Source organism: Athene noctua, chromosome Z, assembly GCF_965140245.1.
Source record: "Athene noctua chromosome Z, bAthNoc1.hap1.1, whole genome shotgun sequence".
NCBI classification, from domain to species: Eukaryota; Metazoa; Chordata; class Aves; order Strigiformes; family Strigidae; genus Athene; species Athene noctua.
In genome coordinates this window covers 53,018,951-53,129,464 of record NC_134077.1, presented here as the reverse complement: position 1 = coordinate 53,129,464, position 110,514 = coordinate 53,018,951, and the positions used below count along the sequence as shown (strand labels likewise).

At 41.2% G+C, this 110,514-nt stretch overlaps 3 protein-coding genes across 5 annotated transcripts; all 3 read right to left on the bottom strand.

Moving 5' to 3' along the window:
* Positions 1-48,805: 48,805 nt before the first annotated feature.
* Positions 48,806-82,375, bottom strand: HSD17B3 (hydroxysteroid 17-beta dehydrogenase 3). 2 transcript variants are annotated; one of them, XM_074933232.1, is made up of 11 exons: positions 82,246-82,375; positions 75,224-75,270; positions 70,034-70,109; positions 63,340-63,447; positions 62,576-62,643; positions 61,398-61,433; positions 59,283-59,317; positions 58,171-58,252; positions 50,451-50,516; positions 49,994-50,143; positions 48,806-49,329 (listed from the first exon to the last, which is right to left on the bottom strand). In XM_074933232.1, coding segments are annotated over exons 1-11 (780 nt in total). In that variant the 5' UTR covers positions 82,247-82,375; the 3' UTR covers positions 48,806-49,218. The 2 variants fall into 2 exon arrangements, with proteins under 2 accessions (XP_074789333.1, XP_074789332.1); XM_074933231.1 differs by lacking the exon at positions 82,246-82,375 and adding an exon at positions 77,320-77,612.
* Positions 80,262-101,712, bottom strand: SLC35D2 (solute carrier family 35 member D2). 2 transcript variants are annotated; one of them, XM_074933229.1, is made up of 12 exons: positions 101,393-101,712; positions 99,120-99,153; positions 97,414-97,500; positions 94,662-94,729; positions 92,577-92,648; positions 90,623-90,691; positions 89,453-89,555; positions 87,925-88,017; positions 85,294-85,361; positions 84,473-84,551; positions 83,030-83,112; positions 80,262-82,415 (listed from the first exon to the last, which is right to left on the bottom strand). In XM_074933229.1, exons 1-12 carry the CDS (start codon positions 101,530-101,532, stop codon positions 82,313-82,315), a joined length of 999 nt encoding a protein of 332 aa, XP_074789330.1. In that variant the 5' UTR covers positions 101,533-101,712; the 3' UTR covers positions 80,262-82,312. The 2 variants fall into 2 exon arrangements, with proteins under 2 accessions (XP_074789330.1, XP_074789331.1); XM_074933230.1 differs by lacking the exons at positions 85,294-85,361; positions 87,925-88,017; positions 89,453-89,555.
* A 434-nt stretch (positions 101,713-102,146) lies between these two features.
* On the bottom strand, positions 102,147-109,211 carry ZNF367 (zinc finger protein 367). Its single transcript, XM_074931785.1, has 5 exons — positions 108,870-109,211; positions 108,080-108,230; positions 105,863-105,982; positions 105,308-105,446; positions 102,147-104,796 (listed from the first exon to the last, which is right to left on the bottom strand). The coding sequence occupies exons 1-5, from the start codon at positions 109,209-109,211 to the stop codon at positions 104,556-104,558; spliced, it is 993 nt and encodes a 330-aa protein (XP_074787886.1). The 3' UTR covers positions 102,147-104,555.
* Between the last annotated feature and the right edge of the window lie 1,303 nt (positions 109,212-110,514).

Sequence of the window (110,514 nt, the reverse complement as noted above, 5' to 3'; positions counted from 1 at the left end):
TTCTCATTATCCTCTTCTGCACTGGCACTGTTTAACACATTCCGCTTGGAGCACTGAATTGTCAATATGAAGCTGAATTGTCTGTAGGAAAAAGAAGTCTCCTCTGAAATAATAACACCTGGGCTTAGTTCCTGGCTAATCTGGTCCTGGTTAGCTTTGGCTCTTAGGGTCATGGTTTCTCATACCAAATCAGACCCAGTCTGTGTAGAGGACATGAGGAACGGCACTGTTACAATTATGACTTAATGTGAAAATAGTGAGCAAAGAATAAATTTTTCTCAAACTACCACTTGTCAGTTTTCCCTTTTATTTTTTTTTTTTCCCTAATTGTGTTTGCTTTGAAACAAATTCTTAGAGCATTCACCCAGCATGAGGTCAAGGTACTGCTGCTACTGCTCAGATAGTGGCATCCTTTTTCAAAACCTCTCCTGGGGACTTGGCTGGTGTGAAAATCCCCTGCAGACATGAAGGTTGCTTATTAAGTTTCACCTCCTTCTTTCCTGCATCCTCTGATGCAAAGGACGTTTTGGGGAAGGGGTCAATCTTGCATTAACACCAGGGCATACTACAGCTATACCTGGCTAGTGTAGGAACCTGAAGGCTACAGTGAGCTGTAAAAAACCAGAAAGTCTGCAGGCTGCTACAAGCTTTTGTAGGGCTAGGTCATAACATTCAGCCTGCTAGTTGGTTCTTTTTCTGTCCTTAACCTAGTCTTGTACATCTAATAAACACTGCTAAACATCATACATCCAGATGAACAGCATTTGTTCTTCTAACCATGCAATTGCACATCTCCTTGTAAACTCGCCAAATTTCTTGTTAGCTGCATTTGCCCTCTGAACTGCTACCAAATGATTGCTTTCAGGTTCTCTTACTCCCATATGGCATTGAGCCACCTAAATCTTGCCTCAAAGCCAGATTCAGTCACACATGTGAAAACTTGTCATTGGAATGGGATTGGTCTTCCTCGATTCTCTTTTCTGCATTTACAGCTCTGGTTTGTGTTGTTTAGGAGTGTTGTTGCACTGAGTGGCAACTGACATTAAGGCCAGGCTCTCCCAGTAGACCCCTGCTGCACCCCAACTCAGGCTCCCTTGCCTGATTTCGCAGTGGCAAGGTATGGCCCAGCTGACACCCCTGTGTCTCACCTGGCACTGCTAGCCCTGCTGTGCAGAAGCTGAGCGAGCTGTGTGAACCACCCTGGTTCACATCCCACCATGTCCCTGTGAACCCAATTAATGAGCTTAATCCTGTGAACACTAATTGCTGGACTGCAAACAACGGCAGCTGAGAAGCGGGTGAGATCATCCAGCCTGACCTCTGCTGCAGGGGTGGTAACCTGCAGTTTGGAGTTGTAACCAGAGCTAATTCCCACATAAACTTGAGTCAGATCACTTTAGGGAGCAGTGTACTAATATATTTCAAGCAGACTGAGTCAAGTATATCAGAAAAAATAATGTGTGTGCATTCAATCTTGAAAATGCCCTGGTAGCTGTACAACACTAATTTAAGTCCTTTTCAGACCCCACCAGTAAGCTTCCCTGTTAAACCCGGTTCACTCAATGTCTCTTCATTGTGAACCAGCCTGAAGACATTTGAAGTGTGAGCTACATCGTGGGCCTTAGGGCAACAGGGACAGGGCTTCACACAGCGCCGTTCCCACCCTGTGCCAGCACACATGGAGCGGGTGCTGCACATGAGTGGGCCTGTGCAGCTTCCCATGGTCCCCGTGGTCCCAGCAGGCTCCGGCCATGGCAGTGCCCACCCTGCTGGACATGGAGCAGCCCAGGGCAGGGGCACGTGGGAGGATTCTGGGCTATGTTGTCAATGTCAATATTTTCATGAGAAAATGGAACTTTTTTATTTAAATCGTGGAATCCATTTCTCTGAGGGGAAGCATGGAAAAAATTACATAAGCTTGCAGATCAAAATCTAACAAGCTTATTCAAATCCAAGATCTCTTTTTTTCTTTTTTTTCTTTTCTTTTTTTTTTTTTTTTTAATTGAAGAAAACATTCTGTACTGAAAGGAGAGTCTCGTTCCCGCTTGGTAATGTTCCCAGTGTGCTGCCTGCGTCTTGGCTGTGTCTCAGAGAGACTCTTCAGAGTGCTGCTGACAGGATTTAAAGCTCGCCAGTGGTGCTGGGCTGAGTTTAAAGCCCAAAGCCAGCAGCCATGGGGGCTGTCTGTGTTTGCATGCATAGTTAATCAGACATTGATTAACATCTTCAGCACAACAAATCCCTGTGGATCACAATTTAATGGATCCCTCCTTGGTCCTACGAAGAAAACATGGCATAGTGCAGCCCATGTGAGCTTGCAGAAAACCAGCCTCCGACTGCAAAGTGGGAATGTTTTTGGTCATGTCATCAGCACTTTAGACAAGTTTCTTGCTTTTGTATACACATCTGAGAGTGGGACCTTTTCTTTATCAACCAGCCCGCCCCCCCTCCCCCCCCCAAAAAAAAACCCCAAACCCGCACATTATTCACTGCCAACTTTTTTTTTTTTTTTTTTTTCTTTAAAGCTTTCAATTAAAACCACAACCAATCATTTTATTGGCCCAGTGTTTCTACTCAGAGATTGTACACCTGGAGGTTTTTACAGGAGTTTAGTTTTGGTTTAATTCCTATGGGGTTTTTGTCCCCCTCCCTTAACAAGAATCAGAATAGCTTACATTCCTGCACCATGCCTTTCCTCCCAAAGGACCCTAAAACCATTTACAAACTATAAAAGCTGCTTTTTTTGTAAACAGAAATCACTTTACCCATCAGCGAAGTGCAGCCACCTGGAGGGGAGGGAAAGTGGAGAGCAGCAGCTGCTTAAAAGCACCCTGCATTGTTACATTTTAAGCTGGAAAGTGATAAGTACTGTATACAGTTGAATGTATGGCTGGAATTTAAGAATGTAGGATGTAGTTTTTCAAGCTGTAATTTGACCAAGAGAACATCCCCAGCTCTTGCCCCAAGTGCAAAGAAGCATTTAATTTTAACATGCAGTCAGGCTAGCAGCTGATGACTTACCAGAAAGAAAACCAGGACTTCTGGCAGGAAATTATCCTAAAGGTATGTGGAAAGGAAGAAAAGAACCAAGTGGATAATCAGCTCTCAAGCACAACTGTGTAATATTACTTCGTAAAGGACTAAGTGCTGAGCAATTTCAGGCTGCTTTGCAAGTCTCAGAAAATTACAGCCATGGGGGATACTGAAACAATTCCCTTGATGGTGTTCACAAAAATTGTCTTTCTCATCATTGTCAGAATATAACAATAATAGTAATTGGAATAATAATAATACAACTAGTACTGATACAAGTAAAACCAAGTTCATGTGAACATACTTGAGGCTGGGGTTTTTTTGTTTTCAAGAGATTTCTTTTTGATAACTCAGAAGTACTAAGCTCTGTAATGATAACTTGTGTACTTGGCAATATGTCCATGAAAGGTACAGAAAAATCAACACAAAGTTGGAGTTATTATGTGCATCTTACACAATTAGAGATGATGTGCCAAGTGAGAAATCTATATGCATTTTAAAATACTGCAGCAAGAGCAAAGATTTTAAGTGAGCACCCTGCTGAAAAGGACTTTCACAGATGACATTAACAGCTACTGAGGCTGCAGTTGTATGATCATCATAGCAAGAATAATTACTGATTATTTAGCACTTCGATCCAGGGGTCTCCCAACGATCCCGAGGGGAGACAGAAAGGGCTGTAACTCTGACTGGAGTGATAAAAAGGCACCATTCCTCTTTTAATTAATAAATCCAGATTTTTTTAAAGTCAGAAGAGACTGTTAAATCACCTGTGCTGTCTCCAGGTTATCACAGACCAGGCAATTCCCAAGAGTCACTCCCTTTGCTAAGCCTGGTGGTTGGACGTGCTCTAGAAAGAGGCACTTCTGTTGACAACCAGAGGCAAAGGAATGTGCACCACTTTCCTTAGCAATATTTTTCCACATTTTCCTGAAGTAAAACTGTGTTAAGGCACTGCCATCCAGTGAACAACTAACAAACAGAGAGAAGAGCTGAAAAAGGACTGAGTATCCTGAGGCAGCATACAGGCATAAGGGAGTCACCTGAGCCCAAAATGGTAAAAATGAATTTGTGCTATTTCATTTGCATTTTTCCCAGAGGTATCTGGACTCCACATATAACTTCTGTGTCATGCCGCAAATCAAATCTGCATTCTCCCCTACACTATTCAGTACTATTCATATGAAATGCTGATGTTAATGCACTTTTACTAGGGTGTCCATTGCTGTTCTTAAGTGCTCTTGGCAGAGTATGAAGAAAATAAAGCATTTTAAAAAAAGACAAAAGAGGTTCATTGGCAAAATAGAAATAGGATAAATTCTCCCTGAATTTCTAAACATATTGTAAATTGCAGAAGTGAAAACAATTTTTAAAATAATAAGTTCTCTGTGTAGCTCATTTTTTTCCTTTCTTCCTATCTGGTCAATGAATAGAATCCAGTACCAACTCATGCTGGTGAAATCCATGCTGAGGTCAGAGCAGTACCGTCTCAACAGAACACCTATACCCAAACATCAAGTAAACAGGTCTTTTGTAGCTTGATTCTTATTCTTCTTGATCTGGATTTTGTGGCTTAGTTAACATCTTCTCTATAAATTTATACTTTTGTTCAAGGGGAAATTAGATTTTCTGACTACAATGGCTTCCTCAAAAAAAGGCCTGTTAGATGGTAAAGTTAGAGTTAAGGTGGGTTGACTGCAGCAGTTTGTGCATCTAATTTGTTTTATTTTATTAGCATTAATTGAAGATAGCTCTTCTAATTCCATTTGCTTCTCATATGCTGTTTCCATGTTAGAAGGTCATTCATAAGGTATAAGTCACAACCGGGTTCACTTTATGGAAAGACAGAGCATGTAATTCTTGCAAGGAGATCAACTGATATTTCATCCCTTAGCAATAAGAGTCCACAACAGGATGAAGATAACATCGGAGTCATTGAGGAAAAGAGTAACTGTACCTGAAAAATACATCATGATCAAACCTGTAAAATATGTCTGCAGGAAACCTTAGAAGGCCTCAATGTTTTTATCAACTCTATCTTTTTTACATACTGAAGTGATATAAAAGCAGGGGGAAATGATTATAGAATTTCAGTTCCTTCACAGTATTTCTTTCAAGGCCATGGGTCAAGTAGAAATACACCAGTAATAACCCTGGCCAAAGCCTTGGAGGCACATTATTTTAAGTCTGAAGTGTAAACTCCTTATCCATATTCACACAACAGTTGATTTTGAGAGTATCGCATCAAGTTCAACAAACCTAACAGGGTGCATAATTTTAAGTACAGTTGAGTATTTGAAGGAATCTTTTGTCTCTGCTTCAACTTTGTCCAGCAAAACATATTTTTAGTATATACACAGAAGCTTGTTATGCTTTGAGAAGCCTGCCTAAAAATTGTGATTTCTGTAATGGACAATAAAGAATCTGTACCTTGGACACATGAGTGAAATGTGTACATTAAGATGTCTTCTACTATGAGAATTGCATTCTTGTAATGGAGGAATAAAAGTCCCATAATGAATTCACATGTTAGCCTGAAATTTTTGTGAACTAGGTAGAAGAGATATTTGGGCAGTTAGTGTCCATATTATCAGAGCTGTGTTCTGAATATATTTGAAATATTACTTTTTGGCAACCATATAGCCCTGATTGAATTACAGTATTAGCATAGATAATTCTGGCATAGATAAAGTATGGCAATGGATAGAGTTTGTAAATGGGCATCTAAGTATTACAGCCCGAGGATGAAAATAAAGAAATAGAACTGCTTTCCTAGGAAGAGATCTCTGGCATCTGCCACTTATTCTTTTCTGCTGAATGTGAAAGGAGGTTTGTGAGTATAAGAACAGACTTTAACTTTGTTAGAAAGCTTACTCGAAGAGTAATAATAAAGAGGAGTATTTAACTTATACTTTGTGTAAGTAGTATTTATTTTGAAATATATATAATATCTTTTGTAATAAGTTTAGTATGTCCATGTGGTTGTTCAGTAGGATGTACCAAATGAAATGGATATTTAACAGGTCTATTTTTATCACCGCTTCTACCTAACAATCTACCACACATGCATACCATGTGGAAGACACAGGGCCCAAATAGGCAGACTTAGAGTAGGTTCAAGACAATATTTTAGGCAAAATTGGAGCTTGGATTCAGAGGTAGATTTAAGGTCAGCCTGAAATCACCTTTTCTGCTCTTGCAGGACTTCACATTTGGCATGGCAGGAAGAAGGCATGAGAGGACTGTTCCTGTAAGTTATTAATACTGGAAATCTCATTTGCTAACTGATGTCCTTGTGAGTGTCCACTGCTTGTCCCCAGAATTTCTGAAGTAAAGCTATTTTCAGCAAATTCTAAGTGCTTTTTTGCCCCACACAGAAGAAGCAGCCCTTTCAGACTTCAGATGTTATCCAAACCTGTGGAGGAGTTCCTAATCTGAGAAACCACCCAACTCTTCCACCCAATCCCCCATGATGAAAATGATCTGTTGTGTTGAGTACAACCTTGGTTCTGTAGAAATTCAGAAAGGCCTCTATTACATTTTATGGGAGCTTTCCATGAAGGTGTGTTCTCTTCCCTCCTTTCCCCTGCAGAAATGGAATGACTCCAAATTGAGTCCATCTCTCAAACTATTTCAAATGAACTGGATGGGTTGCACGACCTGCAGTGGTCTACAGTACCTTCATTTAAATCTGACCTGTGATGGTAAGAAGTAGCCAGCCATTTCCTAAAATATAAACTTTTCTCATAGCCATCACAGGGCTTTTAAATGGTTTAAATCCACATAAGAGATTAATGCCACTGATAGTACTAAGTGGCTCCCTTTCTCGTCCGGGTAGATGTCAGCTTTTAGGATTGTATAAGACGTGAACACTACTTCTAGAAGTAATTCTTCCATGTAAAGTTTCAGGCAGTCACACTAGTAAGGAAATGCCAATATTCATGCTGCATCCTATACAAAAGGTCAGTCCCTACAGCTATTTGTAAATTCTACCCATCAGTTGAACCATTTCCAGGCACGTGAACAACGAGAAGGGATTTTTTTTCTTTTTACTGATTTCTAACACGTGAAACGTCTGATTTAAATTTGATACTGTAGATGCAATATAGTTACTGCATTTTCCTATGTCTTTACATTAGGGAACTGATACAGAGAAATGATTACTTGGTTTGAGAGTTATTTACTTATAGCAAACTGCTTAGCAACTTATTTACTTACTTATAGCAAGTTATAGTATTATTACAGTATTTTTGAATATTGCTAAGAATAGTGCTTGCCCAGACTGTTCTGTGGATTTTTACCCAGGACTACTGTGTTCATCAAAACAAAGCAGTTCACTGTGAAAATCTATCAAGAACTGCAGTGTTCAACAAAATATCACGGTTTTGTCCTTGGGAAACAGCTGTGTTTCTAACTAGTTGGGTCTTGCTAATGAGTAAAGATAGCCATATATGTATGGTGGAAGTTCTATTGGTTCTCTTAGATAAGATAGAACGAATAAACCAACTGAAAAACACTCTTGTTATTAGATAAATTGGCCAAGAGGATCTGTGCATGCTCGGGGAAAGTACAAGGTGAGAAAGACTATGAGCCTTCCTCCCAAAGACCCCTGAGGCCGCCCCCCAGGGGGCAATGCGCAGGTGCAAAGAGAACACAAACTGCTGACATCAGCCTTTCGAACTAACCCAGCCTTACTCATGCATATGTATGTTTGTGTTAGGTAACCCAATGAATATGGATATCCGCACTGTAAGTTTTTGGTAAAATGTGCAGTGGGTGTGCAAGCTTTGTGGAGAAATCCCCTTGCACCAGCACCAGAGTAAACATACCTGTTGTATAACTCTATTCGAGTTGTAGAGTCTTTTTTCCATGAATCAGAACAAAGATGCTATTTTCCAGAGGAATTTCTTGTTGTTTCTTCTTCTAATAAGCCCAAGTATGTATTTACGTGAAGCTGTTTCATATTTCATGCTTTACTGGTGCTTTGCATCATTTTAAATAGATAGAGTTCACAGAAGTCTAAACTGGGTTTTCTAATGATTAGTGGAAAGGTATCAGGGAAGATTCTCCTATGGACTGTGGTCATCGTCGTCCAAACCCAGACCTCAGAATTGGATATGCAGACCCACAAAAATCACTTGAATACCAACAATGTTTCCAGGTGGTCTTGAGTTGGATTGGAGGCTCTTGTTGGATTCTACTCCTCTGCTGTCTGCAGCAGGAGAAAAAGGGCCAGGCTGAAACTGTTCTTACCAATTTGTGGGTATGTTTTTAATTCCTTAGGGTTGAGAACTGTAGTTGGCATTAGGTTGCTCTGACTGAATATAGGAAATCGGAATGTAAATGTAACAGGGAAGGGATTAGGAGGATGGGAAAAAAGGGAAGGAACACAACCACAATCCCAAAATTGTTCCTACTGCATGCAATCCAACCCATGCCTATTGTGCTTAGTTGCCTTTTCCCATGCACTTGTTTTTGATCTACAGCACACGCGACAGTGGTAACTACTAAAACAAAGGGAACATTTGCAAGCTATCAAAGGAGGTGGAGTCACTCAGGCAACTGGAAAGGGAAACTCTGCTGTTTCTCAGGATATTTATAGAAGGGTACCCCCACTGCCATTTGTGCTTCAGGGAGGTCCTTCCCTTGATTACTGATAGTGTGTACTTTAGCCATATGTGGTGCAGAGGCTTTGGGCTCAGCACTGTGAGCCACAGTTCCCCTTTCCCAGAGCTTCCTTTGAACTTTGCAGCCCTACACAATAAACTTATGTGTGGTACTTGGCTGGCCCACCCAGAGAGTGAGGTATTTCTTGGAAGCTGTCTTCCACTTCTCTATAGCAAGCTACTGTGAAAATAGTATGGTAGGATATCTGTGTCAACACTGCTTCTCCCTCCCCTCCTCCCTCTGGCCTGCCCACTGGAGGCAGAGTAGGACTATCCCAGCTGGAGCAGCACCCTTTGTTGCTCAGTGTTGTCTCTGATTTGGGATCTCTCGGTACCATCCCACTCTGTGTGGACTGCTTGCAAAGCAGGATGTTTGGTGACATCACATTTGCCCAAAGCTATTGTTTCAGCTTTTGTTTTTAATTGCAGCATTCTTAATATAATAGCTAGCCTTTTCCCTTTTTCTTTGATTACGAGAGAAACAGGGCTATGTTCCATGTGTTTCGTTAGTGATGGTACCTTTTAAATCTCTACCCCATTCTCAAAACAACAATTGGAAAATACTTTTCAGGTCTCTCTCCGCAACAAGAGCTGGTGCATTTTCAAAGACTTTAGTTTAAGATGAGAGAAGGGAAGGCTGAACAAGCCCGTCAGCTCTCTTATCCAAACACAGTGTCATTCCCATGATTGATGGGGTCCTTGGCCAAACTCTGGAAGGCTTTCAAACAAACTCTGTTCTGGGATGGTGTGAGTTTCAAAGGGTCATTCTGGCAGGTGTGACTATACACAAATTAAGTGTTAGCTCCTCAAATAAATACTAGCTCCACGAAGATAACAAGTACAACTTTCACAACTTGCTACCTTTGAGCAAAACCAATTGTCTCACAGCTTAGAGATATTCAGGAAAGCCTCTGAGAACTTTATAGTTCACTAAGCACTGAACATTAAGTTTAGTCATTTACTACTTCTGCCAACAAATATATGCTTCATGTCCAAAACTGTGGATGTATGTTTTTACTCTGTGGCTTTAAAAAATAAAAACCTCACCATATATTCAGGGTACAATTTCATTCTTGTATCCAGTAAAGTATTCTCTTTACTCAAAAACATCTTCAAGGACTAGTTTATCAGCAGAAAGAGGCTTATGATATAGCTATCTTTTCACTGAGAAGGAAAAGAACCCGAACTTCAACCGGCTTTAAAAGAGTCCCAAACTTGAAGAGAAGCAGCTTTATGTCCATTGTTGATACAAGACAAATATTTGATACAATGCAAAGCTAAATGCAAATGTGACTCAATTTGACAATGCCAAATACACTACCTAAATGGAAAGGTCAAATAACTATGCACACCTTTTAAAATGAACTCTCAGTTTTGATGTCAATATATTAGAAAGACATGTTTTTCTGGTGTTTTCTTCCACTGTGAACTATGACTAAAAGTATTAGCCTATCAATGCACTGCCCTGACACCCAATGTAAACCTAAAGCACTTTCTTCTGCTTCCAGAAAGTGAATCACCAACTTTTTTCTTTTGTAAGTAATACTTCGCACATACAACACCTTCTGCCTAAATTTTCAGAAGTGGGAAATGTCTCTCTATACCTTTGGGAGACCAGAAAATGTGAAATGAGAAAGAGAGAAATGTGTTAGGTTCCCAGCAACCTAGGGAAAGTCAGAGCAGATGTAAAGAATCAATTCCAGTTCATCCCTCTGCTAATGTGTTGCTGTAGCTATTAAACCTTACCCTCTTCATATTAATAACAGTAAGTCAGTGGAGAGTTACCCGCCCAACTCATGGATCTACTGCTTTTTTTATGTTTTCCCAGTGTTCTCCAGAGAACAATAGACTCATAGGTTTCCTTTGGAATAGTCGCAGGCGGGTTAAAAGAAGAAACCCCAAACACTGTGTGATATTCATGAGTCTATACATTTGGTGGAGCTCTTGGTTTTGCCAGCAGGCAGATGGGTAGAAATCAAAGACTCTGTTCGATCACTGTATAAGCTTTGCGGCTGCTTCCAGATTAAATACTCTGGGAATTTGCCTTTCTACTGGAAAATGCTGGAATTAATTTTGCTTTTACGATTGCATTAACCATGGTCAGTGCTTCATCCCCTGTCACCAAAGGACAAGAGAAATTTTCTGTCATGGATGAGTCAGAGTTGTCATGCGCAAAAATCTTGCTCTTGGCAGATCTTCATAATCAAGCCCATTTCTCATTATCATGGACGCTACAGCATTGTTTCCTCTGCTTCACCAGGTGTCTCAGATCCCTGCCTTTTTAAAAGTCCCAACTAACTTGTCGCAGGGGCCCAAACTGCTGCACGTGTCTAAGACTGGAACATTTTGTCACTTTACAGCCTACTCAAACTGGATCGTTGTGCCTGTATCTCTGGTCTGCCTGGGCACATGAATCACCCTTTAAATGAGAACTCTTATTCACCATTATACCACTTCAATGCTATAAAGGCAACTAGATGTTTCATTTACAATTGGGTTCTGAATCCTGTCCTTGAGGATCTCATTCTGGTTTTAATTTCTCGAATACTTTTGTTTTGAATATATTCTCAATGATTGAAAGCGTATACAGGGTGGGAAGGGAAAAGACAGCAGAAGAGTCACCACATTACATAGCTTGTGAAAGGCTGGAACAGGATGGCTGCTGTAGAACAATGCACATTTAGAAAGGCACGGAGCCTGTGCTGGCAACTTTAGGGAGCTTTAAAGTGATGTGGATATAATATGTCCCCAGCATGAGGCTGCATTACTCTGCCAGAGTACTGCAAGGGAGAAATACTGCCAAAGGGTAAATACAGAAAAGTTCTCAGTATGTCATTAAACATGGAAGCTATGAAAAAGTCATAGACAATGCTTTGTTGTTACAAATACAGGAGGGGTAGGGCTGGTAAAGGATGGGCATTACTCTCTTCTACTACCCCTGCCCTTATATATGTTGACAGTGCTGTCTCTATGGTCCTTTTATAGATAGCACTGCAAGAACATCTTCCAGAGTTACTTCGTACACCCCTTGACCTCCCTGAGTCTTTTCATAGGGAGAACTTTTGATGCCAGCATGGCAAATAGTATTTATATTGCTTGAGGTCTTTGAAATGGGCTCCATGGCCTTTGTGAACAGATACTCCAGTGGCAGAGGTTGAATGAGAAAAATATTTTACAAAATACATACACACACACAAACACATATATGTACAGATAGGTAGATGAAAAGCCAGACTTTTGTTCTGAGTTTGAAAAAGAGGTTGTAGGTACTTGATTAATAAGAGGTCATTTATCTCTAGTAGTTTTTACTGGTGTCATTACCTCGGGGAGGTGGCACAACTTTAGCACTGCATGATAACACATGGACCCAGCGTGAGTCAAGGATCACAAAAAGGAGGAAGAGCAGATTCACACTGACTGTCATGTATGTAAATTTAATAAAACTGAAGCACTGATTCTTCTCACTTTACATACATGACTACCAAATTTCTACTAAACTAGTTCCTTATGTGAGGCCTATTTCTTTCTGACACTGAATATGGTTTGGGCAGGAGTTACCATTTTAGAATTCATCGTGTTGTATTTTAGGCACTTGTTAATTTACTGTAAAGCTTTAATTATGTTATACTCCTAGTTTATTTGCAAAAAAAATAAACCACCCCAAAACACTCCCCCGGCCCCAACTCCAAAGCAAAACCCAAACCAAAAAACAAAAAACCCCCAAACAACACCAGGAATGTGCAAATTTAATTTATTAGATCTAAAAAATCAATTAAAGGGCAGAAGCACTATAGATGTTCTGTTCCTCCTTGCCGGGCAGTTGGCTAATAGGTTGAATTGCTCTGAAGGTTGTTCCCAAATATTGGTTTTGATCTGTGGCAGGAATCCAAACTAAACTTACATGTGTTTCTACTAATGTAGTAGTACAGCGATTACTTAAATCAGGGAAATAGGCTACCTAAACTTAGGTATTCCAAAGCTAAGCTGAAGCCTACAGAAGATGATGGGAGTCAAACCTCCGTTAGTTTCCTTTTGCACTGAATTTAATTTTCTTCATCAGGGTAGGCCTTCAGTATACTAGAAATAGGGTGGGATTTTTTACAAAAGTGTATGTTATATTAGGGGTTTGATTCACTGAAGTGCAGAAGAAAAGGGGGTAAGGCAAATAATTTCTGGAGGAAATCCTACAGAGAACCAACCTTAGAAATAATGAAGTTAGTTGGAGAAACATTTGCTAATGTTCCTATAGTAGACCAAAATATCTGAGCCTCAAGGAGAGGTGTGAGGAGCACAGGGGACGCAGAGGAAGGAAAACACACAAGCAGAGGAAACAGGCTGCTTGGAAGGTTGTTATTTTAAAATGGCCTCAGTACCGTGCTTCAAAGAACAATCCAGTGTTACTATTCAAAGAAAGCAATAAAAACTGGCAAAGAGTGAGAAATTAGGGGGAGAATAGTTTCTTTTTATTCATTTGTCATCTACTTCTGTGAAAATACCTACTTTCCGGTTTATTTAAATATGAATGTCTACCCAGAAAAGCATGTAACAATGACTTTGCTCATAAGCTTAGATAAAGACTTGAATAGATGTTAATAATGTATACGGCTTTAGTGAAAGCTGTTGTTGTTTAGATCCCATACAAATAAAAAGCATTGCTATCACCTGTCATAATACCCTGTATTGTTGTACAGTCCATTAGAGCGATTGGCCGACTCAGTGCAAGAATTCAAAGGCTGTTTATCTCGATTAGTTAAAGACCTGTAATTACAGCAGTTTGACCTCGAGGAAGGTAATTACTCCACAAAAGCTCTCTACAGGAAACCAGACATTAGCCTTGGCTAATTAGCTTGACATTCACAAGCTGCCTGTATCAGAATGCAGATGGTTTGGCAACACCAGCATGCAAACAGTATCTACAAATGCTTCATGAGCAGCCCCCAGAAAAGCAACTGCCTGTCAGTGATGCGTAAGAGAAAAATTATTTTATAACTTTATAACTTGCTTTAAGAAAGATCCTTTTTCCAGAGACAATTTCCCATGGAGGAAGATGGATGAAGTGGATGGCAGCCTGGGAGACTGACTCAATTTATTATGGAAAAAAGTAGATGAGGCTGGTCCTGTAAACTTTTCTGTTATACCTGGTACTTCTGACAGTGATTAGTCTTCTTGTGCCTATTGGCACATTCTTCAGTCCTTCCTCTTCTCAATGTCTATAGGGTTTATATTTAGGATGCAGTAGATTCCCTACAGATGGTCCAAATACATCTCAGCATCAGTTCAATTTATGCTAAAAGTTTCATCATTTGCACACAAAATAAAACTTGAGTTTTGGTTTGGATTTGCAGTTCCAACTTCCACAGATGTATAAATAATGATTCAATTAGCCCTTTAGAGACATTTTAACATACTAAGCATGCAGCTCAAATAAGCTCTGAGTTCACTTTTTTCTTTTTAAAAAAAGAAAATTTATAATTATTTATTTAGTATCCTTCCCAAGTGACAGCCACATTTTAACCTATATTTCAATTTCCTTTTTTCAACATAGTTTTATACTGCATGTCTTACCATGTTACAAATCTGATGTCGTTTACATAACAAAAGAAAAAATTCACCATTTGGCAGCGTGACAATCTGTGGTGGGCCTAGACACTGAAATGCCAAACTTCCTTCTATTTCTCTAGAAACTACAGAACAAGTGTTTCAGCAAATGATCAGCCTGCGAATCTGGGTGGTAGCCCAATAACCCACCTCAGTGCCTTGGCCCTGCTCTAGAAGCATGATCTTTTCTCCTAATGTCTTTGGGAAGCCTGACTTCATCTTTACACGTCTCTGCTCCAAACATTGCATACAACTGGTAAGTGGTCTGGTGGAAACAGAGACAGCGCGCAGTTTCCTGCTGCCGCCAGGTAAAATTACTCTCTGAACCTCAGGGAAAAAGTTTTTGAGAAGATCTAGACTTGAAATTGCCCTAAACCAGCCATTGTCCTTCACAGTTTTACTGGAAGATAACCATGTCACACATATAAGTGGTTCTAGGTTTAGATTCTACATTAAAATTGCCGTGTTACTAATGAAAGAATGGACCTTTGGAGAATTCATCCTCACAATTTTGGTTAATTATTTTTAAAACTATTTTAAAAATAATAAATATTTTAGAAATATTTTATATTAAAATAACATTTTATAATAGGTTACAATGTATATAAAGGTTTGAGGATCTTACTAGTAAAAATGTAGACACAGAAGTTCAAGTTATAAGATATATTTGTACAGCATGCCTAAAATTTATAATATGGTAGGTATCATGGTGAGAAGCAAGATAATAGCTATATGTAAATAATAGAAACATACCTGCTTTTCCTTTTTGTTTGTATTAAAAATGTTTTATTTAATGTCAGAATATTTTATTATCTCAAATGCAATTTTAAAAGCAAAATGTTACAATGTCATTTTGTGCTTCCTGCCACAGACATTTTTTTATGACGGAAGACATGCTTCACAAATAAAGAAAGGATCCAAAGGAGGATGAGTGAAAAAAATGGAGTGAGTTATTGAAGGGCTGGTAAATGAGTGTTCATGGGTCTTACTGGGGAACATTCCCTCCTGCTTGTTCTTTCTGTCTTTGAATGTCACAGTATTTAGCTTTCTATCAGCTAAACTACTTTTGCTATGCCTTCTGAGATTGTCCATAAACTTAATAGAGGAAAGGACTAGATTATCTTGCAATTTCTATGAGACGCAGATGAAATGGAGAACAGGGAAGAATAAATCCCCCCTGTGGAGTTAAGTATGTTTGTAGTCCTTTCTTTTAACTAATTCTTTTCGCCTCTGTAAGATGTGAGATGGATGACGAATGCTGGAATAAATAGTAACAAATGTACTTCTCTTGTGTTTATTTATCATTCACTTATTTTTCAGTCTCAGCACAAGCAGTCTTTTATTGCTCAACTGAGTGATACCTACATTTGTTAACTGTTGTTTGAATCTCTGTAAAAGTAAAAAACAAAACAAAATATGTGTACAAAGGAAGCTTTTGTTGCACTGAAAAATGTCAACTAGCCCTGAGGAAGAATGTGCTAACCAAAAAATATTTGCTGATATATAGGCAATCATTTGACAAACAAAATTAATGTTCTTACCCTCACCATTCCCAGCACCTATTTTTTCTCCAGATTTCCCTCTCTATTGCATTAAGGAATCTTTAGAAATGTCATTAGATTGTCCATTACTTTCACAGATATTCACAGCATATCTCAAATTTTATGCTTTTGCAGGCAGGTCCAGAATCTGCAGAGGCACATTTACATTGCTCCATGAAGACTATGGAAATGCAGACAAGGACCTGGTCTTTGTCTCAGGCAGCTGCAGTTTTCTGTGGAAACAATTCAGCATCACTGAGCATGGTACTGGTGGTGTTATGCTGCCAACACTATCAGAGCTGGCTGGTCTAATCCCGACTCACATGTGTCTCACGATGTTCAACTATTTTTCTGGTTATAGCACAGATCAATCTCAAAGAAAATGCAAGGATTGTAAAACAAATTTTGACAAAACACAGCCTGTCCACAATCCTTCTCAACCTCCCCTTCCAAGCATTTCTGGTCTGTTGGTCTGTCAGAAATACCCCTTCCAAGGCCATAAAAAGAGTGTCTCCGCTGTGGTACACACAGGTACAATAGTGCAGCTATAGGGCAGTTTCTTAGAGTAGAGAGAAAATGAAGACCTATACTACTCACAAAACCCCCCAGGAAGAACAGCAAAATACTTTCTCCTTGTCTGCCCTTAATTCGCTCTCTTGCCTTAATTATGACTCATGATTTATTCTTGATAAAGAATATTATGATTTATTCTTGCCTTAATTCTGACTCATGGCAACTCCCCTCAATGTAAGAACATCCTAAAAGTAAATAAATGCTCCGATGGCTGCTTGAGATTTTGGGGAGGGAGGGAGGGAGGGAGGAGCAAAAGATAAGGGTGGCTCTCAACCACCAAGTGGTGTATTCCTCCCAGCATGAAGCATTTCAGGAAAGCAAAGGGGTAACAGATACTGTAGAGGCTCAGGACTACAAAGTTGTGTGGATTCTTGATCTTCTAGGTAGCATTGCCACCTCTTACAGTTCTCTCACCTGGCCTCACCTGGCCTCCAAATCCTATGCTTCATGACATACCCAGAATCATGAATAACATCCTTGCAAACACATAGACATCAATACAGTCTTCCTGCATGGCACTGAAAGTCCACAAAGCAGGACTTAAAAATACAGTGTGTGCCAACACTGAAAATGAACATGCTGGTGAAGGTACATTTTTCAATTTCTCAGTTCCGTTCCATGCCATGAAGTTTCACAGGGCTGAGCTGCCTCCAAGGCCTAAGGGACAGTATTATAGTGAAATGGGAAAAGGACACATATCTACTTTCCCACTCCACACAGCCATGGAGTTTAAGTCTACATGCTTTCTAGATGTTTCAGCCCAGGCAAAAGAAGAGGAGCAAGCAGCTGCAGTCTTCCAAATTCAATCAGTCCTTATTCTTGACAGTCTTTGCCAAAAAGGCTACCAAATACAGTGGTGGGGCATGAGGAGCTTGGGGATGAGGGAGGAAAGTTGGATATGGTTATTTTTCCTTCAGGAAACAGGCTAAATCCCAACAAATAGCCACTGGAACCAAACTAGTGACACTGAGTGTAATGCCTCCCAAGTTTGATGTTGGAAAGGTAGCTTGTTATGCACATGGGATGAAAAACTGTATCCTGAAAAAACACAGAAAGTAAATATTTAAAGAAAAAGAAGCACAATGAAACAAATGCCTTGTGTTTATATTTTCATGGGCCAGTGCCAAGTATCTCTCAGCCTGTTACCCATCTAATGTTTAGTGTACCATATGGTTTTTAAACCAGTGGATTAAACTCCTTCATGGTTGTGAAAAACATCAGTGTGTTTGTTCTGGATTTCCTCTTCCTGCATTTGTTGTTAATTTTCAAGTTTCTCACATCCCTCTGTCAATTTCTGTCTGTTTACATGTTTTAGATTTCTGATGGAATGTATCTATTGCTCTTACCATCACTCAGGATCTGTTGCCCATTATCACCAGGAACATCAAATGTCACTCAGACATATTTTAGTGGACATTTGAAAACACAGGCCAAGAGTATCTGTGGTATCTTTTCAGTCACAAGTTCCTTGATATCTGCTTAGAGCACCATCTCCCTTCAAAGAGAGGAAGACTGTCAGGCCTCAGCCTTTGTTCAAAGCTCAGGAAAAGTCATAATCCAAATCTTTTTTGAATGAGGAAGCATAAGAAGCACAGACTCCTAATTCTAACTTAGTCTCACAGCTATTTTAGCTGCATACTTCACTTTGTGACATTCGATGGTCAAGCATCATGTCAGAAGCTAGCTAGGGAGCTGGTTTTTTGCACATCGTGCTTTTGCATATCTCTGCATAGCTGGAGATGCACACATCTCCCGAGTCTCAGAAGATCAGCCCTTGAAGACACAACCACCAGTGCCACCCATTTTACCTCCTCTGCTCTCATCTTCCAAATGGAAACAGGGGTTCTGTTAACTCCCATTCATATAGGCCTATGAATTAAACAAGCAACACTAATAGAAGGCACAGCTTTAAAATTCTTTAATATTACAGATATCTGTGCTGAGGCTTAGGGAACTTGGTTGAAGCATAAGCATCTTCTGTGTGGTTTCAAATTTCCCTGGAAGTAGAAAATATGAAGCACAAAAAGAAATAGGGTAAATACTAGCAGAACTGCTACCCTCCTTTTTGAATGTATAAACACTTGGTGGCACATTCGTAATGGCGTGCAGTAAATATTCTGGACACTGTGTTTGTTAGTGAAAACCTGGTTGGAGCAACAAGTGTAGGCACACTTTGATTTGTAAATGTGACTGTTCTCTGCAGGAATTCCTTTGTCAGAGGGTCACTCACCCTCACTTGAGATGTACAAGTATGCATCATGCAGCATGCATGTCAAACATCACAAAATATTAGGCACTGGGTACAGTCATTTCCAACTCTGAGCATCAGCCTTGCCCACACATTTCCTATTCCATTGCATGTACAGTGCTCAGATGGATGTTTGATTGCCTCCGCCCTCAGACATGGCTGGACACCTCATGTCAATATGAACCTGCACCCAGTCCATGGGATGCTGTCAACTTGCTCATTAATGGTGGGAAAAACAATGAGGCTGTCACTTTGAACTACAAGAGAAATCTTTTTCAGTGTTAGATGGTGGGTGAAAGCTCATTTTTGATGTGAGGGCAAGCAGTGAGCTGTGTCTAAATATTCTGAATATGCATTCACTTACTTGAAAAGCTCTGACTTGGCTTACACAATGTGATAAATGTTTGGTTGTCACACTACCAAACCTGGAAAAGTCTACATCTCTTGCTGGGAACCAAGGCAATCGGAAAAATGTAAAAAATTCATTGTTTCAAGCAGGAAAACAAAGTGAAAACCTTCTCACATATTGTGGCTTGAAAGAATATTAACTGGTGCTCCGTTATTCCTAAGTGCTTAGTACCAAACTCCCTATTGATTTCAATAACATGTCTGCTTCCTGTGGAAACCAGACTCTTGAATTTTTTTGAGGAGTTGGCCTATCTTTCTTGTAGTCTGAGCCTTCTACAGAATATAAGGCATCAAATGCTGTTTTGACATAATAACTTTGGTTTGGCATTTTTGCTGCTGCCCCCCAACAAGGACTGGGAGTGTTCCTATAACTGTCAGTCAAAATCTGGATCAAAGACCAACTGTCAAATCTCAATGATACATCAGTGCCTAGTTCCCATTGCTTTCCAGAGCAAACAGCAGCCCACATGTTCTTGTTGTCCTGCCCTGCTCAGCCTTCACCGTTGACGAGATAGATGAGAACTGTGGAGAAAACCTTCTTGTCCAAACCACATCAAGCTCAAAGCCCGCTACAGATTTAGGCTTTCCTTTCTTCCCTTTGACCCTGTTTTGCATGCTGTCAGTCAGTAAAAGATATAACAGCACAGATTATTTTTTGGAAGGAAGTCTGAGCATAAAACCTCTGAACTTCAGAGTGGTGAAAAAAAGATCTCGGTGATCACTGGATGCAACAGTTACAGAGTAGACACAGCGCCACAGCATTTAGCAGGGCAAGGCACTGTGACATCTTTCTTCTAAGTAATCTACTCCCAGTGTCCATGACTGATAGAACACAACTGGATACAAATCATAGCAAGAGAGATTTGTACCTGATTTTAAGAAAGCATTTCTAATGGCAGGGCTGGCAAAGCACCAGCATGAATCATCAGGGGAGGGTGAAAATTCCCAGCACTGAAGGGTTTTAGGAATGAACCCAGTCTAGCAAATGTCAGTCAGGAATAACAAAATTCTGTGAGATATTTGGGTCTTACCAAGCTTCTCTGCCTATGACTGAACTTTTCAGAAGTAAGCCAAGCCTTTACTCTGTACAGCTAGGCACTGAAAGACTAGGACTTTGGGGGAGGAAGAATATCCTTTAATCGCCAGACAACAAATCCCATCAGCCTCACACCAACTTTGAGCACCATCAGGGCCCAGCTCTCAATGCTGTTGGAGCAGACACAAGCCAGACTGCCACAGTTTGTGCAGAGGACACAGGGATCAGCCTCCGCACTGCTCACCTGTCTTCGGTGCCACCGCTGCAGCTCTTCCTGGGGTGAGCCCCAGTGATGTCCTCTGTGTTATCATTAATTGCACATACGTACATTTAAGGAACAAAAAGGCAGCTTAAGTCTAGACAGGCCCCACACCTTCCTAACACCGTCCTCCCTTGCTAGGTCTGGATTTAATCTGAAGAGGGAGAGATTTGTGGAGAGCCTGGGGTTCCCTATCTCAGTCCAAACGCATGTACATACACATGTTCAAAGAAAGTTTGTACCTGGGATATTAGGCTATCCCTGCCTACAAAGCTATCTCATTGGTCCTCTGGGCAAGAAAACTGCTGTGAGGTTGCAGGTGGAGTGTGTTTGTGTGCTAGAGTGGGAAGGGACTGTGCATTGTGCACTTCTGCATAGAAATACAGACTATGTTCTGAGAACTCAAGTGTTACCATCTTTTTTTACAAAACAGCCACAGGAGTGTAAAAGCTGTTCAAAAACTAGATAGGCAATGACTGGTCAAAGTGCTGTCCCGAGAAATGGCAGGTGTTTGTTCTCATGGGACCTCTTCATGTCACAGCTCGCCTGAATATTAAAAGAGATCATTTGTGTGTGAAGGGGTAAAAAAGGGTCAGGGTCATATTGTTCTTTGCTCTCTTTGTTCTGTTAGAACAAAGCAAGGAGTAAAATTTGAATCCACAGAGCCCAGGGGCAGCCAAACCGTGCCTGGGAACCTGTTAGCATTTGTAACTAGCATAGTGTTAATTAAATTGAAATGGATTCACAGCTATAGTTTCTGTGCTCGTTTGTTTTTCTACAAAACTCTGTTTCAGGTATAGGAGGAAAGAAGAGAGACATTCCTTTTGTGCATGCCTGTGACAATTTAAACACAGTTACTTAATATCCAGCCGTCTCTGCATGCATGGTACAAATCACAAAAAGAAAATTCACAGTTCAGAATATTATTATAGTCCTCATTTTGCCCATATTTTAGCTTTGCTTTCTCACCAGAAATTGTTCAAGGAGTAAAATTGGATAGTTACTTTCTCAGTAAAACTTTGATTTAGCTAAATTAAATATATTTTTATATATTCCCATAAATAACACCTCCAAATTTCAACTAGGATTAAATTACATGTTATCTCATTAGTATTCAACATCACCACCACAGCCTTCAGTTGCAGCTCTGCCCTATAAAGTGTCTGTGTGAACGCAGTATTGAACAGGCTCTGTGTTTCTGAATCAATTTATATCAAGTTAGTTCAGTGATACACACACAGAGAACAGACTTTCTGCCTTGTGCTCTGCTACCAGTCTGTGCTTGCAAGGCCAATCGAGACACACAACACATTTGACTTCGACCTGTGAGACACACAACAAGCACATTTCCATTTTAAAGTCATTCTCCAAAGCAGATAGAATCTGATAAAATGCTTACTGAAAAATAATAAAGAAAATTAAATATGTTGCTCAAATAGGGAGAAAGATGACATTTATTAGATAGGCTATGAGGTGTCTAGCACTGCTGTGTTTATAACACCATTCATGTCTGGCTTGGCTGTGAGGATTGCTGTACGGAGTTGTGTGACATACCGCTACGAAGTGTTTGTGGCAAAAACCATGGCTCACATAGCAGGCTAGAAAGGCTGGGTCCACAGTCACTGTCCTGCCTATCACTAAGGCTGTGGACACCAGCTAGGTGACTCTATAGCTTTGACTGCACCCTAAAGACAGAAGGAGCTGGAAGATGGTGCAGGATCTGGCCTCTGGGAAGGAACAAGGACTTCTGCCTCTTGCTGAGGCTTCCAATCAGAAAGAGAAGGGAAGAGATGTTTCCATGTTTCATCTGGAGAGGAAGCCCCCAGTGCCACCAAGACAGTAACTTGGCCAAGAACAGGGACCAGAAGCACTCGCCATTTCTGTAGTAAGGACCTGGCTGCTGGGAACAACGATGTCTCCCCACTCTGAAGGGGCTGAGGAATGGGAACCAGCTGTTCCCTGACATTCCCAGGCTGACTGTTAGCTGAAGCTTAGTACAAAATACAAAACAAAAACTGGCTGCAAAATGTGACATGCTTGATCTGAAATGACATTTTGCTCAACCTCTTACAGACACATCTATGTACATGTGGTCTCTGGCTAAAAACACTGAGCATTCAGAGACTTGTTCCTGACATATATGGATGATTTCTTAAAAGGAAGGATAGTGGCTGCCTTGAAACCAAACCAACTTGTTGCCTATTGCATTGGAAGGGATGTTGGCTCCAATTACTTGTAATCACAGCTGTGGAAGCCGGACTCCCATATCCAGTGTGATTCCAAAAGGCTTTAAAATGCTTTGGGCCGTATTATTTGGTATGCTTTCACTTGTTTACGCTCCTCTAATTATGCCAGTAGTGGATTAACCTGCCACCTGAGGATTTTTTTCTGCATGAAGGAAGCTAAGATTTTCTTTGTGCCTTTTATTAGAGTTTTGAAGTTCTGTATTAAATGAAAAACAATTATTTTTTTGTGGATCCCCTTTTTCTGTGATGTTTTATTTTAGTCAAAGTGAATGTAACTGAAATATTAAACTTTGCTTGTTTCGAAGGGAAGGAGAAAGGAGAAATGTGATCTCACAAAACCACTTTATTTGCTCCTGAGAGCAATAGACCTTTCCTTCCTGTGATTACAAGCTTGCCTAAAATTTGTTGAAATCTTTGGCAATGGAGGCTATGCTTGGGTTTCATAATGAAATATACAGCTAGGCTTTTCAAAATTGAAAGCAGACCCCCCAGAAACTGCTGAAGATGCTGTTATGAAGCGCTCCTGACTATTGTCACTTTCTGTGCTTATCCATGTTGTGCCTTAAATTCGGCATTAAATCAATTTTCTTTTATATTGCCTATTTGTAGAAGTGAAAAACACCTCCATGGTGACAAGGCCCCATGTTGTGGATTGTGGGAAGGTGAAGAAGTTGAATAGAAGGACAGAAATTAGTCTTACATCTAAGGTTTGGGGTTTCGGGGCTTGGGGTAGGTTTTTTGGATTTTGTATATTTTCAGATGCAAACTGGCGGAGTTCACATGGTGGCAAACACTGCTGGACTCTGGAGAAATTAATGTCTAAGAATCTGCCTCTAAGTCTTGAATCTTGGTCCTTTTGGGAACAGGAGATGCAAGTGGTATGATGAGCCACAGTGTGATTTGCTTGGACCAGGGATTCAGAGAGATTTCCAGTAACCTGTTAGTGCTCACTGCTGCCTCTCTTGACAAATTCCAGGGGCTAAGCCGTCCTAGCCTGTGGGCTTAGCTTTGTTGCCCTGCTTGTCTATTTGAGAGGTGCTGATAGCTGTGAGAAGTGTCTTTTTCAGATTATTTTTGAACGATTGTATTGAGAGACTAGGAAAATCAATGAACCATCACCATAGCTCACTGTGGCTAGCTCATGATTTATGACATCTTCACTGAATCAAGCACTCCTGGAAGCCAGTTTTGCTAGGCACCCTACAAAAACATTCAGTTTAGACATCCTGCATCTGCAGAATGCATCTAGTGACAGAGTTAATCTATGTCTTACCTCCTATTGTGGTTGACATTCATCAATCCACTCTCAAAACAGGTGAACATGTTTGGGGCAGAAAGCAGAACCAATAGAGCAAACCCTTGTGGTCTGTCACCTTTCGGTATTTTCCCCTTAATTAACTTTGCACAATGAATAGACAAGCGATTTCTCCAGAAGCAGTGTTTTGGTGAGAAACTCTGTTCCCAGGTAGCAAATAGGCACAAAGACTAATGTGCAAAGAAGTAATTCAATTTATTAAATCACTGGCACTTTATAGATGCAGCAGTGAAGAGGCAGTGGAGAGGGGGAAGGGAGGAGAGAGGGAGAAAACCATGCAGATGATAATTTCAAAGAGGAGTTACTGCAATTATTCTGATTTGTCCTGTTATTTTCTCACTGACTATATATGGAGTTAAGGGTGGATAGCCAGCTGATTCAATTAATGAGGTTTCTATATTTGGATGACGTGAATACCCATGGATTCACTATCATATGAAAAATTGTATGCTACACTAGCCAATAAAAAAATTTCCTATTAACTCTAGAGACAATCTGTATTGTAGTAGACATCTGTTTTCCCTGTTGTAGCTTAACATCAAAATAGAAAGAAAGAGGCAGTGGGAATGCAGTAAAAAACAAATTAAACTTGTTCTCAGTCTTGCTTGTGCACCCTTGACAAAACAGGTGCAGATTCATGATCTTGCATCTCCCTTCTATATCAAAGACATGCCCTAGACTAGAAAGGAGGCTAGCTGACAAAAGAGCTTCAAACAATATTCCTTCAGTTTTGCTGAAGCTGACCACTGACTTGGAATGTGAAAGGTTCATTTGGAAGAAATGAGGAAGATTGAAGTATCCTGTGATGGCCATTTCCCAGAATCTTCTTTTCAAAAGAGACAGGAAAGATGGTTTCAAAATCATCTCCACCACTGACTTCCCATCGGAAGGCCGAGTGCTGACAGGATGTTGGGGCCTCTAATGACACCATTTGGTCACTCATTATTCGTAGGTTGGGGCTTAGTGGGTGGCATCGAAGCTCTCTGTGAACTTTTACATCTTGTTGTTGCTTTTGGCTGTTTTCTTTTTTTTTTTTTTTTTTTTTTTCTCCTGTTCCCTGGAGTGGCCAGGAAAGGGTGGTAGTGGGAGGACACAGCATTTGCAGTTAGCCTGAGACACTGGACAGTTTATTTACTTAAACAGCAAACATCCAGCATGCCAGGAGAGCAGTGACAGAGGGCGGTTCCTGAATGTGATGAGACAGTATGTCTTCTAAAGTGCCCACCCACGTCGCCTGAAAGGGTCTAGTGGTGCTGACTCCTTGGTGAGTAAATGACAGCTTGTGTGTTCAGAAACGTCACAGGCAACACAGCAATGTGTGTGATGTGAGTATCTCACAAGATGTCTGCAAATGGCCAGAGGCAAAACTCTGCTTATTTTCCCTTTATTTCCTTCACCCCTCTGTGTCCCCCTCCCCTGGCCCCCTTTTGAGGGCTGTCATTCTTCTCACCATCCTGTGTGCAGCTGGCATTAAGCAGCAGAGCTCGTTCTCCATCAGAAGAAGGGGGTTATATAAACAAACAGAACAACAAGAACATTTCTAGGAGCAACATCAAACCTGACCTTTTGTTTTATGGCAAAAAGTAACAAAGATGTTCTTGGGAAAACAGCTTAGCTGAGAGGGGAATAAACACGAACCCTTGAACTGTTGTGCCTGTGTGGAGCTGACCAAGCAGTGCTTTGCTTTTTTACCAGGGCTCTGAACTCTGCTGGACTATAAAAACGTACATTGTCGTTGTCATTCAGTAAAGGCTGGTAACCTCAGAACTCAGCTGAAATGAAACAAAACAAACCTTTTGCTATCTGTTGTTTTTCTAGCAATCCTTGAATTGGATTTCTGCTGACAGCTCCTCAGCATGGCATTGTGTGACACCAGTGCTCTGTGATCTCTGCTGCTCGCCTGCTGCTTTTCCAGATTGAAGCGAAGGTGTTGTCTTTGACCTGCAAAGCCCTAAATGGCTTTGGACTTTCCTACTTGATTTTCTCCTTCTGCTAGCTGTGACCAACAGAAGTGTCCCAGATGCTATGTTTTAAAAGACAGTGGTGAGAGCAGTTTCTCATTAAGAATGCCTGACGGATGGCATAAACTCCTCCATACCAACTCCAAAATATTCTCATGAACCCTGGTCGTGGAAAAGCTTGCAAAAGAGCAAGCCATTTCCTCTGGGTCCTGTCATAAGCCTGATGCACTCTTGAAAGAGGATGAGGGAATATAGAAGTTTAGTCCTGAGTCTTCTAAACTCCAACTCAGCAGCTCTGTTAGAGGGGTTTTTAACTAGTTGGATACTGGTAATGAAGTACCAACTTCAATTCAGTTTCAGCAGTGTTCAGGAGACTCATTTTCTCTAATTAATTTAATCTAATTTCAGGTGCCTAAAATTAAGACATCAACATTCATTACCTAATTAACGAGTACTTATCACTTAATACTGCTGCATCTAGACATTAGTTGATATGAACTATTAGACTGAACTTCATCAGCAGTCAATGGGGAGGAATTTTTGTGATCTATGTAGACACATGCCAGTAGGATTAGAGGACCCATGTCTCAGAACTTCTATTTTCTCTTCACTGATTACAGAAAGGGTCAGCAAACATTCATATGCATCTGAAACTCAATTATCTAAATAAACAGATAAATCTCAGACAGTGGGTCACATCAAAATGTGGGTTTTTTTACAATTGCCTTTTAAATAAAATACCTTTCTGTGGTGCATATTCTTTTCCAGAAAGTTTATGACTGTTTGCTAACACTGTGTTCTTTTTATCCACAACTCTTAGATTGGGATCAGCAGCAGTGGTTAGCTGTCTTATGCCTATGTGGCACCTAGAAGGCTTTCTGGATCTGGACTTTACTACCATAAGTCACAGTCTATCTCATCCACTCTTGCCTGGTCAGCCTTGGCATTATACAAAGCCACACACAGACATCCCCTTCTGTTCCTTATTCTTGTGAGAGGAAGACAACCTAAAGCTCTTTCTCAAAATACACATTCTTGGGCAGTTTTCAAATCTATTAGAACAGAAGCAGTAGTCCCCACCTGCACCCTACGTTTTTAGGGGACCAGTGGAAGCAAGTTTTGAAGTAGCATCAGAGCACAGCCTACCAGCCTTCTCCGAGAAGAGCACTTCTCTCCCTGCTTTTCCTACAAAACACTGCATCAAGCTAGTAAACACTTGGTACATCTTCAGCAAGCTTCACAGATAATTCATGCAATACTCAACGGTTTAACAGGGATCCTAAACTACAGAGGATAATGTATTTGGAGCAAGGAAGGCCAGATTTCTGAGCACCTATGTAAACGTGCAGATGTGAACCTATTTCTTTACATGTGAGGACCACAACTCTAAATGACATAAACTGAACTATTTAAATAAATAGAAAAGCTAAGCCCCAGAACTGAGGACAGACAGAGCTGATACTCTGCATTCTGACCAGGCCATGAAATCACATAAGCATATGATTATTTGCAAAATATACCTACCTACTTCATTGCTGTACGTCTGACAGCTGTTCACTTCTACTGTTCCACTGTATCAAGCAGAAGGAGGTCAATCCATTTGGATCCTCTCCAGGTGCTGTGAGGACTCCCTCTCCATAGGGAACCATGGCATAAAGAAGATAGAGCTACTCTGACACCTCTGTGGACTAGTCCATTATAGATGTTAAAGGTGTAGAAATACCTACATACACAGCCAGATTAATCACACATTCACAGAATTCTATTGGCTGAATCAAACTGATCAAAAAGTACTCTACATCTTGCATCTAGCTCTTCCAGAAGAGATCTCAAAATAAAGAGCATCCTTCCATTCAATGTGGACCATAAAGATAGCTTTCCTCTTTTGTCAAAACTGAGATCTATCAGCAGGCATAATCTCTCTTGGCCATGTCACCAAACACCATTTCCTAGATTGTTATCTGTCCTAGAGTTGAAAATTGGTGCCTGGTTTTGCCGTCAATCAACTTTCCTGTTCTGTAGTCTCCATGTTGATCATACGCATAACTAAAGTGTCTGCCTGAGAGATATAACTCTGCACCCCTCCCTGCGCATATGGTATAGTCCTATGTACTGAGAGATAAAATCTCCACTAATAGAGCATTTTGAGTCATGTACTGCTACTCCAGTTTGTGTTTCTTCAGTTGCTATTTGCCGTGTATGTATACTGAGTCTCACACACCATCACTGAAGCACCAATCTGCTACTAAATGCTGTCATAAAAAAGGCAAAGGACATTTATAAACATTACTACCTTGCTTTGGGTCTCTGAAAATATTTGTCCTGAATATTATACCATGCAGACAGTCTTAATGGTCAGAGGCTTGAACTGCAGTAAATACATGCTTCTATGTTTCATTAATAAATCATAGCACAATCATTCCCTGGTATAATTTTAATCGGATCATCAGACTGTCACTGTGGAAGGGAGAAGGAGAGGCTAATCCAGATTTTTAAACAGGCATTTCTACTGCACTCTACCTAAGGGAGAAGACTCTTCCATCATCTGACAAGTAATGACTGAATCTGAACAATTGTCTTTAGGCATATGTTTTAACTGGCAAATTTTGGCCTATTTCAAAGAGATTGCATGAGAAGCAGTAGGAATCCTGTTTGTTCACAAGCCTCAAGTGAATAACAAACCTCTAAACCAGTACTGTCTGTGGCACATGTCAGTTGTGCCAAGAGTAAGAACCCTTTATCAGCACCTGTCACCAAGGAAGGAAGAGGTGGGCAACCGATACTTGAAATCTGTTTATGGAAATTATGTTTTAGGTACAAGCATTTGTCTCCAAAGTATCTCTCCATGCTTCCTGGTGCAACTCTGCCAGTGGACTTCTGTGGACAGTGTTTTCACTGCTGTGTTTCTTGAATTTGTGAGATAGCATGCAGCCCAAATTATCTAAACCACATGACTTGTTTTGGAGCTAGAGTGGAAAATCTGACTGCAGAACAGTAGAGTAGATACAGACATAGATGATGAACAGCTCTCCAATGTAATAAGAGTACCCTTAATACCTTAATCCCAAAATATTTAGAACAAAACGAAGCAACATCATATTAATACACAAACTGCCACTCAAGCATGGGAATATATGATTATAAAAATGACCTCTCAGCTCTCATTCTGGAGATTTTAATGTGGTGGAAAGTCTGCTGAAATCTATGTGGAATGCAGATAAATTGCATTCATCCAAGTAGCTCCAGGACAATCCAAGAGTCATGATTCTGATTAAATTCAAACACCCCATGAGTTTTAGAGCTGAAGGATATGTCTGACATCTGGATAATCTGAAATTTGGTTACATTAAATTTGAACCATCTGAGATTAACACAGTGCTTTATTACCAATATCTTTATAACGGATTTACAGTATTATCAAATTCAGACTCTTGCAATCAGAGATACAGTTCACCCACTACAGCTATCTGCCAGAAGAAAAAGCAGCTGGTTTATGCTAACAGACCTGACACACATATTGATTTTACCATTCTGGATTGCAAGTTTTTGACAAACACTGGGCATCATTAGCTTCACTACAACTCTCAGAGTAATTCGTAAACATATGCAAATTCTCCAAATTGGGGAACGGAGTATTATCAGAGATGCAGGAATTTTTCCAGGGAATTATGTTGCTCAGTTACATAGAAGGTCAAAATAAATTATAACATCAGTCTCCCATGGCCTTAAAATCCATTAAATCTAAATAAATCTAGAAATAATTGCAGTTAGAAAGAGACGAGCCATATTTTCAATGAAGTAAATTTTTGCTGATGTTTACTTTGTAACATCAGTAAGCTGGAATCCACATTGAACTCATCAAATTGCTTTAGCCACACTGAGAAAAGCAAAAGCTCTATTAGACATCCTAACAAAATTTTGAGAAGTTTGCTTTGGCATTTTGGAGCACCATTCTGTTTAGAAATTTACCCAGCTTTTTTTTACAAGAAAGAAAAATTTCCACATGAAACTCTGCATTTTGGGGTTTAAAAAAATGCCTTGTCCATTCCCTTCAACAATGCTTTTCCAACTTCCTGGTTTGCCTGTGACTGAAAACCCACCTGATCATACAGGTATAGGTATAGGAAGACACAGTTTTTTAATGAAATCTGAAATTTGTTCTCAGGAACACATCCTGCCAGAGCACAGCAGTAGAAACGCGTGCATTGCACAGCACCATGATGATGAACCTCTGATGGCACTCTCGGCAAGAGATGACAAGAAGATATTGCACCCAATCCACACTGCACATGCCCTTTCAATTGCAGAAAGCAAGGCAACTGATGAGCTTAAACTGTATGAAGTGGAAATACATTTCATCTCCACTGTCTTCCTGATTTACTGTCACTTAAGACAAAGGAGAATGGGATAGAGACTATAAGCATTTATATTCTTTTTCTTTAAGGTTGAAACAAACACAAGAGCTTCAACTTTTATAGAAAATCTTGGGCTGTATCTTTTAATTCATCATAGTGTTCATTAGAAAAATAAATAATACTGCCATTAAACATCATATGGGACTGCAAACCACTTATCTGCTTCAGGAAGCTCAGATAGTTCTTTTAAATTGCCACCCTACTGCAAAACCATTTATAGCCTTAGTAAGTAGGACTCCTGTCTACATCCCAATGAAGAAACAAAGACATAGGCAATGCATCTCCCCACAAGCTATTTTAAAAATTGACCTCTTCTGTGTCCTGTCTGATAGATACAATAATGGAAGTATGTGAAAAACATTACAAAAGTGCACACAGATAGACAGATCCACCACAGAGCACACCGAACAGCTGCTAAACCTATAGAAATCATACTGTTTCCTGCACTGATTCTTTAAGGATCCAAGCTTATGGAAGCAATGGTGGTTTGGAACAGCTTAGAGAGGAAATATTGATTGAAGAGCCCTTTTGTACGGAAAACCATTGTGTGGTAAAATTTTTTGACTTAGCAGCTTTTTAACAAGAGGAATTTTAACACTGGAATTTTCCTTCAAGGTTTCTTTATGAAGGATGAGCTGAGTTCCTTGCTTCTCCACAGATTAAGCTCTATTCCAAGCAGCTTTCTCATCTTTCACCTACTGGGCAAAACAAAAGGCATAACCTGGGTTTAACAGTGCAAGCCCCACATCATGAATTAACCCCATCCACCTAAAAAGAGGAAGAATTGTCAGTGTAATTACTATTAAAGTTGTGATGGTTTTTAGAGGAGCTGCTGGTGGTTACCAGGGTATCTTCTCTGGCTAATAGCTATATTACCAGGAATCCCTTCCCTGTTGGTCAGGACATCTCATAGCAAGAAAGGCCTCAAGTTTCTCTTCAGCACAGTGTCATTCCAACAGGGGGGCAGAAAGGGCCACTAATGATTACCATGTCACTTAGGATCTTGTCAGACATGGCATTCATTGTTCCAAAGGTAAACGATCTTTCATCAGATGCATAAAGGTGAGAAAACTTGGGCTACCAGAACACATTATGAAATACACTCTGAGTGCATGTGTGTTCTTTTGACTCATCCAGTTGCTGTGAAGAGGTTATGTGCTGTGGCAGGGCTTTCTTCAGAGCCTTGTCCCCAGGGGGCAATCCAGCAGTTAAAACAGTAGTGTGACGTGCACAGTAGCACTCATTCAGCATTTCTAATACTGCAGCATTAGCCCTGGAGCACATGGAAGGAGAAGCAGATACCAAAATAGGTAGATGTCAGAAGTACCCTCATTACATTCCAAAGTCTTATTAAAATTGATTGTGATACTCCTTGCCAGGACCCTTCCGCCAGACTATCACTTACGGTCTTTATAACCCATACTCATAAACCCAAAGACTCACATTTCATCTCACATTAGATTTTAAATGTCATTTCTAAAATGCTGTTCTGTGTCAGGACCCACCCAGGACACTATCTGATGAAAAACTAAAGTGTAACTCTTTATTATACTTTCAAAATATATCTAGATGGAGGCCAGAAGACTTTTATGTTTCTACAAGCATAAAAATATTCTGAACTACCACATTAGAATGGGGCATATTTTTTCTTAGTGCTGTCCTTCAACCCCAATACCAGAGACTTTTTCCTGATCATATCTCTTTTGTGTTTCATTCTGTTTTGGTTTTTTTTTTTTTTTCCCTGACTCAAGGAACTTCATGCTAATTAGAATAAGCCAAGGTCAATGCAGAGCACATGAGTGAGCCTAACAAAGTGAAGACTCTTTTCAATATATTTTAATATCCTGAAGCTTCACGCTTTGTAAATGGCATAATTATAGGATTTATTCTCCCCATTTTTTCCAGTGTTTGGACTTGATAGCAAAACCTAAAGGTCTCAAAAGAAAAAAGCTGCATCTTGAAAGGCAACAATTGCTCCCTATGTGGTAGTGAACTCCCACAACTACAAATTGATGTCAGCACACCACACAGCCAGCTGTGAGGGGGAGGGCAGCTAGAAACACACCTCAGGGACAAACGCCATTTATCTGTCATTTTGTTGGTGAAGCACCATGCAGAGTCTTGTCTCGACTGAGCAGTGAAATGGTATTCTGGGTTTTGTTTTTTTTTGTTTTTCACATATATTTAGAGTAACACTACAGAAAGTATTTGAAAAAGCCACAGACTTATTTCCTTTTCCTGGCATTTGAAGCTCTGTACTCTACTAGCAGAGTGTAAGCCTCAGAGAAACCCACCTCTAATTCCTTGGCACTGTGCTATGTGGGGAGGCTCCCTAACACCACTGTGTGGGGAGCAGTGGCAAATACCGACAGCAACTTCCCTGTACACTTTCACCAGACTGGCAGCTGTACCTCAAGTAATTTTGAATTCTGGATTTGATAAATACTGCTGTGGTTACTGTACTCAATGTGTGATCTGGAAGGAAAGAGGCTCTTCCTTGGGGGACAGCAGCATAAGTGCCACGTGCTTCAAGCAAGACAACTTGGTGCTGCCATAGTGTCATTTCACTTTTGTACATGGGGGAAGCTGCCTTATTTGAGTCACTTATGCCCTCACTCTTGTCAGAATTTTACTGTAATATACTTTCTCCCATTATACAGTCTGTGCTGTGCCAGCCTTTAAAAGTGGGTATGAGTTTTACGACTTATGGAGTGCCAGGAATGTGAATGGTGCCACAGATATGAGAGGTATATGGTCCCTGCAGCTTATTATCAAATCAGAGGTACGATTACAGCAGCAGCAGCAAAGAGCTGAATTCCAAAAATTAGCAGCCCAGCTATTTCCCTAATATTGTTATCTCTGATCTCAAGACATATTTGATGAGGAAGTATTTTACACAGGAACATCTCTTTATTTTCTTCTATCAGAGTAAAATAATTGTCACACTTCTGAAACCTTATGGATCAATATTACCCTTTTAAAGGAAGTGATGGGAGAAAGGCAAGTGGGATATATAAGAATTGCAGCACCATTACTGCCAGGTCCATGAGAATATTTATTACTTTATAACAGCTAAAAATAATCAGTGAATATGCAAAATGTGTACATGAATAATTTTGTGTCTGCTTGGTAATAAAAACCAAACAGCATTATAAGTGACCTGACAGAGCATTCACGACATGCATGTGGTGGGGTAAGGAGATATGACACAATTTTCACATGTACTTTATTCCTTTGATGGGTAAAATGTCTAGTCCCTCTGAAGTGGAGAAGGACTTACATGGCCCTGAGACTGCTTGGGCTCATCTGAGTGTTACACTGACCTCCAAGTTGAAGTGTAGCTTTCCTTACATCCTTACTACACGTGGTGCTGCTGGACCCATCAGGACAGTCACCCCAGCTGGGTGAAAGCAGCTTACCAGTGCCTAGAGGAACTCTGTCTTCCTCATTAATTGTATTTCCACATTCAACAGAGAAAGTAGTGTCTGGATTTGAAATAAGTTGAACTCTACCTTTGCGCACGCAGGCTATGTCCCTTTGTCTGGCCAGGCCCATCCACAATAGCTTGATCACTGCTGGAGCGAGGGGGAACACCTCATTCCCGGAGGGGCTGGTCTGTTGCCTTACATCAAATCACATGGCACTGTTTCTGATTACTCAGGGCCAGAGGCAGAAGCACAGTTTCTGAGCACCAGGGCCCAAGAGTAGTCTTGTGAGAAAGAGAAGGAGGGATGCCCTGTGCGGTTGCCAGCCCCGGGTACAAGCAGTGAGGCAGGCAACAGTGTCCAGACCAGGAAGGCAGCACTTCAAAACCTGTGAGAGGCTGTACCTGCTCTTTGCACTGCTTCCTTGAGGAGAGAAGAGACATCCCACAAGGGAAATGAAGGTTTCATAAGAAGATGGTTGATAAAGAAAAAGGAGAAGGCCAAATCCACGTGCAGGACCAGCTTTAAAGCAGGAGTCAGACACCTTCAGCATGGGCATGGATGCACCAGCTGGATGTCTACAGTTACTGAAGGGTGTGAAAATGCACTGAGTAAGTAGTTATCACCTTCTTGCTCTGTTTGTGAGCTCCCCCATCATATCAGGCAGTACTGGGTGGCCCTTCTTTTGGAGAAAAGGTAATAAATTACTTCACATTTAAATGGGATTACAAATATGCCCACTGCAAGAACTACACGGCACCTGGGAGAGCCAGAGGCTGTCTCTGTAGAGTCATTAAGAAGCCATTAAGAAAAGCAAATCTGTTTCTGACATTAAGCAGAGGTCTGCATTGACACTGGACAATATCCAAATGTCTAAAAATTTTTTTGAAAATTGAAAATACATTGATTTTCATTTTTACTGTGAAGCCTCTAACATTACAGGATGTTAAAAAAAAAAAAAAAAAAAAAAAAAGAGATGGCTGAGAGCGTATCCTCAGAAACACCAAAAGCAACACCTGAAATTTTCAACCAGCAAACAAGTATCTGTGACTGTTGTCCAACAAGCATATGTATTAATTATACTAATAGTTGTGTTGTCATAGCTGTGATGGTACAAGGATAAAAGCAGTCAAGATGTGTTGGGAGAGGTGGCACCTTTCATTATATTAGGACATGAAGAAGAGCCTATATTTTTTCCAACTATAACAGTCAATCTAATAAAGGACATTATCTCTCCTGGCAAACTTTGCCTCATTTGTATTAAACTATGCAGTTTTCTTTCTTTCTGGCAGACTTGCTTATACTTTAAAAAAAGTTGTTTGTGTACAACATTCATTTAACATTGTTTTAATACCATCCCAAAAGGCAGGCAGGGGGCATGGGGGAAGGGAAGAATGTTCCTCTGCTGTAAAGTCTTTCTCTCCCAACAAACCATCACAAGTCATTTATCAGCAATGGATTTGTCTGGACTGAAACTGCTGGAAACAAACTAAGACAATAGATTCAGAGTACAACATGTTGTTCATGTGCTTGCCATATGCCTATGTTGCAAACACTGCCAGGTCTACAAACAATTATTCAATATTGAAAGAATATTATTCAACTTTTACTGAAATCTGTGATTTCATCAGTAAAATGGGTTTCTGTAATCCATATGGGATCAGTGACAGGGCTTAATAACAGAGGCAGCTCTGGAAATCAAGGTGATTATCAACGTATGGGCCACCCACTTTGTACCATTCAAGGGGATCTGCCGAACAGAACAGGAAGAGAAACTGGCATCTACTGTGTATCAGCAGCGGAGATATTTTGTTACTTTATTTATTGATCTATTTATTGATTTATGATGTGGGTGGAGCTTTGGGGGGAAGAAAGCTGCCTTTTAAAGCCTGGATCTATAAAATCAGCATGTGAGGATAGTTAGACACTGTTCTGTGAACATTTGTGTCAGACACCAAGAGCTTCTGCTTTTTTTAAAATACAGAATACCTCATTAAACAGCCTCCTTTTCAAAACTGTTGCTGCTCTGGAAATAAAGCGGAATGTGCTTTGTTTACCCATTCCGAGCAACTCACTTTATTTGTGTGCAAATGCTTAAGTGTGATATACATAAAACATCTTCAGAAGCTTTTAGTCATTACAGTCTGGAGAACTTCCTTACCAAAAAATTTTAAGTTTTAATTAAAACTACTATATTATCTTGCAGGAAAACAGCCCCAGAAGAGTGACTGGAAGAAATACATTTAGGACTCAGCTGGTATTACTGTAAACTACCAAAATTAGGAGACACAGTTAAATATGAAATTGCCCTAATGCTATCACAACAGTACACCCAGACACTGCATTTCAGTGGCTCCCACCTCAAAGCAGTATATCTCAAAAAATTAAAAGGACAACAGTTGCCATGGCATGGGACAACCTGCTGAGAGGCAGTCCATACAGCTCACTGCATAAAGCAGCAAGGGCTACATAGCTTCTAACTCTTTCTCCTTGTGTGGCTGAAGTCAGGTTTGCAACATACACCACAAAATTGCAAAGAAGGAGAAAGAGAAATGGAACGGGCCTGTATTTGGTCACTGATGGGCACATACTTCAAGTCATGTGGCAGGGCAGAGTTTCAAGACCCTTAGGAATAAGGGAGGCCAGAAGTGAGCTGCTAGAGCAACTTCACAAGCCTACAGCCTTGTGGAGAAGCAATGGGACACATAGTAATAACTGAAATGTTTATAGATTTTGATTGCTCTTAAAGCACAGAAGCCAGAAAATTTATCTTGCCTGCTGTTATTTTTTCAGTTTCCCCTTTATATATACTCCATCCACTCGCCCTTAGGCGTTAGGCATTTACCTCACAAGCTGATTTCCATCTTCATACCTATTTATTTTGCTCCTCTAGGTCCTTGTTCTAGTCCCTCAACTGTGACACATTCCTCATCTTTCTGTCTGCAGCTCTCATCCTTAGGTTGTCCCACCAGAAGTTACGTCCAGAACTCACATCTTCCAGACATTTCTCCAAGCCTCTTCAGCAAACAGGTCCACTTCTTCTCCTGTAAGTCTCTCACCCCTTCCCCTAGGCAGTTCTTGTCTCCAGAGTCCTCCTTCACCACATGCCTTCCTATCATGCATACCTTTCTTCAGCAAAAGTCGCTCTTTTCACATGACCCAGACATTTTGCCACTGGAAAATACAGGAGAAAAGAGAGAAACTAGGTAAAGACAGGCCCTTGTTTGAAGATACAAAGTGTTAGACTCATTCTAGGAAAAAAGACTTAATCGACCTTCATCTTAAAGGGGATTTAATTTTCCCAGATATTGATCCCATCCAAGGACCAAAACAAATTAAGTCAAGAAGCCATTTCCCAGAATGATCTACCCATGTGCCTGAGATCAAGCAAACACAAGAAAAGAAGCAGACGTAGCCCGAGCTTCAGAAAACTCTGGAGGAGCTCACTGGGATGAGGTCCTTTTTAAACTGACTTGGATTCTTTATACTAAAATATTACGGAATCAGGACTTAAATGTTTGAAACAAGTATTGTGCCCTCGGATGACTTAAACTGGCTCAAATTACAAGCTTAGCTTTAAAGGACTCAGAACTCCATTTACATTTTTAGAAAGTCAGCCCTGGAGTCTTCAAGGTGATTTAGGTAGAAGCCTGCTTAAAAATGATGCTGAGAAGTCTGTGTGTGACTACTGGCTGTGTTGCTGAGGGCAACAAGAAGCCTTGCTCCATGGCCTTTGTGGCCCTTGACTGTGCCCAGAAAGCCTCCAGGCAACTTGCAGCTGCCAGTCTGCCCATGGAACTCCAGCCTCTCTCTGGCTGCTAATGCTGGAATTCAGTTCCTTTTTCAGCCCACTTTTTCTCCCTATTTTTCTTTGTCCTGCTCTCCCATGCATATTCATGTCCCTCTGCCACTGTCCCCCTGCATGTGAGGGATAACATCATTCTAGCCACATATGAAATATTTCAATTCTGTTTGGAGTTAAATGTTTACTATGATCTCAAATCACCAGTGCTGGAGAGTAGGAAGTGGAGTGGATATTAATGGAGATTCAGGTGAAAACCCAGGCTAGAATAAAAAGGGAGCATAACTACTCAGTTACACTTTCACACAAAACCTTACTGGGTCAAAGAAGAGATAAAAGCAAAGCCAGACAAACTAGGAAATTTGAGTGACAGATTAAAGTGGCCTTACATGCTGTAAATATTAGACGAATACAACAGTAAGCCAGTATCTGTAACAGAAAGGGCAATATAACCACCTTTGATCAGCGAGAAGGTACACAACATTCTTTCATGTTCTTCAAAGCAGAAAGATGTTTTATTTACCTAATGTCACTTATATAATTGTTTGCTCTACCAGAGCAAGATCTAGAAGTATTTCTGCTTGTGTGGAGCATAGTGAAAGATAAGAGCTCATAAAGCAGTCAGATGATCCGACTTCTAGCCATATGTTAGCCTGTGGGTAGGAACAGAACTACACAGGGGATTTAGGCCTAAGTCTGTACGGAGAGCAGACATAAACCAGGACCAGGTGTGCCCTTATGGGCTGATCTCCTGTAGTGTTGATCCTTCTTCAATATTGTGTTGACATCAGTGGGCTTTTGGTGTGAGCATGCCCAGTTGGCTCTTTCGGAAGTTATTAATGTGGACAGCACGTTGAGAGGTGTATGAAAGGCAGGACTTTCTGCTGGATTGTCAGACTCTCCAGCTCGGCATGGAGGTGAAACGTGCCGTGGTCTGTGTATGGCAGAGATCGGAACAAAGATCACAAGCTCTGATGTCTTTACCTGGGTTTCACAGAGTTCTGGCTCAAGAAATACACCATTGAAATCCGCGTTTGATTTGTTTTCCGATTTTTCCTTTTTTCAAAAATGTAAAAAATAATTGTATAGACTCTTGGGGAGAGAAGTTGAATGAATGTACAATGACACTAAATGAAACAAAACAGGGTCGTAAAATAACAGGAAAGTCCGGCGGGGTTTTATTTTGCGGTCATAGTGCCCCCGTGAGGTGCCTGTGTTCAGCCGGCCTTATGGCTCCCTGTAATGCTAAAGCTTATTTACTTAGAGAGCAGTGCACACAAGCCCTAACGATGCAGGGCGTTCTCCCCGCCCCGGCCCGTTCCGCTCTCCGCGCAGCTGGGCGGGCTCCCGACGTCCCCGCAGGTTGGGCCCCGCAGGTTCCCGCCGCCCTTACTCTCCCCGTGCGCGGCGCGGTGACGTCGCGGCGCGCTCCGCAGTTGCGCGCGCTCGCAGCGCCCCCTAGCGGCGAGGCCAGCCCCGCGGCGCGTGCCTGGCTCCGTGCCGGGCGCGCGGGTCTCGCGGAGGCGGCAGCGGGAGGGAGAGGGGGCGCCGCGGCCGCCGCGGCGCAGAGGCCTCCCGCACCACTCGCCCGCTTCCCTCTGCTCGGTGCGCCCCCTGTCCCGGGAGCGAGGCCCACCTACACCTCGCTGCCAGGGAGTCGGCCAGCGGTCCTGGCCTGCGTCAGCACTTAAGATCTGTTGTTTTGTTCCCTCCGTTTCAGTAATAGCAGTTCACTGTTCGGTGAGAGGTATCTATTGGGCTGATTAAGACTATCGCTCACTTCCCTGCAAGAAATTTGTGCTACCTCAAATACCTTATTAGGTCTGAGTATCGAAGTAAACTGGATTCACACACTATACTTTTGCTTGAAATACAATACCCGTTCTCAGCATAAGATGTCTGCTTTTATGCAGACTCATTCCGACTCACTAGGTCACTGGAAATCTTTCTCCTGCCTTGCTTTCCGTGATGATAGATCAGTACACTTGTAGATGTTGGTCTAGTCTGCTCGGGGGAATTCGAGAAACCATAATACTACACACCACATCTTTTTTCTTCAAGAGGTTGTTTTAAGCTGTACATTCTATAGAGCAAGATTAAATTTTCCAGTACTTGCAGTGCTAACATACTCTGTCATTAAACAGCAGTAATACTAACCAGCTGTCCCTACACTTGTCCATAAATCTTTAAAGAAAGTGGCTTCACATCTTAGTATCTCTGATGTGGGATAAGCACTCTTGTCTCCATGGAGGGACACTTTGCACTGGAGACCTTAATGATCACCTCTGACCACATGCTGAGTCTGTGCCAGCATCAGTCCTCAGCCTAGATCACTTCCCTTCTACTGCTTCAGCTCAAGCACCTGAGTCACACCTCTCTCTTTCTTCCCCCCCAGGCTACCGCCAAGTATGCTTTAGTCTGGTTCAAAGCAAAACTACCTTTGACTTCTTCTTTTCCTTTGCCAAGTATTTTTTCATGAATATGCTTTTACCATTATTTCTTTCCACTAGTTACTTATACTATAAATCCTAGGTTACCTGTCTGAAGACAGTGAGCAGAACTTTGATGTCCACTTACTTAATTTTCATGGAGCTATGTGCTGAAGAGATTTCCCCAGAACAGATTCGCACTGTGCTTACAATGTAGCATGGTCTTGCATCAGGAGGACATCTTCTGGGTCACAGCATTTCAGCAGTTTCACTACTGGAATAGCCCTTTATCAGCTCAAACAGTAGCATAATTATTTGGCCACACAGAATTTTGCCATCCTTGACATTTCCAGAAGGTTCCCTGGGAAAGCCCAACAGATTTTTAATCTGTTCACAGGAAGTAGCAATCCTAGTTGCCTCCATACTTCAGGGAGGTACAAACTGCAGTAGGTCTGTCTCCAGTAGATTTTACACTCTCCCCTTCTGCTAGCAAAGATGTTAAATTAGGACTTTGGCATGTAAAGTTGTGTTTGACCTTGCTCCCCACTCCTCTCTGTAGCATTCAGCTCTCAGGTTTGCAGAGTGGTGGAGCGAAAAGAAGGGGAGAGAGGAATGCAATAGCCCCCTTGGGCGAGCTGCCTTTCCTGTGTTTTTCTTTACTGAGCAAGTAGCCAGTAATGCTAGCCAGGCTTTTTTCATTCAACTAGCTTTCTTGGCAATTAAAAAAAAAAAATAAAAAAAAATGGAGAGGCAGAACTATTTACGGGATGTTTCTTTTTTTGGTCCATTTGCTACAGTGTTTCATGACAAATGCCCAGATTCACTGAGATTTGAAGTATCAGAGAAGTATAGATAGCTTTAGTTTGAAACATGCTATAGATAAACATTTCAGTTACTTTTGTTTTCAGTAATTTCTGGAAGGTTAAAATAGATGTAGGAGACTTTGGCCAGAAGTGTATTTTGCTATCAGTCTCTCAATTTGCTGAGTAAACTGACCAGAAATTCGAATGTAAGTCACACATAAAATTCTAAAAAGGGGACCTAAGTGTGTAAGTGTGGATGTAGGTACATAGCTTTAATAGTCAAGAATGAAAATGCAGTTTAGAAAGCTCTCATTGTCTTGTGGCCATCCCAGGCGATGCAGGGGGGATAATAAGAGGAAGTTTATACCAGATGTCTGCCATGCTTCTCCTGCAGCCACAGTGACTCATAGTCTGTCTGTCTTTGGTAAACTCTTAGTTGTAATGTTGAACTCTGCCTTCATCCTCAGAAACCCAAATGTGCCAAGATATATGCTACCATGGCTTAAAGAACATGCATATAGGCTCGGCAAGTATGCTCTTAACAAAGAAAAAAGGGGGGAAAAAAAAAGTTGGCCCTTTACATACAGGTTATGATTAATTTGTGATTCTTGAAATGCCGTTATGATGGGAAGATGAGAGAACATTGCAGAATAGCCAAGGACACCATTTGCAGCCTCTCTGTCTTTGTGCTGTGTTTTAGGAGGACTGACATTTTCTGAAGTACATGCTGCAGTCACTGTCAAGGCCAATCCCATCAGCTGCTCCCTCAGCAAAGCACTCCTACAGCTGCCATATCAAATTCTTTCTCTTGTGGGTGGTCCTTGAGAACAGTAGGGCCCTGTGTGTATTACCAGCCTTGATAACAGACTGTTTACAACAGTAGGACTCAGTGCGTTTGGTTTTTTTTCCCCCTGCTGTAAATTGCTTGTCTAGACAGATTTGGAGGTCCAATCTTTGTGAAAGTAAGGCTTTGGCTTAGTTACTGTAATCCACTGATTGAGTACATCGTATTGTTAAAAGCAATCTTGCACTGTATAGTTCCCATTTTCCTTAATCTAGTAGTCTTGCAGACTGACTACATTTTTATCTTGAGTGACTGTCTTCTTTGACTGAACATTAGACTCAATAACTGAGATGTGTGAGCCAAAGATTTGCTGTTTGCATCCCACAATGTAAATTGGTTTAGCTTGGGACATCTTTATTCAGCAAGCAGTGATTTTGGGGAAAAAAAAAGAAAATAAAGGGTCGAAATTTTAAAAAGACACTCACAACTCTATAGTGGCTTCCAAACCCTTAGTGAACACTTGCTCTGTGATACCTAAAAGGAACCTGAGGTTCAAATACCTGATTTTCTGAAAACTGGGGCCCTTATTGAACCCCAGCTTCAAGAGAACCCAAGCTGCTAACACTTCAGCATGGTGACCGGCATGCTAGCACTTCAACTAGCTGACCATGCACATGCATACACACAGGTGCAAAGCAGAGAAATGTAATCAACATGACCATATGAAAAAAAGAAAATGAGCTTCTTAAAATGTTTTGCTTTGTGTTCTACATTGTAATTTCAGATCCTATTTGCTTCTTTCAATAGGTCCAGTGCTTTTCTTTCTAGCTCATTTCTGCTTACCACTCACCAGAAAAACAGAAACATTTATTTCCCTGCAGTAAGAATCCCCAGATAAGCCCTTGTTGCAAACAGTTGTGGGTACAACACACTCTTGAAGGTGTTGGGTGCCATCCCATGTCCTTCATTTAGTGTTTTTGCACCACTGGGTGATTGCCTCAGGTCCCCAAACAAAGGGTGCCTCCTCAACTTCCCTGTCATCCAGCCCATGAGAAAGGGGGCCATGACCAAAGGTCTTGTGCCATGAAGGTGCTAGAGCTGAGGGCAACTGGAACCAATGGTGGCCTTCTCCAATGGCTGCCCCCATGGCAGTGGGATCTGCAGACAGGTTTTAGGGGTTTTTTCCACTGTGTGGCCCTGGTTAGGGCCAAAATTGGCATACAGATGTTTGCTGTAGCAGCCCCCAAGAAGCACATGCCTCACTAGATGGAGCTCTTCTTTCAACTGAAGGGACTGTGAAATGCTGAGATGTCCTGTCACTTGGGAACGATACTTTTCAATATCTTCATCCACAACGTAGGCAGTGGGGTTGAGTGCACCCTCAGCAAGTTTGTGGATGACATCAAGCTGACGGATGCAGTTGATACACTTGAGGGAAGGGATGCCATCCAGAAGGACCTTGACAGGCTTGAGGGGTGGGCCAGTGTGACCCTCATGAGGTTCAACAAGACCAAGTGCAAGGCCCTGCACCTGGGTTGGGGCAATATCCAGTATCAGTAGAGATGGGGGATGAATGGATTAAGGGCAGTCCTGCAGAGAAGGAAATGAGGACACTAGTAGATGAAAAAATTACATCTGAGCTGTCATCGTGCACTTGTAGCCCAGAAAGCCAACCATATCCTGAGCTGCAACAGAAGAAGCATGAACAGCATGTTGAGGGAGGTGATTGTCCCACTCTGTTGTGGTGAGACCCCACCTGGAGTACCATGTTCAGCTCTGGGGCCCCCAGCATAAGAAGGACATGGACCTGTTGGAGCGGGTCCAGAGGAGGGTCATGAAAATCATCAGAGGGCTGAAACACCTCTCCTGTGAAGAAAGGCTGAGAGAGTTGGGATTGATCAGCCTGGAGAAGAGAAGGCTGCAGGGAGACCTTATTGCAATATTGCAATATATAAAGGGGTCTTATAAGAAAGACAGAGAGACTTTTTACCAGGGCCTGTAGTGACAGGACAAGGGGCAATGGTTTTAAACAGAAAGAGGGTAGATTTAGATTGGACATAAGGAAGAAATTCTTTACTGTGAAGTTGGTGAGACACTGGCACGGGTTGCCCAGCAAAGTTGTGAACACCTCATCCTTGGAAGTGTTCAAGGTCAAGTTTGACAAACATGTCCCTGCCCATGGTGGAGGGGCTGAACTACATGATCTTTGAAGGCCTTTTCCAACTCAAACCATGCTGTGATTCTGTGACCCTGGGGAAAGGAGGCATAACCATCCATTTTAGGCCAGAGGGCAGATTTTCCTCAGGCTTCCAGCTGGAGTCAGGCTATAAGCACTCTTTGGCTCTAGCTGGTTAGCCATCATTTTGGTTAATTGATTTGATGATACTTGACTTTCCCAGCCCTGGAGCTCCCTGACTGGCCAGGCATGTGGCTGGGGCTGAGGAAACATGGATGGTGTTTGCCATGAGGTGATCCTCCTTCCCCTCAGTGGCTTGAGGCAGGCATTTTGCCTGACTGCACCTCTCCTTCTGGCTCCATAAAACCAGAGTAATGCTGAGTCCTTCCACAAAGTCCATACAGAGCCACCGCTCCAGTGTGCAGGTGGTTTTATTGTTATTAGCAATGTTTTGTCATTAAAGAGGAAATCCCATGCAATGGATGCTGGGGGGAAGCAGAAAACCTGACCTGCTGGTCTGCTTCTTCACATTTTCCCTGGGCAAGGACTGCCAGGGAAAACTGCCATTTTCTCCCCTCTGTTTCTGTTTCCTCGTCAACCAGGCCCAAGTTCAGCAACAAGAGCAGCTGATAACAGCTTTTGAGCTGTTTGTTCAGCACTCAGAAGAGACATGGTTTTCTACAAAATGAAGGGGAAGGCATAATCCCTTCTCCTCCAGGCTTGTGCACTGATGGCTGATCCACCCACCAACTTCTCCAAAGGGCCAAAGGAGAAGAAACCTCTCTCTGCAGCATCACATTAACACATCATCAGAGAGAGCACCCTGAAGATTGCAAGTCAACAAGATCCTTAATACTGTGCAAGTAATGAGTGAAAAGGTCAAAACATGTCTACTTTAACAGAGTGACCACACAAGAGCAGCAAGTTACAAGATCCTCCTGTTCCTCAAGAGAAACAAATATACGCTGACACAATTGCTCAGCTTCAGTAACAGCCTGCAAAACTTACACAGCATGCACAACCATAAACAAACGTAAGAGAAGAAATATGGAAATGTCAGTTGCCATAGATTACATGATTTGTAAACCTTGGAAATCAAGTCTCCATTGCTCACTAACCTCTGCCTGTGCCAATGCTCTTTCTGTGTTACCAGTGTCCCTGTATGTCAGACAAGCTGGTATTTGTCTCCAATGGCAAACATACAGACCTTTTGTCATTGTGGGGAGGGTGAAAGGGTGTTCTTTAACCTGAGTTAGGCAATTCACAAAAATCAGACAGAAAATGTGGGAATTTGTAGCTATATTATGTGGTATCATGACAATGCAGGCAAGGGAGTCCTCTGGTTTGCTGCCACTGCCACTGAATCTCCTAAGTGACCTCCACTGACTAGAGCAGAGCAGGAGCAGTCACTGTTCTGTAGGAACTGCTTCACCCTGCTGGGACTACTCACACATGTAAATCAAACATGCAAAGACCTGCTTGTGGGCAAGGCCTCGGTATGTGTTTGGAGTGGAGAAACAAGCGAAAGGGACTTGCGCTGTATTTCATGCTGATTCTGAGAATGTATTGCTTGAAAATATACATTCGTGGAGAACTGAGCACATAGACCAATGGCAAATACAAATTCTGTGCTCCACAGTCAGGCCTCCTATTGAGGGACTCAATATCAGGGACTCCAGATTTGGCCCACATGTAATATGTATCATATATTATATTCCATGCTTATTTGCTACACAGCTGCACAAATATGCCACTTAGAAGAATATAGTTTAATCACTTGTAAACATAGTCTTTATGGAGTGATGATGAACAAACCATTCCTATTCGTTGCTTTTCAAAACAGTATTGCTGAAGTGTCCAGCACAGATGTCTCATTTTCACTTCCAGATGTTTTCTACATTGGGTTGGTAATATTCGGAAGTTTTATTTGACAAATTATTTTATATTAAGGCATGAAATACAAGAGGCCACAGAGAAATATACAAGTCATTTCATTAAAAAGGTTTTAAGATGTGATGGGCATATAGTACAAGAGGAATTTTTTAAAAATTTCTAGTCATAGAAAGAAATGGTTTGCTATTCCAAAGAACAGAATGCCATCATCTGATGATGAGACACAATGTAAAAAATTATTTAGAAAACATTTTGAAGAGGCTGAACTGATTTCATACTCTAAGAAACAGGGACACCTCTGCTCCTGAACCACAGTATTGATTTAAAAAAAAACTTTATCCACTGCTTTTATTTCTAATTATGATTAAGAGCACCAAAAAGAAATGTCTCCCTCACTCCTCCCTTATAAAACAGCAAACCTAACTTGAAATATACACTTTCATGTGCACAAAGTGGAAGTTAGAACTTGGGCCTACAGACCATTAAAACTAGCAGACAAAATTTCTTCTCGAGGCCAGAGGTGATATTTTTTAATCTTTATCCCCCTGCAGAGGTAATTGCCGCTATTTTGCCTCAGGGAATTCTGGAGAAAGGTTCCACATGGGGACTATCCCCCAAGTGAACACTGCTGCTGTGACATTGCAATGCTTCCACATCTCAGCGATTTTTCTGCTGTCCTTCAGGAGTATGGCTCAGCTATTATTTTTATTCAAAGACAGGATTTCATTTTCAGCACAGTCAAAAGACTCATTTAAAATCCCATCTCAAGAGAGAAATTACGATGTTGACACTGACATAATTCTATCAAGATCCACGCTTGCTTGCGTTTTCCTTAAAGCACCGAATTCTAGAATCATGCCATTATGTATGAATTGGAGCTTATCCTCTTAAATATATATAAAATAAATGTGGGTTTGTTTGTTGGGGGTTTTTTTTGGGATGGGGGCACAGGAAAAACATCGAATGTGTGAATTTCAAAGGTTCAAACCAAATCCAAACCAGAAATATAGAATACTTACAGTATATTAAAATTTCACCATTTTAGGTGTGAGCCAAGCCTTTTAAATGCTGGGGTTAGGCAATACTGATCTCTAAGTGAACTAGTTCTCCATTTCCAATTCTGACATGAAAGAATGTAAGTGTATCAGCAGCTTAATTGAATTCAGTGGCAGGACCTGGGAACCCATGTGAATAAGGTGATTTTTTTAATGACTGTTTGCAGACCTGGATCAAATCTGATTTTACTGCAAAAAGACATATCATTTTATGTATTACAGTTTTTGTTATTTCAGTTCAGAGATCTCAGCATAATCCCGAGACATTCTTTTTGGGAATTACCGCAACAAATATAGAAGGCACATGCAGAAATTTGGGACCCTATCGTTCTGCTCTATAAGTCTATGTGGTGTTGCCTATATATGTCATTAGCTTGAATGCAGCAGACAGGGATTTCTGGACACAGTAGGATACATTCTGTGATTCCTCTCCATCATATGTGGCAAAGATTACAGAGACTGTTCCTCACATTTGGCCAAAAAACACAGACATGTATTTACTTTTATTAATGAGGTTTTTGCTCTCTCCATGCACCTTTTGAAATACAGAAGTAAAATAAACCTGCACTAAAATCCCTGATTTTAACAAACAGGACTAGACTAGACTAGACTAGACTAGTCTAGACTAGATGAATGGAATGGAATGGAATGGAATGGAATGGAATGGAATGGAATATTCAGTTGGAAGGGACCTACAACAATGATCTAGTCCAACTGCCTGGCCACATCAGGGCTGACCAAAATTTAAAGCATGTTATTAGGGCATTGTCCAAATGCCTGTTTTTGTGGGACATCAACCATGTCTAGGAAGCCTGTTCCAGTGTTTGACCACCTCTCAGTAAAAAAATGCTTCCTAATGTCCAGTCTAAACCTCCCCTGGTGCATCTTTGAACCACGCATCCTATCACCAGATCCCAGGGAGAAGAGATCAGCACCTCCCTCTCCACTTCCCCTCCTCTGGAAGCTGAAGAGAGCAATGAGGTCACCCCTCAGCCTCCTTCTCTCCAACCTAGACAAACCCTCAGCGGCTCCTCACAGGACATGCCTTCCAGCCCTTCCACCAGCTTTGTTGCCCTCTGGACGCATTCAAGGACCTTCTCAACCTGTAGGCCCCAGAACGGCACACAGCACTCAAGGTGAGGCTGCACCAACGCTGAGTACAGCGGGATAGTCGCCTCTTTTGCCCGGCTGGTTATGCTGTGTCTGAGGCACCCCAGGATGCGGTTTGCCCTCCTGGCTGCCAGGGCACACTGCTGGCTCACACTGAGCCTGCTGTCAACCAGCACCCCCAGATCCCTTTCTGCAGGCCGGCTCTCCAGCCACTCCTCTCCCAATTGTACTTAGGTTCAGCATTACTCCATCGCAGGTGCAGGATCTGGCATTTGTTCTTGTTAAATTTCATCCAGCTGATGATTGCCCAGTGCTCCAATCTATCTACATCCCGCTGCAAGGCTTCTTGTCCCTCAAGAGAGTCGACAGCACCTCCCAGTCAGGTACCATCAGCAAGCTTGCTAATGGTGCATTCATCCTGCATCCAGACTGTTGATAAACATGTTGAACGGAACTGGCCCGAGAACTGAGCCCCAAGGAACAACACTGGTGACCAGTCACAGCCAGATGTAGCCCCATTCACTACACCCCCTGGAGCCCTGCTGTTCAGCCAGTTCTTCACCCAGCACACTATGAACCCACTCATCCCACAGCTGGACAACTTGTCCAGAAAGATGCTGTGAGGGACAGAACCAAAAGCCTTACTAAACCCAAGAAAAACTGCATCCACTGCCTTCCCTTCATCCACCCAGTCAGTGACCTTATCATAGAAGGATGTTAAAGGCAGGACCTTCCCTTTGTGAACCCATGTTGACTGTGCCTGATGATTGCATTGTCCCTGACACGCTTTTTAATAGCACTCAGTATGATCTTTGTAAGTATCTACAATCAAAAGGTTTGCCTTCTGAATTCATCCAGGAACTTATCTTTTGCCTATGGTCCTACCTCCTCCAGCCCATATCAGATATTGCAAAGGATGAAGTCATTCACAGGCTCTGGACAGAAATACTTTTTTTATTGTTGCAGACTTCCAAAGGTCCAGTGTGTACTTTACACCCCGAGAGCATTCTTTTTTTCTTCTTGCAAATTTCCTTGAATTTTCAGAAGAAACCAAAGACACAAAACACTCACCAAAAGCATCAAAATACACAATGAACAAGTTTGGAAATAAAGCAAATCATTATTTTATTCAAGGACATCAAACAAGTTTAAACATTTGTGGCCTACAAGCTTATGTTAGTAACATAAATTTCTTAGAACCTATCTAACACCAACAGAAATCACTGGAGCAGCTCTAGCAAATTTTGACATCTCTGGAAAGGGATAGGAATTAATTTACTTAATAGATTCATTAGATGAAATCACTTATTACTTGATAGGTGATTTGGATGGAGCTATAGCTGAAACTAATTTGATTCTTTCTTCATTCACAAACACAGAGACACAGTAAAATGCATCCTGCTGGTGTTTCCCATTGCACATCTTCCGCAAAAATTACTCTGTTAGGGGTTTCTCCGCCTCTTCTTCAGATAATTGGTAAATGCATGCAGGACTGCTTCTTGAAGTCTGTTGCTGTGGAACACCCATAAAGGGACGAACTGCAGGACACATGCCTTCAGAATAATCAAGCAAAAACAATACAAAGGCAAAGGGTTATAGAAACCTCTTGAAATAAATTAACTGAGTGTTTAGAAAGGACATAGAAAACAGTAAATGCAAAATCTTACACTTTCAGTATGTGTGTTTCTCTTAAGATGTTAATTCCTCTCAGTTTTCAGCAAATCTGTTCCCTTCCATATACTTTCATTTAATGCTCATCATTAACAGCTGCCTTGTATAAATATTTATTCTATTGTGTTAGCTTGGTATCCTAAGGAAATTATGTTTATGTGATAGCACAGTCTGTTTTTATGTCATTCCCCTTCCCCACTAATAACTTTTGAATCTGCTGACCAATGTCTGTAAAGGAGTAGGGGTCCTAATCTGGTCATAAAAACAGGCAGCTAGAGAAAGGATAAAGACTAATCAGATATCAAAATGAGCTCAGCTCAAGACACAAAAGTGCAGAAAGCCAAACTGTGCTGATAACATTATGCTTTACTTGTATATTCCTCCCTTCATAGTTTACTGGTGCCGTATCAGCCTGAACAACCTATTCACTGTTTCTCTTTTCATATCCATACTTAAGGTCTCTGAAAACAGTCAAAAGAACCTGCTGAGTCCCGGCAGCCTTGTTCAGCCTTTGGGACCTATTTACACACCAACACATTCAATTACCAGCATTTCATGGGCTAAACATCCAAAAATCTCATCTCCAAAGGTGACATAATCCAGTGATTCACTAACAAACGCTTCTGCCGTCTTTGTAATAAGACCGGGTTTTTGGTACATTGTCATTGGAGTAGAAACACCATAAGGAGCCACTACCTAAAATAAGAAATCATACTAACAGTGTAATGTCATCTAACATTTACATAAGACCATTCACTCTGCAGAATCCCACAGCACCTGACAAATTATAACAGATACTTGCAATGGATTAAGGCACTATGTGGAGTAGGTAATGGTACTATGGTGGAATAAGGAAAAAAGATGCATACTGGGAGGAGAGAGAGCTTTGACAGGGCCACCCAGCATTTCACCAAGGACAGTTATACTATACAGATTTTGGCATCTCAGATATTTTTGAAGAATTTGTTAAAATGAAGGCAAATGTGGTGAGATATAGCATTACCTGTATGATAATTCCCTTTGCTTTATATTCTGCTTGTAGTGCTTTGGAGAAAGTGCTTATAAAAGCCTAGAATAATAAAACAAAATAACATTTGCAGAGGAAACTAAGAACTTTCACATATGCTCACAAATATGTTCAAACAGCTTCTTAACAAGGATGGCTGTGATGGTTTTAAGCCCTGCCGGGACCGGAGACCACATTGCCGTTGTCCCACTCCCACCCTCGGACACAAGTAGGGCACAAACCCCGGGTAAAAATAAGGAGAAATTTAATACCACAGTGTAATAAACAATCTGAACAATAACAATAGCAATAATAACAACAATAAACAGTAATAACAGTTAACAAGACAAAAGATATACAGAGAAATACCGCAATGGATACAGACAGCCCTGTGCTCCCCACAACCAAAGCCACAAAGGAAAAAGCTTCCTGTGCCGCTGCGCCCGGACCTGACGTCAGCATGGTATGAATAACCCGGCTGGAGATCCCTTCCCCCTCTCTGCTGGGGAAACTTAACCTTATCCTAGCTGAACCAGGACATAATCCATCCCTTTATTCTATACCATCTGCATCATGTCCAGCTGCCATTTAGCAGTTAGCAATAACAAAATAACAAATAACAAAGGCACAGCATAATTCACGGCATGTTCTCACCCAGAATCAAGTCCCCCTGTGGTACGCATCGACCTCTCCATTGTCCTGCATCACCCACCAGGTGCACCCAGGTCCTTGGGCAAAAGCAATCCCGTGGATGGGTTTGCCTTTACCTCTGCCTGGTGCAGGACTAAACCAGACCATTTTTCCCAATATATTCCTCATGTGCACCACAGGGACTTTATCCCCATCTACAGCACGTGGAGGTTTTGACTGAGCCGGGCCAGCTCGACTGGCAGACCCTCTTGTGTTGACTAGCCAGGTGGCCTTTGCTAGATGCATGTCCCAGTCTTTGAAGGTCCCACCTCCCAGTGCTTTCAATGTGGTTTTTAACAGTCCATTGGAGCGCTCGATCTTCCCAGAGGCTGGTGCGTGGTAGGGGATACGGTAGACCCACTCGATGCCGTGTTCTTCTGCCCAGGCATTTATGAGGTTGTTTCGGAAGTGGGTCCCGTTGTCTGACTCAATTCTCTCTGGCGTGCCGTGTCGCCACAGGACTTGGGTTTCAAGGCCCAGGATGGTGTTCCGGGTGGTGGTGTGGGGCGCTGGGTAAGTTTCCAGCCATCCAGTGGTTACTTCCACCATCGTGAGCACGTGGCGCTTCCTGTGGCGGGTCTGTGGCAGTGTGATGTAGTCGATCTGCCAGGCCTCTCCATATCTGTATTTCAGCCATCGCTCTCCATTTCGCTGGGGCTTCACCCGCTTGGCATGTTTGATTGCAGCACACGTCTCACATCCGTGGGTGATCTCTGCAATGGTGTCAATAGTGAGGTCCACCCCTCGATCTCGAGCCCACCTGTATGTTGCATCTCTACCTTGGTGGCCCGAGGTCTCATGGGCCCACCGGGCTATGAACAGTTCACCTTTGCGCTGCCAGTCCAAGTCCTCCTGAGCCACTCTGATCTTAGCAGCTTGGTCTGCCTGCTGGTTGTGTCGATGTTCATCAGTGGCCCGACTCTTGGGTACATGGGCATCCACATGGCACACCTTCACAATGAGGTTTTCCACACGGGCTGCAATGTCCTGCCATACTTCAGCAGCCCAGACGGTTTTACCCTTACGTTGCCAGTTGTTCTGCTTCCATTGCTGCAGCCATTTCCACAGGGTATTCGCCACTGCCCACGAGTCGGTGTAGAGGTAGAGCCTCGGCCACTTTTCCTGCTCAGCAATACCCAAAGCAAGCTGAACGGCTTTCACCTCTGCGAACTGGCTCGATTCACCCTGTCCCTCAGCAGCTTCAGTGACCCATCGTGTGGGACTCCACACAGCAGCCTTCCATCGTCGATGTTTTCCCATAATGCGACAAGACCCATCAGTGAACAGGGCATATCGCTTCTCCTCATCCGGCAGCTCGTTATATGGTGGGGCCTCCTTAGCACGTGTCACCTCCTGTTCAGGTGACATCCCGGAATCTTTGCTCTCTGGCCAGTTCGTGATCACCTCTAATATCCTGGGTGGCTGGGGTTCCCTATTCGAGCACGTTGTGTTATCAACGCAACCCATTTACTCCACGTGGCATCGGTTGCATGATGCGTGGAGGAGGCCTTTCCTTTGAACATCCACCCCAGCACCGGCAGTCGGGGTGCCAGGAGGAGCTGTGTTTCAGTGCCGACCACTTCTGAGGCAGCCTGAACTCCTTCGTACGCTGCCAGTATCTCCTTCTCAGTTGGTGTGTAATTAGCTTCAGAGCCTTTGTATCCCCGGCTCCAAAAGTCCAGAGGTCGGCCTCGGGTTTCCCCAGGTGCTCTCTGCCAGAGGCTCCAGGTAGGGCCATTCTCCCCGGCTGCGGTGTAGAGCATGTTCTTAACCTCCTGCCCTTCCCGGACTGGCCCGAGGGCTACTGCTTGGGCAATATCCCACTTAATTTGCTCAAAGGATTGTTGTTGCTCAGGGCCCCATTCAAAATCGTTCTTCTTACGGGTTACATGGTAAAGAGGGCTCACAATCAGGCTGTAGTTCGGGATGTGCATCCTCCAGAACCCCACAGCGCCCAGGAAAGACTGAGTCTCCTTTTCAGAGGTTGTTGGGGCCATGGCTGTTATATTGTTTATCACCTCCATTGGGATGTGGCGACGCCCATCTTGCCATTTTATTCCTAGGAATTGAATTTCCCTTGCAGGCCCCTTAACTTTCTTTTGCTTAATGGCAAAGCCGGCCTTCAGGAGGATTTCAATTATCTTGTTCCCTTTCTCAAAGACTTCCTCGGCTGTGTCCCCCCATACAATGATGTCATCAATGTACTGCAGGTGTTCTGGAGCCCCACCTTTCTCCAGTGCAGTATGGACCAGTCCATGGCAAATGGTGGAGCTGTGGTTCCACCCCTGGGGCAATCGATTCCAGGTGTACTGGATGCCTCTCCAAGTGAACGCAAACTGTGGCCTGCACTCTGGCGCTATCGGAATGGAGAAGAACGCGTTAGCAATGTCAGTTGTGGCGTACCACTTGGCTGCCTTCGACTCCAGTTCATACTGGAGCTCGAGCATGTCCGGCACTGCAGCACTCATTGCTGGCGTAACTTCATTCAGGCCACGGTAGTCCACAGTTAGCCTCCATTCGCCATTAGGCTTTCTCACTGGCCATACAGGGCTGTTGAAGGGTGAGTGAGTTTTGCTGATCACCGTCTGGCTTTCTAGTTGGCGGATCAGCTGATGGATGGGGACCAGGGAATCTCGGTTGGTGCGGTACTGCCGCCGGTGCACCGTCCCGGTAGCAATCGGCACTCGCTGCTCTTCAACCTTAAGCCGCCCCACCACTGAGGGATCCTCTGAGAGGCCGGGTAAGGTGGACAAGTGTTCAACCTCCTCCAGGGCAGCCACACCAAAAGCCCACCGGTACCCTTTTGGGTCTCTGAAGTACCCTCTCCTGAGGTAGTCTGTGCCCAGGATGCACGGGGCATCTGGGCCAGTCACAATGGGGTGCTTATGCCAGTCCCTCCCAGTCAGGCTCACTTCAGCTTCCAGTAGGGTCAGCTGTTGGGATCCCCCTGTCACTCCGGAGATGCAAATGGATTCAACCCCACTGTAGCTCGATGGCATCAGGGTGCACTGTGCACCAGTGTCCACCAAAGCCTTATACTCTTGTGGGTCTGACGTGCCAGGCCATCGGATCCACACTGTCCAGTGAATCCGATTATCCCTTTCCTCCACCTGGCTGGAGGCAGGGCCCCTCTAATCCTGCTCACCATCACTCACTTCTTGTAAGAGTGATTCACTGGTCCCCTCAAGAGGGTCAGACATAACGTTGGCCATTCTATTCTGTCTGGGGGATTTCTGACTGGACACTGGAGCTGCGCTTTTCTTGGAGGACTCCCCTTTCGTGATGGTCTTCCCTTTCAGCTGCTCTACTCGTGCAGCTAGGGCGGCAGTGGGCTGTCCATCCCACCTCCTCATGTTTTCTCCATGGTCATGGAGGAAAAACCACAGGGTGCCTCGTGGTGTGTGCCTTCTGCTGCCTTTCTCTTGGGTGGGGAAACGTTTACTTCTAATGGCTGAGACATCAGCCCGTGCAGGTGGAATGTAGGACATGTCCTCTTCCATTTTCTGGACCTTCTGAGACAGTTCCTCCACAGCTGAGACCCAGGAATGTCGGGATGAAGGGAGATTTCCCTCCTATTGCCGGAGCTTGCCAACCACTCCATCCACTGTCAGAGTGTGGGTGTCTGTCCACCAGGACACTATTGCCAATGCTTTCGAGTGTGCTTCTGGTGCACTCTTCAGGAACTTTTGCCACATCAGGTGTGTGCAAGGGGCCTGATCTGGGTCCAGGGGTGACTGTTCATTATTCAGATCACCATAGATCATCTCAAACACAGCCAGTTCCCTGAGGTTCTGGATGCCTTTCTCAATGCTGGTCCATTGGCTTAGCTGACATAGGATATATCATCCTTGTAGGGGTGCCTCTCCCTTACACTGAGCAGGAGTCGCCTCCAAAGGCTGAGGGTTTGAGTCTGTTTCCCTTTTGCCCTATCAGTGCCAGCCTCCTTGGCCAAAGATCCCAGCTGCTTGGCCTCTCTCCCCTCCATCTCAAAAGCACTGGCTCCATTGTCCCAGCATCGGAGCAGCCAGGTGCAAATCTGCTCGCCTCCCAGGCGGCTGAAATCTCTCCGCATATCTCGCAGCTCAGTCGGGGAAAGAGATCAGACGATCACCACTGGCCCTTCCTCCTGTTCCCATGATGGGCCTGGCTCATTCCCATCCCCCACTTTGAGAGCTGACTTTCTGGTATATTTTGTTTTCTGTATCGTGGCGACTGACACTGGCACTGGCTGTCTCTCTGGCTCAGCTGCTGTGCTGGTGGAGGCGACTGATACTGGCTCTGCCTGTTCCCCCGGCCCAGATACTGTACCAGTAAGATCACTCTCAGCTCCTGCAGCCCTTTCTCCCCCTTGAGGGCAGTGGGTGGTATTACAGAGGACACTGTACGCATGGGCAAGTCTCCAACACATCGCTGCGAGTTTTGTCTCTTGGGTTTTGCCAGCTTGGTAACACACCCTTCCTAAGCACTCCATCAGCTTCTCAGGGCTCTGCATTTGTTTGGGAGTGAAATTCCAAAGCATTGGAGGTGCCCACCGACTCAGGCCTTTGCCCGCCTTTTCCCACACCCCTTGCCACTCACTGTTATCTGACCTCGGGGCAGGTTTCCGGGCACTGCTATTGTTAGAGAAGTGCCGCAGGGCCAAAACCGAAATCAGGCAGGCATTCAGAAAGCACAGTGCCACAATCACACTGGCCTGCAGGCTCCAAGGATAATTGAAACTCTCAAAACCGAGAGGATCTCTTCCCCTGGCTCACCCATAGAGGGGGTGAGATCCCTAACAAAAGCCCAGGCAGCAAACAGGTACCAGCCCGCCCCCCCCCCCCCCCAGTGATACAAACACATTGTAAACAGTCAGGAGCCAGTACAGCGAAAAGAGACCCTTTACACATTTTCCACCGACAACAAACATCAGCACTGGGATCATACACTGGATATAAGGATTAATCCAGCCCCACCATGCAAGCAAGTGGGCCAGTATTGCAAACATTTTCTTATTAAACAGTACAAATACAAACAGAAAAAAAATTGCACCCAACAGATTGCTCCAACACACTCTGGTCAGGGTCTGTCCCTTTTTGATTCTTATTTCAACCCTCTTGTGCCCCACGTTGGTGTGCCAAAAAGGCTGTGTTGGTTTAAGTCCTGCCGGGACCAGAGACCACGTTGCCCTTGTCCCTCCCCCACCCTCGGACACAAGTAGGGCACAAACCCTGAGTTAAAATAAGAAGAAATTTAATACAACAGTGTAATAAACAATCTGAATAACAACAATAGCGATAATAACAACAACAAACAGTAATAACAGTAAACAAGACAAAGACATACAGAGAAATACCGCAATGGACACAGACAGCCCGGGACGCGTGCTTCCTGCGACCAAAGTCACAAAGGAAAAAGTGCTGTGCTGGACCTGATGTCAGCATGGTATGAATAGCCCAGCTGGAGATCCCTTCCCCCTGCTGGGGAAACTTAACCCTGCCTTAGCTGAACCAGGACAACGGCCAAGTATCACAGAAGTTAAGGCACAGTGCAGTGGTGAAAAACTTAAAACTGAACTTTTCAAGACAAAGTTTCTGCTGGTGCACATGAGTGATTGAAGACTGACTGTTTATCTGCACCAGAAAAGATGGAGCTTGGTGTTAGCCCAAGCCAGACATGAAACAAGTACTAGTGCAGACTGGACTGAAAGCTTTGTCACATTTATGAAAATGCAGAGATATAACTATCTTGAGTCCCATTTATTCTAGCTATTGTTTCACGTGGCTCTTATCTCTCACTGATACCTACCCTCCCAGTTCAACACTTACGCTGTTGTTTCTCTTTCAATAAAAAGGGGAGTGAAATACAACTCATGCGTTCAGTATATACCTATTAGCATAGTCTACAAATATGATTTTCAAGGTCAGGTATTCGGGAATCTGGGGAAGGTTGTAGCTTTAACGTTTATCTTTCTAAGTTTTTCTCCAAACCATGAAGTGTATGCATATACCAACTTCTTTTTGTAAAAGTTGAGTTTCTTTTAAGACTGATTTTAGGAGTTAGATCTTTGAGAAGAATTCAGAAACTTGACAGTGACTCCTCTCTAATTAGAAATATAAAAGTCCTACTAATGACAGGGTTTCAAAGCCACCATTTCACAGGTCTTACAACTTAAAAACCAGTAGTGTTGTGATATTGCATGAAACATCAGTAGGCTGACAAGTAAAAAAGTTTCCTTTCATGGCATTGAAAAAAGTAAATTTAAAATAAACAAAGGTAAAAGATACCCAAGAATGAAAAAAGTCAAAATAATATCAGTGTACCATATCACTTTGAAATAATGTTAACTAAAATTTTTTAAGGAACTAAAATTGTCTGGTTTGAATGTAGTTCAAACTTTGAGTAATGAGAAACTTACATTGAAAAGAGCAAAAGGAAATGAAAAACTAGACTTTCTTACCAAGAATAACTAGCTTTTTCTTACCAAGCTGAACTTTAGCTATGTTCAAACAAATACTGTTAGAATTTTTCAGTTGAAGCAAACCTGAGCTGAGGCAAGTTGCTTCTGGAATTTCAGTAAAAATAATTCACTCCTCATTTTTACAAGCTCTGGGGTTTTAATTCAGAGCAAAATTTCAAACTGAAATCTATGAAGTCAGGCAACTCAACACCCACCTACCAGGAGTTTTATTCTTGGTTTCATAAGCAAAATCTAGCACTGTTGTGCATATACAGTTTTGAGTAAACTAGTTAAGCCAGCCTGGTAAAAGTCATCACTTCCCAGCACAAGGACAGATTGGGAACAGTGGTATAATATTATTTAATCAAAGGCAAAAATGTGCCAATGATCAGCCATACCTTCAGTTGGATTTAATTTACATAGCTTCACTGATTCTTAGTTCTCAGATAGTGCTAATTTATATTAATTCATTGTTTAGGTGGAGCAACACTGATTTATGTCCTGGTAATCTGGCCCTGTATTGCTGATACAAACACATTGGTTAACACGTGATGGGGATTTCTTTATAAAGCAGTGTGAAAGACTTACCTTAGAAGCTGAGTACATTGTGTATAATGGACAAGGGAAAGTACCCAGACCAGAGGACAGATTCAGAATAAGACCTTTCTGTCTGAAATTTAATTTAAACAGTTACATTCAGTTTACTTTGACAGTATTATAGTAAAAGCCTGCACAAGTGGAAAACAACTTTTTTCCCCCAGAAGGCATAGCTCTCCTATTATACTGTAGACTACACTTTCAAAAGACCAATTTTTATGGTTTAGTTAGGTGCAATTAAGTCTAAAACAGCTAGGGATAATGTCATAAGTGAAATCTGAATGCTTAGTGGAATCAAAACCATGGGAACATTGTACCTGCTATTGTACATCTAACAGAGCAAAAATGCCATCAGAGGAAAGATTTTATCCTTCTCAGTAATTGGTAGGTCTCCTTTGCTCATTAGCCAGCACATTCTTTTTCCTCCTCCTTGCACCTCTTGTTTTAGCTTCCCTATTCACAACTCCATGTACAAATCACTAAAACCAATTCTTTCAGCAACAACCAGGAATAAACCAAACCGAAATAATTAAACAGTAAGAGCTTATTTTGTTGCCAAAACAAAAAGCATGCACTGGCCCCTAAAATGCAGTAGTTAACAATGTTTTCTAGAAACTACATCTGAAAACCTTAACTTCTGGTTTAAGGACCCTCATGTCTAAAATACACATTGTATTAAAAGGAGAAAAGGAATCCCTAATTGTATAGCTGAATTAATCTCTCTGATGTAGTACAGGTATTTCCAGAGCTTGAAAAGTATTATTCCAAGCATAGCTACCACTCTTAGAAGAATACAACAATATATTCAAATCCCGTTTCTTGCCTAATTAGTCCTGTCACATGTTATTTTTTTTCTGCAACACCTGCATGGTTTTACTGGAGACAGTCCTTTATTTCATATTTTCTGCCTTGTTCTACAGTTGACTTATAATTTGTGGCAGTTCCTGTCATTCATTCACATAGCACTAACAGCAAAAGAAGAAATCTTACTGATTGACATACTGTAAAGTGCAGAAATTAATCATGAAAAAGCATAGCTAGCACTGAATAAACTGGAGGTAACAGCTAAAAGCTACTGAAAATTCTAGAAAAAAAGATTTTACCTTGCCTCCATTTGTTTCAGAATTATTCTTGTCATCTGTAAGACAAGCATGTTAAGAATTATATCCATTCTCCCTCTTTCTGATCACATTTTTCAACTGATTTTGTTTTATTCACAAGATTTTCCACTTGCTGAAGCCCCACTCATATGTACACAGTTCAGATAGCTAAAATGTGGCACATTCAAAGTTTTGGAAAACATTTTAGAAATGCTAATGGCCTACAAATTATCTGAATTGCCAAAAAATTCCAAAGGTTAGTCTTCCAAGCAGTGAAAGTCTTATTCTTATCCAAAGCTTTTCAACAGTATCTGAATTTCATCATTCTTCAATAGTGAATCAATAGTAAGGAGAAAGTCAACTCTGTAGTGTTTTAACGTTTTTCCTTCTGCCTGTACCTGGGCCAGAAATAGCAGAAAATCATGAAAAGACAACTTTTTTCTGCTACCAAAAAAGAGCCTTAGGATCTTTTTTGATGCTTAGTATTTAATAATCCATTCTTACTTTAACAGGAGGCTTAATCACACTTACGATTTTTAAAGTGCAATTAAAGCCATTTTTAGGTAATAAATCTGCTTCTGTTTTATTGATAGCAAGCCTAAGTCCCTAGGGAATCCATACTCATACTAATGACTCTTTATAAAAACACATCTATGTATGAATCTTCTCAGGATAAGAGTGTGATCTTACTCGCAAAGGGTAGTAATGAAAAGTAGTAGAAATGAATGATGCAGCTTAATTTGATCCTTGTTAATTCCCTGTTGTTTCAGTACTGTCATTGTGCACAATAGGACAGTAGAAGCAGGGTGGGGTTCACAAGCTGGATTTTCAGAAAGGATGACAATGCAGGTGGGTCACATCAGCTTGGGTGAAGCATAATTTCCAAGTAAAGTGGAAAACACAGGGAAAAATCCTGCTTTTGCAGTGCTGAAAATCCCACTGACACCTGTGGGAGCCAGGAATATCTGGAGTTCAGGCATTCCACTGCAAGGAGGGGTGAGCAGGATCCTAGCAGGAATCAAGATGGGGTGGGGGGCACCCAAACAGATTTGTACCTAACCATGAGGAATGCTACTTAGGAGATTTCTTTACATTCTGAGGGAAAGAGAAAGCTTGTGAAAGACTGAAAAGGACACGGTTGCAGCACTAGGAGAAAGGAATCCCCAGGTCCTGGTGAAGCAGAAGTTGATTTTGAGGTATATTTGAGGTGGGAAATGATAAAGGGAGAAACCTTTTGTATCCAGACTGAGAGGGTACAAAATGTTTGCCTGGTTTGTGAGGCATATATATACCACTCAGATACTGCAGGTATTTCTGTTCTTTTGACATACAAATAGAATAAAACCTAGGAGCAGAAAGTTCACCAAACTTACTTTATGGAAGAATTTGTTTCAGTTGACTGATACTACATGATTTAGTTTCTGTCATTAAGCAGAGTACAAATTTAGGATGTAAAGTTTGCTAGCAAAAGAAAGAGGAACATCTGTTGATAATTTTCATGTCATGTTTAGAAAGATATTAGCCAAGGCTGAGATTTACTACAAAGCTCCTGTTCTGCTCTTGTTCATGTTAACATGCTGCTTGCAAACAGCAGAGTGATACAAATATTAATCAGAGGTGGAAAGCATGAAATACTAACTGTTCTTGTAAGGGAAGTGGCCAACTGAAATTAGCACCAAGAGGTTGATTCTTAAGTTTCTGTCCTGCACTAATATAAAAATATTTTTGCAGAACAGAATCGTGACAAAAAATGCAAGTACAGTGCAAAAATTTAGCCTGCAGATCTTCCTGTCTTGAAGATTTTGATTCTGAAACAAATATCCCTGTTTACCAAAACAAAGATATTTTTGAAAAGTGTTTCAGCTGCAGTGTAACGATGTGTCTCAACCGAGCAACTGTGTTAAAAGGCTTTCAGTCAGCTCTGATCAAAATATTTCATAGGCAGTAGAAACAGATGGGAGTCCTTAAAATAATACTGATGTTCCTGCTGAAAATTACTATCTGCTGATAAATTAAATGAAAATACACAGGGAAGCTAGTTGATCACTCTTGTGCAGGACTAATTTTTTCAAAAAAAATACATCATACATGTAACATAGATGCAAGTGTGTCACATACCTTTGTAACAGAAATAACGTTGCAGTTGACAAGGTTCTGCAGGAAGCAAGAAACCAGTAAGTTCACAGTTAACTTCAAAGAGTTTGTAGTTTATCTAGGTAACAAAGCTAGGAATTCCACCTGAAAAGCTTTCTAGCAAGGCAGTTGATTTTAGGGCTGCTTAGCTTGCCTTGAATTGTCACTGACTATGCCTATGAGATAGGGATACTCAAAGGCAGGTAAGTCTTGATTCACTTTATTTTAAACATGGAGCTCAAATCTCCTTTGCATCCCTTTGATTCCATGTCCTCCAGTTTGCCTAGTCACGCATTTTGCACATGGCAAAACCCAGAAACCTAGTGTCCAGGCAGACTGGCACCAGCAGATCGAGCTGGACACACACAAACAACAAATTACAGAGGGTCCGGGCAGAGTCAGCGTGGCTCTCAGTGACAGAGATAGACTGTGCAGCAAAAGCACTGCCACCTACAGATATATCCTCCCAAGACCAGCAAGCAAACAAGTCTAGTAGCAGCAGAGATGCCATCATACAGCTGCAGTGCTGAGAGAAGCAGCCTGCTTGGGGATCTCTGATTTGTAATAGGTGATGATATATAGACTGAAGGGATCCTGAGATAGGTGCTAGCAAGAAATACACTCAGAAATTCTGTTTTTTTCATGGATAATACTATAGAGGTAACTAACAACAAGGCAGTGAAAAACTTGATCACATCTTTAATTCTGTCAAACTCTTCTATGTGTGTAAGTGAATTCCCCCCCTCCCCCCAAGTAAACTGTGTTTAATTTTACATAGTTAAGCAATGATGTTCCAAATTAAGTATTGATACTACTAACAAGAACCCAACACTTCAGCTGTGGCTGTGACCAGGCTGGACTGCATTACATTACATACAGGTGAGGAGCAAGCCAGAAGGGTTGCTGATCCCTGCTATAACAAGACCAGCTCTCCCCGGTGCTTGCTGCAGTTTAGCTGAAATCTACTGTTCTTTTTCTCTTGCAAGCTCTTCTGAGTATTAAAAATATATCAAAATATGCTCCTTCAGGCCCAGTTCTTTTTCCACTCAACTGAACAGTTAAATACATGCTAATTGTAGAAGGGGCAGAATCTGTCCCTTGTCAAACGGAAATACAATTCTTTGTTGTTATATTTGAAGTAGAAACCCACAGAGTAATCCTACCTCATCTACATCTGGTCCATTAAGGAAACGGCATGGAAGAGGATTATGAAGCATTCCAACATTGTTAACTAATCAAAGAAGATACAATGATAAGAATTAAATCTAGGCAAAGTGCATAGTTTAGCTAGTTAAACAAATGGCTTCTCCTTGAGACCCGGAAGCTTTTGAGCTCTATGTGAAGAGAAATGCTGTTTAGCATTGGGTCTTGTTCTCACTGAAGTCATCAATACTGATCAGTGCTGACTTCAGGGAGCAGAAAAACAGCCTGTTGCTACAGTTTGTGGGTTGGTTTGTTTGTTTGTGTTTTCTTGTTGTTTCATTTGTTTCACTATTAGAAAGGATTATTTTCTTTTAAAAAAAGCCTGTATTTTCATTGTTGCTGTGTGGATTGCACTGATTAGTGTTAGCCACAGGCTCATTTCAGATTGAATATAAGAACTGCACACAGCTGTAAAACAACTGATACTGAAAATTAATTCCTTGAGGCCAAAGAGGGAGGAAGTCACCCCACATGCTGGATACTGCTTATAAAGCACCAGAAGAGGTTTCACAGTAAAGAAGCCACTGTACAGAAAAACAGGAAGTCTTTGGAGAATACTAATTCACTTTTAAAACTTGTTCATAAGTAGTGCTCATCTGCATTAGACAGCTGTATCCTTGGTTTTAAGTGTTGCTAAGAAGCTGTTGTGACATCATTTATGCACTTCTCTGTTTAATACACTGCAGCCATAAAATACTCTTTGATTAAGACCTTAATGACTCACCCAGGACACCAATATCCAAACCTTGCAGACTTTTTTCAATGTTCTCATATACTGTATTTTTAGTGAAATCAGCTTGTATAACCTTCACCTTTTGACCTGTGGTCTGCTCTGTAATTAAGAAAAAAAAAAAAAAGAAAACCCCTTCACATCTACCCAGAGAGAGGGAGAGCTGTAATTATGTAATGACAGAAACAATCAGATGTCTCATTTAGTAATGCCTGCTGTACAGTAAACAATTGTTTCAACTTTCTTAATTTAAGAAATATTACAACAAAAGCAAAACACTCTCACTGTATCCAGTTGTTTTTCAGGGAAATGGCCTGGCAAATATAAGATTAATTTATGCCCTGAAATCAGCAGAAGTTCCCTCACAAAATCTAAACATGATTTGGTCCTTCAGTAAGAAAAAAACCCCAAACTAAGACCAGGACTTCTTCCCCTGGTTATCATAATATTTACAAATGAACACTGTTAGCATATGTTAGAAAAGCGAATGTGGGTGCCAGATCTTCTACATAAGCACAATTTTGCAGAATGTTTTAAAAGTGTTTTCATATGTAAGATGAACATTTTAACAAGCAGAGCTTGTCTTTTTACATAGAAGGAGGGGAAAACAGTGCTAGATGTGATGCAGTATTTTCTGTCTTATTTTCAAACAATTCCTCTCCTGTTATGGCATTTGGATACCTGTAGACTGAACCTTCCTCAGGATTTTGCAGGACTAAAAGGCATTTTAAGGATATAGCTTAAATTAAACAACTCAGTTCAAGTTCATAATTTTCATAAATTAAATTATTTTACAAGGTCAATTTACACAGAAGGGAAAGTGAAAGGGAAATGTGTGTGATTTTTCCAGTGTCATTGCTATGCAGGAGTAGAGCCCAGCTGTATATTACCATTTTTCTCAGCAGCTGATTTATTGCTGTTCATATTTTCAGTGAAGTTTCATGAGGAAAAGAGGTAGAGGCTCTTATTTACTCATTTTTAAAGGCAAGGTTCTCCTTTAAAGGGGCCTAGTAAGGTCTCTTCTAACTAGATGATCATATGGTACATTCTTGCTACTAAACCTTTGGAGTATTATAGGCAACCTGAAATTCAGATGAAGTTTGCTGAAAAAGTGACAGGCAAAGCTTGGAAATGTCAATAGATGATTGGATTGCAGACTTGCTGCATGTGGCAGGAATTCAGGTGCATGTGGATGGCAGAAAGTCTGCTTTGGGTCCTGTTTGGAAAACTGTCTCTGCTTGTTTGGAGCCTGATTTTATCATACTGGCAACAGAGAGCATTGCCTTGAATAGGAATCAGACTTGCTGATTTCTACCCAGAAATCTTGCCTCATTCCTTGGTGTACATTCAGAACTTAGGAAGAGGTCTTGCACCAGCTCCTGCAGGAGAGCGAGGCTGGCAGAAAGCTGGCTTTAGGTCCCGCAGGCCAGTTCGCAACAAATAGAGCCTCTGTTGGAGGATGAGAAAAAGTTGTTCCCTCCTGGTTGTTCCTCCTTGCCCCTTGATATACTGCAAGTCTCAACCACCTTACACTACTCAAGTAATGACAGCAGTCCAAGGAAACAGCAGACACTGATTCCAGACCTGAAATGCAGGCTCTGTCTTGTGTGCAATTTTAGAGGACATCTGTTTCCATGACAGAAGAAAGGAGGAAGGAGTGCCCTTTTTCTTGCCCTCTTTCTTAGCTGCAGTTGTGTGTATGAAAGGGACAAAAACACCCTTTGAACCTTCAACCTATAAAAGCAACTCTAGTGGCAAATGACCCCCTCATGGGGGAATGGTAGAGCTATAAAGAAAAGGACATTGTGAATGTAAATGCAGCGACTGGGAGAGAACAGAGCAACATCTGGAGCAGACACCTACAGTGACCTTCTGACTGAAGAGTTCTATAAACAAAATTAGATGGTCTTAAAAAGTGTGGTGATACTGTGGCCATCTTTCTTGTGGGCAATCAGAAGGGCAGCCAAACTAGAGCAACATAAAAATGAGGATCAGACAAACCATTTGGACTTTCTCTGCATCCCCTTCTCTGTACTGCTGCAACCAGCACTGTCAGCCAGCAAACAGGTACTCCAGATGGCTTTCCTCTGTCTCATTTAAGAATAAAACAATACATTAAAACCCAATAAAACTATCATGCTGTGATAAATGAATTATCCAGGGATAGCTCTTCAGAAAACGATAAAAATTCTGCAAAGGAGAGAGCCAAAAACCAATTTCCAATGTTTCTTACGTGTCTCTCTGTGACAAAGATTTATGACAGCCTTTGAATACACAAGCCATTCCAACTCTTTTCAAAAGTCCTAAGCATGCGAGAAGCAAGCCTGGGTTTTCAAACATCAGGGCAGGTTATTGTCTTTTTTAAAAATGAAGAGAAAACTAATTTATGAAAATTAAAAACTTGAACTGAGTTGTTTAATCTGATGTGTTATAAAATGTATCATTAAGAAGGATATGTCTAACTCCTGACCTCAGACCACTTGGGAATCCCACTTGTCAGACAAGACAACATGTTACCTTTTGAAATTTACCAGGAAGAAAACAGGATGAAGTAAGAAGTTGGTTAGGACCTGCAGTCTGACAGAAACTTTCCATTTCTACTTACAGTTATGAAGATCTTCTGAAAACCTGAGGTAGTAAAATGAATGCCTAAGTGACACACAGAAAGAGGAGACCCTTTTGAAGTGCTACAGCAAAATTTGAATATGAAGAGAGAGAAGCACTCAGGCTAAGAAGGGGCATTCATATTCAGTTGAAATTTGCAGAGGAGTGCAAAATGAGAAGTTATTTTAACAACAGAAAGAGGTTAAAAAAAGATTTAAGACTGGGGAGAAATATAAAAAGTTGTGTTAGATTATAAAGCACAAGTTTTGGCTATGTTTCAAAAGCCTTTTGGAGAAATGCATCTCCTCAGAAATAAGATAACACAGGTTTAGAAATAACGGGAAAATAGAGACAAAAAAGATGAAGGTAAAAGCAAACCTTCAAAAGATGATCGAAGATACCAGAGAACACAAACTCATTGAAAAACAAACAAAACAAAACAAAACAAAACAAACTCTACAAAACAAAACTGAAAACAAACCACGGGAATTACTACTAGTTATCAGAGCACTCAGAAAATTGGTTCAAGGCCCTGAAGTGCTCTGTTATGTAATAGTACATATTGGGAAAACAGTCCTGAGCAATAACATTTACCTCAAGGGACCAGCAAGAGGCATTCTTAAGAGTCTTTGAGGACAAAGGAAGGATGTGTCAAGTGAGTTGTTTTATGCTAGTCAGTGATGTCAGCTTGTTACCTGCTTAGCTCTTGGAGCAGGAAGGACAAGAGGCAGAGGACATAGTACAGCAGATTGGAAACTCAACCTGTAGGAAGGGGGACAGCTAAATGAACTAGCACCTTCGCAGGTCTTCGTGGGAGCAAGGCACATTTGGTTCTCAATTATATGGGGTGATTTTTTTATTCACTGCTTTATTCTGTATTAACAAGCATAATTTCAGGAGCGAGAGGTGGATAGACTACTTCCTGCAACACCAAACCCAAATTCACTAACCGTATGCACAGCTATACTAAACAGGTACAGCTGTATTTTCTACTGCTTTCTGATGATCACACCCCTTATCTTTCCTTAAGTGCAGACTTAAGGAAAACAAAACAAATAAAAACAAAACCAACTTCCCCCAAACCCCAACAACCAAATCCCCAAAACACGAACCACCTTTGTTGTGAATAATTTTTATGTCTTACAAAAGCTGCTTTTGTTTGTTAGCTTGGCATTAACAGCCAAACATTACAGATCCTGGTCATATAAATAGATCCTAACATACAACTTTTCAATCAAGACCTAGCTCTGCCTGTACAGCTTGTTTAGGAAATGTAAGCAAAATAAATAAAAAATGAGTGCAATTAATAGCATTACATCATTTCTAATGCCCTGGTTTTATAGTCTGATCAATGTTTCACAACTACAGTACTAAATGTGTTAAATGAGCAGTGTACCTGGCATAATGGTCCTCTCCCATCTGACCTCCACAAGACTTATTTTGTTATCTTTTATCTCATTCTAAAAGAGCTTTCCAGTCTGAGTGGGTGGAAATCTGGTTTTCAATTGCAGTGCTTCTTTAGAGAAATGTTTTTCTTACTGCAGATTTCTGCCTGCTACAGCCCTGAGAGCTGTTCTCAGGCACACCAGTAGCCCCCAAGAGTTAGAAAGCCAAACACTGAGATCTCTGAAATTACCCTTATTTAGACTCTTTTAATTCACATTATTCAGTATCCAAACTGATTAGGCAAATAATATAATCAGTTTGAAAAGGGGGGCAAGTCTTTTAATTATGGTGTCCAACTGATTGCAAAAAGATACATGGTGTAGCTGTTAAGAAAAAGGAAACAAGTAATGTGTCCAGTCCTGCAACAAATTTACATAGCCTACATTTTTTTTTTGTCTATCTCTCTGTGCCTTAATCTCCTTTCATGTTAGTTCATGGTAATGATAGCCACTTCAAGTGAGATACTGCTTGTTTAAGCAGTTTATAAAGAAAAAGTCAGGAGAATCAGAAAATTTAGAAAACAGTACAATCATTCTGGTTAAGCTTCTGATTCATTTTTGGTTTCCGTTGTTTATTTACTCACACAACATCAGAGTAAGTTTAACTTTTCTTCCTTCCCAGTGACTGCTTAGCTTAATTACAGCAAAGCCTGAGTCTGAAAACTGGAATCAATGAAACATTTCCAAAGCTTTAACATAAACCCACATTCAGAGCTCCCTGCTGATTTTAGTGGCCTCCAGGTCAGAAACTCTACGCTTTTCATCACTGTATCTTCCTCTCTTTCCTTTTGTTTGTGCCATCTACTTGTTGCTATGTACTCATTTCCAACCTGACACAATAAATAACAGATAAGTCATTCTGGGCTTCAGTCAAAACCCACTGAAAACAATGGAAAGATCTCACTGGGGATTGCCACCAATTTCAGCAAGCTTTGCAGAGGACTCTTTATGTCCACAACCCAGCTGAACATAGTGTGGAAAACTGATCAGTGTAGCCTGAGCTCCTGGGGTCACACCATCCACGTCCCCACACCTTGGATTACATGGATAACACTGCTGCTGTCAATGAAGCTTCCACAGCGTGAAAAGTCACAGGTCACTTTTGCACAAGGCACAGGAATGTTTGCAGGGTAGGCTATCTCAGCTGTACCTTTCAGGACATGGCAAGTCCTACATTACCCACTGTTACACAATTCAGCACAGTATGGCCTCAAGTTAGGAAGGTGGCCAGTGGCTGGCCTTATAATAAATTATAGTGCAGAGGAATTTACACTGTATCATCTCTCCAGCCCTGCATCACTTTTTTTTCCTTTACTTAGCTATGTTAGTCTCAGGAATCTTATTGTTTTAATTCTTTGTTTATGATTATAATTTACAATGCAAAGAAACTATAAAAACTCTTTAGCCTTTTTTTCTTCAGGTTTCTATTATTGTAATTCTTTAACATTTAGCTGCAAAGAAATACAACAATGACACCAGAGCTGACCTAATTCCCATAGAAATTTTTTTTATGGTGTTTACTTAAGAGGGGCTAGTGTAGGCTGTAGTCATATTGGTCTCGCAGATACAACTGCTTATATTCAGGGAGTTGGTGATTTCCTCCTCTGATATCCCTTGCTTCCCAAAGGAAAACAAGTCTATATCTGGAAAAAAAAGGGAGGGAAATTGGGCAGAAAATTTTAGGGTCCAATCCTTGATTTTGGTAGGTGAAGGTTCAGAAATTACAGACTTTTTCACGCACTTCAAGTCTGCCATATCCCTGAGAGATGCACTGCTCTCTCTGCAGCTAAGTATCCTGGACCTGATACCCTGTTGGAGTCACCTGCTAAGCCTGCTTGAAGGCAAGTCTTTCTGACAGAGGTGTAGTCTTGGAGCAACATATGCTTAACACAAGAACCTGTGAATCCAGGAATCTGTTGAACAGAAACCATGTGTTGAAAAAATAGACAGTGGGAAGAATAACCTTGATTACAGCAATATTTGAAGTTAATGGAGGATATAAACTGATTTGACTCCTAAAGAAATCTTCAATCTATTTATCTTAATGTATTTAAACAATCCATTCCCCTCAGGGTAGATGGCTAATTTCCTTTGAAGAAAAGAAACAGAACATTAATTCTAAAGACAAGCTATTTAACTGCCTTATCAAAAGCCAAATGTAACTTGAAAACCTTAAAAAAACAACCAAACAACCAAACCAAATGAACCAGGTACCTTGACTTAATTTTTGCTCCTCCTTTGCTGTGTTCCAAGAACTGATTTAAAGGTAATCTTGCTTTCTTAAGCATAAACTGTTTCATAGATCCTTCTGACAACTCTAATAATTACATCTCCTTTGCCTGTATTTACAGATCATAAAGGCAGATGAAGCCCGTAAAGAATCCACATTCACTTTTTTTTATCAAACCCATTGCGCTGTTTGAATGGTAGCATGTATTTTTAAAGTGATCTATGACTAGAAGGGTTCAAGCAACACAGTAATGCCAAAATTTACTTGTAGTATTCGAGCAGTATCGGGCTTTATCTGTAGCAGTATCTGGGGCCCTATTGTATCAGATACTGTACCAAGGGAAGAGACCTCCAGATCGCTGTAAAGCCAGCCTGCTAAACAGGAAGGTAAGTTTGAGACAAACACTTACCAACTTCGGAGGCTACTCTCTGCAGTTTATCAAGAGTTCTGCTTATCATAACTATATTTAATCCACGTTTTGCCAGCTACAAGAGAGGAATATAAAAGTTGTTAGGAAACAGTAAGGTGACAAAAATCTTTCAATTTTTTCCTGTTTTGCGATAAAAGCAATCATGGATTTTTAAAATTGCTTTCATTTACCTGTCACCTGCCTAATGGGTAAACAACAGATATTAAAACCAGGCCAAACAAAAACCAGACTTCTAATAGTCTTCTAAAATGTGTCCTTTACTGTAGAATCTTGGACTCTTACAAGAAAAATATACTGGACAACAATCACACCTCAATAATATGAGCAAAAATAAATATCAGAGTCAAATTCAAATTAATGAAAGCCTGCAGGGAGTGGAAGCAACACGACAGTTCTCAGAAACATATTTTTGTTTCTACTTGGATTTGGGAGGCCAAATATGTTGATGACTTCCTAGTTATTTTACAACACCACTTTCCACTCTCACTTTTTTTTAATCCTGACATTATTCATATTTTTTTAATAGAAATAAAATCTGATACAGGTCGGTGGATAAATTGTAACTTTTTTTTAATTACATGAAACTAAAAAAAAAAAAAAAAAAGGAAAAAAGGTAAAGTCCACATGTAAACCCTCAAAATATAGCCACAAAAGATACATCTAGAAAGATGTTGGCAAAAGTTTATAGCTGTGAACACTACTTAACACAGCAGTTTATAGTCCATTTGGTGTTACCATATGCAGAACAAATGCAGAACAAATAGACAATGGTTTTCTCATGTCCTTCTGAGGCCTCCCAATCCCATCAGCTCATCAGCAAAGACTGAGAGAGAAATATGGCCCAAGCTTTTGAAACTAAGTTATTAACAGCTGGAAACTGAACTGAGTTGTGTGCATAGAGAACGGAAAGATAAAGTTGAAACTTGAAAAATGCCTGTCAGAGCAAGGAGAAAGAGAGCTAAATTAGTCAGCACAAAAGATAAAACCAATATCATCTGAAAGTACCAGCTTTGCTTAGAAGAAACTAACTGGCAAAGGCCACACACTGAAGACCCATTCATTCCCACAGTTGACTCCCTGCAACATTCGCTCCTTAAATCTATTTAAGGGAAACTGTTTGTCTTGTTGCGCTCTTCTGAAACAATGTGGAGAATGTTAAAGGACCTTCGTTGAAAATTCTGCTACATCAAGAGTACAAGGGACAGACTGTCTATTAAATGCACCAGCCACAACTATTTGCATTTTCAGCAAAAAAAACATGCTCACAATTCTGTGCTTTTGGAGACCCTCTAACACAATTGACTGGTGCTCCAAAGAGATCTGCAGAGACTTAGATGCTCAGGAGTTTTGAAAGCTTGTTTTAAGGGTTCCTTTTGAAGTTCTCAGGAAGAGAACTCTAATTGCCTACGTACTTTGTCCACAATGAGCTTGACTCAAGATGTTTCCAAGACATCGTCGACGTTTCCATGGCCACTTGCTTCCATCTGCCATTTGGGGGTGTTTCAGTGGAGATTATTTTAATTTTTGTGCCTTCAGACCCAAGACCAAATATCAGCCATGTCATATACAAAATAAAAACAAATTTCTGCTTCACTGAGCTTCTCAATATCATCTCAGCTTGTCTCTGTATTTTGTTTGTAGAAAAATCCCCCCTAAAACCTAAGTAAAAAATTATTCCTCTTGCTAAGATTACATTGTATTTCAGCTAAAAGAATGTTTGAGGCAATCTCATAAAATTGTTAACTGTCAGGTGAGAGGACACTCCCCTGCTGGGGTATACCAGACTAACCAGAAGCATAAGGCTGTAGCAGCCATAGCAGCCATTTCTCAAGGCAAAAGTGGCTACACACTTGACTACTCTTTTTTGTTTCCTCACCCACATAGAAAATGTGGGTCCTTTTCAGAAATAGGTTTCACAGGATACTGTAACTACCATGAGATTCAAACGCACCCTGAAGTAAACAAAAAGAACTGTGTTCAGAAAATAATTTCCTGGCCATCCACAGGAAAGGTTAAATCAGGTTTAACATTATCATATTTCAAATAAAGGTAACTTTTAGCATAGATGTTTACAGCACAAAGCATTTTCCGAACACAGCAAGGTTTTTACGTTAGAGGATGGCGTTTTCCCCCACAGTTTTAAGAATAAGCACTGGCTCCCTGCCCTGTGTAACGTTAACCTCCTTCGGTTAGGAAATCCTGCCTCCCAGCGGCAAAGAATTAAACTGCTCCTGAACCTCGGTCTGCCAAAATGCAAGATCATTATTACTGACTCCAGCCATAATGAATTATTACAAATTAGAAAAGGGCCTAATAATGAAGAAGGATCAAGCAGGATGTGCACTCTGGAATCTCACAAACTCATGGTTAAAAAGTTTAAATCTACATTAAATTAGTGTAAAGTCACTGCATTTCCTATCAGTTTTTGCAGTTCAGTCTAGGAACATAAAGCTTCATGAAAGGCAAGACACAGGTTTTAGATTGAAACCATGCATGTAACTACTATAGTTACCCTGAAAAACTGGTTATGCTCTACATGGATCAATAGATGTAATAATTTTAAAATCTCTAATAATACTTTATGGAATTTGTAGCTGCCTATCATAAATTTCTACCTATTACAAAAGAGATTCTTCTCTCTTCTCCAGGGTTGTGCTGATATGGTCTCAGTGCTTCACCCCTTTTCTTTCCTTGCCTAGGGTTCAGACCTGTATCATTCAAATCTTTGAACATTTTTGGTCCAGCAGACCAAGATTGAGATGACAGGGCAGAAGGATTCTGCAAACTTTCTGCTGGCTCTGCACCTGTGCAACACAAGTAGAACAGCAGTACTTCCAGGAATAAATCCAAGACCAAGCAGAGAAATTAGAATAAATTTGCAACTGGGGCAGGAAAATTGAAATTAAATTTAGCTTGTATTATACTGCTGGTAATACTATGCACAATTTCAGGAAATGAAACAAAGGTTTAAGATTCAAGAAGCTGCTGTACAAATGAATGTAGTGCCTGTCTCAAAACAGTCAGATAAAACATTGATTAAACACAAGCACTGGCCTGACTTATAAGAAAGTTATGAACTATTAACAATAACAAAAATGGTGACCGTGTGAGCCACCAACATCCCGCTTGTGCCCTGACATCAGATGAGAAGTGTGCAGAGGTTAAACCACCAATCTCAGAGTATGGCATGGCCTTATCCATAAACCCAGTATGTTTGAGGTGCTAAGTCAGTAATGGATGTTCATAACACCATAGGATCCTATGCCAGAAGAACATCAGAGAATTTTGTACCCTGACATCAGACCAGCAAGACAGCAGTGCCAAGCCAGAAACTCCAAAGGCACACAGATATTAAAACAGCACGGTCAGATTTATTTATCCACAAGCCACACACAAGTGTGTGCTTCAACCTCAGCCAGCAAGACGATATGCCAAGCTATGAGCTCATAGTGGTGTGGGCTCGGGATCTGCCCCAGCGGTAGCTGAGCACAGCTTCAATCAAAGGGACCACCTGGGGAGGAAGGTACATCTCAGCATGGATAAAGATGGCTCTCAGTCATCCCACAAAAGCCAAACATAATCAACAAATGTTCCTCAAAGTTTAGCCAGTTCCAGCCAAGTTTGTTGGGGGGTTTTTTTGGGTTTTTTTGGTGGTTTTTTTTTTTTTTGTTTTTTTTTTTTTTTTTTTTTTTAAAAAAAGCACAGTGGTTGTTGTTTTTTTTTTTGTTATGGTATAAAGCAGCCATTTGCATTCTATGGCTGACCTTTTAAATGGGATTTACTCTTGCATAACTCATATAGCACAAAGAAAGCAGAACAATGACAAAGGCTCTGATCTAGCATTTCACAGGTTCCTGAAGCCATTGCATAGATAAAATATCACCAGGTACTCATACACAAAGTTAGTTCAGCAAGCTGCATGTACAGGTGACTACACCCAGAGGCATGGTGTTAAGTAAATGTTTAAGTATTTTTGACAGTTCCTCTCCCTGTCTGGATTCCATCCCATTCCCCCCAACCTATTATTTCATCAGACCCTTTCCATTTGCACATCACTACAGCAATTCAGTGAGTGGACAGAAGGCAACATTTTTACCTTCTCTCCCACAGAAGAACTTGTGATCTTTATCACAACTATGCCAAATGTTAAACTGTGATACCTGGTATTTGTCTTTGTGCTTCCTACATTCAATGCACTTTCAAAAGTAGTTACTGTATTGCCATTCCAAGTAATGAAAATTATAAGGTAGGTGCTTAAACAATGCATTCACTTAAAAAGACCATCTTAAAAATCCCGTAAATTAATTCAAAAGACAATTAATTTTCCTTTCCTGTGAGATACATTTTATAATTTATGAGCAGAAGGCATCACATCTAAACTCTTGCATATTACGGACTGCTAATTTTCACCTCTGCTCTGAAGACAACTCATGTTTCATTGCTGTTAAACTTCTAGAAAAGGGGTGAGTTTTGAATGAAGACACCAAAGAAACAGTCTACCATTCAGTTACTATCACTAATAGCAAGGCTGGTACAAGGCCACCTTGCTTTCAGTGTTGATTAACATGGGTAAATAGAAAGGGACTGCTCTAACTACAGGGACAGCTCAGATCTCTTCTCTCTTTCTGCAGCCTCCTAGAGCTACTTATTCTTAATTAAACGATTAGGTTTCCTTATAATTTCCGTAACTTCTAGTTTATATTAATTTATACAGATTTTTCCTACAGATTTGTTGTTTCAGATATACCTTTCAAAATGCGTTTGCAAGCGTAAAGGCTAGAAAATTACATTTTGTATGTTAATGCTAGACCACCCCACTGACAGTTAAAAAGCAGATTAGCTTCAGAACTGGGAAAAAAAAGGACAATTCAGGAGACTTCCTACCCTGGACAGACAATGCGAAATCTCTTGGATTACTCATTTTATTTCCCTGGTTTGACAAGACCATTGAGGCATGAATGACGTTCCTCTGAAATGCAGCACCAGTTACCTTTCAGAACTCGATGCTATTAATTAATGCTATTCTGCACATACAGGGGAGAAGGATTAACACCATGTTTGTCACAGTGGCTTTGAATCCTAGAATAATTTTACTAACTTGCACAGACTAATGAAGGGGTAGCAATTGCTATTTTGTTAAAATAAACAAGGGTAAATAATCTATCTTACCTCAAAGGAATATGCTTTTCCAAGCCCATCTCCTGCTCCTGTGACCACTGGAGAAAGTAAAAAGAATAAAGATTACATTTGGAGCTCCGTTTTATTTTTTTCTTTCTTCAGTTCTTTGTGTTTGAACACTGCAACATAAATGCTTCTACTGAAGCACAGAATCAATCTTTTTAAAACTTTATTTCCTTGTGACCTTTTTATCTTTTTGTTACTTCATTCAGCACTTTTGTCTTCAAAGCAAATCCCCTGCCCCAGTAACCTATCTGATGCAATAGGTAGTTACTAGTCTCAATTTCATGCATTCAATAACAAGCAACAAGTCAATTGCCTAAGAGGTGATAGAATTTTCTTCCATATACATATTTTTGCAAGTTCTGCTTTGCAAATTTTACACTTATATGCTGGTGGCAGAATGGTAGCAGATAAGGACAACTGATAACTGAAGCTGATATAACACTTTCTCACACAAGACATCTGCCTGTAAACATCACAGCAAACTTACCACCATCTATAAAATGCTCTTCCTTCAGAGTTGTACTACTCAGTCTACCTTTGATTTAGTGTTACTGGGAAAGTAAACAAACTTTGGCATTTGTAAAGCACCTTGAACTTTAAATGTCACACAAACAAATATCACAGAGAAATCACTGAAAGAAAATCCTTATCACCTTAGACATAAAAAAGAAAGTAGGAAAGCACCAAAGCAATTCCAAGGTAAACCACATAAGTTTCAGAGGAAAATGGAAAATTAGTCAATATCAAAAACATTTGGATTAAGGACTTCTAAATTTCAAGAGACACTGGGGAAGCCAGATGATTTTGGATGATTAGGTTTGTTGCCAACAGAAGAGCAATTACTCTCTCATTTCACAGAGAAAGAGACCGCTCAATGAAGCATCAGTGGATCATTAGCTTCCTAGCAGATCTGCAGATGAAAAGCAAGAGTCTGCTGGGAAACAAGCTTCCACCTGCCGACTTTTAATTTCCATTATTCTCAAGATCTTATGTGCCACATGATACAACAAATCATACAAGCCTTACGAATTTTACCGGCCCCAGAAGACTTTATGTTTATAAAAAGGACAGAACATAAAGGGTCGACTAAAGGAAACAAGTCTCCCAACCTTCAATGGAAACAAGGATTTTACACAGGAAGTTACATATGCTGCTCCTCATCTCACACACAGAACAGGGGTATTTGCCTCACTTAAATCAAAACAAGACCTACATATTGCTTGAGAGGCAGCTGGTATTCAGGCACGTCTTCTGCACAGAGGTGGATTCATTTCTTATTAATCCACTGTAAGATGTGCTTATTAAACACGTATTCAACCCAGTTATATCAAGTCTCTAATGCAAGGGAAAGGAAAGAAGCACAGGCATACTGTTTGGGTCACTTCTTAACAAGATGCAACCATCAATCTGCAGCTCAGGAACTCAACAACTGTCGTATCTGTTCATTCTTGCCTCATACTGATAATTTAATAACCTTAAAAACATCAATGATCAGTAGAAAGAAGAAGGTCTTTATTAAACATTTCTGTTACTTTATGATAAAGTGTAGTATATTTTAAAAAGTACTGCCAAGTTGCAGCCTTTGAAGTTTTTAGGCTATAGTAGATTTGGCTTGTTAACGATACCAATAAGGATAGGTCACCAATGCGGAAAAAACACACTGAAGCAAAATCACTGGGAACAAAGAAAAGTTGCTTTGAAAAGTGAAGAACATATGCTAGACATAAACTATTTGCTTCACATATCAGGAAACAGGGCATAGGCAATGCTCTTAAAACTAAACTATTTGCAGTAGAGAAAAAAAATCCAACGTAGAAATTGTGAGAGAATTCACATCTACACACCAGGTGTGTGAGCTGTTACCAGTTTGAGTATTTTTCTGTTCTCCCCAAATACACAAAACCTTCAGGCTCATAAGCCCAAAGTTACTATAGAAAACAAAAATTAATTAAGCGAACCACACCTAGTGGAAACTGTGTTTTGTTCTGAAAGGACAGGGTAAGGAAATGCAAGGAAAAACCACTCCTGATCAGTAATGTAACAAGCCACCAGCTACAAGAAGGTGAAGAAGTTTCCTTTACCTGCCCATTCTCCCAGCGACCGAAAGAAAGTCTGAGGCAAAGTACTCCAGATACGTGGGAAAATATATTTCATAAATCTGATGCATTTTACCAGAATGCAGAAACAGATCAGACCCCCAAGAAGAGTGAGTAGCTGATGCTGGAACGCTTCCATGGTGAGCAAAGGCAGTGAGCTAGCATGAATTAGTTGCTCTCACCCTGTGAAATGCCTCTTTCTAGCATGCTGCTAGTCTCTGAGCACTGGCAGAGAAATGACTCTAACCAAATCACGTGATTTTCTTTCCCCATGGAATGTCCGGGGCTTAGATTAGAATAACTTCTCTACATTACACCCAGATTTGTAAACTATTGAAAAAATCCAAACTAAACTGATTTCTGATGCTTGCTTTAGAGGAAAGGTTTCACTCCTTTTTTGGAAACTACCCAAGAACAAAAAGAAGAAAAATAATTTTATTGTCATTGTTCAGGATTCACAGAGACTAAAGATGGGTCTAAACCAAAACACTGCGTAAGAATACTCCAAACCTTGGGGATAACACACATCAGTACTACTTCTTACAGCAAAGAGTTAAACTCTAGCCCACATATTTCCAGGGCAAGTTCACACTGAAAGCAGAAAAATAGATTTATCTACCAATTCAAAGACAAAATAATAAAAGATTGCTAAAGACAACCTAATTCTTTCTATACAGAGAAAGCAGTATTATATAACTTTTCACAGAGCTTTCCAGAAAGAGTTTAGTATCATTATGCCCGTTTTACAAATGGTGTAATTATGGCATGAACAAGTATAGTAATCTATCAACAAGGGAATAGGACTTTCAGCTTTTCTGAGCTAAGTATGTTTGAACTAGTATTAAAAATTGAGGACATGTATCAAAACCTTAAGTGGAAAAAATGCTTACAAGAACAGTATCTCACTGCAAGACAGAGATGAAACTGATGAAATTCAGACTTCCAGTGATTAAAAAAATTTTAAAAGTTACCATATGGAATTTCTTAGGGAAGACACAGAAGCAACCTTTACTCTTCTTTGTAGTGGTAACTTGAAATATTATCCATTTTTCAAAGATGAGTTTAAACTGGAGAAGAGAAACACTGATGCTTACACTCGCACTTAGGATAAGGTAAAATAAAATTTGTCTATTACTTTAATGATATTCTTCCACTTTTAACACGAGTCATCTCTAAGCCTCCGACACCCAGAAATCTCCAACTGAAGAGGAGCAATGTGTCAAGTCATTGACATATTGACATTAGACACCTTCAGCCAGAAAACCACAATATGTGGATGCATTACAGAATAAAGACGTCTGAATCACAAGAAATGTAACACTAACTTACCTGTAACAAGATATAAAAATCACCATCTTAGCTTAACCACCCAGCTTCCTCATACATAATCTCTCTTAAAATTTCACTTCTTTTATTTACCCTGTAAGGCCAGTCAAAAAAGGTCTGAATATGACATTTCCAAAAATGTTTGCAAGCACAAATTCCCCAAAGAATCACTCACTATTGAAGGAATACTTTTAAATTTGAACAAGTTGCACTGTGAATACCTCCTTTAAATGACAAAAAAAAAATTACTTCTGTTTGATGATGGAGTCAAAACACAAACTTCCATAGCTCTTTTGCACTTCCAGCTCTGCCCATGATCCTTTCAGATTTTCTTTTCCAGAGGCTGGAAACGAGTCTGAGATATGCCTGTAGTACGTCATGGGCCTAGTATCTGTAAATGAGGACGGGATACTGAGAGAAAAAATAATAAATTCTTATGAAAGTGAATTGTTCATCCTGCCCAGTCTATTTTTTTTTCCTGAGGTACTGCTTCTCTGACTTTCAAGGGAATCACTGCAAGAACGTGACACACTGCATGGGTAGAAAGCTTCTCTGGGTGACCACTGTACTTCTCATTAGCCCACTGCCAAGCAATCCCTATAAAATTAAGAGTATGAACAGATTAATGCACAGTACCATTCCTTTCCAGTCCAGTTACTGTTTTGAAGTTTATTTTATGCTCCCTTGTAAATACACCTTGCTACCTGTAGAACTTAAAAAGTTCTAGAAATACTGGACTTACTTCTGAAAATCATTCTGTAGTTAGCAGCATGTAACTGCAAGACAATTCTGTGAGGGAATGTGACTTCCAGAAGTCACTCCAGTATTTAAAACCAGCCCACTTACTAATTCTTTAAAATACGTATTCTGAAAACTAATGTTTTCTCTAACCAGTTTTATCATTTTCGCAAAAGAAAGAAAATTAAGCTTCACGCAGCAAGTTGTCTAGTTTTACTACTGTTTTAATATTTCATTAAGCTGATATGACAGCTGCAGAAAAGTAAGGTTAGGATGATTTACAGATGTATCCTAAGAGAAATCTGTTTTAAATTACTAATTTATTAATTGAAAGACACAATTACTGAGGTTCTGAACAAAATAGCCATTTCTGTAATTACCTAAATTCTAACATGATGGTTGTGCCTGGTTGAGCCCATATTCCCAGTTTCAACCAGCAAATTTATTGGAATCAATATTAACTTCACAGATACAGAGGAAAACAGTAACTGACTGAAGCAGAGTTGTTTTGTGAAATGATGCAAGCACTTGCGAGTTCATCCAGATAGTACCTACTTTTTGTTATTCCTAAATGTATTTTTTAAAGGATTGATTAATATTATCATAAAGACTCTGTATTTTAGGTAAAGGCTGTATTCATAAAGTCTCTATTTTATAAGAAGTCTAAGCCTAAAGCACTTCAAAAACATGACATGAACAATAAATAAATTTCACTTCAACTACAGTGAAGAATGAACTAATGAAACTATTTCAAGTACACTATATCAGTTGATTGTACAGAAAGCAAGTATTGGTGCTATCTATGTATGCTTGAAAGCATTTTATATGTCCATCCACACAAAACCAAAAAAATCTATTAAAACTGTAATCTGTCTCTCTTTATTTATAAAAGGTACAACAAAATATTAATGAATTAAAATCATACAGTAGCTGTTCCTCTGTGGGAACAACATCTTATTTAGCAGGTGCCATTGTGTGTCAACCAGTACCGCAATCAAACGGCTCTCATAATCTTTTCATAATTAATGAAAACCCTCCAATGTCTTGTCCCACTGCAGAAAGCTGAGGTTCAATAATAAGGATTCTGGAGGTAGAGATGATCTGGAGAAAAAGGAGTCCTATAAAAAAACACACTCAAAAATATTGAAGTCTTTTTAAGTATAATCTTTAAAAACTGAAGATCTCTCTAAAACATATGCAGCAACCACTTCCCTTCCCAGCTCTTCAATACAAATGGAAAATGAAAGTCACATCTCTTAGCCAGCTGTGAGAAACTGGACAACTCAAGACTTTTGTTTCCACTTTGACTGTGCCCTTAAATTCCACTTCTAATCTTTGCAGCCACTCCTCTTTCTGCCATTCAAATCCATGCAGGCAGTGGGCAGCCTAGTCATCCTCTGAAGCTTATGGTGTGAGTTACTCACATGCTGCTTAGATCTAATCCAGTCTGGTCATTCATGTGTTACACACAGAGTAATGCTTTTCAGATTTAGCTGTATTTTAATTCAAGCAAGAATCAAACAAGTCACTAGACTACCCTGGTTCCATGTCAAGGTCTTCCAAAGTCTTATTTTGATTTGATTATTTTAAAAAATCTTGGCTCCTGCTTGTGGGGAATTGAGAACTTCAACAAGATTCATTACTCTGCTGTCTTCCAGCACTGTGCAATGCTTCTACTGTGTTTTCAGAGATTAACGCTATATTCTGAAAGACACAGGTAAGCATTATCAACTGTATTTTCAGAGAAGGAAATAAAGATACAGAGTGGTGCCATTATAGTCTCATATGATAAATCAGACCACCATGTTCTGGACCTTTTTTTTTTAACCACTGGACAGGTCTTGCCCACTGTAGCAACCCCCTGGGCTTGTTATGATTCCTTGCTCTGCATTTTAAGCATGAACTAGTCCCAGATAAGCCTTCACTGCACATTTAAGACATAATAGGACACTGAACCTTTTTCTTAATTTAAAAACAAGTTAGTCTTCCATGTCATCAGTTTTCCCTCTTGCAGTTTGTACATAGTAGCATCACATCTCTGCAGCATTAAAAGGTAGTTATAGACAAAACATCAGAGGAAGGGACTGTGATATAAGAAGATGAATGCACCTCAACAAAAGTACATTTACCTTCGCTGTCTCTCCTAATCACCTGTTTGGTGCTGGCTCACATACACAAAAATCTTTTTAAAAAATCCTCTCTGAATTTCCTTCTCTCACTGACCCTGCAGCAAAGTTATCAGAGTTCACTTATAACAACAGTGATAATTGCAGCAGAACACCATGATGTTACTGAAGATGACAAAAAGCCTGAGAGAATGTCTACAATGTATACCAAACACACCAAGCCATATTCTGAATTCTTTAGTCAACACTTACACAAGAACAATCTGGGGCCACATCCCCTCTTTGCCCCATATGTTCTACATTACACAAGAGCAAATGCGTACACGAAATCATTCTGAATCTCTAGCATCTTTTATCTCCTCACTGATCTCAAAGATTGCATATGCCATAAGGCAATGGTGACTAAAGCCTCATAATCTTTACAGGGAGTTTTGCCTCAGAGACTACTGGTACACACTGAAACAGAACTCAAAGATCTTGTTGAGTACAAACAGCACCAAAGTACAGGTAAATGAAGAAATTTACCACTTGAGATTTGCTCATGGCATTCCTTCCTATAAATTAGCTCATGTTTAAAAAAAAAAAAAAAGCTAAAATTAAACTTGTCCATATCTGAAGAACATGGTGAGCTAGAATATTTATGAATCAATGAATTATGTGCACTTCTGTGGCAACTTGAGGTAGATTTTTCTTCTTGTTCCAAGTATGTTTCAACACATACTTATTTAAGTTCTCAGCAATGCTGAAAAAACTTGTATCTTCAGTCCCTTTCAAGGCAGGCATTTTTGCTAACTCTTTGACACAGGAAGTGCATTCTCTTCATCTCCAGGTTGCACAGGTTTGCTGCTTCCTCTTAACGTTAAAAACGAGTATCTCAGTCCTCCTACCATACTAAAAAAAAAGAGAATGAACAGAGGTGTCAGAGATAACTTATGTTGTACATATAATTTTACAGGTAATTACCCTTCCTTCCAAAGGGTTAAAGAATGCCAGCTACCATAAATTAGGAGTGCCTCAGAGCTATGTAAGCCATTTGAGAAACTAGCCCTGAGTAGACAAAGATGAATTAGCAGTTGCTCCAACAGATTCATACAAATTGACATAACAATTCAGCCAAGCACAAAAAGTAACAACTCACAAGTTATAACTCATATTCAATGGGCACAACTCAGTCAGTGTTCTCACTGTCCTCACCACTTGGCTTTTACTTTCAAGCCTCACAGCTCAGAACTGCTGCTCATAAAAAAAGAATGAACTCAATCCCACATAATAAAACTGCAGGCATGTTTCCATAGTTAAGAACCTACCACAGTAAGATTCAATATCTAAGACAGGAAAAGACATAACTAATTGTAATGAACTTTACATTCTGAGGCTGTGCTTCCTCAGGCCAGTAGTTTCAAAACTGCATCATCCAAATGGGAGAAATCAAACAAAACATAAAACTTTATCCCGCTGAAAAATTTTCAGCTTTAATAAATAAAGGTTATTCAAGTTCCACTCACCAAATATTTAGCCCTATGAAGTTTAACACAGAGAATATATAATCTCCACCAATCAACATTCCAACGTAAGCGATAGATATATTCTGAAAGGAAACAAAAGCCATGCATTTATTGAAGTCAGTTTTCATCTACAAGACTATAAACTACATCAATTAATTTACTTTTCAAAGGAAATAGCTATATTCTGTTGCTGGCCACTCTAAAATCAGTATTTGAACTAGTTTCAGAGGATGTCAGCCTTATGGGTAATGTAACAGCCAAATAAAATCTTAAAATAAGTATGTTTTCTAAATGCAATGCATGGAGAGTGACTTTCTGGGGAAAAAAAAAATATGAAAAAAAATCACCTATTTGATATTAGGCAAAACGAAGCTATGGCCACCTTCTGAAAATGTACTTCTTTTTAATCTTGGGAAGGCTCTTTTCAAATCCCATTTCTTAAAAGCAGGTTTTGGCTTCTCAAGCATAAAAAGTATGCTTTAAAGTTACAATAAAAGCTCTTTATTATTGCTTTAATAGGGTTACCTCCTTACTTTGCCAACTAAAAGTGCATTGAAAGCACTTGGCTCAAGTTCAAGGCAGCATAGTTTAATGAGAAAGATTCTACCTCTCACGCCGCCCCCATTAAGTTTTGGGAAGACTCTCCCCTATAGACAGAAAGAAAGCAATAGAACTGTGTAATCATTTTACCAACGCTATGTTGGTTTCAAATGTTTTAGCAGCTAACCTGGACAATAACATAATTTCTACCAGCTTCTACTGGGGACTACTGCATCATAAAGCACTTCTCAATTTTAAAGCTGTTCAAAGTGTCTCAAAGATGACTATTGCTCAGAAAATAGAAATAGTGTTGCTCTATCTCAGTGGTTCAATGAAAACATACAAAATTTAGAAGAACACTTTCAGGGCCACAGAATGAAAACTACTAGATTAATCTTGCCGGCTTTAAAAAAAAAACTCAAACAACTGCAGAAAGAGAATTACCATCTTCCTTCTGCATATTTTGCTATGCTGGAGCTACTGTTTTCTTTAGTCACCCATGCAAGGGAGCACCTTGAGGCCTGTTATTCCTAGTCTAAGCTAGTTTGGATTCTGATAGTTGTTTGGCCCACAACTGCACAGGTTTTATATTTTGCTAAAACTCTTCCAGGTGACAGTACCTAATGAAATGTGGTTAAATGTACATCTTTTAATTAAAGTAGTTCAAGTTTCTCTTGCAGAAAAATAAAACAGTACTCATGTTGCTTTCTAGAGTATACCTGAGCTTCAGTGGAAGAAAACTAGGTCACTGTGTGGTGTGACCTTGTTTCGCAAAAGCAGTGTCTCACTATTAGCCCTCATTTTGAGTGTCCAGCTCAAAACATAATCAGGATCACTGCTGAGTCAATGTTCTTCCCTGTCTATTTGAGCATTCTCATCTCCCTCTTCTGCTCCGTAACCCACCTTGATGGCACCAACTACTGTTGTTGTGAGCGCGGAATTGTAATGGCTGCATAGGACAGTAGAATACATCAAGAGAAACCTAAATAAAGGAGAAAATTTTATAAATTCCTCCCAGAGACCACAGAAGTTTAGCAACACTGAAACATTCAACATTTTCTGGATCACTATTTTGCTAGGATCTTCAATCTCACCTGTTCCACACCCTAAAAAAAAGATTCTGTGGATCTGTATTTTAAGTTAATGATGTGCATATACAGAGTACTCAAAGTACACATTAAAATGTGCTGCTTGAGCTCTAGCAGAGTCATCCCTGTTCTCTGTGCTTCTTAAATGTCAGTATTTTAAGTTACCCCTTGGTTGGAGACATGCGAAAGAGCAGAATCCGATCCAACTCATTTTTCTATTCTTCCTTTGACGCTGCAGGTCGAACAGGAACACAGCATTGTTTCATTACTTTTGAGTCTCCCACAATTTACAGGTACTTTAAAGAGCAAACATACTGAAACAATTCCTATTCTAAAGGGCTTACATTCTATTAACTGCAAATAAGAGTTAGATAATCAGAAGAGACATCCATCAGAGAAATACTGAGTACAGAAAGTAAAAAACTGAATCTCATGTTGTTGTCCACTGTGCTGCAAGGTCAACAACACAGACAGTACTAAAATGGCTGTTTACACTATTAGAAATAATTAAAAGACAAGACAGAAGCCTAGGGAAAAAATATATTTTCTTTTAACTTTAACATAACTTGCATCTCAGTTTTTGCAATATGAAACATTGCCATTAAAACTTCTTACTGGATTGCCCTGTGTCCTTACCCCAACAAGCAGGAAAGAATAAATTGAAAGACAAATAAAAAATTTGTCCAGTGCTGGAAATGTGTTGCCTATTAAAAAAAAAATAAGAGAGAGTGAGAATTATGTGCTATATAATCAACTGTAAACACATATAAAATGTAGCTAATATACAAATGTGCAAAATCGCAAAATACATTTGATTCATGTTATAATTACAAAACATTTGTATTAGTACTGGAAACAGTTGATGCATTTAACTTCAGAGACAACAGGATGACAGCACCCATGATATCTAGACACATTCTTATAACATGTATAGCAGTGTAGATATAAAACTGCACGCTGCAAGCAATGAATATAAATACAATACAGAGAATTTGTGTTTTTCTATTTTTTGATACAGATACCAACATTGTGATTAATATTATAAAAGTGTTGATATGAGACAGAGAGAATTAAAAAAAAAAAAAATTTTCTTGAAATCTCTTTCATACTATAGATTCATTTATGAACAGCTTTCAAGGTCCAAGTCTGCATTTTTGAGCTCAGAAATAGATTAAATAAGCATTACTGAGGTCTCTCATCAATGAAGGTCAATGAAAAGGCCAAATCATGACTTTGAAGTCTGATACTTAGTGATGTGCAGCAAACAGACACACAGTGACACACAACAGTCACTAAGAAAGATGTCACAGACTCTTTTCATCTCTGTAACTCCAGGATATGCCTCATTTTAATCTGGTTAGTTTAAAGCTACCTATATCAGTACAAAACTCAGGAAAGGCTGAACACATCCCTGAGGAGGAATAGGATAAAAGCTGTTAGTCCACGCTGAGCTGTGGCGAGCTGAGCCTCCACCACCTGGTGTAACAGATTAGAGGGATCTCAGGCAGCTCTGCCCTGCTAGAATTGCACTCGTGTGCTACAATAAATTGCAAAGTATTACAGAAAGACATTCTGGGGCTTCCTTTCTCTTCCACTGCATCATGTTTTCCTGTCTTTCTAGTCAGCCACCTGGTGAAGGAGAAGTGAATAACTGGGACACTCATAAACTGCAGTCTCTAGGAGATGTGGTAGCTACCATTCCAGAACTAGCTAGAGGAGAAGCAGCAATTTATCTGTCACATAGACACTGTACTGATATTTTGACTGGCAAAAGATAACATGCTGTGCATTGTCTGTAACGGATCAAGGCAAAAAGCTCTGCTAGGGTAAAAGCAAGCCAACCTCCATGACCCAAAAATCTGCTAAATACAGGTGTTATCTACAATGTTTTGTCGACTTTTCATCAATATTTTTCTATTTTCTCCCTCTTTTCTCTGATTTAATTTCTGCATCACACTGACACTAGTTATCCTAGTCACTTAATATTAAAAGTCCCATATCCTGGTCACTTAATATTAAAAGTCCCATTAAATTATAACTATAACTATAAATAACTATAATTTAATGGGACTTCTAATATTAAGTGACCAGGCCACTGTGCATGCACAATAGGCACTATGCATTTCTCTGATATTTATTTGTTCTTTTCAGTTAATTGGTCGTTAAATTGTTTATGCCAAATTAACGTGTGAGCACAACACACTCTTTACTTTTCTGATGGAATAAACCTAGAAGCAGAGGAAACTGGACAGGGAATTTTACCTAGCAAGAAGGTAAAATTCCCTGTCCAGTTCTCCCAAAATGCCTCCACCCTGTCTGCTGGGAAGTTGAAGCAGTTGAAACCTTACATACAAACTGCTCCCACTACATCTGACAAGATGGGCATCAACTGCATTCTCCTAAACTGGCACAAGGTCATGCTGGACTGACACCACAAGAAGAGATTTCGCACTCAGATCAGATCTAAATCGATCATTTTCAGGGAATGACAATTTTTCCACTTAAAGTAGACTTCTAAGAACACAATGAAAAAATCATGTGAGTTCACAGCACAACATACAACGAAGTACAATGGAATGATTTATGACACCCCCAAGCTCTGTAACAATTTTCAATGGCAAATCTAAAACATTTCCAGTAAGGAATATGAGTGTCTAGACTCATTTTACTAGTAAGAAAAAGGCAACTCGGGAAGTCTGTGAGGGAGCCAGAAAAACACAAACCTCCTGGTTTGATACTTTACATGCCAGGACATACTGACTATTATATTATACTGTACTATGATTACCTATGGAGAGTCATGCTGTTGTTCTATGAGAATGCAGAATGTAGGTCACTAAACTAGACTGAGACAGAACAGGAATCTGTTATGTGCATCAGAAGGAGAGAAGGACTAGAAATTGTCTGGTTTTGGTATTTGCAATTTCATTTTAGAACACACACTGCAGCTGGAGCCTCAACCAATTGCTCTACCCGAGAGTCTCCAGGCATACACTAGTTCTTAAGCAAAGATTCATATAAGGGGTATCATATCATATCATATCATATCATATCATATCATTCATATCATACCAGGGCTTCTCCTTAGAGTGAATAATTACAAGTGCTTACCTGTAAAAGGCAAGCCCAAGTCACATATTTCAAATACTAGTCACTAACTAGAGATTATCTCTTTAAAAACAAATATAAAAACCCACCCAACCCACAACTGAAAAAACTGAATGAAATATCGTTACCAAGTCTGAGATATGTAATATTGCTCCTTACCTGCTGAAAGTCTCCAGTAGAAAAACTAAGAATAACTGTTGGAACCACCATGAAACAAGCATTATAGAAAAGTACACCATATTTTCCCAACTCCTGTGAAAAATGAAATGGAATTACTAGCCATTTGGGCTAAAATTACTAAATACTACCCTGGCAATCCTTCTGACATTATTGTCAATGAGCAGACAAAATATAATATATTTCAATTTAAAATACAAACTTGAGACTGTTGGAATCAGTGTTTAGTACTGAGATGAGTTTCCACTTAAGTCACTTTGTCGGTATGCTCAGCAGAGTATTACTGCTCTACTATACCTTGAACAGTTTCTATACAACAGCAGCTAGTCAGAAACTTCCCAAGTCACCGTTCCAGAACTGCTTTGTGTTAAGACTCCACATAAGTCTCTGCCTGGCCAAGGGATTATCCATTCCATCTACAGTAAATCAAACCACAAAAGCATATAGCAGGATGGCTCCCTGGGGCCAGCATAACAGGAAAATTAATGAAGTCTGACTCCTAGATGGAGCATCTTTAATCACTGGTAACTGATGTAACTTCAAGGAACTTGAGGGATGCCATATATCCTGTTGGTTAACTTGCTTGATACAAAGGCAGAAGATTAGGGTAATGAAAAAGCAGCCTTCCCTTCCTCCAGATTCAGCCATGCTATTTAGCTCTCCATCTTATCTCTTGTTTTAAAATGAAACTGTTATTTTGCAGAAAACTGTGAGATTTTTAAGTGCTGCTTATAAAGAAAAATACAGAGTCTGGATTTTATGTGACTCTTTAAGATTATTAAAAGATATATATTACCACTGTACAGACTGAACCACAAAAGTCAGTGACAAAACCTCTATCTAGCATCTCCAAGACTGCTCTTTGCTATGGCTTGGTTATTATGTTTTCATGGCACTGTATTTGAAGAGCATCCTGCTCAATGTTTACAAAAAGTATAATGTATCAAGGTATCACCTAATTCTTTGGTGTACCTGGGTTTGTTGTAGACTTGCTTTTAGATATACAAAAAATATATCAGTTGTGATTATTAACTCAAACTGGACAGGTCTCTGTTCCTACCCACAAGTTTATTTTACAAAAACCTCAATTAAAATCACTTTCTAGTCAAAAAGTTATCTTTCTTATATCTATCTATCTATCTATCTATCTATCTATCTATCTATCTATCTATCTATCTATCTATCTCAAGTTTACAGGTAAACAATTTGCTTTTATTTTGGATTTATTTTATTTTTTTAGCCAATAGGAACATTTTTAAGCCACTACAAACTCAGCCTAAAAGACTTGGGAGAAAATAAAATATACTGTTTATCTAAACCAGCCTGAGATACTAATAACAAGTTTTTCCCAGGCTCTTCTGTATAAATGACGCATATATCAACTGAAATATGAAAGCAAATGAAACTATTGAATAGTTCATAACTGTATGTTCATAAAGTCATATAATAAGTAATAGACTGTGACCATACTGTCATAATGTTAAACTAAATGTAATCACCCCACAATTACCTTTGGATCGATTTTCTGCTTTGTGTAAACTCCATTTGCGGCTGTGAAGATATCATTGAGCAACACAAAGGTGTAGCCCTCCAGATTAAAAGACAGATCAGACCTGACAAAGAAATATAAATAAGTGTAAATAAGCTTGTAAATAAGCAAACAGTATACAATGTGATGCATTACCTTGTTTATCTAGAGAAATAACATAAACAAGGAAATGCAAATCCTGAAAATTCCAACAAGTCACAGATTTTGCTTTTTCTTTGCAAGTTGAATTACCTTACATTTCTCAAGTCACAAGACCATCACAAACAAGTCATCAGAGAGCTCCCAGTACTCAGTATGGAAGTGGCAAAACATTCAGTTTTCATTCTTTGAAAAATTCCATCTGTCTCAATCTTGACAACTTGTCCAATTATTACTGAGTATACTTATCTATTTCTTTTTACACAAAAAGTAGTGAGGGAATAGTCTGACTACTTGTTTTTTATAGTCAGACCAAACATACTGTCATCCTTTCTGTTTTGACTAGTTACCTTATGGATATGGCGTGATTAATTTAATAGGACATGACTCTATCTGAGTTACATCACATGGAAATTATTTACCTTCATGCATAGGAAATTATTTACCTTCATGCATAGCAAACTCAAGAAACAAAAAATAACATTACATTTCCAGTTAGGTAAAGGAATATTCAAACAGGAAGAAAACAGAGGAGACTAGCATACAAGAGCTTTGTGAACTTCATCTCACATTTGAACTTGTTCAAAGTGATTAAAGAAACAGACATCGCCTAACTCAAAACAATATTTGACAACCAAAAAGTTAGTCTTTCTGTCCAGAACAAGAATATATTTTTCTAAGATTAAAATACACCGATACTATGAAATAAAAGCAGCATTCCTCACACAGTTTTAACTTGCTTCACTTATGATCCTATAAACATGGAAAAACTAGGAGGGGGAAAAAGAACCACCCAAATACTTCCAGCCGGAGTTAAATCTTTCCCTTTGTATTTATGTAACTCCCAATGATGTCAGTAGAGAGATTTGCCAAATCAACTTAACTCAGAGTAACGCATCTCAACTTAGGTTTACTTGGCACTTAAAAAGGAAAAAAACTTCCTGTTGTCCCTCCTCTCACATCATGATTTCATATAACAAATGAAAACCTTACCCAGCTGCTATGAAAGCCCCAAGAATGATGGCAAATACGCTGACTATAATACTCAGTGGGTATCGCTTCCTGCAGACAAAAATTAAGACAGTTCACATTTTCATTATTTGTAGAGGAGATTAAATGGCTGTCTGCCTGAGAAGTTTCAAAGCAATTAGTAATCACAGAACATTTAACAGGAGGCCACTGTCTTGATAACCTTACAGAAGCCATGTCATTGACCGTGTGCCACGCTGTCAGACCTTGGCCCTGAGAACCGAGATTGAAAAAGCATTGTAAGCATTCTGCTACTAGATAATTTTTAAAGCAAAGATTAAAGGTTTAAGGTAACAGCTCTGAAACAAACTTTAATTTACTGTGTATTGGTATTCGTAATGGACACATTTCAGTGTAGTCCAGTAATCCAATGCATTTTTTCATCTCACCTTTCTTGGGGAAGATGCTGTACAGCACACCAGCTTTGTTATTTTTCAAATAGATACTTAGGCTGAAGTCAAATTCAAACGTTGTATGTGAGGGGGAAAGCATGGAAACTTACCATATTCTTCACTACATCTTCATCAGCACTCCACTGAGTAGAGAAAAGCATACCATAAAACTACTCTGCTTCTTATACCTGTACTGCTTTACTTAGAAATATCTTAAGTACTTATTTTTGCACCATACAGCAATGTGCCTTTCAAACATTCCCCTAGTCATCTCCCCACATCTGAGATGGCCTGTGAGAAATATACAATACTCTTGGAGGAATATTGTGTGTCAAAGGAGCACAGCTGTGGACCACTGTCCCAACAACAAAGCTGTATGTAGTCTCCAGATATGTTAGGCTTTGATTATGACTCTCAACAGTAACAAACCAGACCTCGACTGCTTTTCAAATCCTGAGGTAAGCCAGCATAAATTCTCTAGAGTCCTTTCATTTTCAGTCCTGAGGAAATACACTGCAGCAGTCTGTACAAATACAGTGTTTTGCTCTTAATCTTCCCTTAGGTTAGGATGTTGCTAGCACTCATACACCATATTGCTGTAGTCTAGCTGAGAACTGATGACAACCTGACTAACTCACAATTTCCTCACTTGCTTGTGGGAGTCCTCAGGCCAACAAAAGACAGTAAGTTCTGCTTTCCCTGTGAGAACTTACAACTAGAAAACAATCCTGGAGCAACCCCAAATATGAATCACGTTGATCCACTGCTGCTTCATCTGAAAAGAGATGTCAGTCTACTTGGGCCTTTTCTGAAAAGCTCTTCCCCTGATCATCACTCAGATGTTGCCTAGGTTCAGCTTTTCCCCTTATGAACTCACCTTAAGCAAGCACAAGCCATCTGGATGGAACTATGACAGTGATAAAGTATGATGTATTTATATTCCCATTCTTCCAAGTTAGTACAACTGAAACTGGTGATCCCAAGCTGCAATAGCATACATTTCTTAATTTCTCATTAAAAATAGCAGAGGTATCTGTAATTACGGAGTTTTCTGATCTGATAGCACACTGGTAGATACCATTTTGCTTCATTAAACTGGTATGTTTTCAGACTTGACCCAGAAAACTACTCTACGCAAGCAGACTGACATAGTATCATCACTGTTTTGAGACATAAGGATCTGCCTGTTTGAAGCAGTTTGCAGTTTAGGGGCATCCGAGAAGAGACACAAACCATAACTGCTAGAAGTGTCTGAGTTGTGTGCTGCTTACCTTATCCCTGTGCAACAGGTAAGACAATGAGCTGTATAAATGAAAGCAAGCTGATTTTTTTTCCTTTATTCACTAAAATGCAGGTATCTATCTATGTCTTAAAAAAAAAGCTACATAAACCCACTTTCTTTGCTTTTCTCTATTTGTCAGTAAAAAGCACTCATTCAATATTCTGATGAGATGTCACAAGTAATCCATTTGATATGATCTAAAACAAAGGTATTTAAAAAAAAAAAAAAAAAAAAAAAGGATCACCCAAGTATGATGATTTCCAGCAGTAAAGTAAGTGGAATGGTAAACTTCCTGAGCACTGTAAACATCGGCAAACTGTCAAAAAAAAAAAATAAAATCCAAGCATAGTGTCAGATTAACAGCATTTTTATGTCCTAATTCTTATCTAATTTTAGTAACCAGAAGATGAAACCATTGGTCCAGCAATAAGCAACCAAAACAAATTCCCAACTATCTGGCATATTTAAAAAAAAAGTCAGTCTGACACTACAGGCAGATTAGATATCCAAATCATTGAAAAATAATGAGATATGCAACTGGCTACCTTCTAAAATGTTCGTCTGCATCAGTGAAACGGAATATAAAAGCTATTTTCCCTATGGAAGAACTCTTTCTGCAGAATTCACTGGTAGGTAAAAATTATTTCTGTTTTAAACTAGGAGAACACACATCTCCAAAAACATGTAACAGAAATAAAATACAAAGCAAACATACTTAGTAAACACGTTGTACTTTAAAAAAAGTAAGATAAATCTACAAGAAAAAATCACAGAAAGTACAAGAAACATGAAAGGTGGGACCAGCTGCAACTACCAAACAGTTAATTTGAACAACATATTGTTGGTCTACATTAAGTAATGTAGTTGGAAACCTTTTTTTTTGATTAATTTGAGAATACACTTGTGTCTGACAGCATGGCTGTATCGACCAATTAATCCTCTGTTTAAAATAACTATTAGCAACCGTATTAATGAATTATACAAATCTTAACACACAGTTTAATCAGTTTACAATAGACGTTTTGAAGTTATGCGTAGGATCATCTATACCTTACTGACAACCCAAACAAGGTGGAAAATTCCATAATATAAACAAATGTCACATAATGTAACAAAACACAACACAGCAAAATGTTAATGTTAGAAACACTGCAGCCATTCTCACTTTTCTGTTATCAAAATTATTTATTAACAGTAAATCTAAAAGAGGTATGTCAGACACAGGAGGAGGAGCCCGTGCACTGATGTTTAAAATAACCTACTGAACTTTTTATTTTAAAATTACACTTAAGGATATGAAAAAGAAGAACCCATAAATCAGACTTTTATAGACTGAAACTACTTCCATATTCACAACGGCTCAAGTGCTACTAGGGACAGTACTGCCAAAGTCCTGATGTCAGCCTGAATAGTCACTTCAGTGAGACAACTTCTGAATGCATACAACAAAGAGTTGCAGAATCAGGCATCTAATGCTGCTAGTCAGAAAAAAATAATTCTATAAATAAAAACAAATGTAACCAGATTAAAGGAAATATATTTTCTCTCCCAGCATCTGTCTCAAAGTTATGAAATGCTGAAAACCTGCAAAATTCTCCATTTTGGTTTAGCTTACTGTCAAATCCCCAGGAACCTGTAATAACATACAAGAAACCATTGCAACGGTAGTGCTGTATCCTCCAATCCTGGTGCAGTCATCATGCTTCTGCACTCCTCTTCCACAGAAAATTTGGCCATCCAATCTACTGCAGCAGGTCCTCTATGTAACTTACACCTCTTTAACACTAGCATGGAAGAAATTCTCATGGATCTACGCTTACAGGCACAGAGGAGCCAGCAAGCCCTTCAGCAACCTCCCCACAACCTGCTTTTGGCACTCAGCAGGGCTAAGACACAGCCACTATCCCACTACATAGGAGCTTCTCTATCTCTTGGCAATAACCTGCACTGATATCACGAATCTTTCCTTTATTCTTCTTCCTTCAAAACCATCATTCTTTCAGCTTTCAAGCTCTCTGGTTAGGACACCCAGGAAAAGCTGGACACTTGGGTGTGAGGGGAAAGTGAAAGCACTTTCATTGTCACAGCAGAGTATTGTGACAGTACAGGCCTGGCTAAGCCCCCCTTACATAAGGAAGCATAGAACTTGTAAACAGATCAAATGTTTGGCTAAGAACTTCATAACAGTATCAGGGGTTTAGACAGACAGACAGACATCATATGCATTTAAGGCCCTAAGCAATGCTCTTCTTTAGCGTTTATTTTTTACACACACCCTCCCCAAAGGGTAAAATCCAAACAGTCTACTTATAACTTCCATTTACTATACCTGAGTTTGCTGGTACTTGATAATCCACTTATGTGGTTTCCAACATAAATCAGAGGCAGAGGAAACAACTGTGATAAAATTAAAAGCACAACTCAAGATTATTATGTTTTGAAGCACTGTTGAGAAACTTTACTTGATAGAATTTTATAACTATAATATCAGATATATTTTTAACAAGAAAGATGTTTTTTAAAAAAAAACCAAACTATGCTGCAAACTGATCTGAAGCTCCCATTTATGTGACCATTCATGACCCATTCACTGATTTCATTATGAGTTGTAATCTACCTCTAATGAGACCCAGACTCCATTTAGAGCAAATGTTAATCAGTTTTAATTACTATAATCTTCAGATCAATAGCTACTCTAACATTTGAATTTTAGGTGCAAAAGTAGTATTCAAAACAGTAGCTAAATAAGCAAGAGAACAGATGGAATAAAAGAATGAATAAACTGTATGTATGCTGTGCTTCTCTAGGTACTCCGCATATATTACTATGTCTGGAAGATACAAAATTTTAGATCTACCCAGCAAATTATGCTATGTGAGATACTAGAAATGAAAGATAAGTATTTAGGGGTAGATTAAACTTTACCTTTTCCAGCTTCTAGCATTATGAGACTGACTCACACAGAAACATATGGGCCCTAACACAATACAGAGAAACAATAACAGAACTTCAGAGCCTTAAGAAAACGCACAAGAAGTCAGGGATCCCCACACAACATTCAGCTGCAGTTCAAAGCTATTAACTCTCCCACTAGAGAAAAACTGCAGAAGATTAAAGCCAGCCAAAGTAATCAATGGGGACAAAGGTGGTGTGTACATCTAGTCCCATTCACTATCAGTCAAATGGAGCTGAAATGGCAGAAAGACAAAACAGATCCTCTATCCTAACATGTAACAGCTGCTGTTGTTGCGCTTATATGTGCTTCAGAAGACATTGTGTTTGTCGGAGGCTTTGCCCTCTCAAAGCACTGTATGCTTCAAAAGTATACAGAGGAGTGGGCTGCATTTTATCTGTGTTAAAGATTTTGCATTTCTTTTATAGCAAAGAGGAGAGAGGAGAATTGTGCAGTAAAAGTTAACTAAAGTTAACTAAAGTTAACTTTTAAGTGAAAATAACAGTGAAAGTGAATAGGACTACAAAGCAAACAGAAGTGTAAGTAACAATAAATATTCAGCCTGTTAACATTAGCTTGCAAATCTTTTGTAATGCTCTCTCCTTTTATTTAGAAAAATGTTTCATTTCATTCACAGAATAAAAACAGACCTGACATTACATTCTCTTTCCTCTGAAATTCATCTATTGTAAAGACAAAATTTCAACATCCAGCACAACATCAGAGATCAGTGAAACATCTACTTAAAACCGGTGAAGAACTCCAAAGCTTTATCACTAAAATAACCATTTTGCTAGTTTAAAACTCTATCTGAAAACACATAAACCAGTCCAGGAGTGAAAAGCAATCTTAATGTCAATGAAAGCAAAAGTTGTCAAAAGGATAAAGAGCTGGTCAAAGGGTGCTTTGAAAAGTAAACAAATGAACAATCCAGCTGACTGACTGTGACTAGTCAAATCCAGCACTACAGCAATATGCAAGTCCTGAATGCTGCAGTGCTGACTGCTTCCACCATATCCAGGAAAGTCTTCCAAAGGATAGATATTATTGAGACCAAAAAAAATGGGTGCTGTATTTTTTTAATGCCTTTGTACTAAAAGTTAAGTCAACAGAGACAGGAAGAGTAGTACAAGTGGGAGAGGCGGAGGGAAGAAACTTCTTGAGGTCTTAACAAGTTGTTTGTATGTGGAACTCAAAACTATCCACCGGGAAACCTTTCATATTTTGGATTTTTACATGAAGAAATGCTAATGATTTCAACATGCATTAAGAATAAACAGTATTCACCAATGGGTGTGAGACATTCATAATAAACCTCATACTGATGGCAAGACAAGATGCTGCAACCAAGTTGCCGGCCTGAAGAGCTCTGATATCTGAGGCCTGTAGCAGAGCTGGGAGCTAGCTCTATCTCTGAGCAAACACTGACCAATACCCTGCAACAAGTCACAGATACAAAGGCTTATGCATCAAAGTAAAGCTCCAGCAACACTGGATGCAAAAGTCTGCAAAGATACCGCTGTAGTCATTTCAAATCCTAGTTCCCAATCTGAGATAATAAAAGTTCCTCTCCTATTTTCTCAGTTCTGTCTCTTTAGACTATACACACTTAAGGTCTGTACGCTGCAGCTAGCCCCTTACAGTGTTTTCAGTGGGCATTATTTTAGCTCCTTTTAGTCAACTGTTGTTTACATTTTTGGTCTATTTTGCCTATTCTTTTCCTACTGTTTTATCACATGCCCTACTTCCAGGCAGCCTTTCTCCCTTCATGTTGTAATCAAAACTATTTCTTAAACACAGATCTCCCATTGATCCCACAGGGGGCTGTATACATCCAGAAAAATACTTCAGGTATCTGAAAGAGTTCATCCAGCCATATGAACATACAGCACCATTTCCCATGTACTGCGTAACAAAATGGCACCACATTTCTCTGCAAAAAAAAGGCCAAAATATTGCAGTGAAAATAAAATTATCAAATCCAATATTAAATGAAACAAAGATACAAATAATCACATTTGACAAATGCAAACTTTTTCTGTTTGTCTTTTGTATCTTGTCTCCATAAGAAAGACATTGTAAGAGATAACATTTTCCTATTAATTATCAGGACTTATGTAATCCTTACCTTCACAGGTATACTTTTGTCAAAATCGGGGAAGTGAACAATCTTATTTATTTTTGACACATACAAGATAAGTATGGTGGCTGCCATCTAAACAAAAAGAAAAACCAAGAAGTCATGTAAAAGCAAAATTGCAATATATGAATGAAGTAAGTGCTTCAAAGGCAAAATCTTTATACGCACTTGACAAATGCTAGGTATTATGTATTTCTTTCAAAGAACAGCACAGCACACAATTAATAAACTGGAATAACTTTATTGTTATCAATTTTGCCAGCTATTTATTTAAAAGCACAGTATAGGCATATGCTTTACTAGCTTGAGAAAATTACCAGCACCCTATGAAACAACGCATGCTGAGAAGGAGCTGAGAAAATAGAACAGGACACAATTCCAAAATAATCATGATGTTTTCACTCAGTGTTGTTTAGTCTGCAGAATCACTCTTACAGCTTTTTTGATAATGCAAGACAGGAGTTGTGCACCAATCAGTCTGTTGACCACAAGAAGAAGAAATAATAAAGATATGGACAGAATGAAGGAGAATACCTGAGCAATCACACATCACAAGAGTTAACACTGGCTCCAGGGAGGAAAAAAAATGTTAGGATTTATCTTATACAAAAATACAATAATTGACTATCTAGAGTATGGGCTGGATTTGGGTTCTGCAGACTAAATCAGACTAAAATGCCTATTATATGCATTTTACAAAGTGTTCAGGGAAATCTTGGAAGGATCAGTCAGCAAAGAATGGAAATGCCATTGCGTCTTAAGTTCAGCAAGGAAACAAAGACATATCATTGCCCTTTAACATGAATTGTTGCCACATTTTCTAGTCTTTGGCTTCCACTAAAACATGATGTGTGTTTTCGTGAGCAGTCTGGATGTGTGAAACTCTCTCTCCCTTTCACACAACAAAGACTTTACAAGACATTTTACTCTCTTCAGCATCAAACTGCAGAGAAGTCAGACTTGCTTGAGTACCCTGTTCTCATCTCTTCCTCACTACCCCTTAGCTTGTAACCCTGGCATAAGCAAACCCTCTCTTTTAAATGTATCTGCCTAAACAACACTTGCTTCAGGGCTCCTAGTCATCTCTCTGCAGCCACACATTCTATACACATTCTTTACAGATCATGTACACAAACATTTGAATTTTTATTTTACTATGACACTTACTAACAAGAAATAACAAAAAACATATTTCTGTTGCAGTACTGCAAATTGCCCACAGGCAAATAAAGCAGCAAAGAACCAAAACTGTGTGGTAGTCCTACTGGAAAACTGACTGGAACAGGGGGAGAGATTTATTAAGAAACACATATTCATCTACAAATAGGGGCGATATATCTGCATATAACCCACAAAAGCTCAAGGACTCTTATAGGATCTATGCACTTACTAGACCAAATCTTGACAGTTTTGAAGGCCAGATCTCTTAATTACTGAACTCTGCAAGGGGAAATAAATGGCATTTCCAGTACTTTACCTGACTTTTCCCAGGCAGCAGTTTTGACATAAGCTGAAACTTCCTTGATCTCACTAAAATAAATCACTCATCCTTACAGTGTATCTAATCTAGAAGACAAGCAGTGTGGTATACAGATTTCTCCCCCCCCCCCCCCCCCCAATATATCTCTATGTTACCATTAGTTTTAACTTACAAAATGAGGAGTACATTTAGTATGCTTTACTTGTGAACATACCTGTCCAATTCCAAGAAACATTGGTGATGGGAATCTGAAAAACATAAATTTAACACTGAGGAAAGGGAAAAAGAAAAAGTGTTTAAATTTAACACCAAAGTCAACAACTGAACATGTGGATGACTGGCCTGTGTTTCAGAAAAGCTCAGGAACTTACTGGAGTCCTAGTATTCTATTTCTATGGCAAAACACAAGCTGCATCCAAATAATGTAGCAATCAATTCTAAACTGCTAACAGTTTGGGAATATTTGTAAGTGAAGGTAACACACTTGGAGAACTCTTAAGAACGCATTATTTTTTGAGCAAACTTGGAAGCTTATCTCCACAGCCCAAACACACTACCAATATGTTTTTGTGAAAAGAAAGTACCTAGGTAAATGTAGAAACATCTACTGCCTGCTAAAACAGCTACATTCCTACTATATCCCTTCAGTTAGCTTTAGCTGAAAGGATGGATACTTGAACATTAAGAAAGCAGAAACTTTAGCAGGACGTCCGAAGAGCCTGAGCGCCTCCATTTTTTCCCCTAAATCTACATCAAGTTAAAACCAGTAAAGGTGTGGCAACAATTTTCCCTATGCATACTGAAATACAAAAAAATAAGTTAGTTATGATGGATGGCTGCTTTATGCCATATCCAGCAGTGTCTGGAGCCTCTCTGTCCAAAAGCTTTATGTCCCTGAATGTGACAGTTCCTGCTGCCTCCGAAGAGTCACACATTTTGCTGGACTGCACTGTCAGGGGTGGTCACACAGAAAACTGCATCCAGGGTCTCTAAATAAAACCCATTTAATTCTCTGTGCACATCTGCACTAACAAATGCCTAAGGAGGGTCCACACTCTCAACAAGCTTTGTAATTTTCCATTATTAGTGCCTTGAGGTTGTGGCTATTTATCACAGAAGCCACCAGGAACTTGGTGTGTAAGAAATGTGCATCTCCAACAAGCACCAGCACTGGGATGGGAACAGAGTGTTAGCAAAAGAAATAAGCATTCTGAACTGTAGCTGGAAGGCCCTAAGGACACTGGAGTCCTAACACAGATAAGGGGTTAGGAACCACCAGAAGCAAAAGTGATTCCAGGAAAGGGGGGGGGGGGGGGGGGGGGGCAGAGTGTAAGAGCAGAAGAAACAGGACTTCTATTTATAATGACATGACACCTAAACTGTGGTTTGGTTTGTACTTACAGCTACAACACATAAACATGGAGACTCATCTGTACGACACAGATTTCTCCAAGCATTTTTGATGTGCGCAGCCCTAAACATTCCCAGCAATGCTGTAAACTCTTCATACAAAATTTAGGCTCACTAATGGTCATGCTGTCCTTGACTATCTTTTACGGATGTGCCAGACATATGCCAGGGAGCTGCAGACTGTACGATTAAAACCACTATAAAACAAAATCTCAGCTTGCCTCATGTATCTTTCTGGAAGATGCTATATACAGCTGTTATGTGTTCAAATAGCACTGAAAAGCACAGCTAGTTTTGCTTTTAAGTTCTTTTCTTCGTTCTTTTTTTTTTCCCTTTTCTTAGTTCACGAGCTAAAACCCAGCAAAACCAGAGGAAAACCTTTTAAGTAAAGCACATTAATGGTGAGATGACACCTACAGGACGACAATTGCATACAGGGTGCCCCATCAAGTCAAGAACATAGTTCTTCAGTGTTTTTATCATTAAGGGATTTTTCTGACGTTCACTTTTCATTTTCAGCTCCCTCAGGAAACAAAAGGTGCTTGCAGGAAGGTAAGATTTTTCGGGAGGCACAGCTGGGCAAACTATTTCCCTGAAGGGTCTGATCTGGTCTGACCAGCAAGACACCGGGCTGGACGCTGGAAATAACAGAGCGCCTTCGAGGAAAAGACTGTCATACTTCAAAAATATGCCTGCCAATGACTCCACTGTCCGGCGGTGTTGCGGAAGCGCTGCGTACTAGGCATAAATGGGGTCTGAAACTGGAGAAGGCACGCCGAGTCTCAGCACACTCCCCGACAGCTCCGGTGCTACACCGCCTGTGCCGGTGCGCCAGGGGACTGCCCCGGGCCCCGAGCTGCACCAACGGCCCAGAGTTATGCCAACGGTAATGAAAACGCTTCCCCGACGGGCGGTGCGGGCCCGCTCCGCCTCGGGAGGGGTGTACGACCTGCCCTCGCTGGGGAAAAGCGGCAGCGCCGGCAGCCCGCGCGATGGCCGGGCCGGGACAGAGCCGGGGCGGGCCCCGCCGCCCGCTCCGCCGTGGCCTGCGGCCCGGCCCGCGCCGCCGGCCCTCACCTGTAGGCGCTGAGCAGGGCCTTGTTGACCAGCACGATGAGGAAGGAGCACGCCCCGTAGAAGAGAGCTGAGAGCACCCTGGGCAGCGCCGAGGGCGCGGTGGCGCCCGCCGCCTCCCCTCCGGCCTGCCCGGCGCTCATGGCGGCGAGGGGCGGCGGCGAGCCAGGCCCCACTGCGGCCTGCAGGAGTGCGGCCGGGCGGGCCGTCAGGCCTACTCCCCTCCCCGGCCCCGAGGGCCGGCGGCGGCCGCAGGGTGCCCCTCGGCGGGGCGGAGCTGGGCGCCGTGCGGAGCCCGGGAGCGGGGGCCCAGCCCTGCCGGCGGGGTGCCGCAGCCGCGCGCCCCCTCCGCCTCGAGGGGCGCTACCGCCCGGCCCGGTCCCCGGCAGCGCCAGCCCACAGCCACGGCGGCTTCTCGGGGCTCGGCCGAAAGGGAAGGTACTCGTACTCGGGGTAAAAACGCAGCACGACCTGCCGCCGCCTCCGGGGGCGCCACGCCAGGAGGCACCGGTACCCTCTGCCGGCACCCGTTGGCTTCGTTTTTAAACTAGCCTCACGGGCAGGGAGCTCAACATCTCCGAGCGCCCGATGTCAGGGAAGGGAGAGGGTCGAACCACCCGAAGGCAGACGGCTGGCCGAGGGCTGCAGCCCACCCCCGCCCAGCAGGGCTCCCAGGCCCGGGCCCCCACCGCAGCACCGCAGGCCTGCACTTGGCTTCAAGGGAACTCCCGCAAGTTTGCCAAACTGAAAAAGCGTTCAAAAATTTGCTGTGAGTGGTTAACTTGTGTCAGACTAAAACAGGGAAAACAAACATCTTCATGCTTCGCAGCAAGTCAGGCTGGCAGGATTACAGAAATGAGAAAGTACCAAACAGCACACCGTAAACTTGAAAATCAAACCAAGTTTTTATTCAAAGCGTCCATCAAAATGATAGCACATCCACTCTTCTGCTGTTAAGTCATGCCAAACTACAACTTAATCTTTTGAAACACCAAACACTTCAAGATTACTTGTATGTAATCACTTCTTAATAAAAGTCTTCCACATCTCTTATTTTACATGATATTTTACTCTGCGAGTTGCCCGAAGCATTACAGCTGACGGGGCGGGGGGGGGCGAATCAATCCTAATGAAGTAAGTCTGCAACTGGCTGGTAATTACACAGTCATGCCCTGTGAGATACTACTCAGGAGTAATTCGGAGTTACGAACCAGAAGTACAACCAATTTACACTCAGGGCTCATTTTGGGATCAGACTATTTGCATTCAGCCAACTGGAACGTTTGAGAAACTCTGAACCTGCACAAATTACCAGTTTTACACAGGCTAAGAAGCCTAGAACCACTACAGTGTTTCATATTTTTAAGCTTAAAAGACTTAAAACAGAAACAAATGAGCCTGGTGTCAGCTAACTTTAGGAGCTGGAAGCAAAAGTTAAACCGTATCACTGGTGCAAAATTATTTACATTCAATGAAAGTGGTTTGTTTTTTTAATTATTCAATTACTCTTCAGTTAAGTGCATCACTATATTATTTAAACAAACTGGGTTAATAAGATTTTCAACCACAACAGATTATCAATCAGAGAACATAATGCAACAGTTGCAGTTTCTGTTGTAAAATCAGGCTACTTTTCTGGAAAAGCTGTACCCATCTGGTCAGCCTATATCAAGTGATCGATAAAATTATGTCTTTCTCTTGTTTAAGCGAGAGGGAAAGTAGCTTCCCTTCTCGTATGAATTTCCTGACCTTCAATGAGAGGAAGGAGTTAAAGCAAGCAGGTCAGTAAATACAAATTATTAATATCCCCTAAAGCAGTAGCTTAAAAAATAAAAAAAGAGAATACTAAACACACAACAAAATGTCCAACCTGAAAACAAAGTTTCATTAACATAGCAGGAATCTCTGGTTGCCTTCAAAGCAAAATACAGAAAAAGATCACCATGAGACAATGCTGTTTGAAAGTCTACAACATTCACGAAGTGAAGAGATATCCTGCTAAACATTTTATATCAACATCTGAGTACTAGGCAGAGTTCTGTAACTTCATTTATTTGGGAAATACATGGAATCACACTGTTAACACACTTGTAACTATCTTTGGAAGCCTATTTTCTAGTTGTATAGTGAATACTTTTCTGCAGTGTTTAATTAATAGCTGTGCTACTGTTAGTGAACACAAAATCGGCATGTTATCCTGAAGTAAAGCAATAAGGTGGCTTTATGCACAGAAAGTACGGAGGCTTCTATTCGCTAATAATCATATAAAAGCAATACTTCAAAACTTAGTGTTTGCTAATAAGAGGTCTACAATAGTTTACTACATATCCATACCACCCTGTAAATATCCCCTTTATTAAGAAAATCAAGTGCCAAATCACTACAGGGTCCAAAAACATCTGAAAAAAAATACTACCAAATGTCTACCTTTGTCTAGACTTTGCAAGACTAATCATTTTCAGATAAACCAAACAACGTGCAAAACTTCCTAACATCACATTAGGAATAACAAGTGCTGCCAAGAGATTCTACTGAAATCAAATCAGGAAATTTAAAATGGCAAAGTCAAGCCTCCTACCTTGAGCAGTCACAGTGAAAATCCTGAACAATCTTAATTTCCTGCATGAAGCATTTTCTTCCCCTCTTCAAGTTAACTGAGTTTTGCCTCCCACCTCAGTTATACTAGGTAAAGATGCACTGACACTAAAGAAATGTGATTTCACTGCTGCTTAGCAGTATCTTCAGACCTACCACTTAATTAAAAAATGTGCTTCAATAGTCAGATTCTTTTCTTTGTGTCAGCCTTCTTTGGACATGTGTACCATTCTGCTAATCGCAAACACCTTCTTCAGAAAGTGCTTTCTGTGAAAACTGATTCAAATAAATGAGTTAACCTTGCAAAATCTAGCTTCCCACAACACATAAATTTGTCAACCCTGCATTATGCAGTCCTGTATTTACAAAAGACTTAGAAACTTTACAACTGTCTTTTACCCTACAAAAAGTGCAATTCTCTCACCCCATGTTATGAGGCAACAACATTCTTCATAAATTCTACAGAATAGCAGCCTATAAGAAGCAAATAAGGTGCTTAGCTTATGCTCAGGATCTAACTGGTTAAGTACCACCCAGAAGTACATTTTGTATAGGCAGACTCTGTTCCCATCTACTGTCGCAGTGGTGCCACAGCTAGGTTTGCAAGCTCAATGAGAGCCAGTGCACCATGCATGCGTTCACGCTGTTCCTGGAGGCGGAGGCGGCGAGCTGCTGAATGAGCGCTGTTTCCCTCTTCATCATCCTCTTCATCAGATTGAAGATATTCCATTGGGTCCTGCTGTTCCTGATCTGTTTTCTCGATGGTTTTAGTTTTCAAAGCAGGAGCACGCTGTTCTCTAGTCTCCCAGTATCTACGAAATCAAATGTGGGGAATGCTCTTAAAATACATACAACTGACTTGAACACCAACAGTTCAAAGCTGGCAAAAACCTCCCCAAGTATTAGCTTGCAGCCAACTAAGCACTGCATTTGGCTTTATCTTGTAGCCCTTATATGGTAGTACTTAAGCTGTTAGAAACTTCCTTTATTCAGTATTTTAGGAGTAAAGTGCCCAAGTAACATCTGTGACAGACTTCCCTACCTGGTGTTCCCATACATGCAATTGTCACCCCTCACACAGATGCAAATTCAGCCAGACTGTAGAACTAACAAGGTATTAGCAGGTGTTGATCACCCAAAAAGAATCATTTAAGCAGAGATGGGGGGAAAAAAAAAAAAAAAATCATGCAGAAAGGCAAGGCTGGAATGATCTGTACTGGAGGAACAGCTGGTTTTGGTTTGTTTGGGGGTTTTTTGCCCCTGAGAATAACGTGACCACCCTTCTAAGTCTTTAGAAAAAGATGAGACCATGAGGGAACTTACTTTGCTAGCCACTCAGCCACAGCTTTATTGTCAGCCGTCTGCTTCTTACTCAGCCTGTCTGGGAGCTCTTCCCTCTTCAGTCGGGCATATGGATGTTTGGGGCAATGACGGTTTGCATGCGTGAATCTGCTTAAACAGCCTTAAAAAACATGAAGTGACAATAAAGAACACATTACAGAAGGCAGCCAACGAGTAAGCATCACTCTTCTGTGGGATGAAGATGCTGGTGAACCTGACCTTCCTCACCCACAAAAGCCTAGGTTTGGTTGAAAACAGCAAGCTCTAGTTGCAAGGTTCATAACATGCCCCATCATTTTATACATTAGTATCAACTGACAGAATTACCGATAACCTACTTGCATAATAAACCATGCAATCCTTAGATACATCCTTGCATGATTATGTAGATTCTACATGGCTCCTCCCTTCCCTACAAGCTCCTCCAAAATTAAAATCTGAAGATTTAATAGATCTTTGCCATGTGAACGTGCATGCGTTGCCAGTACTAGACTGACCCTAGTTCTGAAAGCTGCAAATTGTTCTTTGAGGGCTCACCATTCTCCGAGCAGACGAAAGGTTTCTCCCCTGTGTGGAGACGCTGGTGAGTTTTGAGCTGCCCACTCTGAACAAAGGCTTTCCCGCAATCTGGGTAGTCACACAAATAAGGCCTTTCACCTTAAAAATAATAACAGAACAGATTTATGAAAGCTGAATGTAAAAGAAAATTCACAGAAACTAGGGGTGGTCCCTGGCTTGAGATTTACACAGGCGAGCTGTCTTTCTACTCACTTGGATGCTTGCACCTACTTAAAAAGCCCTAGTGTATCAAATAAGAGAGATCCACTTAAAAAAAAAACCCACCCACAAACCAAAATTATATTTTTCCTTGTCATATTTTCTGATTTAAGCCTCTTGCACAGCACTACATATACTTTGTCCCATGAAACTAAGCACCTATAGAGCAAGAAACACACAAAGTGAAATGAATAAATGGACAAGTAATGTAATTCAAGTTGTAACCAGCTAAGTTTTATCCTTAAAATAGCCTGAACTACAATAAAATAACTGAGCTCAACAGTATAGTAATATACAAAGTTGTGAAAATACCTATTAGGGAAGACTATTTGAGAAAAGTTGTAATGGATAAATGGAGGTTGCAAGAGAAATTTATTCCAGACTTAAGCCAGGAAAGTTTTCTTATGTCTGTCATCAAGGAAGATTTCCCCATGCAAAGTGCAATGAGAAGAACAGAGATAGCAAGTGTCTCCTCCCTCAAGAGGATCTGACTGTGAGCAACTATGCAAAGGCATGCTAGGCCACCGCTCCTCAGGAAGGATGACAAAATGAGGGTGATGCTGACTTAAGTCACAGGAATAACACCAGGGTAAGCTCTGCTCAGTAGTTCAGTAAAGTAGTTCATACAAGTTCAACACATAATACAACCAGTGTGAAATAAAAACATCTTTTGATCAAAGAGCATGAGGAAAATGCTGCTTAATATTAGCACCTAGATTAGTCTTAGTGACTTGAGTCAGAAAAAGACCACAGGAGCAAAGGCTTTTCTGCGGTTTTGTTTGTTTGTTTTGGGTGTCTGGGGGGAGTGTTAGTGGTTGAGTCCGTTGCAAATGGAGTCCTGTTGGAACAAAGGGAAAAAAAAAAAAGTATTCACTTGGTTTAAAAAAAAAATAGCATCTCGTGTTCACTTGAAGCTCACTCAGGTACTGAGTAGTTGATCCTACATTTTAACTTAGCTGCGAGTTGCCTTCTACATACAGTTCAGTAAGTTCGTGTGACCACCTCCACCCCAGGAAATGAATTCTAAGTGGTAGGAGAGACTGGATGGTGATTTTAAGCATTTGAATGCCTTTCTCAGCATTTAAAGCTACATTTCTGGGGTGTTACACTGCCAAAGTTACCAGCCACTGTGGCAATACAATGGAAAATTGGCACAGAGGATTGTAAACACACTCAAGTGAAACACATACATCATACTAATTGTTTAGCTTTGTGTGCTTGATGGGTAGAATGTCTGCGTTTAGATAACACAGGCTTGTGAGAGACTCAGAGGCACTTTATCAAACATCCTTGAGATGCCTGCCCTGCTGTGGGAAAGATGAAAGCACAGTGGAAAACTACACCTGCAAAAGCAGCAGGTTTGAGATCTTTTCATTCTTCTCTTTCTGGCTAGCCAGGATTGAGCTTCGCAATGCCTGCATCTCCACTTGCATGCCTCTGCACAGGTGCTCCTACGGAGATCCCCTTAGGGAAGTAACGAGAACAAATTTACTCTTTCTGTATCATCTGTGGTTTTGTGGTTGTTCCTGCATCCTGCCTGTGTCAGCTCACACAGCCAGTTTCTAAGTTACTGTCTCGTATTACAGCTAAACTTCAATTGTTCTGTCGAAAACACACCATCAAGAAGGAAACAAACCACACAGAAAAGGCAGTCAGAATAAAATGTGCTACCATGTACAGAGCACCAAGATCAAGAGAAGTTCTCCCTCTTATGAAGTAAGCCTGTGACAGAAGCAGATAAAATATTTACAGAATTTGCCTATACTTTTAGAGTCCAAATTGTTGCTATGCTTTCCCATAACAAAGACTTGCACTAACAAGCATTGGAATAGAAGTATGATTAATTTAACAGTTACAGTAAAATATTAACAGACTGAGTTTGTTGGGGTTTCTTTATTGTTTGTGGGTGGTTTTAATTCTTTCCTTGCTGCTTCCTAAGATGCCTACACCAGCTCTTCACACCTTCCCTTTACTCACCGGTATGAGTTCTCTTGTGGGCCTGAAGGGATTTCTCTCGTGGAAAGACCCTGTTGCAGATATTGCAACGTATCCTGCTGGAAGAGTGCTCTCCTTCACTGATCAGGTCACGGACAGTGTCTGCTCTTGGCCGGCCACGCCTTATCCCATCCTGCATTGAAACAATTATGTAACTGAAATCCCACACATTCCCACCTCTGCAGTTTGGCCAAATCCCACAACTTTCCTTAAAGCGACTTTCAAGTCACGAGCAGGACCGAGGACGGGTGCTGTGACAGCCTTGGTGGTTTAGCCGTTAACCAAACTGGAGAGTGACAAGCCCTCCGCTGACTTGCTCCCAACACCCTGACCACGGCCGGCAGGTGCGGCTGGGGAACTTCAGGCACCGCCAGCGCACTGACCTGCACTCAGTGAAGTGGGGAGGAACAGATGAAGTAGAAGACAACTTGTTTTCTTTCTTTGCCTTTTTTTTCCCCTTTTGATTTTAAACGTGGGGAGGAGGGACAGAAGCCTCGCCGGCTCCGCTCCGCCTGCGGGCGGCGCTGGGCTGGGCTGGGCTGGACTCGGCTCGGCTCGGCTCGGCTCGGCTCGGCTCGGCTCGGCTCGGCTCCCCGTCCCGTTCCCGTTCCCGTCCCCGTCCCCGCGCCGGGGCGCGCGCGCGGCTGCCGGAAGTGACTTCACTTTAAATCTCCGGGCGGAGGGGGAGGGGCGCGCGGCGCGGAGTCACTCCGAACGGCGCCGCCCGCCCGCCCGCCCTGCCGCAGCGCCGCCCGCCCCGCCCCGCGCTCACCTTCAGGTGCCGGTGCCTGCCGCTGCCCGGGCTCCCCGCCTTCTCCTCGTCCGCGGCGGGGGCTCTGCCCGCTCCCCCGCGGGGCGGCGGTAGGGCCGAGGGGACGGCGGTGCCGCCGGGGCTGAGGGTCACGTTGTGGGCGTTCTCGCCCCAGCGCCAGGGGTAGACCATGAAGTCGCTGAAGCCGGGGCTGGTGGGGACGGGCGGGACGGCCGCCGGGTCCTCGCCGCCTCCCCGCGAGGAGGGCTTGATCGGGGTGGTTTTGATAACGGAAACCAGGACACGCTTCGGGGAGTCCTGGCAAAAAAACACCGGGGCGGCCGGCGGCAGCCGCTCCGCCATCGCCGACGCCTCGCGGGCACCGGCGCGGGAAGGGGGGTGAGGGAAGGGGGGCGCTCCGCGGCGGCTCAGCTCCGCTGTTCGAGCCCGCGTCCCAGGATGAGTGGTGCGGAGCGGCACGGAGGTCCCGCGGCCGCCGCCACCTGCCGCCGCCTAGGCCCGCCTCAGCCGCTCATCGCCGGGGACGGCGGCTCCCGGCGGGGTCTCGGTGCACCACCCCCCTCTCCGCGGCCACCCCCGAGCGGATCTGCAAAGTCAGCGGCGGCCCCCAGCCATAGCAGCGGCCGGGGTAAAGCAGCCGCAGCCTCCCCGCACCTTTCCGAAGCGGCGCCGACCCCGCTGGCAGTCCCGGTCCCGGCGATGCCCGAGGAGGAGCCGCCGCGACCCCTCCGCGCACACAGCCCAGGCCGAGCCCTAGATTTTCCCGCGTTACATTTCGCGCCTGAGCGTAACCAATCACCCAACTCGCCGCCAGCGTCACGGAGCGGCGGTTCCCGCCGACCAACCGCTAGGCGAGAAGCCGGCGGCCCCGCCCCCGGAGGCGGGGCCCGGGCGGGACGCGGCTTCGCTTCTGCCGCCCTATTGGACGGGCCTCCGGCTCTCGGGCGGCATTCGAAACTGAGTGGGCTCGCGGGCCGCTGGGCCGCCCCGCCCCGCCGCCGCTCCCTGCCTCGGCGGAGGCGCTGGTTGGCCCGCGGCGGCGGCGCGGGGAGCGGGGGGGAGGAGTCGCGCCCGGCGCGCCCGGGCGGGCTTGGCGCGCGCTGGCCGCGGCCCGGCGGCTTGGGCCAATCGGCGCGGCGGCGCGGGGCCTTGGCGCGGCCGCCGCGCGGCGCGGCGGGTGCGCGGTTTAAAGGGGCCGTCTGGCGGCGCAGCGCTGCCGCGCGTCGGCGGGACACCCTCTGCGGCGGAGGGCTAAGCCGGCTCATTCCCCTTCCCCTGCCGCGGCTCTACCCTCCACGGCGGGCACAGCTGGGAGCGCGCTGGCCGGCGGGGAAGGTTCGCCCGTGAAGTGCCGCCGCCGTCACCGCGGCCGTTAACGGCGGCGGGGCGCTGGGGAGATGCCCCTCCCAGCAGCGGCTCCCCCGCAGCCGTTAGCCAGCGGCAGCCCGGCTGGCGGGTCCTGCTGCCCGCGGGGCAACAGGCACCGGTCCCGGGAGGCCAAGAAGCGGGTGGCAGATGTGCCAAGCGGCTGCGGGGCTGCCCCGACCCGCAGCCGTCTTACCGGCCCCCAGACGGGAATTTTAGGAGGCGTTTCTGGCACGTTGGCATTAAAAGTTTGTGCAGATTACTAGTTTTAATATAGGAC

Bases quoted from the DNA above. Each gene is read 5' to 3' on its own strand.
- SLC35D2 (XM_074933229.1), bottom strand. From the start codon at position 101,532: ATGAGCGCCGGGCAGGCCGGAGGGGAGGCGGCGGGCGCCACCGCGCCC. The intron at 92,649-94,661 runs GTATAGTAAATG...TTTTTTTGACAG, and splicing joins TCAAGTACCAGCAAACTCAG to TTTGCCGATGTTTACAGTGC. The intron at 83,113-84,472 runs GTGGGTTACGGA...GTTTCCTTTCAG, and splicing joins CAGTAGTTGGTGCCATCAAG to AATATATCTATCGCTTACGT.
- ZNF367 (XM_074931785.1), bottom strand. From the start codon at position 109,211: ATGGCGGAGCGGCTGCCGCCGGCCGCCCCGGTGTTTTTTTGCCAGGAC. The intron at 108,231-108,869 runs GTGAGCGCGGGG...GTTTCAATGCAG, and splicing joins GCAGGCACCGGCACCTGAAG to GATGGGATAAGGCGTGGCCG. The intron at 105,447-105,862 runs GTGAGCCCTCAA...ATGTTTTTTAAG, and splicing joins TTTCGTCTGCTCGGAGAATG to GCTGTTTAAGCAGATTCACG.
- HSD17B3 (XM_074933231.1), bottom strand. From the start codon at position 77,473: ATGGAAGCGTTCCAGCATCAGCTACTCACTCTTCTTGGGGGTCTGATC. The intron at 70,110-75,223 runs GTAAGATAGATT...CCTCTCTTGTAG, and splicing joins GAAAAGCATATTCCTTTGAG to CTGGCAAAACGTGGATTAAA. The intron at 49,330-49,993 runs GTAATTGAATGT...ATTATTCTGAAG, and splicing joins GTTTAGCCCATGAAATGCTG to GCATGTGTCCTGCAGTTCGT.